Raw genomic sequence first — 132,097 nt, 5'->3', positions numbered from 1 at the left:
TTTTCCACTTCCATCCCCAGATTTGCTAGATGTGGGGTCAGATCTAGCAATGCGAAGAGCCCCTTTTCCCCGGTCAGAGTTAGCTGAGCCCTTTTATCCACCGCTCAGTGGCAAGGGACAGAGCGTTTCAGTTCCACTGACTGAAAATCTCAAGCAAGCCAACATCTCCTCTGCTCGTCTCCCATCTTCCCCATCAGCCCGACATACCGCTGAGCTCATTTCTCAGGCAATGCCTGACCCACTCATTAACAGCCCTGTCTTTTCAGTTTATTCTGCAGAGACCTGTGACGCTCACTTTGTTATAACAACCACCTCTACGCAGCAGCTGTTTCGGCCACTAACTTCAGCTTTTCTGTATAAATTTGTCTCCATGCAACAAAATGTACTGGGGAAGAGGCGTGATGCCCAACAAGCTGGTGCCCTGCCTGGCAGCGGGCAGAAACGTCTGTGCCCTGACGCCGCATCCCATGGATCAGGTTGGAAACCCCATGCTGGCGGGATTAATAAGCCCTACAAGGGGAAGAAAAAGGCTGTGGTGAGTCAAAAGGGTATGAGGGCTCTCTGCATGCAGCTTCTGGTAAACCCCAGCGTGGGATGGAAGTCACTGCCCCACAGGGATGCGGGTCCTTGGTGGGAACCGACCACACGTCCCGGCTGGCCAAGGAAGGGACAGAGGCTGGAGCAGCCTCTGATGTGCTCTGAATCAAAGGACCTGGGTTCCCCAGGCAGCACCGTGCTCCCCAGGTCCAGCCACCTCCCAGCAAGCCCCTGCTAGATCTAGGAACGATCTGGATCATCTGAAACGATGCCCCAGTGGGGCTGGTTTGCTGGAGGGCAGGAAGAAATCATGCTGGCAACCCACGTTGCCGTCGTATTTCTCAATCTGCAGCTCTTGCAATAAGTAAGGCAAGAAAACACCTGCTTCACACCCAGTTGTGAGCCACTTAGAGCGCTGGGGACCGCCCCGCAGGGATGCACACCTCGCTTACCTACGCCACAGTGCCTTCGTCTACTCTCCCATGAATAAGCTTCCAGTGAACACTTTTGCCAAGCAAGGAGCATTGCCCAAGCTTTGGCAGCTTATCTAGCTGTAGTAAATAATACAATAAAAGCTGACAAATCTAATTGTAAAAGTCTAGTCGTGGTGGTTTCAGTTCTCAGAGGCAGACACAATTTAAGGATGCATCCAGTACCCGGTGTGCTGCGGCAGCAACCTGAGTTTCCCCACGGCCAGCACAGGTACTTTGTTTCACAGCAGAAGCAAAGGGTTAACCCGAGCAGGCTCTGTACACCTAGACAGGATCATCAGAGAGCACCACTGACATCTCCCAAGCTTTTATCCTGCTGGAAATGAAATTCCAGCCCTAGGACATAGATTCGACTCTAGCTTTCTTACAACGATGTTGCTTTTAAATTAGGGAGCTTAGACAACAGATCGTGAAACAGGAGTAACAAAATTAGATGCACACGAGAAAATAGGACTCTCGCCTCTGTTTGAGGATTCTCTGCTGCATTTTCATTCACGCAGGGTTACAGCCTTGGCAAGGAATGGTTCGGCCTGCAGATGAGTGCACAGGAGGAAAGTGATTTACGGCAGCGCTGACAATGGGAGGAGAGTTCAGTTTCAAATACTTCTCATCGTGCTTTGTTAGGGCGATACGGTTGATGTTAAGTGCCTGGTAGGAAAGATCACACATCAACAGGGTTTGGTTCGTTTTACACGGCTCCTGGGGCTGCATTTCTTCCTCAGCCTCTGAAATGAGTTCCTGCTACAGCAGTCACGCTCCCCTGGCCAAGACATCGGCTGGAAGGAGACCTCGTTGCCGCTAACTAAGTGGGAACCAGCTACTTCACCAGCAAAGTTGAATCAAGCCTGCAGCCCTCCGTGTACACCACCAGTTCATTCTCTACCCTGCCACCTCCCCTCATCCAAAACAAACCGTCAGTTGCAACCTGTCCCCCAGGCATGTCTTCCATGGGCAGACCAAACTGACACCTCTGTAGCTATCAGGAACTGAGCAGGTCCCTCTTTGCTACCAGGGGATTCTCACCTTGTTTGCAGAACATCAGAACCCTCAAAAGCCACTTTTCTTCTACCGGGGAGGAGACTGGGTCAAACTCTTCCAACACGACCACAGGTCTTCTCTTTCCCTGCACCATCTTCCTTCCTTCTTTCTACCAAGTAGTGGGTTGATGCTTTCATGGGGTGAGGACCCAGCTAGCTCCGCTTTGCCAACTGGTTTCAAGCTGGCAGGGACTGAAGCATCTGTTTTCCCCCACAGTATCCCCAACCTATTTGTCTCCATGATTATTTGCCCGCTGGGCATTAAAAGGCGATGCATGCCTACCAACACTGAATCATAGAGTAACTCAAGCTGGAAGGGACCCAATAAGGATCATTGAGTCCAACTGGGACTTAACTGGGAAGATCTTCCTGGCCCATGGGGAGACGTGTTACTAGATGAAGACACACTGCACGTAAGATGATTTCCCGCCGTGCTGTGTGTGCACAGTAGAACAATCCCCGCTACATTTGAAGCTGAACGAGCAGATTCTTCCTAAAGGAAGGTGTTTCTTTCCCAGCAGCCTCCCCATCAGTGACTTAGGACTGAGGCTTGGACTTTTGCAGTCGGTATTTAATTTCCTACAGGCTTGTTTGAAGCACCATCCATGGTCTGGAGCCAGAGACCCCCGGTCCCAAGGGAACAATGGGCCAAGGAACTAATTTTCTTGTCTTGGAGCTGGTAAAATGCGCATTGTGAAGTCAGACATCCCGAGGAACCTGGTTACTGCTAGATCTGAAGTTATTTCCCTAGATCCAGAAGACTCAGCTGCCTTCCAAACTCTTTGGTTGTTGTCCATAGTAAGCCTATATGTATCCCCCAGCCTGGGAAATCCTCTGTCATTGGATAAAACTAGAAGCTGGAGAAGGGACTGGACCTCAGAACCCCCTGACTCAGCAGAATAAGGGAACGAGATGTGAGCCAAATGAATTTCTGGTCTTTTCAGACACAGCAGCGATGAAGATCCTACCACAGACATCAGCCGTGGGAGAAGATGTGAGGATGGACAGACACTTCGAGAGACACATAATGTTGGGAAGACCTGGGGAGGCTCTGTAAGAAGAGAAAGGAAGGAACAAAAACAGGATCAGAGTCCTACATACAGCTCATAAAATGAGCAGCCCTAGAGGTTATCGCCCAAGATGTGCTGGGGCTCCAGCTTTGTGGGTGGTGCTGTCGCAAGCAGGATTAGGAAGGGAGCAAAAGGTGATCCCTGTATTTACTCAAAAACCTTGCACAGGTTAAAAACAAACTTTCTGGTGCTGCATGACCCCCAGTTTACTTGCTGTGCACCAGTACCAGGAGGGAACAAGCCCCTGTGGGAGCAAAGATGAAGCCCATGGGGCTCCTGGAGGGTTTCAGACTTGCAAGTACAAAGAGTGCTCTGGGAATGCAGATCAAAACCAGGTCCCCCTGTGTTATCAGGGGTCTGCATCCCTGGGGTTGCAGATCAGAACATCAAACCCACCCTCTGGAAACTCCATTTATTCTCCAGGGCTGGTGGTGTGGCACAGTGGGGGATGAGGACCAAAGGGGATGGGGCAGGCAGCGTGCACCAGCGGTTCCTGCCAATGCCTGTGGTTGCAATGGAAATTACAGACCGTGAAAGGCTGGGTTTAATTTACCAGTAACATATATTTGATCTGGAGCAGAAATACTGGTCAGAGGGAGGTACACCGCCGTACCTGAAGAACAGGCTTGGCTGGCTCACAGCCCGACCTGCTCCTGGGGATGGAGAGTGAGGGGACGGTGGTTTGCCGGCCCCCAGGGAGGTGGTCCATCCCTCGGGGAGGGGGCACCGCGGCCCCCACGGTCGAGAGGCGTGTACGGAGGAGCTTTCAGGAGAAGCAACAGCCGAGCCCCAGAGCGGGACGTGACACCGCTCTTACCCTCTGGCCGAGGCCACCAGCAGCCCTGCGGGGAAGCCAGCCACACCTAGAGATTAGGAGTGAGGTCAAGGTGGGATGGGAGAGGAGGTAATTTATAGGGAAGATGATGGCAGAGGTGCGTGTCAGCATTAAACCATCCCTCCCAGGTTTGGCTGCCCACAGCCAGCTAACCTGAAGCAGAGGATGTTTGTCTGCACTGGTGACTAATAAATAGGTTAAGCAACTCTGTTGTGCTCTCTATCCCATATGCAAATAAAGCCAGTGAAACCCCTTGCAGGGCAACGGCAGAAGAAAGGTGCATTCTGGAGGACTAAAGGGGAAGGCGAGCTTTGCAGGGCTGCGGTTGAACTGTGAGGGTGATTGCAGAGCCTGGAAACTAGGAGGCTGTGATTTTGGCAGGCTAAGTCTTTAAGAAGAGCAGAGAGGAAAGCAGAAAGCTCTTCCATTTTTAAGAGTGCTATAAGTGAAAAGGGGAGTGGAGGAAGTGCTTTTAAATGAGCCCTGGTGGGCTTTTTGTCGCATCTCTTAAACAGCCACTTTCTTTGCCTCTGCCTGTTCTGTTTTAAGTAAGTCTTGCTTATAATTAGGCCACTCGAGTCCCACCATCAGCTGAATCCCTGCCGTAATATACCAAAGGCTCTTCAGTTAAACTGGAGATGACCTGATGCCTGGATGATTTTGGTGGGTCTTCTCTTTCTCTGTAATACCTTTTTCACCCCTCCCTCTCTCTGTAACAGCTTTTGGAGATGCCAGCCCCCCAGGTGTCATGTTTGGGGCCTTTTGCTCAGCACATTCCAGAGAAGAAACTGATGGCTGGTAAAAGGAGGAGGCAGGAGATTGGAATTATGATTATTTATTCCACACCTTCCCCGGCTAGTCATTTGCATGACATTTGCATGCTCAATAAATGCTGCCTCGCCATTAACAAGAGCAATTGCGGAGACGGAGGATGATGTGCAGCACTCAGTGCCCCGTGGGTGCTGTGAATACCAGGGGCCAGCACCCAGCAGGGCTGTGCCAGCAAGGACCCCGCAGCCCTCCCACCCTCCAGCCACCACTGCAAAGCCCTCCTGGCCCTCTCCCAGCACAGTATTTAAAATAACCAGATATTTGAAGCCCTGGCCTTCGCTGCAGGATGTGTTCTGCAAACCCAGAACAAAGAGACAGTCCTTGCCTCGAAGGATTTGCAATCTAAAGCATCGGTATCCTGTAGTAAAAGTAATTAAACGAGGCAGACAAGGATCTGACTGTGCCATTCAAAGCAGGACTGCATTTCCTTGAAATTGCTTCAAGTGATCGTGATGAGACAGTCTAATTTAACTCTGCCTGCTGCCAATAAACTTTACAGTCAGTAAACTTCAGGAACAGTGCCCCCAAGCAAGGTTTCTGCAGCCTGGAAAAGTAGAGAGTCATATTTTTGTAAAATTCATTAACTCTGATGTCTCCAGGGACCTACGTACCCTGGAGACACAGACTTTTCCAGGCTCTCCTGTGCCTTGATATCAGTTGCAGGGCAAATCTGGTGTTTCACACCAAAAATACTGCACCCAGCAGTACCAAACCCCACTTCTACTCATAGGTATGTAATTAATTCCCCGGTAGCAGGTCTACAGAGGTGCCACCCTAAGGGCTGAGGGGGAGATGTGTGACAGAATCAGACGTTGAGGAGCTCACGGAGGGTCCTTATCCTGAAGGGTATCCCACGCCCTGGCTGCTGGCACTTCCCAGCACAGGGAAGAAGGTGGTGACATCTCAGCATCATCTACCTCAACAGCTGCTCTCAGCTGGGTGCAATCCCAAAGCACCGTCCTCCCCAGCAGAAGAGCTGATGGAGAGCTCACGCTTCAGCCTCCTCCTCCCTGTTGCAAAGGTCTGGCAGGCAACGTGTCAGATGCATCACCACGAACGACGCACATCTTATTCATCCCTGGCGATGACTCTCCCCTCTCTGACAGACGAGGGATCAACACGACTGCAGAGTCCCCACCAAAGCCCCGAGAAAGGCAGAAGGACTGAGATGGTCTTCATGGTTTCAGAGATGGGGGGGACCCATGAGCCCACATCTGTCACGCCCCACTGGAAATCTTCATCTCCTCAAAAAGCTGACCCCTGTCAGATATGTTGACCTCCTGCATTGGAAATGATTTTATTTCGCCACCTCTAAAAGACCTCAGCGTGCTCTGGCAGCCACCATTTGAATGGAAATTAACAACAACAACAACAAAAAGTACACAAAAGCTTTAAGGAAAGGATGATTTACATGAAAGGAGCTAGGCCAAATCTTGTGCGGTGATCACAGCTCTGATTTGTTCCCTGCTGAAGTTGTGGTAAGGACAGTTAAACCACAGGGTTTGGATTCTTGTCCACTTCCCTCTGGAAAAAAGGTTAAATTCAATAAAAAGAGGATAAAAGAGACAGAATTCAGCACATGTCATTCCTAATATCTGGCCACAAGGCTGTACTCATACCACTGCAAGTCCTGAAGCTCTGAGCACTGTTAAATATGGAATGAGAGTTATGTGTTTGCAAGGAAAATGGTTCAGTCTCCACTAATATGCAGCAAAATATTTTTATTATACCGTATATTGACTTATTTAATGACAACGGCAACAGAAGTGCCAACAAAGTTGCACAATCATCTCTTTTTTTTTTTTCCCCCGACTACTTAGAAGTTTCATAAAAACTCCTTGTTTGCTTTTAAATCTTCCAAATTTCCCTGATACTGTGAGAGTGTGTGCATGTGGTTTGGCTGTCACTGTGCAAGGGTCAACCTACTAAATAAAACAGCCTGAATTTCAATAAGCAGCAAACCAAAAACAAACCAATAAAATCTGTTCTCCTCACACTGGACACGAGGCAGAGGCGGTTGTGAGTAAGACACTGAGATTTGGCAGCCACCAACCCCTGCTGACGTGTTTTGTAGGGGTCTACTGGAAATTGGTTTTGACAGACCCATTTTTACATGCCCAGAGCAGTTCAGATCTTTTCATTTCCCTTCTCCTCCTCTGCAGAGGCTTTCCCAGGACAGACCGCTGGCACATGCCCTTTACATCCCCATGCAAAATAGCTTTGCAGGGTGCCTCTTCCCATAGGGTTCACTCCAGCATTGAGATTCAGCAGCTAGAAGGCCAAAATTCAGGTGAAGGCTTGGCCGTCCCTTGCTGCTGGCAGCTCTGGCTCCAGCCCAGGAAGAGGACTCGGGTGTCACCCAGGGCAGGATGAAAAGCTGGGATGTCCGTTGTAGAAAAAGTGCTGGAAACTTTGTTTGGAGAAGCTGGAATCAAAACAGCAAGAAGGTTTTTGACCAGAAGAAGACCCTCTCCTAACTCTGATTGTGTGGTAGGGAAGGGCTGATTTTGAGCTGGTTGAAATGGCGTTAGCCATTTCAAGTCAAAATGTATTTGTTTTCCTTGGAACAGGCACGTCGAACTGGAACAATGGCTGGAACTGACATTTTGCAAGGGAAGATTTTGTTTCATCTTGAAAGGCTGAAACACCTTGAAATATTTTCCAATGGAAATGACATTTTGTTTCTGCTGATGCACATGGGAATCATCCCATCACAGTTTCCATCCCTCTCTAGCCACTCCCGCTTCAGCAGGAGGTGCCCAAGGAGCCGCCCAGCACACATGCGGCACGGACCGAGAGCGATGGAGAGCCATCCAGCCATCACGTCCAGGGTGACGGAGAGCAATCCACGTAGTCACCATGGCCACAGCTCATGAAAACACCCTTTTTAAGGGCGAAATGGTGGGGCAAGACATCCAATGAGATCCGTCTTGGTCTGCCTGAGTGAACTCTGAGAGGAGCCCGTAAGGCCTTGAGGGAACAAATAAATAATTCACCTATAATCTAAATGGGCTGTGAGGAAGAAAAAACTAGTCACTAAAATATTATAAGACCTCTCAATTCATAAAATAGGTAAACAGCAGATCTGGGAAGAGTTTTTAAAGCTCTTGATTTCTACCTGACAGGGGGACGCTGACTCTTTGCATCTCCTCCACAGACTGGGGGAGGAGATGAGCATGGGACCAAGTCCCTGTGAGAGCTGTGTCCAGGGGCACTGGTGCAAGGTCGCTAAAGGTGAAGAGATCCTGGTTTACTTTTTGTGCAGGTATCAGGGGAGCACTGGAAAGAAGAGAAATTAAAAATCCTGTCAGTTTTCCATAAAGAAGTAGGGGGGAAAGAATGAAAGAGTCAGTAATCTGAATCCTGCTTTGTTGTAGTCTCAGATTTCTCATACCTGGAGAACTTGAGAAACCTCAAACCACTCCCATCTCAAATCAAGACAAAAAGCCCAATTCTTGAAAAGCTTCATCAACAGAGGAAAGCTTCAATCTCAGGTTGGCTGCAACATTTCCCTTTCACAATTTCAAAACATTTCCTTTAGATCATGGCTTTTTTAGTACTATGGGATTAGTTCACATTCCTAAACAATCATTTCAGAGCAAAGTAATCTGCCACTGTTTCCTTTCAAAAATGGGCTGATGACTCTGAAACATTTTTTTTTTTCCACATTCTAAATGAATATGAAAAGTTTGGGATTTGAAACAAAATGTGGCTTTTTTTTTTTTTTTTTTTTAATAAAGAGGGGAAAAAAAAAAAGCTTTCACAGTCAAACAGGTTGGAAACAGGATCCTTTCTTTCCTGTTCTCCTTTATTTTGTGAGGACAAACGAAGGGGTTCCCAAGCTGGGAAGATGCTTGGGGTCTATTCGCGACAGGTTCAAAGCCAGCTGGTTCACAGAGCCAGCACTTTCCTCCCTTCAGTGACCACTTCTCTCGACCTGGACGCTTTAGGTGAACGTCGATGGCAGGATACCGTCCTCCGAGCGTGGTGTGACCCCACGGAGAGAGGATCAAAGGCTGGGGTTTGCAGGAGTGGTGGACCCAAGCCTTGGGGTGCTGCTGTCCCCAGAGCCCTCATGAAGAACCAGAGATTTAAGACACAGCAGGGTTCCTTTCCCCGCTTTTGTTGTCCTTTTCTAACCACATCACCAAGATTTTGGCCAATATCTGAAGTTCTCGGTACTCTGGAGAAGAAGCCGCCCCTGTGTCTTCCCCCCAAAACCACGCCAGTTGTGGTGAGCGCGGTCACGCTCTGACATCCCTCCAAGAACAGCCTGATGGAGAAGATGCTTTTGCTTCCAGACGTCCTCATGCACCACCATGTCCTCTGCGACAGGGCTGGCGGAGGGAGTGACTCACCCACTGCACCCTTGGACCAGGTCCAGCCAACGCAGTCTTCCACCTCATGGGTTTCAGCACTACCAGGCCACCTTAGCTTTAATGTCAGTGGAGAAATCTGACTATTTCTAGCCACTCCAAGAAAAGTAATGATCATTGGCTGGCGTACAAACAAGAGGGCAGAGCATGAAGAAATAAACACATCTGGTGAAGAGCAGTCAGCTCTGATGATACTCACAGCATGCCTTCACACTTCACTGGTGTTTGCTTCAGAGCCATCCTGTCAGATGACTGACTGTCTTCTCAGCCAGGTATGACTGCCACGGCTGCTTAACTTCACCTTAGCAAACAGGACAAATATTTATTTTTTAATGGGCAAATCAGTAAATTGTTCTGACAGCCACGATGGAGCACTGCTACACCTAAAAGAACTCGTTTGACCAAGACAGATACCATGTTCCTAATGGGGCTGGATTTTCTCACCTCAGAAATGAATTGTTTTGAATCAGGAACGTTGTATTCCTGGTCTGCATCTGACAGCTGTAGCTGAACATTAGGTAAAAAACCTGTCATTCAGTTTGAATCCCAGAGCAAAAGGCATAGCTGAGATCCCACTAATAGGAGCCATACTGGTTAGGCACACAGAGACCCCACTCCAGCTCTGTTTGACATCCCAGCACAGAGCTGGGAGCCTGAGGAACAGAAACAGGAGGTATGCTCCAGTGTAAAAAGGATGTGGTCAACGGTGGTCTACTGAAGATCACCCAAAGTCAATCATTTCAAGAGTGAGCTGACAGCTCAGGGAGCAAGCTACCCATTTTCCCTTGGAAGTGGCATTTTAAATAGTTTCCCTGTATCTTGAGCAAAAGGAGAGGTACAGGAGGTGCTGTTCTTTAGAGGAGAAACTCCCCTGAGCCTCTCACCTGAAGGGAGGACCACGCATCACCGCCGTATGGATGGGATAGGAGAGGCCAACGCCTGCACTCGGGGGGTTTGGTCAGCATTTAAATTGCACAGTCCTTCTGCAGTTCCCTTCTTTCTTCAGATCTCCTTGTGGAGCTGGTGTTAAGGAGTAGCAGCTTCATCTGGCAGGGTTGGTCAATGCCTGGTAAGAACAATGGAAGTCTGCATGGACACCAATGCGCCCTTTGGGGCCAGCTGTTGAGCCCTCCACAAGCAGCCTTTAGTGTCAGTGGGGTCTGTCATGCCATCCCTACCCAAGGGCTGCCCTTCTTTCGGTGAGGAACCACTGAAGTCCTCATACCATTCGGCCCAGATGCCCTCCTCCATGAGGCCCAAAAAACAGCAGAAACCCCGCACCCTCGTGCTCCCCTCAGCACCGCGAAAGGAAAAGCTCTGACTCACATGTTATCCTTGCGAGTTCATTAATTTCAGCAAGACATCGTTTCCTCAATGTCTGTTCCTGTTGTTTGACCCCTGGCTTTGCTTTTCTTTCTTTTGCAAGGACAGCCTTTGGTCCAGGTCACACCAATGAGAAATGGAAAGCTCTTTCTGGGAACCGCTTCCTGAAACGTGTCCATCTGTGTTACCCGCGTGTGCCAGCATGCTTCTGAAAGAGCCACTTGACTGGAAACGTTCAACTGGGAAGAGAAATGGGTTATCCCATCCCACTCCTGCCTCCTCCCTGCTCCTTTGGGGAACTGCTGTAGGAAACAAAAACCTGTCTCTCACCAACAGGATGACCAGTGGTGGGATGGGGCTGTTCTGGCACGAGGTCTTCCATCGTACGATGGCTCGTCTCACCACGGCACCAAACATCAGACAATAGCTTTCCTTACATGACATTTTATTCCTAATTTAAAACAGGACACAATGAGACTGCAAAGACAAAAATAGTCGTTTAAATTTAGGTAGAGTAGACTGAGAGGCACAGTCAACGCTTCCCCTTCCAGAGACAGCGCTCCATGGCCAGGAGGAAGCAAATAAAAGAGGAGAAGCCGCCAGGCCAGCTGTAGGATACAGTTGCTGAAAAGACAGCCAAGGAAAGAAGGTATTGTGTCTGTCTGTCCCGTGGAGACTCTCCAGACAATGACTGACTCATTGCTCTGGGCTTGAGCAGTCTCTACATTTCTAGACCCAGCAAGGCAGGGGCTGTAACATAGCTGGAATAGGTGGAGCTCAGTAACAGCTCCTCTCTCACATGACTCAGGCTGTAAGGCTACCTCCTCCCATCCCCAGAGGCCCTTGCATTTGAGGTCTTCCAGGGACCCAGGCTTCCCTTTTTGACAGCTCCAGATGCCAACAGAAGGCCAAAAGCACACGGAGACCTGTCTCCTTTTCCAGTCCCACCAGACTGGCTCTCAGATGAACAACACCGACTCCAACTTGGCCTGGGCACAAGCGAAGCAGCAGTGGTAGGAGGGGAAGATGCTATGAGGAATTAAGACTAAGCCTGTCCCCCTCTCCTTCCATTAACAGCAGCACACATCTCACTCACTCTGTCCGAGCAGCGTGAAGCGGGTTCCTAACTCACCCAAATTAAGAAAAATTAACTCCTGCAGAGGTTGCTGGCACTGGCCGCTGGTGGGGAGCATACGCTCAGATTAACGTCCCTGCAGAAAGAGAAGTCTGCTGTTACTGGTCTGCAGAGCATCAGCCGGCCACCACATGCACTGTCCCATCCCACCGGTGGGTGCTGAGCTCCAGCTGAGTCCCAGGCACTTGCTTCCCCCGTCCTGCCCGTGAGGGAGGAGAGCAGGGCCGTGCAGGCGAGCCCAAGGCCAGAACACACAGTGCCATTTAAAGAAGAGCAGCTCATCTCCAGCCTTCATCATCCCCACTGCCTGTCAAAGCCTCTCTGCAATTTTTCAGGAGGGCGACGGAGCCCAAGAGTCAGCACCAATCCTGACTCACCCCTGAGCTGCTGCAAAACCCCACGCCTCCTTTCAGGTGAATGCACGCCTGGCCCTCCGTGCCTGCCTCCATCCCTGCGATGCTCCGAGCGCCGGCGTGAGACCCTGATCCCACCCAGCAGAAGAGCAGTGGTCTTCTGGGCTGGTGGAGACCCTGAACAGAGGCAGGTACAGATACCACCCGGCAAAGAGCTACGGGATGTGAAAGCACTGTTGTCCAAAGCCTCGACCAGGCTGGGAGGTGCAGCCCTTGGTTTGGAATCCATACCCTGCCTTGAATGCTGCTGCCCCTCCAAGAGGTGGGGCAAGAGCCAAGGACAGGCACATCAACCAGTTTAGTTATTGACTTGTCCTAGAAGCCAGGAAAGCTCTCCAAGAAGACACCAAGAGTGCGGTACAAAGCTGGGGATAAACAGAAGCTAGAGAGGCTTTAACAATTCATTACACCTGGGGAAAAAAAAAAAAAAAAAAAAAAGAGAGGGGGAGGATTACGGCCTGGTGTGAACACAACCCACTGAATAAGCATCTGCGCCGCAGATGGTGCCATCCAGATGGACAAAAAGCTGGAGGTTGCAGCTGGGTTTTCCTGTGGTTGCAGGGCAGTGGCGTGCCCCGGTCCACCATGCAACAGTCCAAAGAGAGAGACACTTGGGAAAAATAAGTATTATATCCTTGATCTAAGAAACTGGGCGTGCTCCTCAGGTCATCAACACAGGAGGTGCTGAGCGGGTAGGGCTTCAAGCTGTCTTCCCCTTCTTGCAGAGGACTTTGCTGCATCGTATCAGCGCGGGCTTGGTTCAGCCAGGACGTTTCACAAGAGAGCCTGGCAGCACCGAAACGGGAGAAATCGTTCTGTAAACAGCCTCCTGTTTGCATCCCCAGCTGGAAGCTGGCCCAGGACTCCTCGTTCCACAGCACAGCCCTCCATCACCAGAGATAAGAGGCTAAGGCGCTCACAGAGCGCCGAGTGGCAGCCAACATCTCTCCCGGAGGGACCAGCCATGGGAACCTCGTCTTCAGCACCCAAATCCCTTGAGGAAGGCAGCAGGTTGTGCCCCTCATTGTGCTTCCCAAAGCTGCTGCAGACAGATTAAGGAGTGTGCAGGATGCTGTGCACTTGTTGCAAGCTTGATCTTGCGTGCACTTCTGGGTATCACACGTGGACAGCGCATACAGAAGACCTGGAGCCTTCCGTGCAGTTTGATTTAACGTACTCAGTATTGGTAAGCAATAAGGTCCTTTTACGAGCAATTTCTCATTCACTGCACAACCATGCCCCCTGGCAAATCCAGCCCCTCTCCTCCTCCTGCCATACGGGCCAGGAGCACAAGATATCTCTGATGGGTTCTCCACGCCAACAATTCCCTCTGTAGCATGGAGTCCCTAGACAACACTACCATTCACAGAAGTGGCATCTTCTTATGATACAAAGTAAATCCAACATATGCAGGCTGAGAAGAAGGAAAGAAGAGCTGTAGCTTACTACGGTAGAGCCTTTCCCACCACACAGTGCCAAGCCTCAGATGTTTCTTGCCCTCTTTCGCAACCCCCACCCCAGGAAGCCTCACCTGTGCTGCTGGCACCTTCTCGACTCAGCAAAATGCCAGGACAGAGTCTTACTTCAATCCTTCCCAGAGCAATTCCCCATTTTCTCAGGCCAGGTGATGCCAGGACATCTCCCATCTTCTCCTGCAGCCTGCAGAGTCCAAGAAGAAAGGTAAACAGGACACTCGTGGAGCTCACCCAGAGGGTGACATCAAAAACTGTTTTGGAAGGGATGACTGGAATGCTGGTAGAGTTTTCTCGGTCTGACTGGGGAATTTCCCCTTATCGCTGACAGGGTTTGGACCAGGACCAGACAAAGAGGTGACTGTATGCTGCCAGGTTGGTTAACACAGCTGGAGGTACACAGCTGGGTGTTGGGGTTTATTTTCTCACACCAATGCATGTGAGCAATAAACACTTGTGAGAAGGGTGCTCCTCGGGTAAGGAGTCAGCCATCAGGATGAAAATCAGTGATTGCAGCAGAGAGATACCCAAACCAAACGTGCACCCGGGTAAAAGCAGGTCCAAAGAGGCATCGTTTTGCCCCCCAAATTTAATTCCCCAGCTAAATGGGAATGTGCCGAACTCCAGCACAATGGAAAATAGCAGAAATCAGACACACACACACACACACACACACACACAAATCAGAACTTAAGGAGAACGACGCCAGCACACATAATTTGGAAACAAGCACCATAGATTCAAGGGAGGGGATGGAAATGGAAACCAGTCGCAGAGCAAGTGAGGACAGAGGATCTACCACCACATCCATGTTTGTGCCAGCTTGATGGTGCAGTCAGCGTAACACAGATACCAGAGGGGAAAACCCCTCTGTCCTCCAGCGGGACGTCTGATGGCTTTCCAGGACCAAGGTGGGTACCTTCCACGCTTACATGGGGCTCCAGCGCTTCCCAGTCCTGCCTCCCAGTGTCAGCTGGGGGTGGCCCCATCCAGAAAGATGATCCCGGCCCTGGTCTGAACTGGTCCTGCCTGTATCCTGCCCGGCTGGTCCAAGCCCAGGCAAGCAAAGCACGTGCAGGGGATGCACAAGGGCGCACGCTCCTGACGGAGAGAAGGAGCCATAGGCATGGCACCGTGGTTTTGGTTAAGCGTTGCGCACCAGGCAATTACGCCCCTGCCCTTTGAAATTCTCATTTCACGTACGTCTTTCGCTTTTGCCTGCCCGAGCAGAAAACCTGCTTAGTGCCAGGCTGTTACCTGTGCGGGCGCTCATCACAGACCGTGATGGGCAAATCACCTCCCCCATCCTTCCTCCATTTACCGACCAGGTCAAGGCCAGGAGGATGCACAGGGATGCGGTGAGAAACTCCTGCATCCCACGAGCCGGGGAGGAGAGGCAGACTCCAGGCTTACCTCTGCCACCAGCAGTCACCCCGATGGCCACGGGCCACCATGGGAACCTGACCCAGAAGAAGACATCCCCAAAAAACTGGGGCTGCAGAGGGACCAGATGCAATCCCAGCATCAATCCCTGCTTTGGGAGGGAAAATGAAGGCATATCCCAGAGACAGACTGTTTTAAACCCACTCCAGCCTCTCTTGCCAAGTCTAGAAAATCGCTGCATAGCCCAGGGAGTCTGGTGGTCCCTTTTTTTTTTCCCGTGGCAGATGGAGATGAGTGAGGTGTGAGTAGGACATTTTCCCTGCTTCATTGTTTTCAAGCCATTTCAGAAGCTAAGTGAGTTTCCAAATAGAGGGGTGGATTGGCATCACCTTAATGAAAACTAATTAAACATAATTATTTAGCCTGTTGAAAATATTTGTGCTCCACCAGGAACACCCTGCAGTTGGCTGTTAAAAGGCAGGAAGAAAGTACTTTTTCCAGAAGCAGGTTTTTGTGGGGGTTAATCTGGTGGCTAGAGCTTCTCATTGAGGCTTTTCCTGCACCGTCTGCTTACAAACTTCAGGGTGGCAATGAGTCTGCACAGCCAACCCGATCCTTGTATTTTTGGGGGTAGGGAACTCCTTTCCCTGCCCATTTTCACGGGCTTAGGAAATACACAGGGAGGTGGGTAGAGTGAGCTTTGTCGCCACCTTTTTTTTTCTCCTGAAAGCCGCTGGATTTGGGGGTGAAGGGGAGTATTTCAGAACAAGTCAATTCCTCCCAAGAGACATTCTCTGCTAGAACAGCTCCAAAACCATTCAGACATGCAAACAAGCTGCAGTGGAGTAATTTTGACTAAATCAGTAAGTTTTATTGGATGACCTCAGTTTACAAGGAAGGCCATTTCTGAGAAGTGAATGGCCAGGGAGCTGTCAGCCCCTGGTTTGGAGAAACAGATGAACACCCAGCTAAGCTATTAGTTATTAGGAAGATTAAGCAGACTGGTTTCCAGTGAATCTGTGTTTATATACATTACTTCCTCCTCTGCTATGCTGTAGCTCTGCCCCTGTGATGTCTGGCTTGGGACCAGGGACATGCAGCCCACGACCAGCAAGGCTCGGTGGTCCAGGCAGCAAATGATGGGGAGATCCTCCTCACCTCTCTCTCCTTGGGGTGCTTCTCCCTCTCTTCCCTCCGGTCAGCCACTCAGTTCTGGAGATCCGAATTATCGCTGAGCCCTTTGCAACTCATTCAAGGGGATCTCTCAACAGCCACGTCCCGTGTTCCGTGTGAGAAGGGCAAGCCTGGCAGCTCAGGCAGAGGAGAGGGGAGACTACCAGCACATGCTCCGGGTCTGCCCGAAACAGAGGAAGCCACGAGCGGAAAGGTTGAGCTGGGTTCTCAGCACCAGCTGTGCTCTTCCCAGAGCTGAAATAAGAAGAAAAAGGAATTGCATGGTGCAAAACTGCTGGAGTGCCCAGATAGAGCACACCAGAGCAACCTGGCCTTGGACAGGCTTTGCCCAGCAAGACCCCCGGGACTGAGGTGAGTGGCAGTGGAACCAAACCCCACAGATTCTTGGATCTCAGCCTTTTCACAATCTACCCTCCATAGAAAAAATACCATTTTTAGTCAAAAGAGGCCCAAAGTTTCCACCACTCCAACACCCATGGCTGGTTTGGGGCAGGACCTGCTGCAGCCCCACCTTCTCCAGAGGTCCCCAGCTGCACCAGTCCCCTTCCCTCCAAGGCCACCTACACCCCCACCCCTCTGTTCTTGCAGCTGTTGCCTCTTCCCATCCATCTGATCTCATCCCAGGCGCAACCCCCGCCTCTCCGAGCCACAGAAACCATGCAAATCGTGGCCAATTCCCCCTGGTTTCCTCCTTGCCTGTTCTCCGGAGGCTTTGCAACAGCCCTGCACATAGGAAGCCTCAAGCCTCGTCCTCCTCGGCTGTTGCATGGAGCAAAAAAGCAAAGTGTGCCCACAGGGGCAAAAAGCCAACACGCTTGGTGCATTGCCTCCTTCCCTTCTCTGGTTGCCCTCCCTTATCACTGCTCCAAGGGCTTTCAACTGCCTGCATCGTTGATATCTGCACTTGTAGACTGCCAGATGAGCTTCAGTAAGGTATTTGTGCTAGCTCGTGTCTGACAAAGTCCTGTTAAAACTGGGGGAGAGCGTCGAAAATAATCGTGTTTCTAACACAGCTACAAAAAACAACTTCCATCTGACAGTCAAAGGCTTTCAGTCCTTTCTCCAGACCGGCTGCCGTATCCTTGAAAGGCGAGGGAGGTCCTGAAGGAACAGCCAAGCCAAACCTCTCCTCAGGGTCTGCCCAACACCTCTGGCCACCACTGAGCTCTTTGCAGCCCTTAAGAGGGGTTTGGGGCCACCAAGGAGATGGCATAATGCCACCGTGACTCAGAGGGAAAGCCAAATCCTGGTAAGACCCCACTATTCAATGATGGACGTGATTAACCATCGTAACTAGGAAGGGGAGGGAAAACTTTCCCCCCATAGGATGGATCAAGCAGAGACTGGCAACCCTCCTGGGGAAGGTGTAGGCTCACCCCAAACCCTCAGCTGGGGGGTGTTTTGGAGAGGGAGCAGTCCAGGATCCCCTCAGCCTCTGCAAACCTGGCTGCACCAGCAGCAACTTACCTCCCCCTCATCGTTCAGGGAGGGTTTCAAAAGATGAGACAAAAGGAAAACCTGAAGCACAGATCCCGCTTCTTAAAGAAGAGCGGGGCTCACAGGGATTCAGGAGAAGCCCACACAAGTTGACAGGAGAAGAGGCAATCGCAGCAGTGTTAGGGCTGGGGAAGAGCGCCGCGGCTCCCGGTTGTTTGTGAAGAGGAGCACCTGGGAGCGGAGTGCAGGGCAAGGTGGGACGGGCAGGAGGACCTGGGCTGATCATCTGCAGTTCCCCTGTGGGTAACATGGAGGTTGCAGCCAGGAAAAGAGGAGCTAACTGTCATTGCCACGCCAAGACAAAGCACGCAAATCCCACCAGCTTGGCCTTGAAGTCCAGCAAAAAAGATGTTAAAAAACAAAACAAAACAAAAAAAAAAGCCAGGCCAACAGTTCACTCACTTGTGTGTTTTTGAAAGTCTGATCCCATTCTCACCTTTCACTCCTGTGCCGTGAGGCTGGCCACATCCTTTCAACATGATTCCTCAGTTTCCCTATCAGCTTCCCTGATGCTTCAGGCAAGCGCAAATTTTGTAAGTCATGGATCAAATCACAGCACTTACTAACACTGGTGTCATCGGAGCACTGAGGTCTGGTGTGTAGAAGCAAGCAACATCTTTTTTTAATATTTCTGAACAAAACATCACCTCTTCTCTTGTCTTGCTAAAGCTGTGCACATAAATTCCCGTAAGCCTTCCCAGTTTAATGTCTAGGGAAGCTTCTGGCACACTTATGGTAATTTCCTCTAATTTGTTAAATATGCAGAGATATTCCTCAAACTGCTTTCTGAATGGTCAGAACTGGTCAGGGGTCTCCAAAGCCCAGGCTGGGCAGCTGGAGTATGACCTACACGCAGCATTCATCCCCCTGGCTAAAGCCTCGGTAGGGCTGCGATGTCCATACCAGTTTGGAAACGGGTCCACTGGGAATGTCTGCTCTTCCTCCCACAGCGTCTCCAGGACTCACTCCACTGGGCTATATCCCACCTCGTGTACCCACAAGTGTGTGCCAGAAACCATCACCCCACTGCTTGTTTGTGGGCAGGGAACGAGAGGCATGAACCCAGCCTCGGCAAACTATTTAAAATAACCCAGACAGATACCAGCTAGAAAATATCGGGTTTGTCACTGACCCCTGGGGTGCCAGGCAAGGCGCAGGGCTTGGGCAAGAAGATAACGTGATGCGCAAGAGGATGCTGCAGGCTCGTGCTGTCTTTTTTAGGACTACAGACTTGCCTGCTGTTTTTCTTAATGTCTTCCTGTTTTAAGAAAAGTGATCGAAGGAGGTTTTTTGGCGATTAAATGCAGTTTTTATGTCTACAAAGAAAAACTTGAGTCATACAGCCCAAATGTACCCTCCGGACCAGAATTTCAAGCAAGAGAAACTCCCTGCATACTTCTGGATGCCTCATTTGTTGGGGGAGGGCTGAATCATAGTATTTGACTAATCACACGGAGGAATCCAGCTTTCTCCAGAAAAACTCACTGCGGCACAACCTCTGTTTATTTCCCCTCCTCCAGACCAAGAAATAGTCAATATATTTCCCTGGAGATCTGAAAACTCAAACACTTTGCTAAAACTCTTGCCTGGTGGATATCAACCAACTTTCAGTTTCCAAGGCCTCAAAAATATGCAGTCAGGAAGGAACACAGACCAATGCCAGTGGTGCAAACATAACGAAAAGGTAACCTAAGTCAAGACATTAAGTAATTTGCTCCAATGGCTACTTACATGTTTTTGCATTACCTAAGGGTGGGGGCAAAAGAAAAGCAAACAACTGGGTTGGAAAAGTCAAAGTAGCAGTTTTACAGAGTCCTTTGACCCTCCTGGCCATGGGTTTTTTGCTTTATGCATGGACCTGAAATGGCTTGCAGGGTTTCCACTTCCCAGGCATGACCCAGGTTGAGCTCCAGGACAGTGCCCACCAAATTGCTTTCTAAGCCAGGGAAGGGGAAATAAAAAAATAAAAAATAAAAAAAATAAATCCTTTCAAAGTTACTTATGGTAACTCCTGGCTTCCTCTTCTTTTGTCTCCTCACTCCACACTTTGCTTCTGCTTTTTTTTTTTTTTTTTTTTTTAATGAAAAATATTTAAGGACATTAAAGCTAGTCCTGCCGAGCAGCCAAGCCCAGGGAGTGGAGCAACTTCTGTCAGAGAGGTGGCTGCCACTGAGCAGCAGGGCGAGAGTCATTTCCCTTGCGGGAAGGGTTGACTGCATTGACCAAAGACCTCAAGTTGCTTGGGAGCACAAGTGCCACAGCAGAGCGGACAGGATTTCCAGCTCGGAGAACAATTGCCATCAGGATGTGTTGTTAAGGTCACAAGTGGAAGCAGAAGCGCCAGCGGCTCAGCCTGGAAGCCGTTGGTCTCCATGCCAAGATTCCCCAGAGAGCCTTTTCCAGGCTCCAAAGATAAGCAAGGCTTTGCGAGGCACACGCCTCGGGGGTGGACCGTTCCTGCAAGCAGCAACGAGGGATGCTCAGCCTTCCCCGGAGCAGGGAGGGCAACGCAAACCAGCCTTTACATCTGCTGATGCACGGAGGAGGGATCAGCCCACTGCAGGTGTAGGGTGTTGCTCCCACAACTTATTCTCTCAGAGAAGAGCAAACAGAGCTGAGCATATGTCGGCCGATGCCAAAAGTGACCTGGGCCCAGCTTCTAGGGAGCATCCTGGAACGATCCCTTGAGGGAGGACAGCGATGTCCAGAGCTGGCGCCATCTGGACAAGGCTGAACGGCTTCTTTAATGATATGTAATTAAGAAAGGGACAAAACCGCACCTCCACCTTAAGCCTTGAGACAAGAATGAGAGGCGAGCAGCAGTAGAGACAACATCCAGCTGCCCATGTCAGCGGTCCCAGCTGGCTGGACCAGGAGAGGGATCAGAAAGGCAGGTGAGATGCTTGCAAGGCACATACGGACCCTCGGCCTGGGCTGGGGAAGGGAACCGAGCAGCATTTCCCAGCAAGCTGGATGCATAAGGTGACGTTTTTCCCTCCCGTCATGGATGCTCCCTGACCAAGCAGACGTGGGTGTGAGTCAGCCAGCAGCTCCCGGGGCTGGACCGTGCTGCAAAGGAGCAGCGTCCCCCAGAGCTGTGCCCCCCTCTTCCATTCTTCTTCTCCTTCCCTCTGTGGTTTCAGCGCGATGTTTTTCTGCTAAGCCTGCAAGCACGTGTATGCGGAGACTTGCCCATTCCTCCCCCAAAAGCCCCCTGAGCCATGGGATTGACGTCAGCAGAACACCAGCTGTCAAACAATGGAGATTAAGGCTTGGCAGGCAGTGCCGAGCCATGCGAGCGCATGTGCCTCCCCGGGCAGGTGAGCAACATTCCCCGCCGAGCAGGAACAGGCACATTGCATCAACCCGGCTGCCTGCACCTGGACACAAGACCAAACCTGATCTCCAGCGAGGGCCAAGTCATGCCCAGGCAGCCAACAGGGCTTGGTGGTCCCCATGTGCCCAGCCGGCAGGACCCCGCTCTGGGGCACGGGTGTGGGGAGAGGCAGAGCCCCTGTGCTGGCTGCTCGTGGCTCTGGCCCACGCGGAAGGTTAGCCTGCCTGCCAGGAGATGTGCAGCGCTGGGAACGGGCCCAGGGCACCGTCCCTCCCTGATCTGCCCAGCGCAGGGACAGGGGCGATGGCACGCTGCCTCTTGCAAAGGTGAGGCTCAGCCCAAACCAAGTCCTTGCTCCACCCAGGACCTTGAAATATTCATCCCCGGGGGTCTGGACGGGGGGCTTCTCCTGGGGCCAAGGAACGTCTGCAGCCCCAACGCGCAGCGAGAGCCGGGGCACATCAGGGCAGGCAAGGGACACGGCCGGGCTGGCACCGGCTTTGGGGAGCAGCTGGAGCCTGGAAAACAGGATGGGAGCTGCTCCCAGTCGTCACCTTTATCCCGTGGTCCTGGCTTTGCACGCTAACCCTCCCGCTTGCGCCGCTGGCACAAGGTGCCCCGCTGCCGGCAGAGCCGCCCGGGACCCATCTTTTGCCAAAACAAAGGCGGGAGAAACGCAAACACAGAGGCCACCCGGTGCTGCCTGGGGTAACTCCGTTCCTCGCCACACAGCTCCCAGGCTGGGCTTGGCCTGGACCTGGCTGGGAGTACTCAGTGGCTGGGACAAAGGACGGGCAGAAACATCCTCGTAACCAAAGCTGAACCCAAGAGCAGAGCACCGGCCTTCCTCCCGACCTTAACTCCGAACCACGCAGGCAAACCCAGGAGGGCACCTGAGGTTAAAGAAATTCGATCTACAACGCCCAGAGATAGGAACGCCCAGGGATTTGACGGTTCCAGCATGGACTAGAAATCCCGCTGGGCTCGTGCCCTGCTGGCGGGGAAGATCTCCCAGCTCGGTGTGTCTGCAGCACGGGAGGTGAGGGGCTGCGCCCGCCGCTGCTCCGGCGGCAGGAGCCCGTCACCGTGCTCGAGCTGGGCAGGGCTCCCGTAACTCACGCCACCCACCCTTCGGTGAGGTCACGGCACTAATGACGGTGACATCAGAGTGTGACACAGGCTGGCCCACGCTTCCTGTAGGAGGAGGGGAGGGAACCCGTAGCAGCTCAGCCGGACCAAACCCTGCCCCGAAGACCCCAAGCTCTTCGGAAGGAGGACACGTCCTTCAAAAAGCAGCCCCGAACGCCGCAGTGCCCTCACGCCTCGGGGTTTAACGTGCCGCGCAGTCTGGGGGAGGCCATCGGCCGGTGGCTTGCTGCTCTCCACGAGTTGGCTCCGCTGACCCGTGGGTCTCAGGGGACTCACCCCTCTCGCCTTCCCCAGCTCCAGAGACCAGGTATGGAGAGGTCAAGCCCAATCCAAACCGGCCACGTTTGCCAGAGTCCCTGCCCTACGGCCTAGCCCTGCTGGGGTGGGCTTCAGGAGGTCCACGGAGAGCAGAAAGCAGAGGTGCCCAGGGCAGGAGCTGCTCCAGGGGCAGCAGGCTGCGAGGGACAGCAGTTTCCCACGGGCTCTGTTGACTTCTGCTCCCCAAGACCGGTCCCTGGTCTGGTGGGATTCAGGAGGTCCCTACCCTGCATGCTGCACCTTCTCACGCCCTTCAAACCAAACCTCCTGGCACGCTCTGCCTTTCACCCAACCTTATCACAGGGCCTGGCCCAGCACAGCCGGATGGGAGGGGAGCAGATGGCCTGTTCAAGTCCTTCCCATTTGTTCTCCCTCAAGACACTTTCAAAGGAAAACCCTTGAGGTCATTGTTCTATTTTCATCAAGCAAGGGCATCCAGCACGACTCACATTAGGAGGGGCTCTGCTGAACACAACCACGCAAGGAGAACGGGTCTGACCAGAGAGGCTCAGATGGAACAAGCAACCCGAAGTCCAAACAACCATAACCGCATCTCGCCCACCTGCCTGGACTATCTGCCCATGGCTGATGAGACACCTTAAATGTTTCACATCACCTCCAGCAAGGAAAAAAAAAAAAAAAAAAACAAACACAAAAACAAAACCAAACACAAACAATCCCAAACCCCTGTATTTGCCCTCTGCAACCCATCCTGGAAGGCATCTCATCAGGAACCAACCGTGCTTTGCAAATGTCAGTGTTCAGTAGAGACGGTGCTGGAGCGACCCCCACTTGCAAGGAGCTCTGCTGTGCCCCAGGAGCATCGGGCTGAGTGTGCACCAAGAGGTCAGGCTGCCTTTGTCACCCCGACATGCGGTGGCCCGTGGCACTGTGGTGGCCCCAGGCAGGCAGAGGGCCAAACCCCCACCAGCTCTTCTCCCCCGCCGCGGCCGTCACCACCCTCCCTGCAGAAAGGGCTCCGGCAAGATTGTTCTGCAGATCATTAAGATGGCAGTTTTGACACCGTGGGGTTTTTGTCCTCTGCTTCTCAGTCAAGATGTTTCCAACCTCTGCCAGGAACGTCCCAAGGGCTTTGCTGAGACGATCAACTCGAAGCAACCGTATTCAACCCCAGCTTCTTGAACTGCTGCTCCTCTCCCAGGGCCTCAGTCCCACTGACATTACCACCTCGGAGCTGATCTGTCCCGCGGGGTTCCCCCCAGGAGGTGGGATGGCAACACGGATGGACAATGCCGTGAAGCAACAGCCAGGCAGGGACGTCACCAGCGCTGCCTCCCACCACCAAAGCCTGGGGCAAGGGGGAGAACAACAACGGAGGGGCAGAGTTGGAACACAGCTATAGCTGCCAGCTCCTCTTCCAGCCACGGGAGTAGTGCAAAGGACCACTGCCCATCTTCTGGGGTAGGAGTGCCCCCCGGCAGCAGGTGACCACCGATGAGATGCAGGACAAGGACGCCATCACCAGCAGCACGGCAAGACACGCAGCTGCCAGAATCGGCCACAAGTGAGAAAACTCAACAGAGCCGTAAGCAGGGGCCCCAGTAACAGGTACGTAACAGCACAAAAAGGCTGTGGGACCACCAGGCCTGCAGACCGCGACACCTCTAGTGCAGGGAAGAGCAGGAGCTGCCACCAGAAGGGAGATTTTTCATAGAGAGATGCGGTGAACGTGCCGACCCATCCCCAAGGCAGAGCTGCAGGTAAGACCCACTGTGCCCACAGAGCCACCACGCAGAGCCCAGCTCTGCCCTCCTGGCTGGGCTTTGGGTCATCGCAAGGTCCTCAGCGCCCCAGAACACCATCTTCCACCATCACCACTGCAGCCGAGAGGGGTTTTTGTGCCCACACGGCTCCCTGGATGGAGATCCCTCCCTGTATAAAGCTGGTAGAGGGAGGGACCTGATGATCCATCCTGACGGAGCAGTTGGGTAAACACCCGGCCCCATCCCGGGGCGCGGTGCAGACCGGCAGCAGCCACCGAAACCCCGGCGCCGGGGCCCTCTGCTTGGACATTTGCTGCTCCCCAGCCCTCCCCCCGTGTCCCTCGGTGCTATCTGAATTTCTCCCAGGTCCGACTCCACAACTCCCTTGTGCGCTCCCCACTGGGTTTGCTATCTTTAACAAAAAAAAAAAAAATACATCCACAGGTGTTTGGTGCTCATCTGAGTATTCATCTTCAAGGCTGAAGTTTTCTTGCTGGCCCCAGGAGCTGGACCTAATTTCAGCCTTGGTCAGTGCATACCATCACAACCTCCTGCAAAGCACCTATGCAGAGCTTCACTGGGCACTCCTCCTCTTCCGAGGGCAGAGCTTTCCAGGAAAAAGCTTAACTGAAAGTCTATTTGACTTTGGCCCAGAAAAAAAAAAAAAAAAAAAAAAAAAAAAAATAAAATCAGCATTTCCACTAAAGGGTACAGACAGGGATGAAGGAAAGAGGAAGGAATACAGTTTGTCTTCATTCAGCCAGGAGTTGCGCAACAAACTGATGTCCCCTGCACAGTTGTAGGAACCCCCCGTGCACAGCAACGTCTCCGCGCCGGCGAACTCACGCCAGACTTACCTTCGTCAGCAAATAAACTAAACAGCTGCCAAACAACGCAACGGGGAGGATGTTCTGCAGCCCTCCCTTACCCCTGAGCACAGAGTGAAACCCCGGCGCTGACGCGAGCCCCGTGCTACCCGCCTCCCCCCCGCGGGGTCCCGCCGCCGGGGAGGCCCCCCCGCTGCAGTCGCCACCTGCAACCTGACTGTCCTGGGTGCTGCTGGGTTGGGAGCGCCCCTCTGCCAGATGACTGATGACTTCTCCGCGCCACGGGGAAGCACGGTGCGGGTTGGAGAGGTGCTGGGAAGGCACAACGTTTCCCGGGCCCCTTGCGGAGCGGGGAGCGCGGCGCTGGCTCCTCGCAGGCTGTCCCACCGTCCCCCGCCGAGGTTTCTCAGGTGGTGGTCACAGCGCAGGGGGAACGCACCCAGCCTGCCACAAGGAGATGTCCGAGATGGTCGGGGACTTGACATGCAGAAGGTGCTGCTGCATCCTCCCCGCTCTGGTCCTGGTGGGCCCGGAGCAGCCCTGGAGGCAGCAGCAGCAGGGACAGGTTACCCAGTGCTGTGCTGGAAGCCTGGGGGGACGTTAAGGAAGCAAAGGCAGGTCATCCCCACCTAAGCTGGGTGCGGAGGATAATATAAGGCAAGATTTGCTCTTGGCCGTGGCAGCCCTGGGAGCATAGAGATTAACCCCCCCCCCCTCCCCATCACCCTCCTGCTGGCTGTTATCAGGGATGCTGCTGCATAGGTGGTGCTTTGTTCGGCCAGGGCACACGGCACCGTCCCCGGGGTGCAGGAGGTGTGCCAGCCACTCCGACCTCTCTCCGGGACCTGCCGGCAAGCTGTTTTGTTCCCGGAGGCCCTTACCATAAAGGTTACAGCTCTCATCCCTTTATTTTCTCTCGGCTGACCTCTGAGCATTGTTAGTGCTTCTTCCACCGACCACATCGGCCACCTGCCTTTGTTTAAACAAGTGAGGCAACGAGGCTTTGCAGGGCTGGAGCCTGCCGGGCTGGCACATGCCACCCAAAGGGACAGCTGCTTGGCAGAAACTGCAAAGGGGGAAGCAAATGTTGAAGATGGCAAGTAAGTTCACATGCCTTTGGCGACACCAAACCCTCCGCAGCAGTACCAGGATGCAGCCCAGCAGGGCAAAAGTGTCCTGCATGGCCCCAGGGGAGCACAAGGTACATGAGGATTTGGGCGTCCCCTGCTCCTACGTGCCACCCTCCCAAAAGTGCAGCCAAAGGGCTTGGAAAATTCTGGATATCTTTGGCGTGTGCGTGAGAACCAAGGGCCCACACAAGCAAAAAGCGTTTACAACTCATCCGACAGCTTTGCACGGCTCAATTACAAAAAGAATTTACCTTAAAGATTCCACCCGGGGCGGGGGGGATGCCCACAGCTAAATCCTGCAGAGGATTCCCAGGGTCAGGGAGAAGGGACGTCGCTTTGCACCAGCTCCCATCAGCCCAGCAGGATGCACACATGGGGGCTGCACATGCCAGCTCCTCGCTGGGTAACGTGCTTTCACGGTGGGGTGGGAGGAAGGGGAACCCTTGTCCAGGCTTTCCCTTTAATTTCCCTTTAGGGCCCACTTGGAGCATCGCCTGCCCACGGCCCCAGGCACAGCTGGGGACAAGGCACAGTGATGGCGAGCGGCTGCAGGGCTTCCCTTTCCCACGGCACGTGCTCAGCTTGGTCCTCGCTGCTGGTAGTGGCACAGCAAGCCTGAAGCATCCTCGGGGTGGATTTCCCACAGGAGCAGCTCCTAAAGTACCGCCAAGCCTGTCCTGACAGCAGAAATCCTCCGAGGGGAGAGCTCCAGGACAACCCCCCAAGGATAAGCATCATCTGCAGCAGGCAAGGAGAGACACAGATGCTTCTCCTGAAGCTTTTGAGTCACACCTTGCAGCTCCTGGGAAGGCTGGGGGGTGTTGCAACAGCAGACACACCAGCTGAACAAAGCGGGTGACCTAAGCAAGCATCTTGCATAGGGCAAGACTGAGATTGGGAAATTAAAATGTTCAGGACAAAAAAAAAAAACCCAAACCAAAACAAAAAAAAACACCAAACATCCAAGCAATTAATCAACACTTAAACCTACTTCCTCCACCAAATGGTATCAAAAGATTACAGTATTTTTTGCAGTTGAAGGCTAAGCAGCAACAATTTCCTGATTTCCTGTGCTAGTGCTGTCCAAGCAAGCAGGGCGATGCTAAAGGATTTACGTGTTACCGGTATCTACTCCACGCGTGACTGAAAACACTTTTCCTCCAACATGGAAAAAAAAAAAAAAAAAACCACATTAAAGGCTTTTTATGCCAGGGTGAAATTAAGACATCTCTCTTTCTAGAGCCTATCTGTTTTCCAGTTTTGGTTTTGATTTTTTTTTTTGGTTGGTTTTGGGTTTTTTTGTTTGTTTGTTTTGTTATTTTTTTTCCACGGCTAGAAACTTGCTGTAATACCTTGCCGAGATGTTCACAGAAGGACACGGCACGAGACCTCGGGACTTGTAAGAAAGTAGATTTGAAGAAATGCTAAAAAGTATCATTTAGCAGTTTTAAGCTCTGTAACTTCCCTTCTGCTCTTTGCAGAGCTCACATCGATGCTGTGGCGGGCCGTCACAGGCAGTAACACCAATTCACCAAACCTCTGTCCCTGGAGCGCCCTGACCACACGGGAGAGCCAGGAAACCTTCAGGTTTCTGTGTCCCAAGGACTTGCCAGGCATCAATGTCGGATGAAAAAAGCCTAAATTAACTCTTTAAAGCAGTAGAAGGAGATGCTGCTCCTGGCTGAGGAAGGAGCAGTGGGTTTTTGGCCAGGCCAGCACAGCTGGGATAAACACGGAGGAGTTGGTGCGCACGGATCAGCTCTGGGCATGGTCCAGCCACGGGCTTTTGGCCGGCACAGCCGGGTAGCCTGGGGTCAACGCCAGGCCCAGGACAAGCCTTACAGCTGCTCCACACCACGCGGGGTCCAACCCCCAAGGCTCCTCTTGCACCCAGTCCAGCTGGAGACGCATCTTCACCAACGCCAGCAGAGCAAGCGAGGGGAGGAACAGTTTCGGCTCCAGGGAGCTGGAGAAAAATGCAAGCCTGACGCCAGTTAATGTCAGATGAACTTTGCCAGGGCACAGAAACAAGATTAAAAAAGAAGTGGCAGCCCTCAAGCTTCCTGCGACTACGCGGCATCTCATCAACGACTTGCAAAGAGGAAATATATTCGTGGGAGGGACGACGGCTTAATGCGCTCTCCCACCCACCTCTGCTTCCTATGGCTCCAGATTTCCCCACTGGGATTCAGCCTCTATTGAGCAGACATGCTGAGAAATAGGATATTAATCCACTAAAAACTAAACACCAGAGTTGCGAATTGCTCTGGTCCAAATCAAGCAGAGATTTAGGGAGGGGATAATGGTAAAAAAATATTTCTGCTTTTTCAGTGATCACTACATAATGGACAGAAACCAGGGGTTCTGTAGCCAGCCGTGTAGTCTGGTACCACACCTCAGAAGCACCGCACAAGAATACGTGTAAAAATGGTTTTAATTAACTTAATTTTTTTCCTTAAAGCTCACAGATTTCAAGATTAGAGAAACACACCCAGAATGGCTCTCGCTATCCGAAGGAACAAAGGAGCTTTGAAAGAGTTATGTGTTTCTATAGACTGGGAGACAATATCCGCAAGTCCCTTCTTGTAGCAAAACTTAGAGCTCTGCATGTACAACCAAGGTCATTAAGCTTTTTATTATTGTTAAAAGTGGGGTGTTTTTTTTTTTTTTTTTTAACTTGTTTGGGAGTCATACTTAAGCTTTCCAGTATAGATAATTGTTCATGATGAGATGCATTCCTCATTACATGAGCGTTACACAAGGAAAAAGGGCAATCCTAATGCAGCTTTGCAACCAGGTGTTAGAAACAGCGTTTTAATTTATCCCCGAAGACTTAGTGTACTTCCAGAGCTCCACGAAAACGTCAGCAAGCTCCTTAGCGGGAAACCGAGTGCGAGGTAGTGTGCAGAAAGGATCAGAGGGGGAAAAAAGATGTCAAATTTCATTACGTTGCGAGGTAAATCCCCAGTTTATCCACACCAGGAATTGTGTGCGCACTTACGGTCCCCTGGTCCTTGTAAAAGAGGTGATTTACAGGGGATATCCCGAACTCTTCACACTTGAGAGGGGGCTGTGTTCACAGCCGCCTCTGGTACAGCCACTCCAGGGCGTCAAAGGAGTTGAGAAGGCAGGTTCGGAGCAAAAAAAAAAAAAAAAAAAAAAAATTTCAATGAAAATAAAACCAACCAACGAACAAGAGATGGCTCTGCACTCAGTTGAGCTGCAGAGCCCCTCGCTGCAGGACGCTGGGGATGTTCAAACACCCACGGGGTTTCGAGGGAAGACTGGACAAGAGAAATTCATGTCTTAGTAGACAGAAGCGTCATTTGGCTTGGAAAATCATCCAAGCTGGAAAAGGCTGGAGGCTGCAAGGACTCAAAAGGATGTGTTGCACAAACCTGCCCTGCTCTTCCTCCTCTCCGTGCATCTGCTTTGATCAGGGCTGAGGAAAAGACCAGGACCCTTGATCTGTCCCGGTGTGGCTGTTCTGAAATCTTTAACTTGGCCAGTAAATTTTAACATACGAGGGAATGGGACTGTATTTGTTAAGTTAAGACAAGGAGCAGAAGAGCCACCTTAACTTCTATGTTCACCCAAGATAAACTGTAATAAGTCAGGGTGGAAAGGTGAATTTTTATCCGGTTCTCCCAAAAGAATTAGCTCGCTCTTTTGCCAAGACTCCCTGCAGATCCCAGGAGGGTTGACACAATTTGCTCGCTAAAGGAAAACAATAAAAAGGAAGATGTTCCAGGGAAAGCATCAAAGCACCTGAAAAGGTGAGCTAGCATAACCCCCACTGGGAGGCTGGAAAACACACAGCCCCACCAGTACCATCACCGAATTCAAATCCAAATTCACGCAGAAGCTACAGCACTCAGCACCTCTTCTGTGGGTCCAGGAATTACACCGCGGGCCCACTGTCACAGCTGGAAGAAGTCAGCTGCAGAGATGGTCGTAGCACACGTCTTAAGACGTGTGACACTGACGTGAGGGCAGTTTGTTCCGACCCAGGGAAGCCCTCCCGTTTCTAGGAAGAAGTATTCATGTCGCTCCCAAGTACGTACACCCTCCTGGCTGTGAGGCCTCAGAGATCACAACCGAAAAAGCCAAGACTCAAGTTGGGTGTGCATCCAGATGTTCTGCGAAGTTGGCACCACAGAGAGAGACTGGGAAACAGCCAACATCTTCCCAAGCTGCAGCAGTACACAGGAGTCAAGCACACATCAGTACAGCTTCCCCGAGGCACAAGAACTCCCTGCAGAAACCCCAAATTGGCTCTGACGTACGATAACATTGTCCTCCCCAGATGATGTGCAGAGCTGGAATTCACGGCTTTTCCCAGAACCCACATTCTTTGTTATATCCCAACATTGCCAAAACAAAGCCAGGCACAGTCCTCCACAGATAGGACCGAGATATCCCCATTTAAAATATCATCGGAGAAGGAGAGGTGACTGACCTGGAGTAGCTTGAAGTTTAACTTGTTCCCGGAGAACAACAGCTACAAGCAGCTGGGATTTCTGCTGGACATACTGACACCAAAAGCACCTTTTTTGCTTGGAGGTGGCCTTGATTCACACCGACACGGCTGCTACCATACAGGCTACAAATGGCATTTTCTAAGACCAGCTGGACCCGTAATTCACCCGCCAGGATCATCCTGCCTGGAGAGAGGATGAGCTCCGATGAAAAGTTTTACTAGCAAATTTTTCAATGGGTTTTCACATCATCCCGGTGAGTGGCTAATAAAAGTTCAAGGCCAATGGTCTCTGTCTCCTCAGTCCCTTCAATAACCTGCTCCTTTGTTTCAGAGGCAAAATTTAGAATTTAGTAGTTAATTTATGACAGCACCCTATGGAAGGGCCGTTGGGAGATGCAGTACAGGTTTCCCCCCCCGACTAGCCCCAAGGAAGCTGTCAGCAATTCCCTCTTCACATGTTTTATTTTCCCTTAACTGACAACTCCAACTAGAAGCTGTGAGCAACTACCAGTTCCCTTCTATTTTTCCTTTGCCCAACACCCCTGCAACACCGGCCAGCGCTTTCTGAAGGGGAAACCAAGGTCTCAAGAGTCCGATCGAGCTATTCAGCGCGGCAGCAGCAGTGTGGCACTGAGCAGCTAGACGAACCTAGATCTCAATCACAGGTTAGCTAATTTTTTCCCCTTTGCCTACAGCAGACAGAGAGATTTCTGCTGTTGCCCCTTCCTGAGCAGCAATTTTACTGCTGATGGACTTTGCTATGTCAGCTCTACCCTTAGACTACAGCTGTACGGCTCAGGCTGCCTTGCTACCCGACCATTCCTCCCTGCTCCTATAAACCCTTCATCAAGGCAAACCTCAGCCACACGTTTGGTTTTTTTTTTTTTTTTTTCCTCTTAATATGTAAAATAGATTTTAAACCGAATAATTTTTACACAGCCTTGCCCTTAGTGATTGCTGCTTCTTGGGAGCCTGAATATTGCGACAGAGGGAATGGCCTGTCCGTCAGCCGCCGGCACTTTGTTCCTTCTGAAAATCCTTCTCTTCAAAGAAAACTGGAGATTTAAAGCAAGTGAAACTAACACTATTTAATCTGCCCGAAACCCGCTCTGGCCTTACAAAGCAGACACCACCAGTCTGAGCATGATGAAGCACACAGACAAAACGAGCTTTATGAGAAGGGGGTGGGGGGAAAGGGGTGCTGCTCCCCAGAGCTGTGCCGTACTCCTGGCTGGGGGCAAAGCGCTCTGCTCCCTCCTTCCACGCTGCCGTGGCCTGAACATCACACCACGCCACCGCCGAAGCCCTCCCACGGGGCTCCAGCAGCAAGAGCCCCACAGCACCGCGACCCGCCCCTAAATTCAGGAACAGCGCCTATGTCTTTTTAGCCATTGACAGGTGAATTTCCACCGGCTGAGAGAGGGCATTTAAAGCTTGGATTTTAGCCCTCTGGCCAGCATTCAACCCAGGAATGAAGTCCTGCAACAAGCAGGACCTTCGAGCACGTTATCCTTTTGACAGCCTTTTTCTTTCAACAGCTTTCGTTATTTTTTTTTTTTTTTTTTTTTTTTTACACAGCTCCCCTTTTCAAAATTAAATGCCGGCTTAGTTTGGGTTTTTTCTTTTTTTTTGGTTGTGGGATTTTTTTTTGGTGGGTTTGGTTTTTCCCTTCTGCTTTTACCGCACCCATGAGGGGCTGCAGATCTAGAGGCAGTCTGGTCACCAGCACAGAGCAGCTCTCCAGCAATCTCACAGCTGGTCCTGGGCATCGTCCAGGACTGGGCTGAACTGGTTTCTTTCTGGGGGGATGTCCTGTCCAGCTGCTCCATGAAAACAGCTGCTCACGCATCAAAAAGAGACTCTAAATACAACATTTACCCAATAAAAAAGACTGAAGCCTCCTGTCAGGCCAATGTACCTGTTCTCCCCTGGTTATTTGACCAGCTCACTACTCGTGCTGCTTGTATCATCCTTCTCTCACGCCCATCGTATCAATATTCTCATTCAAAGCCAGCTTGCTGTCTCCTTGCCTCGAGGCTTATTCTGAAGACTTCTGACATTTCTGCAAAAGCAACTTTAGTCAGTCCACTTCCCTACTCCTCCAAGCCCTGTTTCAGTCAAACACTATTAACTCAGTCTGTTCTGCAGCATTTCCTAGGGCGGCGCTGCCAACCTCTGTCCCATTTGCATCACCAAGGACAGATAATTCATTGATTTTTTTTTTTTTCCTCCTAGAGCATGAATCATCCTCAGCACAGCGCTCTCCCTACCTGCGGGTTTCTCGTAGCTCAAAAACAAACCTTGGAGGACAGTTTTATTTAAAGTCTAACCAGCTCAGCTCCATTTTGGTTGGGGGGAAGGCATCGCTGAGGGACAGGGGAGCTTGAAGGGCTCACGGCAGCGTTAGACCGAGGCTGCCTGGACAGAGGTGTGGGACACACAGGGCCTGGGCAGGTGGCTGAGCAGCACCTCTAGGGCCAGGTAAGCTTGAAGACAGCTCTCACACGTTAGCTACGGCATTCGCTCGGCATTCTGCACCAGGTATCGCATCTCAGGCACACCCGGATGATTCCTACATGCTTTCACCCAAGCTTCACAGCACAAACACACTCAGCACCCGGGGCTGCAGCTTCCAGCCTTCTCCGAGTCTGCTCCAGAGGCTGAAGCATCGCAAACATATTGCAGCCATCTCCCCTAACCCTCATCTTTAGCGGGTGATCAGCTTTTGTTGGGCAAGCAAGCCTGGGACCTGCACACAACTTGGGTTTTTTAAGACAAAAAAAAAAAAAAAAAAACAAAACAAAATGCAAAACTGAAAATGCTTCTTTTGAAGGTGTTGGACAGCTCCAAGAGACAATCCCCAAGTGGCCAGACTCTGCTGCAGGTCTCTCCCATGCCAGCTGCACAACGCCACGCTTCTGCAGTTCTCAGCCTGCCCGAGCAGAGGCAGCCCCCAGCTTGCATGCCAAGAGGCTACAGAAATGCGAGGGGGCTTTCAGTGCGGCCTGAAGAGGGTATCTGAGGAGGAGGGGGAGCCGTTCTTGGGTCCGTGAGGAAGGATTCCATCGAAAGTGAGCTCTGACAGGATGGGATACAGGGCACGTGGCTGCAGACCAAGCGACTTCCATCAGGCAAGGAGATGGGGAGCCACCAACTAACACCCCACCGCAGGTGTGGTATGTCTCTGGACACAGGGGTCTACATACATCAGGACATATGTCTGAGCCATCCTCACTGTCGTCCGCAGGATGAAATGAACTGCACCACATAGGTCCTCCTCTTACAAACCACAATTTCAACAAGACGAAGCTTGTCTCGCTAACGAGCCCAGGTTCCTGGGCTGGGGCATTGCTTGCAGCCCAGGCCAGGGTTTCGGGCCGCTTGCGAAGCGGTTGGGCTCCGCGTGGATGCAAGGCACAGGAAGATTTATTGGATCCTGGAGAGTTACGCCCAGAGATAACCCAGCTCATCGGGTCAAAAGCTATCAGGATCGTAACACCCCAGGAGAACAACAGAAGAGGCTGACCTAAAAGTGAGCAAGCAAAAAAGAGCTAGAATAAACTAAAATGAAGTGCATCTTGTTTGAGCAGGAGAAAACAAGGTGGAAGCTGCAACTACAGATGAGAATGAGCTGAAGAAGAGGCTGGGGGGCAGGAGGGAGGGAGAGGAGGAGATGGGGTTATATGTGATGAATCCTGCCTCTCCCACCCTAGGAATGCACAGAATCCAACAGCTGAATCAGAAATACACTCGGGGTAGTTATTTTGTTTAACTTTGCATATTTCTTGGGTTTCTCAGTGGAAAAATGTTTTGATTTGAAGCTTTTGTAAACCTGACGAATCTGACTACTTCAGCTGCTGTGCGGGCCCGAAGAGGGGACCTGCTATTTGGAGCATCACACTTCGGGCGAGAGCTGGTCCTGGAGTTACTGAGCTACACTTGTTTGTGCGACTGAGAACAGATTCTGTGCCACGAGAGGAAGGAGCCAGAACGAACATTATTGCCTTTTCCAGCCAAGGGAAGCGCCGCAGCAGACGGCTCAAATGTGAGACAGTGCAAAGGTGCATTCAGTTCTGGTGGGACTGGGGGATACCAGTATAAACCAGCACGTGAGGACACGTGCCAAGCTTTCCTGAGTCCTAAGCCTAGCGTACTCAGCCTCAGTCGGGCCAATAACTGACCCCAAAACACACTGAATCTTACAATCAAACCTTGCCTTCTGCTACAGAGCCTCTTCTTTTTATCATAGGCAATACTGAGCAAGTACTTAGCAGTGAGGTGTTGCTGCTCCGAGGCAAGATACAGTTAGAGGTCAGGATAGGTAAAGTTCACCCCTTATAGGAACAAGATGAACCATCAAAAATAAAGCATTTTCCCTCCACCCCTAAAATACTCCCTCCCTGTAATGCCATTGCAATCTGGTATTTGCAAAGCGGCACCCCCAGAGAGAAGATAAGTTCGCCACATCCCTACCAGGGAGGAAGCAGCAATTACCAAGAGCTTCACCACGTGGAGCGTGCCGACGGCTGCAGGAATGTCCTTATCTGGTTGTAAGAACCTGGATGTGCAATGGCATAAAAGCCTCACTCCCCCAGCAAGAGCACTGCGGGTTTCAGCGGCCAGATTGGCTCCTTGTCAGGCACTCTGTGGCTCCGCTAAGCTGTTGGGATCACACCTCACTCACAACAGTTCTCAGCAGGCTGCTGGCCTCAGGAGGCAGCCTGCCCTTTTTCTTCTTTTAAACAGATTTCTTTTATTTCTTCCAATGGCTTCTCACTAAAATTCCTGTGCAGAGATCAGAGGCTATGGCTGGTCTCACCTCACATCCTATGATAACAATCTGCCAATGCCAAGAGGAGCTCACCAGACAGACAGAGATTTCTTAAGATGAGTTAACACAGCCTCCAACACGATCTTTGGGTCGCAGATCATTTGCACTACAAGTCACACGCCACGTTGGAAAAACACACCATGTGTTAGCTAGAGCACACAGCAAGGGCTGCTTCCCAGAATACTGCAGTGAAGTTTGCATGAACACCACGGTTGTTCACTTTCATTTCTGTCAAATGAGGTTTTTTTGTTTTGTTCTGGTTTGGTTTTTTTTTTGTTTTTTTTTTTTTTTTTTTTAATACTGGCATTCGTATTTGCGTGTGCTGTGTGTATCTGCCTACTTCCAAGGGCGTGCAATTCAGAGCTAGGACCATGGGACTTTGGGACTGACCTACACAAGACAGCCAAATTTGCACCTGGCCCTAAGTATGCAGATTTACCTGTAAGGAACAGACTTGTGCAATACGTGGCTGATGCACTCATGCAACTCTTTTCAGAGGAGTTTTCCATCTTTTTTTTGTTTGTTTTTTAATCCTCCTTTTCATCAAAATGGTTCATATCCATCAGATAACACAAAAATGCTCAGAACTCAATACCTTTACACAAAGTCCGTAATCTCAGCAATATTTCCACTTTCTTCTAAAAAGCACCAAATGACTCAAGGCCTTTCCACGCACATAGTTTAGAACACACCACACATGTGGTCCTTCCAGAGCACACAGTTGAAAACCTTCTCACAAATCCTAGGGCAAAGGCTGTCAGACAAACACTTCAGGGTGGGGTGAGGATTCCTAGTGCCAAACTCAAGAAAAAAGAGCAAATTAAACTTCAGTAAAACAAGGTCACCTCTAGTAGAAACAAACAGCACCATCTTTCCCAGGCAGCTCCTTTTGCCATGCCAGCCTCACCCTTCGCTGAAAACCTGGAGACAGTTGCAGTGGGAAACAGAGGACAACCAGAACGTGAATGCTAGCCAAGCCAGCCAAGAAGAGTGCTTTGATCTTCCAAGGCACCTCTTGAGTGAGTTACTTGGAAAACCTGCCCATGGAGCAGCCATCCTCTCCGCGCTGCTTTCCAGGTGTTCCTCACACCCCCTCATTTAGCATCTCCACAGCCCCCAACCCATCGCCGTTGCTGAACTGTCTGCTCTCTGCCTTCTCTCTTCCCACTGTTCTTTCTCCCTATGATCTGGTCCCCTCCTTCACGCTGGAGCTCTAATCCATCACAAGTCCTCCCAACCAACCCCGACCCCTGACTCCACAGGGAGTCCCACAACACCCCGGCACTTAACGCTCAGCATCTTTTCCCTTTTACCTCTTCCTGCCTACTTTTTTCTCCTGGCATCACCCAAAAACCCCAGAACTGGAAGCCACAGCCCTCCCTGTCTCCTCCCCTTCCCGTACCCACAGTGTTCTGTTCTTTTACCTCCTTGACTCACCTACCTGTCATGCTCCATCTAGCTCTCCCAAGGATCACTCTCATGCTGCTTCCTTTACTCCTCTAAGCCACTCCTTTGGCTTCTCCTTAATACAGAAGCACTATAATTTCCAAAACCCACCGTCATCCCACATGGTTTACTCATTTTTGACTCTAAGACCATCAAGAGAGCTCCTGACAGCTGCTTCCCCAGCCCTTTCCACGACACCTCCCATACAGTTCCAACATCAGCACTCCAGCAAAACGGCTCCAGTGACATTATTTTACAGCGAATCCACAGCAAGGAGCGGTGCTCCAGAGGGTTGGGTGCAGAGGGGACTGCTCCAACCCTACCCTGTTGTTTTTCCCAGAAATTTGATTTGGGCTCTCTCAGCTGTTTCCTTCTTCTTTAGCTCCTGGCTCTCCCACATATGAAACATCTTTGCTATACATCAAGCTCACAGGTTGTACCTCTCTGCCAGACCCTGTTACCTCCTGTTCAAAGTCAGACGTGGAAAAAAGACTGAAGAAAGACTATTTGGTATGTTTAGCATGACCAAAACAGCCACTCTTTTTTCCCATCATCTTCTTCTCAACACAAAATACATGTCCATCCTAGTCTGCCACTGGAGCTTTTAAGCCTGAGGACTATCATGAACATGTTCTTGATGCCTCTCCGGCATCAAACACACCCTGGACCTTGGTAAGAGGGTGTGTATTTGCATTCAGGTAACAAGTATTGATCAATCCAAACTTCAACACTGAGACTTTTCTGTGTAGTTTAAGAGTAGAAGCTAGCTACAATATTCTCCTTCCAGAAAGTCTGTACTTTCAATCTTCTACTTGAGTGACCTGCTCCTCAAGAGCTTTCCTAAAAGGCCATGGAGCAAAGATACATCACCTGCAGCAGCAGTGGACAAAAATGCCAGTATGAAAGCTATTTGTAATCTTTGGTACAGTGAACTCCTACAAGGCATGTAACTCAAGGTAGCTCTGCTATCAGCAAAATGCCTGCCTTAGCTTTAACCCCTGTAGGTGAAGCATGTTTAGATGAAAGTAGAATTTCCAAAGTTGGTAGTTGTATCTATACCTTAACGCCACGCTAAACCACTTCTCAGTTGCTGCTGATGTGTACACTCATCTGGCAGGAGATAAGAAATAGCCTACTGAACAGAAAGCTGACCAGTTTACCCTTCTCACAGCTTGTGCTGATTGAGCAGAGCAGCCTGAAGTGCAGTACCTCCCTCACCTGCCTTAAGACCTGTCCTGGTTGCTGCTGGGATAGAGTTAAATTTTCTTCCTAGTAGCTGGTATAGTGCTGCATTTGGATTTAGGATGAGAGTAAGGTTGATAACACACTGATGTTTTAGTTGTCGCTGAGCAGTGTTTATACTAAGTCAAGGACTCTTCAGCTTTTCATACTGCCTGGCCAGCAAGGAGGCTGCCCGGGGAGGGGACAGAGCCAGGACAGCTGACCCACACTGGCCAAAGTGCTAGTCCATACCATATCACATCATGCCCAGTATATAAACCAAGGGGAAAGCTGGCCAGGGGCTGCTGCTCAGGAACTGGCTGGGCATCAGTTGGCACAACTGCATTGTGTATCACTTGTTTTCGTAGATTCTAATTCTTTTATCATTATTATTGTTTCCCCTTCCTTTTCTATTCTATTAAACTGTCGTTATTTCAACTGATGAATTTTACCCCTTTTTTTTTTTTTGCCCCTGATTCTCTCCATCCCACTGGAGGGGGAGGGAGTGAACAGCTGTGTTGTGTTTAGCTGCCTGCCAGGTTAAACCACGACAAGACTGCAGCGGTCAGATGTCACTCCAGATACCTATCCACGTGTACAGATTTTGCAAGATACACATCTTGTATGCACATGTGGCTCCATCCTGTGAAGCACATACAATATGCATAGCATTTTCACCCTGGGCTGTTTTCCAATCTCAAGTAAATCTTACAGCTATGACCTCTGTAGATGCCGTCATAGCACAGATCTGAGCACGAATAACACTGCCAGTGACAGCTTTAACAACCAAGCCATCCTACACAAGCACGGACACTGGATAGTTTCCCTGGGTCAGAAGGAAAAGAGATCACATAAGTCCACACAACCACCCTTATTGCTATCCCCAACAAACCCAGTAACTCCAAAGCCAACCAAACTAAACTAGTTTCAATTCATTCAAGCAAACACGGCCCATCATAACATGCCCAAACTCGAGCCAGCAGGAAAATTTCCTTCTAGGATAAAGCAAGACTTGTTTCCCTAGCCGCAGATAACTAACACCAAAGTACAGATAGGAAAGCTCCTGCATTCTGAGGTACGTTCCATTTTAGCTCAGCAATGCAAAGGAGCAGCCTGCAAGACTGAGAACAGACCGCACAAAGTTTTGCTTCACGCGATACTAATTAATTTTAAGCAAAGCTCAAAGCTCTGGAAAGAACAAAAGCTGCACATCTGCACAACACAGCCAAATCCAGCTGCTCGTACTTGCAGACCGGAGTCTCCTAAAACGCTCCAATTCCTACAGAGCCCGTTAGGGCAATGCTCCCAACCATGCAGCTCCACAAACACTTGAGGCTACACGTGCTTTATGCTGAAGATGGCGCGAGACAAAAGGCAATTTTTCATGTTTCGCACTGCGTTGAAGTACAGCCTGCCTCATGGTGCCACCACGTAGAGGATGCAACCTACAGTTCACTTGGAGAACTGGAATTTGTTCTGCAAATAACTTTGTTCTATATGGAAGTTACTAAGGCTGAAGAATGGACCACCACACGTTTTCCTGAAATACCTTGTTCAGCCCGCTGAAGAAATGTTCAACTCAAAATAACTTGGGGTGGGATGGATATTTGGGTTAAAGAAGGCAGTAGGACAACACAGTAAGTCTCAGGGACTAGTTCTACAGGGAGGGAGGCAGGCAGGCAGGCAGTCCACCTTGTCTTCATGCCAACTCCAGCCCAGTGACAACCACCAACCTGTGTTCAATACACAGGGCAGTGTGAGGGACCAAGCTTTCACGTTAGATGTAATAGAAAAACATTCTTTACTCTGCAAGTGTCTTTACAAATATATATTTATATATTTAAGCCCGTTTCAGGCCATAAAAGCCCATAAAAAACAACCAGTACCTTTTTGAACAAGAGAAACTGCGATCCAGAAGTCTGAGGTGAAAGACTCCCACACAAGGGCTGCTTTGGCGCTTCTCTGAAGGCCTCTATTTAGCACATAAAACCATCTTAAAAATCACATCAGCCTTTTATCTGAAAGGAGGGGCACCATTTTTACCCCACCTTTACTACTCTCTGTATGAGGTAAACTGGAATCACTTTTACATAATCATTTACTGCTTTAAAAAGGAGATATTGTATCCTGAAGACCAGCTTTCCCAAAAAACATTTGTGAATGGGTTAAAAAAAGTAAGATGCCGCTTGTGGATCCAACCACAATGTGCTTTTGTCTCAAAATAGAAGAAGTTGATACTAAAAAGCTATTCCAGATACATACAAGTACAAACACTAGAGCTGGTCAGAAAGATTCAGTTTCAACATTTTTAAAAAGCGGGGAAAATTTTCCGCAGTGTGGCTTTTGGATTAATTTCCCCTTTCCTGGCTTTTTTACCAGTTCCATATACCCTTCAAAAAAAAAAAAAAAATCACGTGTCTGTTGTAAGAGTGCAAAGTCCATCCAAATCTCGTGTTTAAGTTCACTATCACTACACTTTAAAAATCCTGATGGCAAATAAAAAGGTCTCAGTTTAACTTAGCAAAAGTGATATCTAGAAAATATTCAACATCAAGAGGTCTTACAAAAAACTTCAGACTACTAAGGCATCCTAAGGCACAGTGTTTTGGAAGAAGTGCTTTCTCCCTTTGGTGTTGCTTTATACACATCACGTGTGTGAGTCCAAGTGATGCATGGAGCTGCAGATGTATGCCATGCCTTCTCCCAATCGGTGAACTGAATCTTCTTCTGCAGTTTCAGACGTAGGCTCCCAATGCTGCATGAAATTCAGTTAGACATTGCACCAGCTGCTGAAACTTGGGTCTTTCTTCAGGATCTAGGGCCCAACAGCAGGCCATCACAGCAAACCTGCAAGACAAAGACAAACGGGAAGACATGAGAATGTAAGCCAGACGACCCTAGGCCCGACCTGAAAGTGAAAAACAGCATTGGCCACTAGAAAACCTGCTGACCGGAGGGAGAAAAGGAACCCTGTGTCTTCTGATAACGTGATGATGAACAACGACTTCAGAGGACAGACACCTGGAATGATCAATAAATGTGCTATGACTGGAAGTGCTGTTTTGATTTAGGATACGAGTTGGAGGCAATCCAGGAGGAAGCAATACATATTTCATTGGAAATTGCTCAACTATTGTAGAAGTACAGTTCAAAGCATTTCTGTGGTAGGCTTACGGGGAGGGGATCTGGAAGAACACACGAGGCAGAAGGTAGTGCTTGTGCACTTGCATTCTCCAGTACCACTAGGATTATGAATAAACACCTCAAGCCCTGCCCTTTAGCTCCAATACACACAGGATTTCTCCACGGTCTTGCTGAGAGAAGGGAGATTCCCTCTCTCACCAAAACTAGTGGCTTTCTACACTGCAGTCCCACACCTCGGGCCTCTTTGTTTCCCTCCTCCCATCCTGCTGATCAACCCATTTCTCTCACGTGTCAGAATAAGGAAAAGAGTTGGGTCAGGATTAAGTGAAGCTCAACGACAACAAAAAGCATTTAATTTTAGCCCTAGTTCTTTGACGTAGGTCACTGAAGCCACACAAATACTTACAAGAGCATTTGTCTAAAAGGCAGAGGCAGCAGAAGGCAAACCCGGCACATGCACAGATAAAGCTGGCCTAACATGGCTGATCACAAAATAGACACTTTATTCTCTCTCCAGAAACATGCACTTACAGTTCATCAGGGCAGTTGATTGGCTGAGCTATTCGATAGCCATCCTTTAAATAAGCAGCCATCTCAAAGGGGTCGATATCGACATACGGAGTCTGTCCTAAAGTCATCAGCTCCCACAGCGTTACTCCGAAGGCCCACTAAAAAGAAACAGCGTAACTGCATTAACAGAACATGCCACATTTTGAGAGCTCCTTCAGACATTCCACAAAATCAGTCACAGGTAAGACTATACAGAGTAAGAAAGCTTTACATAAATTATCTATCTATCTATCTATCTCGAAGTTCAACATGACAATACTTCATCTTGAATAGGGACAATTAAGAATCACAGAACAGGTCTGAGGCTAAAATGAAAATCTTAGCTCACTAAGATTTAAGTGCTAAAAAAAAAAAAAAAAATCATGTATTTACTGCATTTTTCCAGTATGACATTTCAAATTAACAAATCTAACAAGTATTAAACACTAAACCAGTTTTGAAAAAATTAACAACTTACATCACATTTTACATCTTCAAAATACTACACAAATCCCTCAGAAAAGGTCTGTGAAATTCAAAGTTTCAGAAGAACAGACTGGATGAATCACCATTTTTTAAATCAAAGTCATCTGTACATTCTGAGTCTATGATCAGATGTAGGACTCACAAGAAAAATAAAAATTTCATCTAATTAAACCTGACAGCTGGATCAAAATTCAACATATTCAGCTGACAAGACTTGTCAAAAGGAGCTTATGGTGATGAAAAAAAAAATATCAATCAATTCATGTGCAAGCACAGTACAAGTAAAATTATTTATTAGCTGGTATCAAGAGACCCAAGAGACAAAACATGGATGGTGCTGATCCTGCACACTGATGATTCACTGCGGAAGTTACAAGTGCTGCAAACATCATGATTTAATAATAAGAGGCAGAATTCTGCAAGCCTCGAAAGATTCTTGGTCTTAATCAAAAGAAATTCCCCCCTCCCTGCCTCAACCAAAGCCTTAACTAAGGGATGCTGTCAGGGGACACTGATGGGAAGCTCAGAGGTGGAGAAGGGGGGGGCACTGATGCAGCCCTGCTCTGAACGGCGTGGGAAGGCAGGGGAGGACATCATTTTATTCACAGTCAAGAAAAATGCCACAGGACAAGTGGTGGTGCATCTAGAACATGAGGATAAAGGGCGAGTCAAGCAAAACTACTCTGAGAATATAACTATTTCTAATTCTGTAAGTAGCTGCGTAAAAAATGGCATAAAGAGATGCAGGGCTTCATGTCCAACAGAAGGAAAAACCCCGGAATTAAAATTCAACAGGAATCATGTTTTGTTTTTCTATGCTTTGGCTGACTGATAGAACTGTTGGCAGAGGAGGAACACAACAGGAATGTTTCAAGCCAGCAAAACCATTTTAAAGCAATGCATCCAAAAAAGCAAGCCTAGAACACATGCCAACCGCATCTTAGCAGACACCACCTAAATTATTTGTAACATATTTCATCACCCATTATAAATGATATGCCATTGATAACTAGATTTGTTCCTAGCAAGCAGACAAAAACATATTACACCATATTTGTGAAAAGCATCCAGGTAAATGCAAAGATGATATTTAGAGCAGATAGTATCTTCCACACCCAGAAAAACTGTCCATTTTTGCTCACTGCAAAACTCAGATAACTACAGATGCAAAGTTAAGAATTATATATCAGAAGCTGAGTTGCATTTACCCCTATATGATGCAAAAAGGAGTTCTGTGTTAGTGTGGACTATATGCTGAATTGCACTAGAGTTTTCTGAAATGGTTGTGAGACTAAGGTGCCTTCATCCTAATAAAATTCTACATTTCACTGCCAATGTTACATAAGCTTTTATTTCCAAGTCCAGTCTTCACAGTGAATGCTTTCGTATCCAGATTGAAAAAAAAAAAAAAAAAAATCGATATTTAATTGATCCCATTTAGTATTATTAAACCACTCTTTTGCAGGCAACTTTTATCTCCTGTTCTGTCTTCAAAGTTGGTATAACATAAAACCCCACACATTTTCCATTGAGTACAGAAGTATTTCTGAAGCAGAGATGACTCCTTCCCTTCCGTTTTATTTATTTATTTATTTATTTCCCCATTTATGTGACTTGAGCACCAGTACAGAGACTGTGGCAATGAGGAAAAAAGAACAACTTACCAGAACTTTTCAAAACCAGCACATTTGAAGATGCAGTTTACAGTTTCTGGATGTAACCATGTTAAGGAAAGCATCACTACCAAAGAAAATGCCCCCATAGCAGGAAGAGACAGACCACAAGGGCAAGTGGTTTACCATTAATTAGCACTCTAATTACCACAAGTTGATCTTCAAGGACAACCTCCTGTAAGCACAAGAACAGTCCCTTCTGATGCGCAGGAAGCTGAGCAGGTGTGCTAGAAGATCACCATGTACTGACTAAGCTCAGACACTAAAGCAGCAGAGGGTGGAAGCTATGTGAGGAATGCAGTGAGAATGCATCCGCATGCAGGGATGGAGTTTGGAAGACCAAAGCTCAACTAAACTATCAAGAAATACAGAGCACAACATTTAGGCTGCACCGGAGCCAAGTGTATACACACCAGACCACTGTACCAGACAGGATGCGTCCAAGAGCGCCGAGGGAGCAGGTTGAAATCATTGCAACGCTGCTCTCCTCATTTTGAAAGGCCACCACGACGGGGGGAGGTTGGTGACATCTGGAAAAAGGCCCCCTCTTGAAGAGGTGGGATCCGGGGGAACTACAGGCCAGGTAGTCTAACATCAGCTCCTGCTAACGTTGGGGAGCACATGATCCCGGCGGACACTTCCATACATATGGAACATAAAAGTGTCTGGGAACAGCCAGCGTGGATTTACTGAGGGCAAACTGCGCCTGACTGACTAGCTTTTTGTTGAGAAGACAGTGTTAGTGGGCACAGGGTGAGCAATGCATGTTCACATTGACTCCGGCAAGGCTTTTGACATTATCTCCCACAGCATCCTTTTACCAAACCAGTGAGATGTTGACAATAAAGCGGCTGGACTGCTGGACTCAAATTGCAATGATTAGCCAGTTACTAGTGGCATTGCTCAGGAATCGATACTGTTTTATCTTCCTTAACCAGGACTCTGGGGAAGTTCGGGGATGATAGCGATCTGGGTAGTGGCTGACAGGCTGGAGGGACAGGCTTCTGCAGAAGGCCTACAAGAACCTGGAGAAATGGGCTGAAAGGAACCTTGAAGTTCAAGGAAAGAAAATGTGAAGTCCTGTATCTAGGAGGGCATAGCTCCAGGCACTAGGACTGGCTGGGGCTGACTGCCAAGAAAGCAGCTGTGTGGAAAAGTACCTGGGGGTCCTGGTGAACAAGCTGAACACGTCAGTAGCATGCCCCTGAAGGAAAAAAAAGCCAGCTGCGTTCAGGGCTGTGTTAGCATGAGTGTAGCCAGCAGTTCAAGGGAAACAATTCTTCTCTTTTCTCTGTGACTGCAACTGAAATACTGCTGTGGACTCTGAATCGTATTCATTCAAACAGCAGACAAGTCCCAGTAGGGATTGCTTTTTCTGCTAACACTACCAAGGAGAGCAGGGTGCAATGGACAGTTTTGTCACGCAAGAAGAGCCCGCTCGACCTTTGAGCTACCTGCCACGAGCAGCAAATGCAGGAAGCAGGTGTATAGATGCTGTCCTGGACAAATCACTGTTACCTATTCATTGCCACAATTCTCCAAGGGCTGAAAAAAAGGGAAAAATGTCAACAAAATACATTTACAAACTGTAAGAGGGGAAAAAAAAAAAAAAAAAACCCAAACAAAACTTACCACATCACTAGCACTGGAAAATTCATTGTTAACAAGGCTTTCAAGAGCCATCCATCGAACTGGTCTGTTTTCATTATCTCCCAGGCAGTGATAGTCCATAGGAAATAGGTCTCGAGATAGCGCATTGTCTGTAATCTTAACCTGAAGTGCATCGTCAATGCTAATTGAAAAGAACAGAAGTATTTAGCAAATGTAGCATTACAGTTTTACAGAAAATATTTACGCTCAACCTTAAGTTTCAGACTGAGGATTTAATTGGGCAACACTAATTGCACTATCAGCATTTCAAAGGGCTAGCTGTGATTATCAAATATTATCAAAGAATGTATTTATTCTGCATTAACAGATAAGCACTAGAAAAATTAGCAGCCTTAGATTAAATAAAATCAAACATTTACAAGTGCAAAAAAATACAGTTAAAGCAAACAAGCAACTCCCTTAAATTATTCCTCCTCCCTTGAGATCTCCTATCAGATCAATAAAATAAATTTTAGTTATAGTACCTCTGTAGCCATAATGAGCCAAATATTTAGGCAAAGCAAGATCTAGTAATATCTTGTTAAAGCAACCAATATTATTTGTGGCCTAAAATCCTGCCTCCAAGCAATCTGGTAAGATCATATTTATTCCTCTCAACAAGACTGTTGTCAGAAATAGGACACTAGCTAAGGGAAACTTACTTTTAATCAACAAAAGATGACTCAAAAAAGCACACAGAGCCTACTGATTTCTTCCCCCCTCTGGGATGTTAATTCATATTCTTTGGAACTTAAAAAATTGTGTAATAAAGTTCAGTGTTCTCATAAACAGCTGACAGAATATGGGTAAGATGTTGGCTTTAACATCTTATGACAAAAATATAGAAATAACATTGGGTTAGGGGGATTGTAACAAAATGGCTGTGCTGGGGTTCTGTGGCGGGGTTTTTGGTAGCAGGGGAGGGGGCTACAGCAGTGGCCCCTGTGAAAAGCTTCTTGAAACTCCCCCAGCTCCAAGTCGGACCCATCTCTGGCCTGGGCTGAGCCAATCAGTGACGGTGGCTGCGCCCCTGCAGTAACGTATTTAAGAAGGGGAACCTGGGTTGGGACTTGTGAGGAGGAGTTGTGAGGAAGACACCTACGTGAACACCCAGGTCAGTGGAAGGAAGGAGGAGGAAGGGGGGAGAGGTGAGCAGAGCCCCCTGTACCCCGTGGGGAGACAGCAGGGCCACCCCCTGCCACCCATGGAGGTCACCAGTGGGTAGAGGCCGACCCGAGGCCTGTGGAGGAGCCCACACCAGGGACAGGCGGCTGCGCTTAAAGGAGGCCGGGACTCTGAGGGGAGAAGCAGCCCCCGCTGTTGTGGATCGGCTCTGGGAGGACTGGAACACGCAGGGGGGACCCACGCTGGAGCAGCTCGGGAACGGCTGCGGCCCGTGGGGAGGACTCACTGCAGAGAAGGTTCGTGGAGAACTGTCTGCAGTGAGAGGGGAGCCCCGTGGAGCAGGGGAGGGATGTGCAGCGTTCCCCCCATCTCGTGAGCAGGAAGGAGCAGCGAGCTGGCTGTGACCCCCATCCCCTGCCCCTGCGCTGCTGGGGGAGGAGGGGGAGAGATGGGGAGCAGAGCTGGGCCCAGGAAGAAAGGAGGGGTGGGGGGGAAAGGTGTTGTTTGGATGTGGTGGCGCTTCTCACTGTCCCACATTATCTGTTAAGTGTTGTTTTTGAATTAGTGTTGATTTCTTTTCTTCCCCTAACAAGTCTCTCTTTTGCCCATAGCCGTAATGGGTGAGCTACCCCTCCCTGTCCTTAGATGGATTCTTTGAGCCGTTTCTGCTTCATATTCTCCTTCCCATTCCTGACAGGAGGAAGGGGTGAGTGAACAGCTGCGTGGTGCTCCGTTGCCCTCTGGGCTCAAACGACAACAACGGCTTTTGCTATCTTTTTATCTTGTCAATCATTTCTTTATTTTGATGAGAAATAGTTAAATATAAATGCTCAATATGTGTGTTTCCCACTTCACTATCTCCAGCGCCTTCTTATTTATTCCATTTCTATGCACCTTCATCAGGTCAGTTCATTGCCCTCAAAATTTATAGACCAGGAAACTTCCACATCTAATCACTCTCAAAAGTTCAGAGAAATTCCTAGAAGACCTGTCTATAAACAAATACAATACAAAGGGTAATTTCCCAGTGATTAGAGAGCTCTGACTTATGTAATCCACATGTCCACTCTATTTGGGCCCAACTGTGCTATGGGCACAAGACCAAAAGTCCTTCTTCCCTTAACAAACCTGCCAAGACCACTGCAATTCTGGCTCCCTCCCCCAAACTAGAGCATGGGTATATAGGTCTGATACACTTCATACCAACTCCTCCCAGCCTTTCACCACACAGGAATAGACCTTGGGAACAAAGGTATGGCAGAGGAACCAAAGACCTTCAAGGGATCCTGGCTACCGGCACCCTCTTTCTCTTTAAAATACTAATGCTAGCTCAGGATTTCTTGTACTGCAGCACAGATCTGCAGATGCTCAGTTCCTGCCTGCATTTCCCATGGAAAAGGAGCACCCGGGGCACTATGTATTGATTTTCATCATCACTCCAGATCACACGCATGGCAACTGAAGCGAAGCTGGACTTTGCTCCAGGAGGGCAAGGAGTTGAGCAGTCTGGGCTGCCGACACTTTGCACGACAATGGCACTAGGCTGTTAATTCACTGCACAGACATGAGAGGTTGTCACAAGGTAAGTTCCCTGGACCACTGTTTATGATCCTTGCCTCCTGTGCTACCACTTCTTCCTCAACACGTTCACCAGAGAGGAAAAGCAATAGGAATTCGGAATACAGTCTCTAAGGAACTGTATCAAGCTTACATGGCACAAGAGCCAGGATTCTGCTGGACTGGCTTGGTGGCACCAGCCCAAAAGTCCAAGAGATGGCTTCAGGGTGGATCTCACTGCTCCCACTCTGTCCCAGCATCTGCTATACCAACAGTGCCTGGTGCCAGTACAACAGTGCAGTACTTAGAAGCCTATCCTAGGACAAGCGTGAGTGCTTAAGTGTCTCCCAGCTTTTACTCATAGTCCCCTGGATGCAGCATCAGAAGTTTTGCTGGCCTTGGCCAGCCTGAAGAACTGGGCCAAAGACTGCACCTGAGAGGACCGAGTGGTTTTGTGGACAGAAGCACAAAGGACAAAAGTTGTAGCAAGTGACCCCTGACAACCCTGAGGGGCTAGGCAGGGAAGTCAGTCCAAATTTTAGGAGCAGGACCTACCCCCGTGTGGGGAACGTGACATGTATTTTACTATTAATTGCTGAGCCAGATGTGCAGAGCTCTCTAACGGAAGAAACCAGTTGCCCGGCTGCAAGGCAAATGATATAGAAGTGCAGGCTGTCGATGAAAAGTGCGAAGACAGAAACCGGGCTTCCAGTTCAAGGACCACGTGGGAAGAATCAAAGAAAACCCCCAATCAAAAAGGGGTACAACAAGGTGGTTCAACAACTGTGCCTTGAAGATACTGGAGGGACTGAGGCCTTGAAGATCCTAGGATGTATTTTCAAGGGTATACTGGGAAACTTGTTGGCAAACGAGGAAAAACACACTCACCAAGGTGGCAAAAAGTTGAAAGAGGTGGAAGCCAAAGAACGGGAACTGAGACAGTAACCCAGTCACTCCTACCTGGGCAACTCAAAATCCGGAAGATTTGGGAGTGTGCTCCAGTCTTTACACCCCTGCACTGGCAGAAGGCAGGGTCTCAGAAAATCTTACAGGTATTGCTAAGGCAAAACACCTCTCAGCTTACATGGGGTGCATGCCCCAAGGTCATCAATGTGATGCGGGCAGCAATTCTAAGGACCTAACTAGTTTATCAATAATATTTTCATAAAATAGACACAAAGAAGAATCAAGCAGATGACCAGAGCATGAGGCACTTCATTTTCTTCCAAAAATAAATGAAGCATCCTAACTGAAGCAATGCAAGATGTGCATTCATTGCGAGTGATTCAATGATGATGTATTATTTCATAAATTAAATTGTTTTTTTGCAAAGCAGAGCTCATCAAATCTCAAAAGCACCTCTAGGAGCCAATTTCAGGTGAAAGACTTTATATCCATCAGTAGTTCAGTCACCTCATTAGAAGGTATTTCACTGAGCAACAATTTGTACTCAGCTCTGGGCTATAACCCAGAGGTTGCTTCTTTCTCCATTTCTTTCATTGCTAGTTCATTAATAGACAGGTGCGGGTCCTTGGAGGGTGGGGGGCGGTGGGGAGCAAAAGGAGAAATATCTCTCCAAAGCAGAAACTTGAATTCAAGGCTTCAGACATGGCCCTGAATTCTGAAAAGTAACTGTGTTACCTGAATTATGATGTTATTTGCAGGTATCATAAAAATAAGCTCACAGACTAAATGCCCCTTTTGGTATTTTCAGATGTTTAGTTAAGTTTAGGCAGAACCCTGTATTTTCTGTTTACCCTTACTAGGTATTAAAGCAGACGGAGAATGAGCACAGTTGGCAGTCTGAGGGATTTGGTTTACAGAAAGCCAAACACCTCAATCTCTAAATTTTGAGGACATATTCCAGTCAGAAGATGGTCTCAAACCCTACTTTGGCATTCCTACCATTACGAAACGCATTCATATCTATCCATCGTTTGACAGCTAAGAGATCTACCAATGAGCAAAGCCATTAAGCCATTTTTTAAGGAAAAAATTAAGAAAAAATACATCATACAAAAATCTATCCATTGATAAACTGCCAAAGATATTCCAAGTTTTTATTAAAGCTTAAGGGGACCTTTAATATTTTTAAGCCTTTGAAAAAGTGATAGATAAAACCTAGGAAAAGTACTTAAGATGAGGATGTTCTCCTTCCTTGAAAACCATGCTTTCTGGTTCACTTTATGTTTAGAGGAAAACAACTTCACTAATAAAACCATTCACCCAGAATTTGTAAGAAAACCCAAACAGCAGTGTATTTTGAAGTAGAGATCAGGTCAGTTGGAGAAAGCCCATCCCAGCTCTAGCTACTGACATAACATTGTCTGCACGATGACTCTAGCCCGCTGAGTACTTACACACAGTTTCTAGCAGCCAGGTCTTTGTGAATGACCTCCCGTCTGGCCAAATAACTCATTCCACAGGCGATCTGAATAGCCATATGTACAAGATCCTGCTGGGAAATTGCCTGCAAGAGCACAGAACAACAATCATTGCAAAACTGCAAGCCCAGTGCCTGCGAGGTTAGAGGTTCTGTCGTATTCTAGTGCCCCTTCCCTTTACTTCACCTTTACTGGCTGATGATTTCTAGTAACTACACATGCTACCACCTATTGAAAACTTACGAAGACTCCTTATTATAAAATACTATTTTTGTGACATGCCAGGGGTAAATGTTTCCAATTTGCAACTGCCTCACTGCTACACAGCTTTTCCTTTGATTAGTGGTGAACATAGGCAAAAATGGTCAATTTTGCCCTCCCCACCACACTTTTTTTACTTTCTGTTTCTCTGGAAACCAACTCATTTTCAGGCAGGAGGGCACAAACAGCCGTCAAAATTCTCGTTGCTATCTGCTGCTGAAAATTAGCATCAAAGGCTGTTGCTCCATCTACTTTTACAACTTCACAGTCCTATATAAATGAAACTCTTGCAAATATTTCTACCTTGGGTTCCCTCTTCCATTTCTATAGCGTTTCAGAAACTGCAGCATGCAGGTGGACACACTGAAGTCGCAACCAAATACTAAATTAAAACAATAACAAATTGGCTTTTTCATTAACAGGTCGTTATTAAGAACAATAGCCATGTATGATTTCAGAAAACTCAATAGTTTGCTTTGGGTATTTGTAAGCAAGTTCCATCTTAAAATAAGTAAGCAGGACACCCAATGTCCTGGGTTTTGATAATTAAGTACAGTCATACCTCGTTACTAAGAGGCAACTCCTGTTTGCCATAATACAGACTATAAATACCATTTCTGCTTAAATTCTTGGAAAGGTATATTAGTGCACTGCACAGGGATTTCTAACTCAGATTAAGCAGCAAAACAAGTAAAATCAAAGTTGCAAGATCCTAGCAGCTTACCACAATTTATAAATTAACAGAGGTAGGTGGCCCTTGCTAGCGTGAAATCTGGTAGATATCAGGGACAAATGCTGACCTCAGGAAACAAGATTTCATTTTGTGCTTGGTTTAGTCTAAAGACAGAAGCCAAACCAGGGTAAAGTTGAAAAGACAAGAGAAGGTAATCCTAACAAGAGGGATAGCTTTACTACGTGTACACATCCATCACTAAACACTCAGATTTTTTTAAATATGCAAAACGTTCTCATCTAGGAATATTTTCCTTTCTAACTTACGAAATATATGCAACAGGTTCCACTGAAACACAGTAAAGTTATGAATGCTAAAGAGCACCCACAGCAGTTAATAAAAAATAAAAATCAGCAGATTGCTTCCTTTAGTATCTAAAGTTAAATAAATCCAATTATTTTACTTAACAGCAGATCTACAGCAGCACAAGTTTAACAGAAGTGCTTTATGCTTACAGTAATTAAGAACTAGAACAATTAAAGGGATAATCTATTAATTATACCCAAAATAAAATCAGTAAATCTGAAATTTCTCCACAGAAAACTTTCCCCTGTGTATTCTAACTTAAATCCACAATAATATACCATTTTCTCTATTTTTTTAGAGATGTATTGATATACCAGCTACTAGCCTGATCAGAGTTTAACTCATCTTCATGCCCTCTGAACATCTGTGATGAACACAGCCAAGAATGTTTTTGTTGTATGAATCAAGACAAACACTTGCTAGGGAACCTGCTTGCCAATTCTCTCATTGTCCCAACAGAACAGGTAAATACCGCAACTATTTCTTTTAAGGCACATGCACAGATGACAAATCAAGTCTAAGTTTAATGGGCAATAAGTCAAAGATTTCTGAGTGTACCTGAGGATTGTTAGCCTCTACCAGCTTGCACTGTCTCAAGAACAGTTTAAGGTTCCCCCAGTTCATGTATGGCAGCAGCACCATCGGTTTCTCTCCCTCTTCTATACAGACGTGAGTGATAGGTAGCAGATTCCTGGAAGACAAGGAGAGCAATTCCTCATTTTATGAAACTGAAATTTGACAAAAATCTTCTTAATCCTAAACACAGTAAAAATAATTCAACACTGAAGGAAAGAATTTATTCTTGCACTTTGAATTACAGAGGACAAGGTCTCCAAATAACTGAAGCACAACTGAAGCCCTAGACATCTTTTTTTAAAAAAATGAGATACTTGAGTAGTTTCCCATTAAGAAGAACCCTCCAATTTTTTTTCATTTGGTCCAAAAGGGCTGAAATAAATCTCTGTGAATAGAGGTTATCATTTATATTAAGAAGCGATATATCCTCAACTTGGAAGTGTATCATTCTGAACGCAGCTATAAATATAAAATATCTAGCTCCATTAGAGTGGTTTAAAAAAAGTCAAAACATCATGTTTGATCCGCTTCAAAGTGACAGAACAGAAAATTTTAGTTTTGATTCAATTAAACATTAAAGTTGTACTCTAAAGCAGAAGTATTGCAGGAGTTTTATCACAGGTGGTTTAGAATCACAGAATCATTTAGGCTGGAAAAGACCTTTAAGATCATCAAGTCTGACTGTAAACCTAACACTGCCAAGTCCACCAGTAAACCACTCCAATGGTCCCTTCCAACCTTCCTTATGGTTCAGATAACCCCCATGCAGCATTGTTTCTAAACATCTCCCTATAGTATCAACATATAAATTTGTAGAAACTTGAAACAAACTGTATATAGTTTCAATTTTCCATCAAACATTCTTGAAAAAACTGCATCTCCTACTGAAAACATTAGTAAGTCTCCAATCGGTTATAATGATTTTGAAAAAGGGAACTTTGATATTTCCTGTTCTGATTTGAAGATGTCTGATAGTCAGGTGTCACATCCATGAGCTCTACGTACCCACTCTACCTTCAACCAAGATAAAGGTCCCAGGTTTATAGGCAAGAAGAAAAGCTTTTTGGACTTTTTGAAGAGTTTGACTTGTAGTAAGGAGGACAGCAGCTGATTTTGAACGATGAGAGGAGGGTTGTTTCAATTTTAAGTATGTTTCCCTAAGAACCTGCTACTCCTCTTCATACAATCCTGTATTTTAGGCAAGGCCTTAACTATAATAACTCTTAGAAAAGCAGCTCTTAAATGCATGGTAGAAGTAATAATTCTGCTTGAAGTATTTTCATTTCCTTCACAGTACCAAGAAAAAAAGATCAATCACTAGTCTAAGGACTTGACGATGAGCGTAGGTTTCTTCTGACCTGCATCCCTGCCAGTAAGGAAGATCTTTAAGGCCAATTTCAGCCTTTAATCCAAGCTGCAGAAACTGCCACTAACTCAAGCTGGTGGGAGCATCAATTTAAAAAACCTAAGCCATCACCCCCCCCAAACCACACCATTAATTCTTAAGGAATAAATCCCATCAGTGATGCTACGATGCCATACCAGGACAACACGTGTGCAAGAGTCCTAAAAAGCATTTCCTTGTGTCCACGTGGGATGGTACCTAATCACAAAACTTCATATGCCATGGAGAAAATTATGAACAATACAAAACAGATTAGTAAATTAGCTAAACAATCAACCTGCATATATACTTACTCTCATCATCTCTAAGATTCCACCACATTTAACAACTAGCCTGTGCAAGAACCAGCAGCACCTCTTTCTGTAATAACTAAGAATATATAAAAGGAGTATCTACCTATATTTCACTGTGAAGACTAGAACACCAAACTAAAGACTTTCCCCGTTTTCCCACTCACTGCTACCATTTGATTTTATGGACTGTGCAGCTAGGAAAAAAGCTTATAAGCACTCTTTACAATAAGAAGCATAGCCACAATTCTGTTTTTGCAAGTGACACAAAAATAGTTTCAGCTCTTTACAGCTTTAAAAAACTTCAAATATACAAAATGTTGCTGAATTCTGAAAAAACTGTTTCTTCTCTCCCTAGGGAGCTTTAAGTACAAGTATTTTCAGCCCACCCAGATACATCTTTGCTTATAAACACTGCTTAGCTTACCTGTGATGAAGTCCTCTGAGTTTACAGCTTTCAGTGAGCATCATTGTCACCTGTACCTCTGAGGCTTGATCTAATTAAAAAAAAAAAAAAAAAAAAGGAACTGCAGATATAACTTTGGAAACAAATCAACATATTAATTAAAATTTCGTCCAGATCTGCAAGTCAGTGGAGGTCATTTGAGCACAAACAGAACATGTTTGCCTACTTTTTTTAAAAAGGAATTTAAAAAACTCTGAACAAGTAAGCCAAGTTCTAGGGCACATTTCTGCTTAAACAAATGGGGTGAAGCCAAAAAAGGAAGTAAAACACACTCTAGGTGCTGACAGACTGTACTTTTGTCACTTCCTGACAGCTTCTGGGCAATCATGAACTGCCTGCACTAGGCAGCGCGGGTCACATCCTGCGCAGGGTGCTGCTGCAAGTAAGGGAGTTTGCCATGCATTTCCCAAAAGCACAGGAGTGCTCAGAAGACACCAGTTTGCTGATGAATTACCTGTACAGGCTTCTGCAGATTACTTCCACACCAATGGAGACCTTTTATTTCTAGATTTACTTATTTACTGCTCTCTACTTGAAGCAGTTGACTTTTGGTAACCTTAGAAAAGTTTGCTGTTCTCTTCCCCGCCTTTCAAAAAAAAAAAAATATTACTGCTGCCAGCTAAAATTCAAGCATCTGTGGTAACTCAGAGCACCTACTGGGCAGAAGTGTTGCTTGTAACCCCTTCCACATAAATATTTTTGTGTGTTTTGGTTTTTTTCCCCCTCTCTGGTGGCAAGAAGCAACAGGGAAGCTCAATGCGATGTAAATCACAGCTCTCACAATCCCGCCCTCCTCATACCTGGGTGCATTTTCTGTCCCTCCTTCGTGCTAGAACTAGTACCAGTGTGCCTAGGCAGCAAGCTAGCACAGGAGAGAGCCCAGCAAAGGCCAAATAGTTTTCCTTGCTGTATTAGGATGAATTTACATATTACAGATGAGTCAAAACAACATTTTACTGCCCTGGGAGAAAACGGAGAGAACTGATCTGCTCTTCTCCCTTTTTCATGGTCTTATCCTCCTCCCTGTACCACCTCTGACACCCTTTCCTAATTGAACTTTAACCCTGCAAAAGAAAACATGACTTTTGACTAACTTAAGAGTGGTGAATGTGGTCAGTGCGGATGAACACAAGGTAGGGAAAAGCAAGCACAAAGCCCAGAGGGAGAGCACAACCTCCCTCTCATGTCAAGGGCAAGCTAAATAGACAGGCTCTAACCATAATACACAAATTGGCATTTAGCTCTCCAAATTTGCTGGAAGTGGAGACAGCTTCAGGCACAACACAGCTCCTGCATAAGAAAGGGTTCATCAAAAGAGAAATCATGCAACTCCAGAACCTGTGAGCCACAAAACATTGGCTGCATTGAGAAAGTTCCCCTCAATCAGGGAAAGGAATGATATCCCAAGGCAAACTACTTCAAAGGCTGCTTTACCACCTTGGCTCCGAAGAGACCAGAAAGGAGGCATGCCTTCCCAAAAGCATACAGGCACTAAAAAAAAGAGGAGATCAGGAAATGGAGGTTACAAATGCAGATACAGGTCCCAGCCAGAGGCACTGAACCCTGACCATGCTTGGAAACCCCTAAGGAGCATCACTGCCCTAGACACTGTGCAGGCTGAAAGGACCAAGACCACCAAGCACAACACTATAGAGAAGTCCAGAGGTGCCACTAGATTAGTGACAATTATGGCTGCAGTCTATTATGGGATGCACCAAGCCAGTGCATTTCCTTGTATTTGATAACAAGTATGTATGGGGGAGGATATGAACATGCTCTTGCAGTGCAGGAGACATTTAAGGAACGGTCAGCTGAAGCCTCTAGTTTGCACTCCACACAGAGGCATGAGAAAGAGAAGGTCCTACCTACTGTGCAGCAAGAGCACTCCCGTGTTTTGTATGTGATGGATTTGATACGTAGGAGACAGACTTCAAAAGGCTTGTAAACAAGTAAGAAAAACCAAGATACTACATTAAAATGAAGTTACACAGGCATGAATGGCTGAATCATCCAACTGTTATAAAGGGCAAGAAGCATTAAAAATAGAGGTGTAAAAGCATATTGTAAGAAGTTTGAGGAACTGCCAGCAGGCTACTAGTATGCAGATTCAGGTTTAAATGCATTAATTACTAGAACTCAAAGACCACAATTTCTTCAACCCAGCATATGACAAAGGGAGGAAAGAGATTACTTAGGTGTGAGTTTAAGCTGATTATACACTCTTTGGCCCTGTGCTTGTTTAACTGGTTTGCTTTTAATTGTAAGAGCTAGCATGCAATAATTCGAAGCTCTACATCAGAGATTATTTAAAACTGGCTTTAAAAATCTACAGAACGAGTTAATCTGGTTCAGACAATGCACCTATTCATCTCTTCACACTAACAATGTAGGAGATGTCACTCTTCTGCTGATGCCTTTCTCTTTCCATCACACAAGGTGTTTTTCAGCAGGTCACTGGTGCTTCATTGTTTTCTTTCACAGCTCGGAGACACTACGCTATAGTTGTTGAGCACCCAAAAGGACGATTGACTCCCATTCAAGTCTATACGGAAATCTAAATCTTATCTCGTGAAACAGTCCCAGCATCCATATTGTGTTTTCTTATCAATATTATTTCCTTGTTTTCTGTATGGAAAAAACTTACAACACACCAACAAATTCAACACACTAAGAACAAACAATAGCAGTACAAGGCTAATCCTCCTCTAGCTTAGACTGCTGCCAATTTATAACCACCACGTAATTTAATTACTGTGAGTTTGTACTAGATATAGTTCAAAACACAACATAAATCACCACCTCTTTGAGTGATTCTAGTCAAAAGGGAGTAAAAAATTACCAAAATAATGCTACTGCACCAGTCTCTACTGCAATTAGACTTCCTTTTAAGGCCATTTTCGTTAGTTATACAATAAAAACTACATTTCAACAAACCGTCACATTTAGTATATTATAACCACTTTCAAGCATCCAACAGGTCTTCATAGATTAGGAAGAAGATGATTTTGGTAATAATACATTTTGTTGTAGAGGATCTGGTGAATCTGACCATTCTGCACTGAAGACCCTTAAAAGCAGTATAGAAAATCCACAGCTTTTGTGGCTTTGATACAAGAACTACACAGTCCCAGAGCAAAGCCAGTGACAGCCATGGCCCAGCAATTCCAGCTTGGTCAGACATTTTTGTGGGGACATACTAAGGTGAATCCTACAGATTTCATTTTCCCACCTGGGCCAAAGTGTAATCCTGTACTGAAACCATGTATCAAATCTCTCAGCACACACACATGGGCATTTTATTCACAGAACTATGTGTGTAGCCACACAAAATGAGACCTGGGGAATGATCTTGTCAAACACACTAAAATGCCCACAGGCTTCTGCAGCTCATTTTTTCTGTACCAGATCCATTAAGTCATTTGATATGAACACAGCCACACACACAGCTAAAGAGAGGGGAATTGGGGGAAAGCCTCCCACGGAGCTAGAAACCTTTTAAATCAGAATAGCAACTTAAAGCCATGACAGGAGGTTATAGTCTCCCATATATTAAATCTGTGCATCAGGAAACAGCCCCAAGTTTAAGTCAAAGACTCCAGGGCAAGGCAACAAGGGCTTGTTGCACAACTTCTTCAAAGCCCTAGAAAAAAAAAAAGCTAAACTTCCCCCTGAGCTATGAACACTATTTGTGATTAATACGTCAGTGCTCAACAATTCAGGTAGTTGCCGCCTGATGATCATGAGGTATAGCCAGGTCAGTGCTTCTTAGCCCCAAAAGAGCATCGTCTATTTTCACAAGGCTATCACACACCAACAGCTGAGTAACTGAACAGCAAAGACTTCAGCTCACATGAGGGAAGAGAAAGATTTAATACCTGGATGTTCAACTAGGACCAAAAAAGTCCAACTTTAAGAACGTGCTTAAAAGCAAGTGTGTTTGAGATAGATGTAAATGTATTCCAGAGCTAGGAAGATGCTTTTAAAGCACTGGTTTTACCCATTCTGTGCCAAGAGTCTGGCTGTGAAAGTCTACCCTAAGGCACAGAGCAAGAATAAGCTAAGATTTCAAGAAGCTCTGATACGGCTGCAAGTTTATCTCATGATATTACGTTATTTGTATATAGCCAGGCACAATGGGGCTCTTGGCACTGCTATTTTTATAAAAGAGCCTAATCTCTCCACACAATTCTGGCAAGTGTTTTATGTGCTGAGGCCCTTCCTGGTTCATGGGGAGCAGGAGAACCTATTTCATTTCTACCAGCTTCTCAAAGTCCATCTGCAAAAGTGCATTTTAAAATCTTTGTTCATCATCGCTCACATGAATCATTTCAACACTCACGTGAAAAAAATCTCTTGGAAGTTTTGCAATGACACTAACGTTGCAGCAATTTGCTTGCTTTGAGACTGGGCACTTTTTGACAACTGCAGAGCTTCATGCTCTACAGTCACTAGGTGGTAGCGTATCAGAAAAGAGTCACTCCACACCTCAAATTACCCACCAGAGATGAAAAGCAGCAGTTACCTGGATATTGCAGTGGGTTACCCAATTAGCTGGATGGCTTTCAAGCATAACATTTTAAGTCAGACCTCCTAGAATCTCAAAATAGCAAAGCACAGCATTACAACTTAAAGACTTCAGATTGTAGCACAGTCACTGAAATCTACTACTTCAGACAGAAGACAAAGCAGAGTCTTAAAAGAAATATAACCAACGGCTTCAAAATTTAAATAAGTCATTCCAGAGCCCTTTCATAGCCTACTATGGGCAGCAACACACAACAATTTCTCTCAGCACTCTGATCGGAAGCAGCTTTGCAAACACTACAGCTAGGAAGTCTAAGGTTTCCGATAAACACATCTCCTGACAGCAATATTTAAAAATATGTTTTATAGGAAGCTTTTCTCACCTCTGGACCATTTGTAGCATCTTGTTCCTGTGCGAACTTCCTTCTGTCTCATATTGCAAGCTAACATTCCCCAGTATCAGAACATTTATACAACCCATTTTGTATATGGCTACATGTTTTCACAAAGCTCCTATTACCCTTATTATCTTTCAGACTTGTGGGCTTTGCCAAATATACTGTGACAAAGTTCACAAGCTCAAGTTATTGAAGGGTGAAAAACATACAGGCAGGCACAATGGTCACAGACTGTGTCCACAGGAATTGAGTGTAGTATTAGAACTGCCCTAAATGTTCAGCTTCATTTAAGAAATGCTACTAGTATCAATATATCCTTTTTAATTACTGCTGCTTCTGCACAGCCATTAATTATATAAAATTTCTCCCAAGGCAGAATTCAATCCCAGTTCAAAGAGAACACATGCCTGAATTAACCCTTTTACACAGGTATTTGGGTTTTTAGAAGAAATTCAACACTTGAAGACTATCCTGAGTTCACATCTGTTGTACATAACATTTTTAATGCTGCTACCAGACATTTTCAGAACTTTCCTTCAATAGAAGGATGAACTGCTTAAGGAATGCAAGTCATCATGATCCAATACGCTTCTTCATAGGTAGAAGGGAAAGTACATACACAAAAATATTGACGCTTTAAAACTTCAGGAAGCCCTAACAGTCAGACAGTATCAAGTTACTGCGGAAGCCAGCAGCACATCTGATGGCTTTCTGCCTATGACAGAAATGAAGGAAAAACACCTTGCTCCTGTTCAGCTGCCCTATTGTACATGCAAGTCAAGACAGCCAGAGGGGCACATTCAGGTAATGGCTATACTTTCATGCATTGGCATCCATCTGCTTTACAAGTGTGCTGGGGTTCTGTGGCGGGGTTTTTGGTAGCAGGGGAGGGGGCTACAGCAGTGGCCCCTGTGAAAAGCTTCTCGAAACTCCCCCAACTCCAAGTCGGACCCATCTCTGGCCTGGGCTGAGCCAATCAGTGACGGTGGCTGCGCCCCTGCAGTAACGTATTTAAGAAGGGGAACCTGGGTTGGGACTTGTGAGGAGGAGTTGTGAGGAAGACACCTACGTGAACACCCAGGTCAGTGGAAGGAAGCAGGAGGAAGGGGGGAGAGGTGAGCAGAGCCCCCTGTACCCCATGGGGAGATGGCAGGGCCAACCCTGCCACCCAGGGAGGTCACCGGTGGAGCAGAGGCCGACCCGAGGCCTGTGGAGGAGCCCACACCAGGGACAGGCGGCTGCGCTTAAAGGAGGCCGGGACTCTGAGGGGAGAAGCAGCCCCCGCTGTTGTGGATCGGCACTGGGAGGACTGGAACACGCAGGGGGGACCCACGCTGGAGCAGCCTGGGAACGGCTGCGGCCCGTGGGGAGGACTCACTGCAGAGAAGGTTCGTGGAGAACTGTCTGCAGTGAGAGGGGAGCCCCGTGGAGCAGGGGAGAAAAGTCTTATGTACTACACATACTCCGAAGGCAGCTGCAGTCCTGAGACGTCCCAGATGAATTCATGGTAAAGTCCTTCTCCAAGGCTTCCATTACAGTATCGGCTGTGTGGGTGCACTTTAAGCACCCCATCTTAGATTAGCTATAAATAAAAGTTTTAAAAAGTATAATGTTGGAGGTAGCCGAGAGTGCTTGAAGAGTCCTTCAGTCACCTATGATGATGTGAACAACACCCAAAGCTTTGATAAAGTTAATAAAAGTATGAAGTTTGAAGAGTTAATCTTCCCTTACACTATGACTGTTCTCAGCGCTTTTCATGGGTGGTTTGTTTTCAAACACTCCTTCCTTGAACATAGGAAAAATTTTAAGTGGTTAGAAAATTAAATGGAACTAGTCAGGTTATCTCGAACAGCATGATCGGTTGTTTTCAACAAAAAATGTACCTTGGCCAGAACGTACTAAATGAGTCAAGGCTCTGCACAACTCAAACTCACTGCGTATGTTCCTGGAATAATACAATTCTATTTGTTTTGCAAAGAATTTTCTCCTTCACAGGAAAAGCACCATTAAACAATGCGTTCTTTAAACCAAAGGTGAAAGTCATGTGTTTTCTTCCTCTTCTGATGCAAGATGAACTACAAGATTCACGCCATATAAAGGCAGAAGAGATCTGTCAGTCACTGGCAAGAGATGCAATGCCGGCTTTGAGAAACATGCCAACTGACACTTCCCAAAGTTGAGAGTGATTGGAAACCTCCTGTTGGAAAGTGAAGCATTACAACCTCATAAAACAATTCTACTGTAGAGCAAGAAACACAATGAAGAAAGCAAATGCTTTCTAAGTCTCTCATCTTTCTAACAAAGAACTTATTCAGGTTGTGTTGATCCACAGATTCCAGTATCCCAAATATAGTACAGATAACCTTCTTCTTCCTGGTAATGAGACACACATCCTTCGTCTTCACGAATGCCCATTTAAATAAAGAACAAAGGTGAATGATCCATAGAAAAGTCTAAATGTGAAAGCAGCTAAAACTTTTATGACAATGACTAGCAAATTAATACACCGCGCAATTGTAAACTGCAAACTGCAAAGAACAACCGGTTGTCCAACGCTAAGGATCTAGAGAAAGTATGAACAAGTAAGTGACACCTTTTGCCCAGGGCATGTGATCTTTGTGAGCTGTTGGAGCTTCCAGAAAGCTGTCTAATTTTGCCAACTAATACACATTTTTTCTTTTAAGCATTCATCTTTGGCACAGCGTGCTGTATGTAATGGAAGACTCGGGCATCCAGACATACTCTAAAGCGTTAGATGATACAGCATTAAAAAAAAAAAAAACACATTATAAATTAATGTATTTCATGAACATGCAGGTAGAAGCTTTGTCACTACCCAGGGCATGTTACAACTTTTCTCTGGAGTGAACTACAGTAAGGTGAAATAAAATCTTTTTCTAGGGGATCTGGAGTGAACTTCTGGCACTCAGGGATGAATTCTGCCTTCAGACTGTATCTTTATGAAAGATGCGGCATTGAGATTTCAAGAGAAATGTCTCCAACTTTTCTGTCAGATCCATTTACAAACTATGGAGCAAATTATCACTGAATCAGTTGAAAAGTACTTCAGTGACTCAATAAACAGTTCAGATGAAAGACCCCAAACAAATTCTGTGGTGTAGGAAAAACTAGTCAAATAACGCTAAACAAGCAAACTCCAGTCTATTTGCCTCCTGCACTGATGTTGCTTTATTAGGATCAAACTTGCCCTTTGAGGGTCTGACCTAACAGGTCAAGCCCAGCTTGAGAAAATGGGGAATACAATACATTCCTGGAAACTAGTCTCACACACTCCCTGAATGGCCTCTTTCATGTACAGAGTTTCTCAGGACAAAGGTAGGCAGGCCCAGGCTTTCTCAGTTTTTTATGTATTACCAGTTCCTTTAACAGCAGATCGCTTCAGAAGGGAAAACAAGTACCAAGTTCAGAAAAACCTTCTTGATTTCAGCTAGCACTCTTCTGGTTCACATTAATGCTGAACACCTTACCAGAGGGCTAGAATAACATCAGGGAAGGAAACTGGGAAGGGCTACTGCAGTTACTGCCATAACCAGTCAACTGCTGTTGCTTTTTGATCCTTTGGGGATAAAGGATCAACTCCAGGGAGAGATAAGAAGATGGGAAAGAGGCAAACTGACAAGGCTTCAAACACGCTCTTCTCAGAGAGGGAAATACAGACCCAACTATTGTCTGATGAGCACGTCAGCCACCACATTCATCTTCTCTGGGATATGAAATGAGAAAACTGACAGCACATTCTCTACTGTCTACATTATTAGAAATAACCCATCTTGAAAGGTTATGGATTTTGTAATACACTAACAACTGAAGGAGGAACACAAGAAAGAAGAGATCCATTATGATAGGCACTTGCTGTTATATCCATGGCATGACCTTTCTTCACAGGTTTTCCTAAGGAGCAGTATTCAGAAACCATTGCTCAAATGACACAATAACCCTTCTTTGACACTCTCCCTAGTGTAAAAGGTCTTCTAAAAGCCAGCATACCCGAGCTGCTCATGGCACAAGGAAGCCTTCCAGTCCCATGTATAATATTTGTTGGGCATGTCCAGTGGATAGACACTTACTCCGCTAGCTTTACCACGCTGCACAATGAAAACTTGCTGTGATCCATAGGGTTTGCAATAGCAACACCCAACAAAAAGCCACACGTATGCCAGCACGCTGATGTTATTCTGCAGGGATGAAGGCTCATATCCAGTGACGCAGCAGATAACTGCACCAACTAGTTCCCAGGTTGAGGAAAGGGATTCTCTACCTCTACTCTGCTCTCATGAGACCCCACCTGGAGTATTGCGTCCAGCTCTGGGTTCCCCAGCACAAGAAAAACACAGACCTGTTAAAGCAGGTCCAGAGAAGGGCCATGAAAATGATCCAAGAGCTGGAACACCTCTGATATGGAGAAAGGCCGAGAGAGTTGAGGTTGTTCAGCCTGTAGAAGAAAATGCTCCAGGAAGACCTTACTGCGGCCTTTCAGTACTTAAAGGGGGCTTTTAAGAAAGACTTTTTATCATGGCCTGTAGTAGCAGGACAAGGGGCAACAGTTTTAAACTGAAAGAGGGTAGATTTTGATTAGATATAAGGAATTTTTCTTTTTTTTTTTCCCCCTCAAGTGAGTGTGGTAAGGCATGGGAACAGGGTGCCCAGAGAAGTTCCCGATGCTCCCTCCCTGGGAGCGTTCAAGGCCAAGTTGGACGGGGCTTTGAGCAACCTGGTCTAATGGAAGATGCCCTTGCCCATGGCAGGGGGGTGGACTAGATGGTGTTTAAAGGTCCCTTCCAACATGGCTATATTACTCTAATATGAAATTCTAGGTTGGGCATGAGTATACTGATCATATTTGCCACATCCAGATGTTCTCCTTCCAAATGGTTTCTTCTATTGACAATTCCAGATTTAAAGCCATAGCAACTACCCTAATATCAAAACAGCCGATACAGTGTCTTAGGTTTCTCAAGCTCTGATCCTGGAGAGAAGAAAGGTGTTTTTTCCTCTCAAGGTCATTCTTCCTCACAGCACCTGCTGAAAGAATTTCTGTTCATATTTTTCAGATGATCTGAAACACCCCACGCCCCTCTCCATTATTTTCTGTTATTCAGGGTGCCATTCAACTTGACTTTATCAATATCAGAGTACACCACTGGGTAAAACAAGACAGTCCTGGAGCAGCTCTTACTTTTTTTTTTTGGGGGGGGGGGGGACGGACAACTTAGCTACACAGACAAAGTCTTTTTTCCTTCTTTCTTTTCCATGGCCTTCAGGCTCCTTTCTTGCCTTCAGCAACATAGATACTTAAGTCAGTTTAATAGCTCTCCTACCCATCTTGCTTTTGTGGTCCTGCCCTACTCCTGTGTTTGTGCCAAAACAGCAGTGTGTGTGTGGTCACAGAACAAACGAGATCAAGGAAAAAATCTGGTTAAGAGAGAATTTTTGCAGGTTTTTTTTCCAAGCAGATCAAATTCCCAACTTATTACATGACCCAGCTGCGCACACAGCTATCACAGCCAGGGTATGAAGATGAAGCTGCTTAATATTAGCACTGCAAATGAACTGCTCTAAGGAGATGTGGGGATGTTTACAGTTTTTTTCCCTAGCAATGTTCTGCTGCCCAAGCCAGTATTGTTTTACAGACAAGTATTAGCAAAATCTATTATAAGCTTTGTCCATATAGATCCCTTTTAAAGCTGAGAAATTCTCTGCAGAGAACAATTACGTGAATACCATTATTCCCTTAAGACCATGCTCCAGTTTACTGCAGCCAGCAAGTCTTTCACTGCAAAGCAAAATCAGGATGCGTGCTGTGTCAAAGATACAAGCCACTGCAAGGGAGAAATGAGGCTTTAAGAGTGGACTGGAAGCCTCATTTTGGTAAAGCAATTAGATAAGTGGTGATGGGAGTAAGCTAAATTAAGATCTGTTTTCACAAATGTTGTCATTTTATCCAATGCTATAAAAAGTAAGCATGCTTGAGTAGTGCTGCACAGCTGTCAAACTATCCTAGCTCACAACAACTCTGGGGCTTACAAGAGCCATAGCATTTGTTGACCCTGAATCAGGGCAGAGAACCACCAAACAATACAGTGAAGGGGATCACAGATTAAGGTAACACTGATGAATGATGCCCCCAAGTTAGACTGCCTCATCACACACAGAGGAGCACCAGGCTTGTGTGATATGGGATACGTCTTTTGGAAGCTACATCAGATAAAAGCAAAATTACTCTGTTTGGTGGGGAGGGGCAACAGAAGAGGACAGAATTCAGGAAAAGTTCCTAAAATACTGGAAAGAAGCATACCATTAAAAAAAAAAAAAAAAAAAAAGAGGACACTCCTTTGCTTCTTGCTAGGACTTGCTACAATAAAATACTTGAATACTTGCCTTTATGCAAGAGGTCCATCCATTACTTTTGCTAAGGCTGTGACTGGCAGACACAGTTCTAGCTGCCACCATCATGCTAAATGGTAGTTACCAACATCTTCCAAAGGGGCAGCATATCTACTTTTCAGAAGCCCTACCTGGTCTCAACAGGGAGAAAAAGCCCTGCAGAATCAAAGGGTACCTCAGAGGCACTCCTGAAGAAATCATGGAAATATCTGGTGACTGCAAGAGTCATTGTCACTCAATCTAGGAACGTCCACGAGGATATACAAGAGAAAGAGCACGAAAAGCAACAGCAGCAAATGCTCACTGTTCAGCCCTCCATGAATCCCATTAGCAGAAACACCAACAGTTGTTCCAGAACACAGATCAAGCTCTGCAGGGCTGACTCGATGCCAAGACAGATTTACTCACAGGTTACCCTCCTGCTGCCCACAAAGCACTATTTCACTGTTGGTACCCACCCCACCTTACAGTTCAGCCATGCCAGGCTGGTTAGGAGGTAAGCATTTCTCAGGCAGGAAAAGGGGGCTAATTTCACACAGCCTATGTTATTACTCACAGCTGGGACCTGGCTCACACTACTGACATGTATGACCTCTAAGTTCAACATATTTTGTTAGAGCAGCAGGTATGGTATCAGGCACTGAACTGTCTTCACTGACAAAGCACATCATCCTGCTAGCCCTACATCAAAAACAACGTGCAGCTAAAGAATGCAACAACATCCATCCTAAACTGCCACTTCAGACTATTTCAAGAAGTAGAGACCTCTTTTCTAGCTACCTTTATTCCAAATCAGGTTGACTTTAAGAAATTCCTCCCCTTGAAATGAGAGTGAATCTTCTTCTAAGTGGCTTTCAACATATACTTTTTTTATCACCACAAGCATCTGTGTGAGAAACATACCAAGAATAATAGACAGTTGCTTTCTTTAAGCAATATATTTTTCTTTAAAGTGGTAAAGAATAAATGGGTAGCAGGATTCAACAACAGCAAAATTTAGCTCCACCAGTCCCTATCTTCTGCTTTAGAAATTATTAGCCAGGCAAAATAATTTAAGACAAGTCGAAATTCTTATAGAAGCCTTACTATTTTTTTTTAACAAAAGAATTAAAGAAGTTGTAAAATGAAAAACGAAAGGCAATAATACCCCCAATTGAAATTACAAAAATAACTGGTGAAACAACTACTGTACAGGAAATTCATCAAAACTGTTGTGAGCTTCTACAGAACTATTATTATGATGAGTAGAGAGGAAGGGATATATGTGGGATATATGTAATACAGTTTTCATCGAGACTTAACTTGTTTCTTAAGTCTACCTATAACTTTTTAAATCACTCAGCATATTTCTTGAACAAAGATGCTGTATTTGTACAAATTAAGTTCTAAATGATAATTCTCATGATTCAGTAACAAAGTTTAAGAACGGCAGAAACTATGCCCTATCTTTTGTACAGCCACACATGTTTATAAAAGATTTTTCAGAGGCATTGCAGGTGCCTTTTTCAGCAATTTGCAGGGGAAAAGGCTGTGGATGGAAAGAACAATGACATGCTAAGGGAAAAAAATATAATTCTTACTTAGAAGAATAATAAGTGAAAGTATTCAAGACACAATAACTGAAGGCACTGGTGGAAAACACACGCATTTTTCTTCCATATAAGATTCCTGTGTTCTCTGGCTGAAGGCAGCGTCCAAATTGCTTTTGCTTTTTAAGCAGTATCCATTTGCATATTTTGGGGAGGAGGGGGTTGTTTTTAAAGACAGATTTGATACACTCAGCGTGTGCCACATACACCACTATCCAAGCAACTGGACGCAAAACCACTCCTTTATGTAAACACATACCTTTAACAGTCTTGACAAAAACTTGTTTCTCTTTACTGGGGTCTTTTTCTTCTATTAGGATCCCATGGAAAATGCGCCCAAAAGTGCCTATGAAGAGAACATACAATGAGTAAGTATTATGCGGTTAAAATACACTGGTAAATTTAACATAATTTAATACCTATTAAGAAAACACTACCTTAAAATGCATCAGCCACAGCAGAAAGTTAGGAACATCAGCAGTTAAAACATAAATCCCACATGCCCTATTAAGTCAGCAATACATAACCCAACCACCTCTCCAGACAAGGTGGATTCAGAACTATATGCACTAAATGCTGAAAGTTTAAGACAACTAAAACTTAGGGAGAGAAGCATGACATTGAACTAATGATAGCAAAGGAATCCACTTAATTTAAGTATCGATACTGATGACAGGCTTATTTGTGGCCGTTCAGTCTTTGTCAACTTTCTGCACTAAAAACTCTAGCTCCATCTTTTTCTTATCCAGTCAGTCTGGAATTGTCCAGTCAAAACATTTCTCAAAGATTAAATTATTTTGGAAATGTTCACAGGGAAATACTGGTTTCAGCCAACCAGTACACATGAAAAGTTTGGAAAAAAAAAATAGAAAAAACAACCCAAACCGTATCACATTACTCAAATGTTTCACCTCAGCTGGAAGGTGTTGGGTTTGTTTGGGATTTTTTTCAGTCTCTCCAACATTTTTCCATTCACAAAATTTTTAACAATGCTATTGCAGGAAGAGAAGCTACATTGACAGCTGGAATAAGAACAATTGCAGCCTGGTAACACACACAGAATTAACTTTTTATACAACTCAGGTTGGCAACACTTTCCTGTAACACTGTTACTGTGGCACCAATGTGTACATCATCTTCATGCAGCCTATTCGTATGTTACACCCCTTTCCCACTAATTTGTCCTGTCTGATTAGGTTGGAAGATCTTTGATAGGACTGCCTTAGCCTGGTTGTAAATCTCCTGGCATGAAGGAGATTATTTGGTTTCTAAATACTTAACAGGGGCAGTGCAACGTTTCTGTCACCTACCCTGGGACTGCAAGTAAACCCTGCAAGACAGGGGTCATCTCACTAACAAGCAGTTTAACTAAGGAGACTGCAAGACAACCATAAATATACAGCATGAATTATTTAACAGTAAACTAAACCCCTCTTATCTTGGTTCTTGAAGACATCAAGAAAGTGCCTTAGATACCTATTTCCAATATACAGATATATGTAAAAGTCAAAGGGAAGACAGTGTCTTGTACTGAAACGTGCTATGGTATCAAGCTATCTACCTGTAAATGCTGAAATTAAAGAGAATGGGGAAGCATCTAAAAAAAGTTATGACTAGAAAGTCATTTTCATGCAATCCAACATCTAGGCACAATAGGACCATACCACAGCACGCCTGTATGGTCTGCAATTCGGGGTTTTGTTGTTTTAGTTGTGGTTTCCTTTCTAATGGTGCCCTGAAAGACTCATATCTTAGCAGGAATTGTATGTCACTGGTGTGCTATAACATTTAGAGACCGCAGTGTGAACATGCTACTTCTGCCTTGCTCTCCTCTGGCCTTTTACAGATTATGCTGCTTGTATTCCAGACTGGATATCCAAGACATTTCTCTACTTCACCAGAAAATGGTAACTTACTGTTAACATCTGCTCCATTTGCTAAAGCATAGCTATTCCATTAGAAACTTTTTTTTTTTTTTAGGACACCTGCATTTTTGTCTTGTATCTAGTATAGGAGCTTGAAGCAGGTTCAGAGTCAGGTGCTGCGCAAGCCCAGCAACATAAAAGGTCCTCGCAGATCCCTCTGCGCATTCTCAGACCTGGTGCTTTACATTCTCCAACTGGTTACACCACAGCAGAACCACAATCTCCTAAATTATTAAAATGTTAAAGTAGGTTAAGTAATGGAAGCTACTTGAAATTGGTAAGGAATCTCCAGCCAAGATCTGTAAAATACACTGAAGTTCCATTGGCAGCACTTGGGAGTTCTTGAAAATTTTACGCTGACATTTCTGCTATTTGCTTCTTCCCTTCTGAAGTTCTTTTGCTCTTGAATGACAGAGGTTCACCTCTGCTATGATCCTGAACTAAAATTGACGATTGTTCATGAGGATCTGTCTTCTAGTCCCCCGACTAACTTCTGAAGGTTTTGACATCTCGGACAACAGTTGGAGGCCAAGAAACAAGATCCCAGTATTAACTGGGTCCCCACTGCATTCAACAGCCATTTAAGCCGCACCTCGTGGGACGGGGCGGCTCTGTCACTCCCTGCTAAGCATCCGAAGCGTAGCTGGAGCACTGAGTCACTTCTAGTCATCAGATGACTCCTCACCTCACAGCTATGGGCAACAGACAGTACAAAGGAACACAAAGCATGTCCCACATGCAACGGAAGCTTTCTCCAGAACTGACACTGGAGTGGAGCACAAAACTACCTCCTCCGAGATGGAGAGGCACACATTAAATGGGGAGTGTTAGCATCCTCCCATTGTTTTTCAGACTGTAATGCAAAGCATTTAACAATTCTACCTCCAGAGGATGAGTATCTCGGCTCTTTCAGATTTGCAAAGTTTGATTTCTCACGAGGCTTGAAGTTGCAGCAGTTAAAATTAGTGACAAAAAACCCCTAAATATTTAAGCCTATTTCCCAAATTCAGTATCACCAATGTTGTGCATGAACACTTCCAAAGTAAGCATTAAACAAGACAAAAGAGTCAGGTAATCTCTAAACTTTTCGTATCAGAGCTGTAAATGCTGCATCTGCTGATTAGATTTCCAAATTGGAAGCTATCAAATTGAGACAATGAGGTTTCTGTGGGCTTTGGGGTTTTTACTTTGATTTTTCTTTTTTTTTTTTTTAGGAGAATCTCTCTGCAATAACTTACAAAAGTGAGTTACTTTGCCACCTGCAGCCCTGATTATCTCATTCCTGAGCCATCTAACCCTTTCCTTTATTTAAAGGATCAGATTAAGACAGACAAGCTAAATGATCTCCTGGATTCTAGAAACTGCTTTCCCCACCCCCCCACACCCCAAATGCAAACAGGGCTCATTCTTCTCCACCAAAGTTACGAAGATCAGAAACGTCACCCATGATTAATTTCAAAAAAATCCACCTATAAAAAAAAAAACAAAAAAACCATATATATATACACCATGTTGTAGCCAACAAGTGTCCAAGCCCTGTAAATACCTTCTTGGAGCACATCTTTTAGAGTTATCCTCTCCCTGGAGATGGCTATGTCCTTCACTTTAGCTTTTGCTTCCATTAGAGTGACACTTTTAAGATCATTCTTCTCTATCCGTAATGTAGGATAACCTGAGGAGCCAGCAGAGCCAAACAAACAAATATAAATACCCTTATAATGAGAACACAAGCACATTGCTTCACCTCAGCACCACCTACAGGTATAAAGACATGCAAGTAGCATGTACTTAAAAACATTCATTTTAATCTTAAAAGGATTATAGTATTAAACAACAAAAAACACAATAGAACCATGTGAATATAATAAGGGGGAGGGGGGAATCATACAGTAATTCTATACAATAATGTCATGCAATCAAGTTTTATTATTAATTAACACCTAGTAAACAAAACTTCTTACGTACTGAAGCTGATTAACACCACACTGCACTTCCCTGACAACAAGGAAATAACGACCACAATCAGCGACTGTCAGAAGCCTTGTTGGAGTGAGGAAGATGCCTTTCCCCAGCAGGACGTAACCAAAACTACCAGTGCCCTCTTCTGGCTCTTCTAGACATCTAGTCACTAGTAATCTAGACACTAGTAATAGTCAGAAAGGCCTGAATATTTTTGTACAAATTACATACAAATTTATTATTTGTATATGAATTATTAGAAAAATATTTCCAATTACTTTGATTTTTTTTTTTTTTTAATTTAAACGTTACTGAAAACAAAGTTAATACGACTGTGGAAGGTCTAAGAATGTTCTTCCTTTTTATTTTGTGCATCCAGCCTTTTTTCTTCTTATATATATTTTCACCATTTCCTGTGCTACCAGGGGTGTCCCAAAACAGGTAAGAAACAGTCTGAAACAACAAAGACTGAACAAAGCAAACGGGTGCCATTTAGGCAATGTGGCTACCATGATCCTCAAGGTGAGGAGGGTTCAATCATCACTATGAGCTTGGTCCTCTCCCCCTTTTGCCAGAGGCTCAGTAATGAGTTTCCAGGGGTCGTATTCCAACTAACCAAAGAGTGTCACTTAGAGGGCCAACCTAAAAACCTGAGGTTGATAGGACCATCAACAGCACAACATGGTCACGGATAAGAGACGGACAATAAAAAGACTTGGGGGGGGACTTAGGGTGTCAAGAGGAAAAAGCCCAAGAATCAGTTGCATGCCAAGGTCTCTTCCAAACTCTATGGAAAGGAACTTTTTAAACATTATTTATTTTTGGTTTTGTTTTTAAATTAATGCTTTTAATTTTTTAATTTTAAAGGGAGCTCTTTGCAAGGGATAGATGAACTCAGATGACAAAAAAATTTTTTTTTAATTTTTTTTTTAGGGAGATATAGTACAATCTAGAAGAACTTTTGGGTCTTACCGGTTGCTTAAAAAAAAAGATCAAGTCATTATTATTAATGCCACCCTTCCTTTTAATTCACTGCTCTTTTTAACTATTTCATGTTTTTTCGAGCAAAGCTGTTAACAAAAAGAGACACAGTGAACATACCACCCTCGTAAAGCTTTCTCCCCATTCATTTCCATTGCAGGATGCAGCAACAAGGTGAAAAGAACAACATAACCATGAGGAATACATGCTGGAGACACTGCTAGCCTTGGCCTCTACTCAGTAACTGATCCAAGGGCTAGGTGGATACTTCCACGTGCTGTTATCTCATCGAGCTCTATACCACCCTCCGCTTGAACTGCTTAAGGCAGCTTCTCTCCAGTGTTAAGACAACAGATGCTTCAGTGATACCAGTGAAGCCTTTCTGGCTGGCTGATCTGCATGCAGGGACAATATCCCATCGGAGAGAATATAGTTACCATGCTCATATGATGACTCCTGGGCCCCAGTATTTAGGGAGGCCTATGGCATGGCTGGATAAAACCACACACCACATGAACTCAAGAGGCAAACTGACAGAGCCAGGACATTCTTCTTCTACTTGATCTACTAAATCAGTGTGAGCCCTATCACCAAACACTCCAGCTGTGTCCAAGAGGGTCTGTTGCAAGGGTCTGTAATTAGATTAACACTTACTGGTTACTGGCGTTGCATTGTTCGGCGTGTCAGCTCGCAAGTACTGTGTCGTCTGCGTAGAAGGTTGGGATAAACCTTGTGAGCTGCTGCTGTCACTAATGCTGTTTTAAAACAAAAATGGACATGAAGGTGACTGCTTGCCACCATAATAAGTTCAAAATTAACTTAGAAGTTCAAACCAGAAGATTTTCCAAGCTAGACTTTGAAATAATGGCATTTTTAAGGTCTCTCTCCCATTAAAATCTATTTCAGGTAACCCAAAAAATCTCAGCACTTCTGTCCCTTAAGCGTGAACAACTTCCTCCTATTTGTTTTGCAGAATTTGCTCTGTTTTCCATTACTTTTTCCCCACTTTCAAAAAATCAAGGTGACAAAACATTTGTTGCAAGAACCACCCTGTCATATCAGAAACAACAAAAGTGTTATATTCCAGAAAAGACCTGTATGCATTTGTTTCATGGTACCAACGTCCCACTGGGAATCAACAAAGACTATGAAAGTTTGAAAGCAGCAGCCTAAGCCAAATAGAGAGGCACCCGTAACACCATGCAAAGCTGAACTAGTTTTTTCAGCCAGAGTGATCTCCTCTTGCTTGCTCTGGGCATGCCAGCTGCTAGCTCTATCTGCTGCCCTTTGGTTCCTGTGCTGGAGCAAATATCAAAAAGATATTCCCTAGTTCACTGTTGCAAACAGTTGTTTGCCCTATACCACTGTACCTGCCTCAGCTCTCCTTTACAGACCAAACTGCCCTAGCCTACTTTGTCATCCCTCTCTCCAAGGATACTTGTTGCTCCTTCCAGAGCCACCCACAATGTGCTTTTGGGACATTTTCTTCGGGTAGAAGGACCATAGCTGAACGCAGTATTCAAGAGACAGGCAAACCATAGCTTAAAGCGTAGCAGGCTATTTTCTGTTCTATTCTCGTAGGCAAAATCCTACAAAAAGTTGTTGTAGTTATAACGGCCTAAGGACAGGTGAGCAAGTTTGCAGGCAAAGGCAGTACCTGTTACTAGCTCAGATGGCAGGGCCAGAAGAAGCTTTTTTGATCTCCCTTCCAAACAAACATCCCCCTCTGCTTTTTTTGAAACTCAAAAGCTTCTCCACTTCTGCCGACTGTTTTAGGAGAACACAGGAGATTGGTTTTGTGTATAACCCTGCGTCTTGCTAAATAATCAACATTCCGTTTACTTCTGGAGCTGATATTGAGCACTCACCAAGCAGTGCTAGTCATCCATGTAGGATTTTTAGACACGCTTGATGATGCTCTCAAGGACCACTGCTAGCTTTGAAGCAACACTTCCTTTAAAAAAAACAGAAAGCCAAGTCAACTATTCATCATTATACCACTATCACATATGCACCTGCTGAATTTTTTATTTAGGACAAAATCTATTAATTCTCACAATATAAATATCAGGCTTAGTGATTTATAGCTGTCCTCGGTCTCTCTCTGGAAACCGTTTTTAAAAGTTACTCCCACATTCACTGTCTTCCAGGTATAGGGTTCCAGCACAGTTTTTAGCAGTTGGTGGTCTAGCTACTCCACTTTAACTTCCCTTAGAGTTTCTGAATGAATATTCTCTGGTCCCGGCAACTCATTTACTGCTTAACTGTTTGCACTACTGCATCTATAAGCCGCTTCAATATGTCCCACTCTCCAGCAAGCTCCCTGGGAAGAAGTGTCCTGCCATGGTCACTGCATTAAACACTGACACAGATCTTGCATTTTGTTTTCCCGCCATGGCTGGAAACTCCTTTTGTAACTTGATCACCTACTAGCTCTATAGATTTATTTGGCTGGCTTCCTGCTGCAGGCAAATTTGATGAAGGGATTATTCTTTTTATGCCTGTTGCAAGTTTGAAAACCTACCGTTTTGGTTGGCTTCATCCTGTTTTTTAGGTTTAGCTTGCTCATGTTTATGAGCTTTTTTAGTTTTCTCGCTTGCATACTATGTCAGCTTTTTGAATGATGCCTTCTTGCTTTTAATAACCTCCACTATCATGCTGTTAAGCCATGCCAACTTTCTCTGGCATTTTTTCAAGTGCCTTTGATAGGAGGTAAGCAAGCATTTACTCTGAACTTGCAATACAATGTTCTTAAACAGTCCATCTGCAGCCTGTAAACTCAGCTGCCTGGTTTTAGCTTCTATTTAACAACCTCCTTAATTTTTATTTAGATTTGGTTTTTGAAATTAAAAGCAGCAGCAGTGGGTTTTTCAGCCTCTGTTGCTCCTGGGAGGTTATTAACCCTAATGAGATTATCTTCAATTCAGAACCCCTTCAGAATAATGTTTTGAGCTTGTTATTCAAAACCAAATCAAAAGTTGTTTCCTCTCTCACCAGTTTCTTGACTAGTTGCTACATTAAGCAGCCACTGATCATATGTAAGGCTAGTGCCTAACAACATTGCAGCTAAATTATAACACTGAACCAGTTTCTCAACCAAGCACTGAAACATCACCTCGCAGTCTCTGCTGGTTCCTGTGCACAGTCCCCATTCTGAAAACAAAACTCCACAGATCCTGATTTTCAGGCACATTTTGCCTCTGTTACATCTTTGCTATACCACTAGTTGACCACAGCACTTACTCAGGAGCCCATGCAAGGTTTTGTCAAGCCAGGCACCTTTGGGCTCAAAAAACAAGTCACCACATGGCTCTCTGAAGAAGCAAATCCCACTATCTGCACAAACTTCAAAAAAATTATCAGACAGCCATATACTAATTTAGAGCAAATTATTCAGTATCTGCAAACCACATAGTATTAACATTAGATGAATTTTTAGCTTGTATCACCACAGAAATCATGTACAATGGAGCAGTGGATGAAAGGACATTTGATCACACTGCTAGGCTGAGTCAGTCTCTCAAAACCTTGTAGATGACACCATTTCACAGTCTACAAATATGATGCTTTTCCTTTCCGAATTAAAGCAAGCTGCACATCTTTTAACACCTTCTATTGGTTAAAAACCCTCAGCAGACAACTAGGCACAAATGATTTGAGGAAACCTGGCAAGTAATTTTGTTAGATAACCGGGCCTTGAGAAACCATTACTACTTACTACACCAACACCCCCCAAAAAACAAGTGGTCTGGGGACACCAGAGGTGTAAATGGCAGAAAGAAATAGAGACAGAAACAGATGAATGGATAGAGAGGAAGACGAAGAGACAGAGCTACTCAGTGGCTGCCAGCAAGAACAGAAACAGTCCAGCAGGGGTGACCACGCTCAGGCATGTTTTTTTCTAAAGTATTCCATTTCAAAACTGCCTGCTTCCAAACAGTTGCATCTGATGTAGCTTGTTCACAACACACACTCAGTAGAGCCTCAGTCCACCTGCTCTTTCAGCCTCCCTTCCGCCTCAGTGTTTAATCCTCACTCAGCTGACCACACAGCCCTTGGGTTCATGTTACAAGACCTTTTCGCACGCATGCGCCAATTTGTTTTTTCTAGATTGAAAATACATTTAGGAGAGCACTACATGTGCAGCTTTATAACCAACCAGTTGTAACCCCCAAATCTTTACCCTCAGGCCAAAGTGAATACTGGAAAATCAATCAAAATAGAGAAAACTGAAATTCCATCTCCTGTAGAAGTCAGTAAAAAACAAGTATTTTCAGTGTGCCCAGGTACCTATCAAATTTTCCTTCAATCCTAACAATCCCCGTAGATCTGATTCTGTCCAAATTTCCCCACTGTGTGCCCTCTGCACAACTATTTTGGCAAAAACCCAGCAGCCACAACTCTCCCACCTATGAACAGCAGAGCACCCGTGACTGCTGCCTTTCTGCACTTACCCCAGCTCTACACAGGTAGTAATTGCTACACCTTGACATCAAGAGCAGAAGTTGCAAGTTACTACAGAGTACTTATTTTGAGACCAGAACTCCCACAAATCTGAGTAAATGTGTCCCAGAAATGCACTTGAAAAGCCTGAATACATACCTGTCATCCAACTCTATCCTTTTCATGCTGTGGAGATGCAAGACAGCTAATATTATTGCCACCAGGAATATAACAGCACAGCACACGCCTACACTGATATAAAACACGCGGGTAGAAGTGGTGGGGGCTGCGTTTACAGGATCAACTGAAATAGAAAGGTGAAGAGTTACTGATCCTCCCTCAAAAAAAAAAAAAAAATAGACCAAACCAAAACAAACCAACCCCACAACAAACATCATTTTGTTTGCTCCCAGCAGGCTGACGTGTCAGGAAGGCAGTCTGCTGTCCCTGGACTCATCCCTGCTGCTTTGCCACCCAGGTCCAGCAGAAGCAGGGAGCAGGAGCCAGCCTGCAAAGGCAGACCATGGTAACCCCCAGAAGAGTGGGCACCACAGTTGCTGCTGCAGCAAAGCACGGCAGGGCCCAGAAAGCTATTCAATGCCTCTACTTATTTACTGGGATGAAAGGAGAGTTCCTACTGCAGGATAAGAGCTAACCAGGAACCTCCAAAAACGGGCCTGTTGGTCCTTCTGTTTCTACCCTGCACAACCCCTCCACGGCTCCCATGCTGCACACAAAGAGCATGGACAAACCCAGCCTCCAGCTCAGCTGAGCCCCAACGCAGCAAGTGGCAGAGACTTGCTAGTTGGGGCTGGAAGAGCAGGAGTCACCTGCACACCAGGACACGCACCAATACGGTAAATAAAATGAGACTAATACCTAGGTGCAGTATGATAGTGGTGCTTACTCGCTGACCAAATGTGCCAGAACACACAACTTCAGCTTCTCCTCCTAATTTCAGGGGTACGATTGATTACAGCCCCCCTGACCTGAATCTCAATGCAGCAGTGTTAACAGGGCAGTTAATCCGCTTTCTCAAAAGAATCTCAACTGCAGTGAGCTTTACAGCAAAATTCTGCAGCACAGGGCTGTCTGCTGCGCTGGCCTTCAGCTGGTGCTAAGCAGCAACACAGGCAGAGGGATTGGAGGCAGGAAGAGGCAGTAGCCCTAGCCATCCCCAATTTTACATCACACATCGTGGAGAACAATTGCCCTGGAAGAGACAGCAGGGGGTAATGAGAAAACTGAGCAATGCGCTCCACTGCTTTCCAAAAGCATTCTGGCAAACACGTTTACATTTTGGGTACTACAAAGGCTGAGCAGTCAGTCAATGGTATTTCCAGCCAGAAGAGGAGTAAGAGAAACTACCTTATTCTGTTCATTCAATACTGAGAAGTTAAAATATCAAACCAGCCAGGTCCTAAAGTCAAGAAAATAGACCAGAATCAAGTATGGAAACCAGAGATCCTAAGACATGATTTTAAAAAAAAGTTGTTAGGAGACTTGGAATAGGTACTTTGCCTCTTCACCAGTGTATATTCCCAATTAAAGTTATTAATTACAAAAAAAAAAAAAAAAAACCACACTAAAATACTGGGTATAGTAGACTACGGAGGGAGTGTTTTCATGGAGAAAGCTGTGGCAACAAGAAGAACATCACAAGTTTTTCGTTTTTTTAAACCCAAAGCAAGCCGTACACTCAGAATTACTTACAGATAGCCTTGCTGCTATTTTTATCAGATGTTGGAGATTTTACTTCTGGTTCAAGCTCTAAACAGATGAGAGAAAACCATTAGGCTTGGTATACATTTATTATTGTAGCCCTTCACAGGAAGTCAATTACCTCATTTATGGAAAAACAAATCTGCTTTTCTGAATAGGTGAGCTGACTTAAGGACTACAGTTATCTTTAGATTTCCATTTTAAATACTTAACCACTGCATAATAAAAATCACACTTAAAACACGTGGGTCAGATATATTTCACCACTGACACACGTCTATTGAAGCTGTGCTTGAACCCACTGAATCTACCTACCTCAAAAAGCCCTCCAGTTTCTCCACCAAAGTCCAAAGCAGCAGACAGTAGAAGGAGGAGGTGCAGGGTGTGTCAGTGTATTCTAAGACACTAAACAAAGACCTCACAGAATCAGTTACTAGAGGACAGAAAATATTTTCTTGAACATTCAACCAATACTACCCTGACCTTCTGGAAGAAATTCTGGCTCCAGTCTAATGCTACTCATCCTAGGAAGAAGTTAGAGATGTAGCCATGGGCACTGTTCCTTCTTAGCTGATGCTACAGTCATGAGTGTTTTAAAAATGATGGAAAAGATAATGCCTATTTAAATGCTCATAAAAATGGAACAAAAGGCACAAGAACAATACTCAGTTCCGTGTATGAAAGTAGTCCTTCAGAAAGGGAATAAATCTTCATTAAGCTTATTATGAGTCTAGGCACTAAGAGGAACAGTGTCAACCAAGGGAATGCAGGCTGTGGAGATAACTTCAGATGAACCTCACTGGGGACTTAGGTGCAGCTGAAGCAATAAAATGGATTTTTGTGTCTGCAAAGGCACAGTCCCACTTGCACATCCCCCTTCCTGCTCCCAGCTGTGAAGAGCTGCTTCCTCCCCAGCACAGCTCTTCCTGACTTCTTGGTAAGCCAGTTCAGCCAGATAAACTTGTGAAAAAGCAATCTGGGGGAGGGAAAAATCTGAGAGGTTTGTTTCTTTTTTCACTTTCTTTTTTTAGGAGAAACTATTACGAATGCCTTGAGCAAAACCACTAGCAAGTTCCTACATATTTTTAACTTATGCACTAAATTAAATCAGAAATCCCTGGATGCTCTATACCGATCAACATATAAAAAAAAAAAGGCATTGACATTTTTATGAACCCACAGAAACATGACCTTTTCAAGAATTACTTCTGCATAATTTAGGAAGTGTCTCTATCTCACCCACCCAGATAACTCTGTAGTGCCTACGGAAACCTCCTCTGCGCATTCAGCAGCTCAATGATCTATAAATGCATAAGCAGTGCTGACTTCCCCCATTTACAACGTTAGAAAAACATGAAATAAAGGTAAAAATGTCAACATTATCAGCCAGACCTCCATTTTCACTAGAAAGACATACACTTCGAATTAAGAATTATCTTCCCGTGACATCAATGCAAGGAACACGAGTATCACATTATGTACTAAAAAGCCACGCTGGCTCTTTCACCCATTCCTTTCAGAAGTTCTGAACAGAGCCAGGAGGAGCCTGTAAATAGAGAGGTGGCCATCCTCAAACGCTGCCCAAGAACAGGACACCACAGACATTTTTAAGGAGGGTACAGGTTCTTGGGATTCTCCAAAATAATTTTCTTCTGATGCCTGTGAAAATACTTCCAGGAAGCAGCAACGGGAGATAGTAACAATCTAAGAATAAATTGTGCTTGCAGATTCCCAAGGCAAAACACAGAAGATCTGGGATTTCTGAAGTCCACATTATCTACAAGAGCATTTTGCACTCCAAGTCTGAAAGACTAACACCTGCTTACATTCACTAAATAGCCAGTCTTAAGTAGATTTTGTTGGTAATTCTTGGAACAATTTGAATATTCAGAGTGCTGCAATTTTGAGGAAAACTAGTTTCCTCCCTCCAAGCACAGAGAAAATGCTTTTTGTTATTTACATAAAACTGTCAGTTAACGCAGCAGAACATTAGAGGAATTTGTTCACCCATCAGCTTACCAAAAGTCCTCATTCATCTCTGAAAGGCAAAAATTTTACCTGGTTTCTTCCTACCCTCTCTAACATTTGCTCTCAGGAACTATTACTCCCGTCCTGGATCATATACCCTCCCGTTCCTTTTTCCCTATCATACTTCAAAAGTTTTTTAGTATTTGAAACTTAATGTCTTACTTTTGTAGCACATTTTCCTTCGTTTGAAATTTAAAACTGTTATGTTTTTTGATGAATTTATTGTCAAGTTGAGCTGCATTAGTATTGTGACCTCAGAGTCGAGTCTGCCAGTGCAGGAGAGTTCAACACGAAACACTGTAATCAGACAACAAATACAGTTACATTACAATTAAGTTCAAGCACTTTTCAGATGTTGTGGCAAAACAACATTTAAATTACACACACAATCTTAAAAGACCCTTATCAAGTACATTTTTAAAGAACTTGCTATTAAGAAATGTTATTTTAGGCTTCATGCTCTGTGATTTAAAGCATTAAAGAGCACAGATTTTAAATTATGCGAGTTATATTAAAAATTTACAGATTACTGAAACTGTGTTTGCGGATAAATGACCACTAGCCATCCATTAGCTTTGGAGTTAAAAGTGCTGTCACAAGAGAAACCTCCATTATTTTAGAATTTAGTTTTCCTCATTGCTTTTTCAAACGCGACAAAGGTTAGCTTTTTTCACAACTGTTAAGTTTAACTATTTTTGTCTCTGCAAATCTGACTGAAATCGAAGCTTAAACTAGTATGACATTATTTACTTTCTAGCTTATATACCAGTACTATTTATGCCAACAGAGCAGACACAGCAATTCTAATTCCCCACTGCCTGCTTTCACAAAAAGGTGATATACAACCAAAACATCAATATACATTTTATCACCCCCTGAGTATCTAACAGAGCACAAGACAGTCAGGAACCATACTTGAACAAGCATGAATGATGATCATTTGTCCATTTAATGAAACAAATGCAACTGTTTCTAGTATGAGTTCTATGAAGGAGCTAGTATATATTCAAAATAGTTTTCTGCGTTTTAATCTTAACACTTTAATGTATTAACCACTCCCACACATCTTGAAATGTCATCTCTATAGGCTAAAGAAATGAAAAGGCATGGATTTTAAAATCCATGCAGTCGTTATTTATTATTGTTGAAAGAGAATGGGAACCTTGTGTGTGTACATATACATAAAAAAAAAAGTGTCATCTTTCCTTTCCAGGAAAATCTCTATCGTCCACTAAACAAGAGGAAAAAATATTACTCTCAGACTAATAGCCTCAACCTATAATACCCTTTTAGCAACGTCATAACTGTTGCAGAAGGCCTGTAAACAGATTAATAGAAAAAAATTACACTTTTGCACAATACTGCACACATTTTGGAAAAAAAACAAATTAGCACCAGAAAGCATTATTCGTATCAGGACCAGCTGTGCACTTTCAAGGGGTGGGGAGTTTACCTGAAAGTGTGCGAGGAACTTCTCCTTGTAGAGAAATGTTGGCGTGGGGCATAGCCATAGCCATGGGATTATCTACCTGAAATCCCAGTTTATACTCAACCTGTAACAACAGTTGGGAGACAGAAAACATGTACGAAATCTCTACAGCAGAAAAAAGAAATGCTACATAACTTTTCATAATTCTTCTTGAAATTAAAAAAACTAACTTATTTTCAAAGAATGCTGGTGATTTTAAAGTGCCCAAATTCAAAGTTTCTTATATGAAGTCTAAATATCAGACTTTTGTGGCAGTTCAAATTAAGAAAGCCTAAATAGAAGCCACTCTTGAAATTCTTGACAATTTGGGGCAGAATTAAAGTGCTATATCAAAAAAAAAAAAAAAAACACAACAACAACAACAAAAAAAAAAAAAACACCACAAACCTCACTTGCTGATACTTTTAAAAACTTACTTGTTCAAAAGCCAGTTTGCTAAAGCCATAGGAATTCAAAAAATTCCCCCTCCTCTAGTCAGTTTTATAAACTGCACAGCCAAAATTGCTTCCAGTTTATTCAACTATAGTCAAGATTTTGTTTCCACTTAAGAAGCTGATTCTGCAAATACTCATTCAAAAAAAGTACAGAGCCTATTGTAACTAAGTCACAAACTCTGTCGGAAATTCATCCTATCCCTCTACACTCAGCTGAATTAATTTAGTTTGACTTTGCCCTGTTAGGTTTTCTTCCCCTTTCAAAATATAATAGGATGTATTTATGTAATCAATTTATTTTTCAGTCAGGATGCCAAGGGCAGAAACATAACCCAGTTTTCGAGCTCCTACAAACTGCACTACACCCAGCCAGAAGAATTGGAACAGAAGATGCCGAGTGGTGCAATCACACTAATGGAAGCAGAGCTACATGAGCTCAAAAATTCCTATTCAAAATTCACGGGCAGGCTCAAGGAAACTCAGGGCAGGGACAGCGATGCAAGTAGCTCATGGCTGAAGTTGTAATAAGGAAACTCCTTCAAAGGCCCTACTCAAATGGCAAGTGACTGAACTGCCTGCGAAGGTGGAATGCAACATCAAGTAGAAGGGCTGGCTGACACTCTACCCATTGCTGTTGCAGGCCAAAATTCACATCTCTTAAGCTACACCTCAAAGGTAAGAACCCAGGCACAAGGAATCTTCAGATATTGCATCAGTGGAGTTGTTAAGTATTACTATTACTATTTCAGTCTTTCCTACTTAAGGACGGAAGAATAACCATCAGTCAAGTAAGAAAAAAAGCACAAACATCTAGCAGAGACTAAACAGATCATTTCGTATACAAAAATAAATTGTTAAATAACTGGAAATCCTTCAAAATATAAGAGTATACGCAATCTTTATGACAGCTGTTGCTGCATGCTCTGGTCATGGTGATTAAGTGAAATAAAACCCCCTTTCCATTTAATCAGGGCTTGGTAACAACATACTAGATGCCACTTTTATAGGTTCCTCTCATCGCCAAACATAGTTCCTGGAAATCTCTAAAACACCATTGCTCTACACTTGATTTTCAGAGGCTTCAGTTCATGGCTGCTCCTTCTGTGTGCTCAAGGCATCACCAGAAGAGATCTGACAGCCAGTAGCTTCTACATACATACACACATGTAGCCCGCAAGAAGTATACAATATTTCAAGAGAAGTGCTTAACCTTTTTAAACCAAGAAAGGAAGAGTTTGGATATGTATCATCTTAACTTATTGCCTGCAATCATACAAATAATTCTTTTGCACCCAACATGTGCTAATTTTAGCAAAGAAAAAAGCCATTTAAGTGTAATAATGGGTATCTATTAAGCAATACAGATCATGTATCAAGTACTCACAGAAGTTACACCTGCTTACCTTAGATTTAGCATGCCAGCTGAAGTGAAGATTGTTGGTCTCGCTGGGTATTAAGAGATTGAAGGACAATGCGTAGTGATTAACCACATCATTCCTCACGTAAGACAACTCTGCATCAAGACCTGTAAGGAGAAAGAGTAAGATGGGAAGAATGAGACTAGCAGTAACACACTGGAACAAACAACTCTCCAGCTCCACTCGTATTTGAATGTTTAAACAAATACTTCCTCAAATCCCTGAATTGGACTGCAAGTTTGAAGGTCAATGCTCAGGAACATCAGCCTTAACAAGAATGCTACAAATTCTTACAAAGTATCAATTTCAGAGAGATGCCACAGCCTAATCAACAGGCAAAAGTAGGAATGTAATGGGAAGAAACGCAATTTTTTATATAATCCTCTAAAAGAGTCATTACAGACTCTTCTGAAGGTAACCCCTGACTGCTTCTGGGAACCACAGGTCCATTTTTACTTTTATTTACAATTGTGCACACTCAACACAAACCGCTTTGGATTATCAGCTTGTTAATTGCAGGTAATTCTTCCTGAAATAGCTCCTTTCCTGAGACTGAGACTCTCAAGCACTATGGAATTAACTTCAAGGTAATTAGATCATAACACAAAGCACACAGGGAGAGGGAGGAATGACATCTCTACACTAAGTAATACTAATGTTTTACGTCTACCCTTTGCTTTCTGAACACTTAATAAACCTACAGAATTGAAATAACCACAAAACTATTTATTACAGAGCACTAAGGTGCATCTTCCTAACTAAGACACATACTCTGGTATTAAAAATACTGAAACTGCCATTATCTTTTGCAGCACACGTTCCAAGGTCACAGTGAATACAGGGTAGGACCCTATGGCTTGCCCTGGGTGTCATTGGCAGTCAGCAATAAAGCAAGCACTACAAGTTAACCCCCTTTCCTGCAGCTGTAAAATTAATCCCAGCTCCATATCCTCAGGACAAAACCATCCTGTATTTGTAATCAGTACCATTTTGTCTTGTCTCATACAGCTTTCTTCCATTGCTCCCAGTTAAACACTATCAAGGCTCAGCAATACATTGACACACTAAGAGAACAACTGGGCAAATCAGACACAGGTGCACGCTCCAAGCATGATCTACTCAGCAGGAACTGAGTTCAATTAAAATATTCATAGTACAATTGGCAACGTAAATAATGGAGTTATTTTTATTATGGCTAGAAAGTCAAGAAAACTGGAGAGGTTGTGACTCTAAGACAGCAGCAGTTAAGGCATCCTGAAGTTATTCCAAGAATCTAGGAAATCTGTGAAAGTTGCGGGTTTGGTTTTTTAAGGAAAAAAAAAAGATAACAAACTATGTAAGTAAGCTGCATTGGAAGAAAAGGAGAATAAGCTGGAGAGAAATAATTCTTCCTATGTAGTGCAAAAAACTGGGCACATATCAGTGCAAAATGCTGAATGTTTTCTTATTCCAGAACCTGATTTAATCCACCTTGTTTTCACAAGATACAGAAATGCAGCCAAGACATTCCTCTTCATTCTTGTTGCTGTTAATCACTTTTACTCCCTGCTGGCTCATTAGTGTCCTGAAACTTAATCAAATCCCATGGGTATACAATCACAGATACGGGATGGGGGTGGGAAAGGGGGAGAACGGTAGAGACTGGATGCATGAAAGGAATCAGCAGAATCCCAGTGAGAAATGCTCTCAAACACAGTCTTGAATGGAAAAAGATGCAGGTGATGCCTTAACAGCTGAATGTATATATATTGTCTCAGGCTGATTAAATAAAAAAGTCAAACCTTTCTTCTCCAATTTGTCCATATTTCCACTCAATAATAAATGGCAAATGCAAAAGCATATCCACTGGTAAAACAGAGACGAGGGGGAAGCACACATACACACCATGGAACAAAATAAAACTTTGAAAACACATAAAAAACCCAGCAAATTTCTAAAATCGCTTGCCAGATAATTTTCACGTGTGTACATGCTCATACATGAAATCTACCTCAGATTTGGGAAACACTGAAGAGGTGTGAAGAAGAGCTCACAACTATCAGACACTTGTCATTAGATCCAATCAAGAAGATGGGAAGCTTTATGGGCATAAACTTACTAAAGAAAGTATTCAAATCAAACACAGTAACTACAAGTTATTAAAAAAAAAAAAAAAAAGAAGGATGACAAGAGGATTAGAAGGTGAAACAAACTGGAGCAATGAAACTCCTTCTGGAATAAAGAAAACCTTCTCTTGCTGATAAATGGTCACACCTGCGATTAGTGGTTCACAAAAACATTTCAGAACTTGCAACATCTTGAGATTTTCAAGGTGATAATCCTTGATTTAATATAAACTTTGTAGAGAAACCGGTCACAGAAATCAAATGGGTACACAGCAATAAAATTGGCTGTTGCAAAAGTAATTTAAAAGGCAATTCTAATTGAATCTGTCAAGCATAAATATCTTGACATGCAGTAATATCTAAAGGTGTACAAAACCAAATAACCAAACTACCCTCCAGAAGATCAATCAAACCCTTAGGCTCTAACAGTGGTGCAACACTGAGTAATTTGATTATACAGACCACTAACGTTTTCATGCCTGTACTGCCATACAAAGCTACACACCAACAGGCAATGCCAATTATATTAATTCCAACAGCATCAAGTAAGAGCAGCATGAGAATCAATGTCAAGTTTTATTGCTTAAAAAAATTATGCTCTAACTAAAAGACTTGCTTATAAAAAATATTTAAGAGGTTTTGTAGTATAGTTCAACTCATAAAAAAGGCAGAAGATTGCCTGGCTTAGTATCCTGTTTCCATCAGGGGTCTACAAAAAATGACGAGAGAAGAATGTAAAACCAAAGTAAATACACAGTGACACTTTACCAGGAGATCCTCTGTGCTTCTAGTGCTTGTGGATCACAAACTTCCTAAACTAATAGCAGTATCTTCCAACAGCTTCTCACTAGATTTCTTTCTTCTTTGAATTTGAACAAACACTTTCTCAAACCTTGGAAACTGATAGATACATACTCGGGAAATGTTAACATTTCAATACTATAGGGTATTTTTTTTTCCTTTTAAGTTTATCAACAATTAAAAAATTTCCTCTATAGGACACCTTTTCCCATCAGTGAACTACAAACAAAATTCAATTTGCCACACACAGCTAAGAGCTTGTGTCCACACCAGACAAGCAAGCTCCCACCTCCCTACCTTCAATCCACCACAGTACAGTTTTGCTTCTGACCATCCTTCTACCCCTGATTTTTCATCCCCACACCACCTCCCCCCACCTCAATCCTAAATTCCTGAAGCACTTTGTTGATATAATTCATCTCAATCAGGCCAGAAAAACACACAAAAAAACCTGCAGTTGAACATGCCAGTCAAAAAAACCACCTTGCCTGTGTCCCAGGCAGGAAGGTGTGTATAGTGCCTGACACAAAGGAGCCCGGTGCCGACCACCAGCAGCGCCGGGAGCTGCACCCCGTAAGGGAAGGCACGCACAGGTAAGCAATTGCACAGGGCGCTGCGGCGGGCAGCGATGGAAGCCCGAGCTCACTGATGGGTTGCACGACCAGAGCCTTCTTGATGCGGGCTGCCATGGCTGTGCTCGCTGCATTCCTGGGCTTCCTCCGTTTTGTGAGCCTTCCACCCGGAGGAAGAGAAAATTTTCCTCTACCTGCAGAAACTGCCCAGGCAGCGCTGCAGCACTGTGCATGCTCAAGAGCTCCACAGCGGGTAGACTCCAGGCTCCTGCAGTTAATAAGTTTTAGCTAAGGTAAGGTATGCTTTTCTCAACACCACGTGGGTTGACACGGGTTAATTCTCACCAAGAAAATCCACAGCTCAGCCTGACAGGCTCCAACAGCCCTGCCTTGCTGGAGAGAGAGGATGAGGATACCACCACGAGCACACTGGGCAGATCATGGCCAGTGCCTCTTTTCCCACAAGTTCGGATCAAAAGGACAATGATCAGCCTTGGTGAAATGTCAAACAGGTTCAGCTCTGTTCACTGAGTACTGACTGTGAGCTACCTCTATTCAATCAGATTGCTCCTTGTTATCTACATACCTTTCTACACACAATGAAATTGTGCCTCCTCACTGCTTAGATTTCCAGACTGATTAAGTGCTATTATTAACTCTTTCTGGAGTAGACATTAAAAAAGCTTTAGGATTTTGCAGAAAACACTTTAGGCTCCATTACCATGACAATTTAATTCAGAATTGCTTTAATTCTGCATTTCATCTTTTTTCTTCAGACATGCATACATACACCTGCCTTGCAACGTGCCTTATTTAAACCTTCAGCAAGTCAAGTTCAAGAGTCAAGCTGGCACCTTGCAGGGAGAAAGAAAAAAAAAAAAAAAAGTGGAGGAACACTCCTCAGTCAGTTTAACTCCCTGAATTAATGAGGATGCTCAGAATCACACCATACGGAGGGCAAGACTGCAGCAGCATTGACTTAGATGGAGCTTATACCAACATAGTACTGTTACCTTATCCAAATAGTCCAGGCTGGTTTTCAGAGCATTCTTTGGGCATAGATAGCCTCAAAAGATGCTTTCAAATTAGGCAAGTCACTGTCAATACACAGCTGAAACCAGCGACTTCAATTTTTTAAAATGTGTAAATCTCTTTCAAACACAGCAGCAGCGTACGATATAATCAGCCTCCGTAGCAGGTTGCTGAGGAAAAGAATATAAAAACAAGGTTCATTTTCCCAACTGTTTCAGATTTCAAGAATGCTTAGTAAACTACTACACTCAAACCCCCTGACTGGTAGCAGGGGATGGAAGATGTAATTCTGCAAGATGTCAGTTCCTCCTAAGGTGCTGAATACTTTCACACCTTGCGCTTTAAGTAGGGCAAATACGGCAGCACCCTGGCACAAATCCAAATTGGTATGCAATGTTTTATGTCATATATGGAATGATAAAAAGAGAAAACAGGTGGCTCTAGAAGAAAAACACAGACACTTTACTAACAGCTAGAGAAAACAGGCAGTTCTTCAATTATCATTTTCTAGGCAAAGCAGTAAAACATAACAAAAGGGGTAGAGAACCTCACAAAGAAATACCAAAAAATTGTTGGGTTACACGAACTGCAGAGGAGGAAAAACAGCTTTTCAGAAACACCTCTATTGGTTTAAGCAGTATACTGGCAATCAGCGATGAACAGTTTTAAAACATCGGCTGCAGTTTTGCTTTGGCAAGCCTCCTTAAACAAGTCCATATGCAGACAACGCACAACACTAAAGGATCTAGTTTCTCATTACTTGGACTTGACTAACCTACACCAACCCACGTGAAAACAGCAAGATCAATGCTTTGCTTTGATTTCAAGGCAAAAACGCCACCCTTTTACCCAGGCAACCCCTAAATCTCATCATTAATTTCTACATCTTTGTACCTCCCACCTTTGGGCGCAAACTTGAAAGAATAAATTAAAGTTGAACACAAACAAAAAGGTAAATTTAAGCAGCACCACAGAGAAAAATCTGTCATTCTTTGCACTGTTTAACATAACAAAACATCTGAAGAAGCTCAGAAAGGAAGGAGAGAGGCCAATTTTCATTCCCAGATGCAAAAGATGTTGGGCAGCCCTTGTGTTCATGACAAAATTGGATCATGTCAGTCTAGCAGCCTAACAAAACACTTCTTTTCAAATGTCCTTGTGCGAATGCAGTCTAGCTTCAAATCTTTTTAAGCAGAATATACAAAAGAAACTTGCCTCTATCAGCATGGGAATAATTAGATTTTATTCTTATGAAGCAAATCTATCCTACAACATGCACCACTAATAACACATTTTTCTTAAATATGACAACAGTGTTTAAGCTGGGGTTATGCTTCATTACTTAATTACTTCAAATCATCATAACAATTCTGGCAGATTTTGTCTAAAATCACGAAACAGAAAATGAATGTGCAATGTAAGAGTTAGATGACATTGTTATGAGACAAGGGCTAATATTCATACTGCAAAAAGTAGTATTTCATTAAGAGCAATCTGGTAATGATAGCTGACATAATTGGCTCTCCCAGCTGCCTACCCAACCCTCTGACAGATTCCTGTCCGTGAACAGAAGTGACTAAAATTAGTGACTGTTTTCTTACTACACTGGTCTGTAATTTGCAAGTTTCTTCATAAGCAGCTGCGAAATCTCTGCAGTGGGACATCAAACCACCACAGCCTTCACAGAGCAAGCCACTCCTGCTCCTGACTCACAACCACTGAAGTAAGTTAATTGAGAAGAGTTACACAGTTAAACAAGTTATTATCGTTATATAAATATTCTACTCATTCAGAGGTTTACATGATCCAGAGAATGCCGCCTCCACTCCAGAGCAGCTCATCTGGGTTAGCCCTCTGGCCAGACCAGAGCCTTCCACTCCAGGGTGAACATCCACATGAAAGAGTATGAACCTCAAGCTTCAATATCCCTTTCACCACCATCCACCCTTCCAAGTCTGTGCAACCCATCCCATAAACGCACAGGATTCTCCCAGCACTGGACAATTTACCTCGCTGAAGAAAGGTATTATTTTTTTTTCCTTTCCATTTTCCTTTCATTAGAAGTGCACCATAAGTCTGAAACACTAACTTTAAAACCTAAGCTTTCCTTTTTTGGCAACAGGCTCTCCAAATGTGCACGGGAAAAATTCTATTATTTTCACACCCTCAGCCTAAGCACAAGGAAATATGGCTGAAAAATTACAAGTCAGCTCTTGTAATAGTGCTGTGATTTTCCCAGTCAAAAATCAATCACCTAACAAAAATATGTCAGATGTCATTTGGACTTGTGAATAACGTGCATTTGCAGTATATGACCTTTTTTTACTTGTTTTTTAATTATGCATCCACATATTGATTCAGTTTTTCCTGCAGACAAGACTATAAGATACAACAGCGTAAGTCATCTTTAGAACCACGTCCCTGCCAGTGGCCATGACTATTTCAGTAATGGGTACCCAACTGAGTACAAATAAAAAAAATAAAATAAAATAAAAACAAAGCCACAAAAAACAACACCCAAACTTAAATCACACACACCCCTCCCTCAACACATCAGAGCTCTTCGCCTCAAAACTCATGTTTCTAGTTCTGTGACTGATGGGACTGCTGAAGGGATAACACACCCTTCACATCTGTTGAGATGCTTTGGAAGGCTTCCATCACAATGACAGTAATTGTTTAATGCAAAGCCAAGCTCCATGCAAACTGAAACAGGTCTATTCGCTTCTGTGGCAATCTCTACACTCAAGAAAGCCACGGAGCTTAGTATTTTTTCTTTTATTATGAATTACTCTACAACACCAAATAGTTTTGAGAGGATAAGCATCTTTGTCAACCTGCTCAGCTTCACTGGTACCGCTGGCATTATGTATTCTGAGCAGTTGCAGCTTTTCAAGCCTACTAAGCAGCAGCTCCAACGCTTATGTTACTTCTCTTATCTTTCCCAAGCAGCCTGGTGAAATCAATATACTGGTTAATTTAATTACAGCTATTCAACACCCAGTAAGCGGCAGGGAAATTCTAAAGCATCACATTAGTTTCATGCTGTTACTTCTGCTCCCAGATCTCCAAAGCAGTCAGTGCAAATATGTGAGTTATCCGCTTGAAAGAAGGACAAAGGCAGAGATGGAAGAGAAATAATGCGTTTGAAGCCTCTACCATCGTGCCCTTTGTAGCGCCACAAGGCATTTTCAGAGAGTGTTAGCATTCATTCTTACATGGGATCTGCTGGTGCTGCTGCCATTCAGGGCAGAGGGGGGAAAAAAGGGGGGGGGGGGGGGAAATCAATTCATCAGGCACAACTCATCAAATGCATTTCACCCTTTACACACTCCTGCTTTCGCAGTTGAGCCCTCAAGTACAATTTTAATACTGCACATTAACTTACTAGAGGAATAGCCTCTAACTAAAGACCCTTCCACTGCAAGAAAAGCAGGAGCCTCGGTGATATTTCAGTCTGGACAGCTTCAGGTAGGAATTAGTCATCAAGCAATTCCATTTTGTTAGAGCTCAAAACAACTGTGAACCAAAATACATTTGGAATTTGTCTCATTCATTCAGCTTTTCCAGTATCCAAACACAACTCTGAGTAGCCAAAGAAAAAAACGTAAGACTTCCCAAATTCTTCATCTTTTAAAGTACCCACACACCAGAGTGTACAGCAGAGCTGCCTCCGCAGCTCCCACTCTAAGGAAAATGCCACCTTGGGATTTTCTTCATGCCTGTGAGCATGATCCTCATCTCTTATATTTCCCTCTCTCCAGGTGGTGTTTAGGAGCAGTTTCAGTCCCTGCCTTCCTCCCAGTCCTGTGAGCCCCTCTTGCTGGCTTTTCTCATGCATGCAGGGAGCTCTTTGCCTCCATTTCCTCTCTCTTGTTCCCATTCTGTCCACAAACTGGAGAAAGAGAGCATGTATTCACAGAGGTCAAACAATCAGCAGTGATAACTAAGATACTGCCAAACAGAACACAGGTGTAAAATCACAGCAGTGAAGAATGCAGCTTTGGGATTTCCTCCCCCTCCAGTCAGGCTAGCCTAGAGGTCAGATTTCTTCCAAGCCCCTGACACACAAATGCTACAAGAGCCACAAACATTTATCACTAGACAGACCTTGGCCTCTAGGGAGCTGAAATGGCTGCTTCCTCCCAGGGCCGAGTGCAGCCGGAGCACCGCACAAGGAAGCCAAGGCGCCTGCTGCCCATGCAGTCCCCCCTGAACCGCCAATTTGCAGAAGCAAATTGCTTTCTCCGGGTAGGATTGAGACACAGCCCCCAGCATTTTTAAACCCCAACACACACACTGCTGTGATAAAGCAGGCCACAGAAATCAACCACCCATCTCAGCAATGCTGAGTAGATCGATACACACAAGGACTTAACTATTTCCTAGACTTGCCTCTTAGTAGCAGTCACACGGAATAGATTATTTCAAAGCAATCCTAACCCAGGCAAGAAGCTGCCCTTGCTGGCATCATTCCTGATGGCATTCCACAGGTTATTTCAAACTTCTAGAAGAGTACTCTTCTGCCAGTTTGCAAGCATTATAAATATCCCAGTGGATTTATATGACTACACACATCTCCAGAGAAACAGCTATCCACACGCTTTTTGAACTTTGCAGATTAAAAGCGAGGTAATAGAATGGAGAAGGGCAGAGGAACCCCAAACGCAGCTTGTTCTCATAAGCCTCAAAACAATATTGACATGAACCCTGGTACTCGGTAAATCAGACGGACAAGCATCAAAGCCCACTGAAAGGCTTCAAAACGAAAACAGATTGCTCAGCTCCGCGATGCAAGTAACTTGTCACAACCTGCTGCAGCTTGCAAGCAGCCAGATGTTGCTGCATGCACCTTCCAAACGCTCTGCCAGCCTAAATCCCTCCATACCTCCAAAGCAGGCTTGAGTGACAATTCGCCTGCAACACTAAAAAGCCCATCTAATACGCACCAATCACAGACTATCATTAGGCTAAAGGGCTTTACAGGGCCAGGCAATAAAGTACTTATCCTAAAAACAGCACTTCTAATTAAGTGGCATATATTGGAATATTTTCAGGCCATCACCAGCAATTCCATTTTGTCACCATGCATGGCATCTGTCAAGATTAGGAGCTTGCTTTCCATCCAACAGTGTGCACCTACAGTAATCATTAAAATTACGTCCCTTTCGAATGGTAAAATGGAGCATTAACATGCAGGGTTTTGCATTTCTGCGAAGACAGGCATGTGGGCCATAGCAACACAATACTTACTTTTGCATACAACATGCAAAAAGCTACCATTCTTCAAAGTCAAGCACTTAAAAGCTACATAATGAAGATTTAAGAACATGTACACAACAGAAACAGATTCTGAACTGCAGGTCACGTATCACAGACGCTTGCTTCAAGACCTTAGGGTACTCAAACATCTGCTTTTCAGTGGACATCTCAGTCATCCTCCCGCAACTATACAGAGGCTCTTCACCGCATTTTTTCTGTGCTATTGAGGCACCACGTACAAGCACCTGTAAGTTAAGGAAATTCAACTTGGGTGCTACTAACAAAACTCATTCAGAGCACAGCACCAGCTCACTGGTGGTGCTCTGGGTTGTAATGCTGTCAAAGACAGGTGGGAGTAAGCTTTTAAAAAGGCCCTGAAGCATTTCAAGAATCGCAAGAAAGAAATACTTCATCCTTTCAAGAATTTGAACATCCAACTGATCCCAGCACACTGATTTTCAGCTCCCTTTCAAAACAAGGGCAACTAACCAGGCGACAGACAAAGGAACAAGATGATCTCCAGTCACTACAAACGCAGCGCAAGCACCATACAGCACTTTTGACGTGAACTCGTGTTGCTAACTCCCCAAAACTGCGATGTTAAGAAAGCTCTTCCACACTATAAAATTAAGACACTGCTTGGACAAGAGCTGCATTAAGTAGATGTTTAGTCTCCGTCTGAAATTCACAAAGCTGCATTTGGGCTATAATTTACCAGGGCTCTGCTCAGCCCTGGTGAGGCCACCCCTGGAGTACTGGGTCCAGTGCTGGGCTCCCCGATACAAGAGACACAGAGCTACTGGAGAGAGTCCAGCAAAGGACCACAAAGATGATTAAAGGGACTGGAACATCTCTCCTGTAAGAGGCTGAGAAAGCTGGGGCTGTTCGGCCTGGGGAAGAGAAGGATCAGTGGGATCTCATCAGTGTACATAAAAACCTGAAGGTGTGCGCAGAGAGAACTGAGCCAGGCTCTTCCCAGCAACAGGACCAGAAGCAATGAGCACACACGGAAACACAGGAAGGTCTGTCTGAACATCAGGAAAAACTTTTCTACTGTGAGGATGACTGTGCACTGGCAGAGTTTGGCCACAAAAGTGGTGGAGTCTCCATCCCTGGAGATGTTTAAAAGCTTCTGGGGACCTGCTGCTGGACAAGCAGCTCTTGGTGGCCCTGCCTGAGCAGGGGGCTGGACCAGGCGACCTCCAGAGGTCCCTGCCAACCACAACCACCCTGGGAGTCAGCGGTACAGTTTAAAAAACAACCAATCAACCCACCCCCTGCTATAACAGATTTTGCATCGGTTTTGCATCTTACAACCAGACAACTCACTTTAGTAAGCTGCACACTGGTTTCAAGTGAAATTCCAAAGCATGTAAAAAAAAAGTCACACAAGCGTTACAATTAATTTAACTCTATAATTAAGCAACTGCAAATGTAAAATCAACAGAAGACAGCATTCGATATGATTGTTCAGAAAAAACTAGGCCAAAGGATAATAAATTTGCAAACTCAGTGCAAACATTGAGGACTAAGATTCTCCTGCAATTCTAATTTAGTACCCCCCCGTGTATGTATTATGATAGCCCTTAGTTACATGATAACATGGTATTTTTTCCCCCACGGGACTAAAGTCTCATTTAGTGTTCAGGCTAGACTTGCCTCTAAAAAGAACCAGAGCCATGTGATGAGGAAGCCTATCCACAAGACCAATTTCACAGCTGAAAGGTATGTAGCCTACAAAAAAAAAAAAAAACCTGCAAGAACAAAAAGGATTGCCCTCCCTGCTTAAGCATCTTGCTGCTGCCGTAAACAATTAGGTGGCATCTCATGAATACTGCAAAAGAAATGTCTGCAGTGCAAGAAAAAACGCTTAAGCATTAAGTGCTAAATAATGTTATGTATTTTAAACACAACAGCTCAAATCCTTAATTATTAAAGCTATCTACCTAATATTAAGGAATATTTTTTTACCTTCTTCTCTAAGCCTTAGTTCATTACCTGCAAAGCAGAGATATATGTGCCTTTATATCACAGGCTCCTGTGAAAAGCAGATCGATGGAGCATTTCAATATTAGGCAAACACTACATTCTGATTTCACAGGAAAATCTGAATGAAAGCCACTAAATCAAGCACAGACCTTCTGCTGAATAACTCGTCACTAATTTAATACCATCTGCCCTGTGTGTTTAGCATCACAGGGCTGTTGCTGGAAAAAAGTGGTACTATCAGATGGTGGCGTTACGCCTATACCGTTAGCCACTCCGTAAGACCAACACTACTTTCTTCAGGTTTATGTGCAAGCCCAAAAAAGATTCTCTGTATCAACCAGCTCCAAAAAGCTACGGATCACGGTGCTGAGCGAGTTCAGAGACACCACTGAAAAGAGCTGTGGTGCTCTGGACGCATCTCCCCAGCAAGCAGCGTTTCAATTCCTCCTCCCTGACTCCCCATCACCCTGCACCTCACCCCTGCTCTCACTCACACACCTCTGGCTCCCGCTGCCATCGCTGAAGTCATCACAACCAAGTCCCCTTGACTAACTAGCTCCTCTCTCGCTTTTTACCTTTATCCCATCTATCACTGAATCCTGCCAGGTGTGAGTGGAACCTGACACATTCAAATATGTCAAAACCAAAATTTCCCCCCCTCCCCCCCAAAGGTTTCTCATTTGGATGGCTGTGAACATTTTCCATGGGAATAGCATGAGATACGTCTGACAGAGACACCATCTGCGTGCCATATAGCAATTCCTGCTTTCAGACCATGAGAACTCCGCAGCTTTTCAAAATAAAAACCCATCTCGTACAACAAGACAAGCCAGTTTTCCTCTCTGTAAAGTTGTGAAGATTTTAAAACAATTCCTCCCAAGGCAGACACATGGTCAGAACCACACACCCTAACGGTGAAAATCTGGCATAATCCTATAGGAAAATAGCAGTTTTCACTATAAACCATAGTATCTATCCTTCCTCCACACCACAGAAAGAACAGCAGCCACAAATAATCTTATGCAAGTCACTGTTTCATTTACAAGAGCCACAACCTAATTAAAGACACAGGCCAGGGTTCCATAAGACACCAAACTCTGGTTTTGAGGAGAGCAGAAGCACTGCAATGTGCCACTGAACCGGTTCAGCCTCACTGGTGGAGAAAAACCCATGCATGGGCACAGCCCCGCAGACCTTACCTTACCCTTTGGATGCTCCAGTTTTGCACGGAGGACACACCGTATCACTTTCTGTGGCTGATTCAACAGACAATCATGTGCTTACATTTGTTCCAAATCAAATTTGTGATCTAAAGATGTATGGGGACAATATTAGGAAATATGGAAACACGCCACAGGCTGTAGTAACTCCGTGTAACATTTGGGTTTGCGAGCACTTCAGAGAGTCTAAGAGTTTTCTGTTCAACCACAGCAAGACAGTAGCAGAGACAGAGTTTGTTTAGAAACAAAAGGTAAAAGAAACTAGCTTCTACATTTCTATTTGCAGCTTCGCAGAACCTAACAGTTCGCTTCACAAACAACGTCATTTTCCTATCTGCTGCGAATGACTCTTCAATCTGCCAAACCATGGCTTTCCTCAAAGAATTTACAGAAGCTGAAACAGGTCCCTACTCTCTCTGCAAGTTCACGCACATCGATACGAGCACTCAAACCATAAACTTCATTGCATGTAAACACAATTCAGATACTACAAAACTGAGTATTCTGTTCTGTTTTCAGAAGTGTGGAAAACTGGAACAAACCTGTCCGTCCCTTTGGAATTTTTTCTGCCAGAGGAATATGTTATATTACTGGAGATTTGACTGCCTGTGTCTAGATGCCTTGTTAAACTACACCTTAGCTACAATAGCTAGTACGTGTAAAGGATACCACTAAAATCAAATCTGCTCCTGCCAACAACACAAGGTAAATCCTGAAAGCTTAGTTTACAATAGACTTCTAGTGATCCCAATCCCAACAACTGAAAAAAGTGCCAGTTTATCTCCACATTAGACTCCAGTTTACCCAAGGCCTTTGGGGGTTGCAGAAACAGAACAGATCATTAAGTGTCGGATACTTAAAAGTGATAGAAAAGAGCTACGGACAGCTTGAGTAATAAGTGACTTCAGCCATGTTACCAATAAAACACCCATAAGGGAGGTTACAGGATGCAATTTAACTTAAAAAAAATATCGTAACAGCAGATCTTCTCAGTTGCTACTTAATGATGAACAATTACACTAGTGGACCAGGTAAGTCTGAGCAAATCCAATTAATACAGACTTCAGGCACTAGACTCGGGATAGCTCAAACCTTACCATTCAGTGTTTCCAAGATTAACTACTTGTTTAGAAACTCAGCTAAACAGCAAGGCTGACGTTTTTATCTTCTATCTGTAACAGAGCATCTGGCAGCAAGCACATGCAATGTAAATATGATGGCAACAGAACGCTAATCACCAAAGCAAGCCATAAGGGAGGAAATATTTCGTGTTATTCACTCCCCGGGTCCCCTGACTTGGGTTAGCTACATGCTTACAGAGTTCAAATTAACTGGAGATATTTTTACTGTGTCCATTTGATGCAAATAGTCTCTCACTGTTCGCTTTTCAGCTTACAGAAATACAGGACACTTGCTGAAAAACAAATCACTGGGGATACCAACATATTTGTTTTGAGACTTCAGCCACCAACTCTAAACAAGAGCCTAAGCAAGCCAAAGCCTACAGAAAACAAATCTTTGTTTAAATCAGAGATTCTCCAAGCACAGAACTACCGCGAATGCCTTCTGCAGCAGGCCAGATGGGACGCTTCACGAACTGTCTCCAAGCACTCGCACAGCAATTGTCAGCCTGCCTAGAAATTAAGATTCCTTTCACACACGCGCCCAATTATTGCCAGGTCTCCTCTCTGCCCTCTGAATGTCACTCGCCTTGCTAATTAAGTCACGGGCCCTCTTCCAGGGCTTACCTTGCTCCCACGGGCCGCCCTCCCCAGTCACTTGAACCAAGGGAACCCATCACCATCAGGGTAAACCCTTTTCTTCCCCCAACCACACACACACTCACACACACACACACACTCACACACACACACACACTCACACACACACACACACTCACACACACACACACACACGAGGCAGCACAGCCACTCCTTCCCGAGTCGCCAGCCCCCTCCACTCTCCCCACGACTCCCTGCTCCCCTACAGTCCCACAGGGATCCCCAGATTCACCCAACCCCACCCCTGTCCCACACCCCCTCACCCTCTCCAGAGCCCCAGGCCCTTCATCCCCGCTCACAGCCCTCCCCAGCGCCCCCAGATCTGCCACCCTCGCAACAGCCCCACAGACATCCCCACTGCCATCACCCCAACCCTCCAGTCCCACTGACCCCCACTATCCCCAGACCCACCACCTCCACCCCAGACTCCCCCCATCCTCTCCCAGACGCCCCAAACTGCCACCCCAAACCCACAAAACTTCCCTCATCCCTTTCCGAGCGCCCGGACACCCCCCACCCTCAGTCCCACAGACCTCCCCCACCCTCTCCTGGCCCCGCACCCCCCTCCTCAGCCCCACAGGCCCCCCCCGTCTCCCCTCAGACCGCCGCGCCGCCGGGCCCCGGCCCGCACTCACCGATCAGCTGCCGCACCTCCTCCTCGCTCAGGTAGAGGCTGAGGCTGGGCCCGGGACCGGCGGGTGGCCAGTCCGGGGGCCCCGCGGCGTGTGGGCCGGAGCTGGGGCCGGCCTGGCCCTCGGCGCCGGCGGGCAGGAGCAGGAGGAGCGGCAGGAGGCGGAGGAGATGGCGGCGGGGGCCCCGCACCCGGCATGAAAACGACGACGACGACGACGACGACGGCCACGGCGGCCGCCGCCGCCGCTGCCTCCCCGCGCCCGCCTGCCCCGGCGCCGAAAGGGGCCGGCCCCGCCGCCCCCCGCCGGGCTCGCGGCCCCCGCCCCGGCGCCCCGGCACCATCGCTCCGCGGGGAGGGAGGCAGGCAGGGCCGGGGGGGGCAAGGCCGGGAGGGAACCCCCCCGCCCCGCCGAACCCCTCACACACCGCGCCCGCCGCCGCGCCCCGCCCCGCGCACGCGCGGCCGCGCGGCCCCGCCCCCCCCAGCGGCGCGAGGAGCAGCCGTCGCCGAACCCCGGTCAGCCCCCTCAGCCCCCTCAGCCCCCTCAGCCCCCTCAGCCCCCTCAGCCCCCGCAGCCCCCTCAGCCCCCCCTCAGCCCCCTCAGCCCCCCTCAGCCCCCCTCAGCCCCCCCAGCCCCCCTCAGCCCCCCTCAGTCCCCTCAGCCCCCCCCTCAGCCCCCCTCAGCCCCCTCATCCCCCTCAGCCCCCTCAGCCCCCCTCAGCCCCCCCTCAGCCCCCTCAGCCTCCCTCAGTCCCCTCAGCCCCCTCAGCCCCCCTCAGCCCCCCCAGCCCCCCCTTCAGCCCCCCTCAGCCCCCCTCAGCCCCCCTCAGTCCCCTCAGCCCCCCCCTCAGTCCCCTCAGCCCCCTCAGCCCCCTCAGCCCCCCTCAGCCCCCCCAGCCCCCCCTTCAGCCCCCCTCAGCCCCCCTCAGCCCCCCCTCAGCCCCCTCAGCCTCCCTCAGTCCCCTCAGTCCCCTCAGCCCCCTCAGCCCCCTCAGCCCCCCTCAGCCCCCCTCAGCCCCCCCTCAGCCCCCCCTCAGCCCCCCTCAGCCCCCCCTCAGCCCCCTCAGCCTCCCTCAGTCCCCTCAGCCCCCTCAGCCCCCCTCATCCCCCTCAGCCCCCCTCAGCCCCCCCTCAGCCCCCCCTCAGCCCCCTCAGCCCCCCTCAGTCCCCTCAGTCCCCTCAGCCCCCTCAGCCCCCCTCATCCCCCTCAGCCCCCCTCAGCCCCCCCTCAGCCCCCCCTCAGCCCCCCCTCAGCCCCCTCAGCCTCCCTCAGTCCCCTCAGCCCCCTCAGCCCCCCTCATCCCCCTCAGCCCCCCTCAGCCCCCCCTCAGCCCCCCCTCAGCCCCCTCAGCCTCCCTCAGTCCCCTCAGTCCCCTCAGCCCCCTCAGCCCCCCTCAGCCCCCCTCAGCCCCCCCAGCCCCCCCTTCAGCCCCCCTCAGCCCCCCTCAGCCCCCCTCAGTCCCCTCAGCCCCCCTCAGCCCCCCCCTCAGCCCCCTCATCCCCCTCAGCCCCCCCTCAGCCCCCTCAGCCCCCCTCAGCCCCCCTCAGCCCCCTCAGGCTCTGCCCGGCCGCTGGTACCTGCCGGCGCCTCGCAGCCTTCAGCGCCCGCCCTGAGGGAAGGCTGGGAGGGGGTGTCAGCCCCCCGGGTTACCTCACGCTCGCCTTTACCCGGCCTTTCCCTGCCGTCACCCCCCTCCGCCCCGGACCCTGCCGGCCCCACGCTCTGGCCTGACCGTCTGCCACGACCTGGCCTGGCCATTTGGCGCCCACCCGGCGGGAGGCAGGCCCACCGCCCCGGCGCCTCTGCTCTGCTCCACGGGGCTGGAAATTGTGCCAAAACGGGCCAGAAAAAGATGTCCCGAAGTAACCGCCACTGATCAGAAAGTTACCCAGCTGGAAATACTTAGGGAATACCAACACTTTAGTTTAAGGAAACTTCCTTCTTCGTTTTTTTTTTACAACTTTGTGTACTGATGTTATAGATAGCGTCGTAATCTGCTTTTCGCTTTTACCTTGCGCTTACGCTCCTCTCAGAGCTAAGAAATAATAGCAGCGTTTCATTTCACTGTAACAAAGGAGGGCCTCTGGTCTACAAAAGATGGTTATTTCAATCCCAGCCAAGTCATTGCTGCCTATAATGATCCTTAAAGTAAAATCTAAACTGTAAACACGTCTGCTGTTTGTTATAGTATGAAATGCCAGCAGCAGTGCTGCATGACAGCAGATATATTTTGAAAGAATGCAATAATAAAGTCAAACGATGAAAACAACATTAAATTCCAGCATGAGACTTTAAGTCTCCTGTACAAACATTCCCAACCTTTTCCCGAAATCCTCTTCTGTGCGGAATTTGAAAAGTAAGTATTTCTGTTGCAGTTTGGCCCAAAACCCTGTTTCAAGATGTCCACCTTTCCCCCGAAATGCAAAATCTCTGTTGTGATCGGCTCGGCAAGTGGATCTTGTTATTCTGAACTGACATCTTACCTAAAGGTGCCCGGTCCCTCACCCCTCGGGGCTGCTGATGGAAGAGCCACCTCCGTCATCGCTTGCCCACCAGTGTTCAGAGCTGACTGCTTTCCGGCTCCTCTGGATTTCAGAAAGAGCAGTAAGAGCTTTGGTCTTGGCAAATTCATCACCGGTAGCTGCCTGCTGGATCGAGATTTTCAGCATATGTGTCACAATGTCCATTTATGACTATTAAATCAGTTTATAGCTTTGGATTATACACTCCCTTCTGACCTGCCAGGAGGAATTTCGGACCTACACGGGACACCGTGAATGATACCGCAGGCTAAATGGCCATGGAGGGGTTTTAATCAGTGAATCTTTCAGCTCGTAACCATAAGAGTGGAAAGTGTAAAGGAAGTTCTGCTCTTCTAATCGCTGTGGTGAGAGAGAAATTGCTCACACGCTTCCCCACAATAAACATCACTTACTTAGCAGCATGAGGCTTTAAAAAAGGAAATGGCAAACTGAAAGGGGAGTTGCAAATCGCATGCAAGTCTTTAGTTAAATTGACATGGACCATCCTGAACAGGGCTGGTTACTGAGAGAGAGCCCACCATACCACGGGTTCTCCACAGACCATTCCCTCAGTCTCTAAACCCAGAGTCTGGACATGTGTGTTTATTTCCCATTCAGACACAGTCTAAATTTCAGACTCTGCGTATTTTCTCATGCACCTCACTTAGGGACTCCTGGACAGACAGGCAACTTGTCGTGTTTGATGTGATCAAAACCAAAACTGAGGCTCATCTTTGGCTTAGGATTTCTTAACCGCCTGACAAAAGTCATTGCAAAAGCATTCGCAAAACTAATGCACTAAATGAGCGTGAATTTGCACCAAGCTCTGCTTGAGAAACTCAGAGAATACAAAATCAGCCTGTTACAATCCTCGTTTAGTCTCTTAAAGACTCTGTTCACAGTAGCAATAACTAACCAGGCTTCAACTTGCAAGAAGAGAAGGCTGTTAACATCCTAGCAGCGTATCACTCAAAGATGACTAGTGCCGTGTTACCTTCTGCACTTACGGTATTTTCTTTGGCAGAGCCACTCTCACCTGGGTTTCAACAATGCACCCCCTGAAAGGCTTGCCCAGAGACCAAAGCAAAATTTTGACAGCCTTCTCTGGTGAAGTCAGCAGGCAGCCTACATGCTGAGATGCTGCCAAAGCCACCCGAGCGTCGGCATGGATTTATCACGTTGAGAGATCCCTGCTTCGCTCACAGTCTTCTTGGTGCAATGAGGGAACAGCAAGAAATTGCTGCTGATTTCCGGAGGTAGGATGAGCCCAGCAAGACTGAAGAATGTGGTGTAGGCACCAGGCAGGAGACAAACGGCTTTTTTTTTTTTTTTTTTTTTTTTTTTTTTTGTGGTCTTGTTGAAGACTTGGCAGAAGAGACAGGAAAATGCAGGCACTCCTCAGCTATAAACCAGCCTGTGATGGTGATGGGGCCCATAGGAAGTCCCACACGGTCACTCTGCCCCAGTTTCCCCACAACCCATTTCTGGGCTGCCATTCTTCATTAGGAACAAGAGGGCAGTATCCATACAGCCATCCTGTCCACCAATAACACTATTTTCATCTTAACCTCGGTCATCCCTGCCTTGGACACTGGGATATGGTACTCAGCAGAAATGTAATATTCAGCAGAAGGGCCCGTGCTAGATTATTTTACTGCATTTCTTTTTAGTGAGTACGTAACTTGCCTCCTGGAAGTCACTGGCTGATTTTAACAAAAGGTCACCAAAACCGCATAAACCAAAGGCAAATAAACACATTCTTAGGATACATCTGCCAGCCTGTGCAGATGCTTTTAGGGCTAAAGTCATTGCTGGTGTGTCTGTTCCATTATGCCCAGGAAGCTGATTGCTTGCTGAGCCCTGAAGTTATAATTAAAATGCAGTCTGCTACACTTAGAAGAATAATTGGGGGTATTAGAAGTCAAACGAAGGCTTCATGGATGTCAAGAAACATATCATTTGAAAAAGGTGAAAAATGCAACTCACAGGCCAGCTCAAATGCTAAAGATCTTCTGTTGATTTTTTTTGGCTGCATGGACTATTTTTGGCAGGATCAAGTTCACAGGCTTTCAAAACCATTCTGGGTAAGATTATATTGCAAGAGGATACACAAAGTCTCTCCGTGGAAAGCTGCTAGCAATAGCTGTGAATGCACAGCACTCGTCTGGAAAAGTTTTGCTTGGCTAGGCCACGGGATGCATCATTGCTTGTGCTCTGAGCATGATTGTATCAGCATTTACCACCGCTGTGTCCCGGGAGGCATGGAAGAACTGGTATTAATTTCTGGATGTAAAACAGATCTGCAAAAGCAAATAGCTGACAATTGATGGCACTGATGAGAATTTGAGACATTAGGACCTCGCGGAAGACATGCGATACAGGGATACTGATGTGGGTGCTGGAAGATGGGAGACAGGGCTTTGGTAACCACTGCCCCATGTCCAGACTCGCTTACACACGCTGCTGTGATAAAGGGTGGCTTCTCCCGCCTCCTCATTACGATTGTAAATGACTGTGTAATATTCCCTGTAGAGGAGGACTGGCCCCTTCACGTAGACAGAGGAATGAAGTCCTTCTGCCTCTTTCAATCAGTCTCCCAACATTTTTGCCTTCAAACAGTTTCTCTTCTTTATGAGTACCAGGTGACCTCAGTGCTTGGATGGCTTCCAACAAAACTGCACGTTGGTTACACGGCCCAGGAGCCTTCACCTCCTTGCTGCTTGCACAAAGACCTCTACCAGCTAGGCTTCTCCACAGAAATGCTGTGGAGCTTTTTCTTTGCTCTTGGACAGTCCTTAGAAATGGGAAAAAGGGATTTCAGATTTAGGAGACCTAGGAAAAGACATCACAGATAAGCCTGTGTAAGCCCTAGGCTTTCTAAGCTATTTAGTGTTTGTCTTCTCAGGCAACATCTAAAGGGCTCTGTAATGGCAGCAAGAACCCCCCCTCCCGTGAGCAAGGACATGCGTTTACTTCTGAGTAGGGATAAAACCCATTAATTTGCTCTGCTTCACTCCCTGCCGTTTCCTGAGGGGTGTCCCGCTCCTGCCTTTCACGGAGCAAGGTGTCCCAGGGTCTCCAGTTCTCCTCTCTCATCTGGGTGGAAGAGACTGGGGGCTTACTGCTTTTTTTTTCTCCCACATCTCTAACTCTGCCATCCTTTTTCCCACAGCCCCAGGAGGAGAACTGAGAATGAGGGAATGGCCTACGTATTCCATTGTATAAATAGATGGGTGGCTTCCCTCAGATCAGCAGTCACCCGTGGAGCCTTCCAGGGTAGGGAAGAGCTGAAATTTCAAAGTTCAAAACTGACAGAAACGCTTCCTCCTCCCCAGCTCTTTTTACCCCATCTCATCAGCCATAAACAGGAAGCACTAATTGGGAAGGTTGGTGTCCCCTGTTTCCCAAACAGCAGAGAACCAGCACTCCGGCAAAGATAAAAAGCCTCGGACTTCCAGCCTGCTCCCCTCTGCAAGAGACTTCTACTTTTTCTTTTTTTTTTCTTTTTTTTTCTTTTTTTTTTTAATTTCTAATTGTGCACGCGGGTTCATAAAGCTGCCCTTGAGAAGGAAGGGCAGGCTGGTCAGTCACTGCAGAGTCGGACCGCTCGGTCTGGAATATATAAAGAGAGGAAAAGTCACTCACACAGCAGCAGAGGGAAATGCCGTACACAAGTTCCTGGAAATGTAGCATTTAATGGAAAAAACATCCTGGGAACATTAAGCTAACTGAGAGCTACTGTGGCATTAAGCAAGCAGAGGCTGAAGGAAAGAAGAGCATCAGAATACGATATCAGCTTGTGGTTGTTAAGGCACATGTCGTTCCTTTGTTTGCCTTATAAGGGGAGTGTTGCACGCCATGATATTGCTAAATATGAAATAAATTGTGTTTGGGGGCTTGTCATCTCACCTCTTCCCTCCCCAGGACACTTGTGGGATGCTGGCTGGGGTGAGTGTCATCTGAAGTGTTTTCTTCACCAATAAATACATGCCAGGATTTAGGACCATTTATAGGCACGGATTGCACAACCAGGCTTGTATTCCTGTAACACTTTGTTCTGCACTCAGACAATCTAAGCTTAATGCTCAGGTGAGAGTTGGTATCACGACAGGCCAGAAAATGGCGAATAATGCCATTTTGGTGACAAAATTGAGAGAAAATTGGAAAGATGTCTGCTGGAGGGAGTAGAAAAGGCAAATGGGCACCTGTAGTTGGGGGGCTCCCTCCTGGCAGAGGGATGCTGGATCTCGGGAGCTGGCGATGGATACTGCCAGCCCCAGCTTGGTGGGAACACTTCCCATCTTACAGAATACCCCCTCCCGCCTTGCGTTTGTCTTCAGTACGGCTTTGTCTGGATCTGTGGCTAGCGCAACCTGTCAGAGTCAGCGTGCTCTGGTACAAGGCTGAAAATCTTTGGGTTTTTTTCTAGCTCAACAAGGGGCTGTTGGTGTTAAAACCAACCCCTGACCACCCCCAACCCCTGGTGTTAAAAACCACCTTGGCACAAAGGTCCCGAGAATCACTCCGCGGCAGAGACCCCGAGACGAGCTCAACGGTGCTGAACCCCAGAGAGCTGCCTCCGGGTCAGCCTGCTGCTCCTGGGTTTCTGTCTCCTGATTAGTCTTTTGTTGGCTTTTTGGTGCAAATGAACCTTCAAAACTTGTCTTCAGGAGCTTTCTTACATCTGCTAAAAAGACAGACCTTCCACTGTAATTCAGCACATGACTCCAAACGCAGCACCCTTCCTCGGAGAGCTCAATCCTCTCTGTGCCTTTCCCTTTTCTCTTGGGAAGTCAACTGAACGGCAGTTATAAACTTATGCGGTCACGTTTTACAGATCACTTATGTGATTTTTTTCCCTGTGCTCTGGCAGTTTGAGCTGTTTTATGGTTTACCAGGGTTTTTCAGAGCCCACACACAATATAGGAATGGAGATAATTAGTTGTAGGAGTCACTGTACCCCATCCTTCTTTTACAAAAGCACAACTGGAGCATTTGCCCAGGAAGTGGAAAATATTTATTTGTCTTCCTTTCTGAGAAAGTACTAAAATCCCCGTTTTCACTAGGATAAAAGTTACTGCACACAAGAACCAGAAAGAAGTACTGTCCGACTCACCCAGTTCACTGAATCCCACTCACTCTACAGAAGAGGTTGTGGAAGCCCTGGATCCACCAAAGGAAGCAGCACGAGAGAGCATGACTCTGGCACTCCTCTCAGGGTTTAGACTGTTTTGGGGAGCAGCAAGTCTGAATTTCTTTAAGCTGCAGAGATCTAACTAACTCTTGCCTCCCATTTTCTGGCCAAGTGGCATTACAATTCATGCAAAGTCACTGGCACCAGCCAGCAACGTGGCTGGGAAAGAGCAAACCCTGCCCACTCCTTGCATGCAGGGAACGGGGAGACCCTTTTGCTAGCTAGTGCTTTGGACTCTGGATCCTGCACGGATGAAATATCTTGCCTTCAGTCCCAGTTCAGGTGCCCACACTCTCCTGCATGCTCCAAATGAGCATTCCCTAGGTGACTCCTACTCAGCAGGAGGAATACTTGGGAGATTTCTGCCTCTGCACACACCCCATGGAGATACCTGGGCTCCAGCTCCAGTCTGCCAGCTGGGCGCCTATGGTTGGATCCTGCAGATGTGGCAGTGGTTAAGTTATTGGTGTAACCAAATACACTAGACTGTGGTGGATGCTAGGTGATACTAATGAACCCATCGTGGGCAACAGGAATCTTCCTGCAGCTTCTGATGGCCTTTGGACCAGAGCACAGGGCGTTCAAACCCACCAGAACTTGCCCATGGGGATGAAGGAGAGTACCGGTATCGATTTCCTCTGCCTCTGCATCTGCTTCTCTTCCCAGCACTGGGCAATACTGTTAGGCCCTAAGCCCAACTGGGCACCTTTTATTGAAAACAGATTCCTGTAGCTGATATATTCTCCTATAGATAAAACCAGATCCATTTCAATCATGCTTACATTGCAGATCCCATAAGGCAACTATTTTAATAGATTCTTTCTGAGTCCTTTTCTTTGGGCTTGGAACGTACTCAACACCAATAAACCAAAAGACTTAGCAGGATGTTTTGCCTCATTAAAATGCTTTGTGTTTTTGACTGTATTCTGTTCTTTCAGAGCTGCTGTGTTTTCATGGATCCTCATCTTGAAAATGAGGTAGGGGTCAGGAAAAAGGCTGTGGAAAGACAACCTGCCCTCCTCCCAGCCAGCTGTTCCTGGGTGTTTTCAGAGTCCCCGCTGGACCATTCATTCTCCAGCAGCTCACACCACATGAAGTTGTATATACCCAAAATTCAATGAAAACTCCTTCCTTCAACAACAACAAAAAAAAAAAAACCCACATTTTTAAAAGTGCTTTTCATAGATTTTCCAGTATTCTGACATAGATTTTGGTGCTGAAAGACTTTTTAAGGCCCCAGGGTCAGTGGGGAGGGATCCCGTAGGCAGGCACCCGCTTGGGCCAGGTCTTGCCCTGTCATGGATGACAGCTTCCAAGAGGGGATGAGAAGTGATCTGTAGGATCCTTGCACATTTTCACCAGGCCATTCCTCTGCTGGTTAAAACTGTTGTGACAAAAATCCTGAGCTAGGCATTTTCTAGACCAGGTGATTCAGCAGCAAGTCGCTGACCTAATGGAGTGCAAGAAATGGGGAGAGTTGCTCTGTGGGATGCCTCCGTTCTTCCCTCCAGGCTGAATTTTCAGTCCGGTTGTGAGCTGTCCCCAGCTGCATGGATCAGAAGTTATTTCTACTCCTGGTCCAGCATTTGCTCTTGATTGATAGATCTATTGAGAAAGGGAGAAAGAGGCAGGGGACCCGAAGGGGCTGTGTCCTGCAGGGACCAGAGATGGGCAGCTCTGGGCTCCCCCATGCCCAGACAAAGCAGAGCAGCCTCTCACCCTGATGCGTTTTGCCTCAGCTTCCCCTGCTATCAGTTTTCACTGTCTTTAAAAATCACCAGCTACTGGGAATTTTCTTGCTTTGTGATCACCCGTTTCTCTCACACAAGCAAAATAAGCTCCATTTCTTTGTCCTTTCCCTGTAAAGCAGAAGCCTGACCTCGAATAGCTTCCACAGGTCTTATTTCAGCATCTTCCATTTATTTGGCTTCTTTATTGAGCTGTGGGTGACAGCATCCAGTGATGGATCACAGAAACTAATTCTATCTCCTGTTTCCTACTGGAGGCATGTCCACATGGGGCAGGGTGAGGGTTAGGGCAGGTGGAAACGAGCTTTCTGCTGTGGCTGTGGTGCTTAGCATCTCTGGGACGTCACTAAAAGCAAAAGGCTGCTCTTGGAATACCATCTACAGGCATTTTTATGGGGTGAAAGCCATACAGAAAGTTTACAGTCTTGCCGTTCAGTTTCCAGACTACTTTTATTTTGGTAGTATCGGCATCTCACAGCTCGTGTTAATAATCCCTCCTGGAGAGGGCAACAGATTTCCTATCCCTAATTTATAAGCTTTGTCTCGCATGTGGAGGCGAGAGCAGGGAGGCCTGCATTAAAGACCCGCTATTGTGCACAGAACGAAACCAGACAGGGAGAAATGCTCCTTAATGAATCATGCGAAAAAGCCCTCAGCTGGAAACCATCATTGCCACTCGGAGACGTGGGAAACCGTTGACTACACGCAATTTTTAAGGAGCCCTCCTTGACATCTGACCAATATTTGCGGCAAGGAGGGTGGCACGAGCGGAAGATCCGTGTGTGGAAGATCCGTGTGTGCTTTTTGAGGAGGCGGGGGCAGAGGTCTTCTGCACCCAGCTAATTTCGGCGCGGGACCCAGGCGGGGAGAGAAGCCACCGTGGCTGTGGCAAAGGGGGTGACGGCTCCTTGCGCTGGAGGGCGAACCCTCAGCAAGAACCGGCTGCTCAGCCCCTGCTGAACCCCCCGCCCGCCCTCCCCAGCCCAGCCCCGAGGCCGAGCTGTGGGGGCCGAGGGCCTCCCCGCGCTGAGGGCAGACATGGCGGCCTGGGCCAGGGCCGGCGGCGGCGCTGCGCTGCGCGGGACGCTAGGTGGCGCTGTCCGCCCGGGGCCGGCCGCGGCGCTGCGCTGCGCGGGACGCTAGGTGGCGCTGCCGGCCCCGGAGCGGCGGCGGAGCGGCCGCCCCCCCCCCTCCCCTCACACACCCCTCACTCTGCCGGGAGACCCGGGTAGAGCCGGGGGCGCGGTAACATCGCAGGGGTTTTAAAACCAGCCGGGGGTTTGGCGTGACCTGTCGCTCCCGTGTGAACCCAAATGGGTACCCCGGGGCGGGGGGGGGGGGGACGAGCCGGGCTCGCAGCATCTTGGCCGGGGTGGGAACCCCGGGGACGCTTTGCCGGAGCGCCACGGACGCGAAAGCGCGGGGAGCGATCCGCGCGCCGAAACCTGCTCGTAGAAAAAAAAAAAAAAAAAACCGCCCACGGGGCGATTTTAAATACCCAGAGAGGCCATAGGAACAAGTCCCTCCGGCAGCAGAGGAGCTAGGGATAACCTGCCGGCCCGCGGGTTTGCATCGCGCCTTCCCTCCACGGGCGACGGGAACGTGTGGGAGCGAGTCCCGCCGGGGCTCCGGCCGCGCTCTCACACTGCGGGCCTGTCCTTGCTGAAGCCCCCTCCGAGGATTTTATCTGGCTCGTAGTTTCTATCCCACACTGCTTGCCAGCTCTGCCCCGCGTCCTGCCTGCAGCTCGGCCGGCGTGGATGGGTTTCTTCCAGCACCCCTCAAGTGGTCCTGGAGCCCAAGGACGAGCTTTTAATAACGTTTCCGAGCAGCACGCAGTGCTGTTGAGCCCCAGCTGGTGCCAGGAATCATGGTTTAAGCAACACACAATAAATATTAGAATAGCCTGAGCTACAGAGAACTCCTCAGACACCAGTTTCTAAGGATGATCTAATACATTTCTTGGACTCGCTAGTTCTTCGCATTACTCTGCTGCATTTTTTTTCCCCCTGCTATTTTTCTTCCCTCCCAATAAAATGTTTTGGTTTTCTTCTTCTTCTTTTTTTTTTTTTTTTTTTTTTTTTTTTTTTTGCTGCTTAGGTCTCTGAAATGTGCAGCCATGGCAACAGGCTGGAGGAGCGAATTCCCCCGGTCCGCCCGCGTGTCCTTGGGGTCTGGTGGGGAGCGAGGAGGGGAGAATTCCAGCCATTCCCTCTTGCTGGGAGCAGCGGTTAGTAAACACACATGAGCACACGAGCACACACATGCTAACCCCTGCCCGGCTCTGCCATACACCCGCCAGCATAGTAAAGGCTTTTCTGCAGGATTAGCACGTTTCCTCGTGTCCCCCCAGACCAAGCAGCACCCCTCTCCCCAGCACCGCTCTGGGTTGGCATTTTTTGGGAGCAGCGTCGGGGAGGAATGCAAGCCCTTGGCGTCAGGACAGGAGCTGACATTCCCGGCCCCGGGCTGAAGAATGTGGACATAGTGTCCGCTCCAAACTCCAGTGCTGGAGTTCATTCACCCCGCGCCCCGGGGAGAGGGGGACACGGTGATCCAAGCGGGGCTCAGCCCTTGGTGGCAAGGCTGCTGTAACCCGGGGGCTGATGCGCTCCCCCCTCACCTCCAGGCACTCAAAAGATCTCCCCAGCCTGGCCACGTCTTGCTAGGGCATCTGGGCAATGGCTCGTCCTTGTTTTGGTGGCCCTGCGGCCTCTGCCCCTCAATCTGCAGATGCGTCAGCCTTTTCTTGGAAAAGTTGGGAGAGCGTGAGGTGCGCCGGACGCTGCTGGGTGAGCTGGTTTCAAAAGCAGCAGCAGCTCTGAAGCCTTGGCGGGCTGGCGGCGGGGCTGCTGCAGCCAGGCAGCAAAGCGGGGACCACCGTTTAGGAACTGAGCACCCCGGTTTGATGGGTTTGATGCCGAAAAAGGCAGCGCAGGCTGAAGGTCTCGTGCGGTGTCTGTTAAGCAAAGCTGACCTGCTTTAGTGTCTGCATTGTGGCAGAAACCAGAATTGAGTGTAAATTCAAGCCCTGAACCCACTGCTGGCTTTCAGTTCGCCTTTCCAAGGCAAGCACGGGTGTTACAATTCCCCCTGCCCCTCCGACACACCCAGGCGAAGGCCAGCAAGGGCTATTTATACACTTTATAATGTTAGACTGTGCTTGGATTACTGCATGGCATTCAGTTTGTTTGGAGCAGGGTCTCGCGAGCCAGAATAGTTTTGCATTAATACAGTTCTCACCAGTTCATAGGTTTGAAATCGGATACGATGTAGTTACTCACCATTTACTTAGTCTGGATTGTACGGGGCTTTGTGGCTCGAAGTAGCAAAACTTCAGCAATAACAATGATACAACACGGTTCAGGCAGAAAGATCCCCACTGATTCACCAGCCTGTTATGTCAGTGTTACGACACCAGGGAAATGCTGCTCATTCCACCGGTTTTCAAGGATGGTGAAGCCCTGAGATTGCAGGGAAGCCGAGAAAGTTGGGGGGTTTTGAAAGAATTTGCGGAATTCTCATTTTTGAACAATCGCAGAATGCGAGAGGAGGGTTATCCCCAGCCCCTGGGAAACTGTGGTTCGAGAACAGGATAAAATGAAATGAGGTGTCACAAAATCCCCCTGGGGTCTGCTCCTGGGGAGGGGGCGAGCGCGGTGACACCCTCCCGACCTGCTGTGCCAGAGGTGGAGGTCGGCAGCGAACACCCCGTGGGTGCGGGACCGTGGGGCCCGGCCCAGCCTTCCCGGGAGGCTGCGCGGCGCGGGCTCCCGGACCTCCCCTACCTGCCCTCGCTCCTGGAAAGCCTCCAGGTTGTTGCACAAAAGCAAAGCACCGGCGGTTTGTTGCAGAACCTGAAGGCAGCGCTTGCCTCGGCACGTTGGAGCCAGCCAACACTTTCTAGTCATGCTCTTAAAGTCAAGCTCGGGGATCATCCAGGGTTACCCGGCAAGTTCTTGTCTGCAGGAGGGAGGACTGGCTGATCCTGAGACCTCAAAGTGTCCCCGGGTAGCACGATCAAGCCCACGTTTTTACATTGTCAGAGCCCGCTGCTGAAACACAGAAGAGGTTGGCCCATGTCCCTGGCCACCTAGCACCGGTGGAGAGCAGGGCTGAGCTGCAGAGACCCCATCGCCCCCAAAACAACACCTTCAAGGGAAGGAACAGCCCAGAAAGCAGACCCGGCCCCATTTTTCCAGCAAAGGAAGGGACTGAGCTCGTTTTGGACCCGAGTGGGAACAGTCAGCCCCAAATGAAGATGCTTGAGAATGCTGTGCCCGTGCTGGCTTTCAAGGGTTAAGCCTCGTGTTTGTTTTACAGGGGGTAGAGCTCACCCTGGCATGCTGCTGCTCTGTCATCCCAGGATTTTGTTCCCCGGCGCGTGAGCGGGATGTGACAGTCGGGGAGATGCACAGCTGTGCTTCGGTTGTGCAACGCAAGGCTGCGTGTGGGGGCAGCAAGGGGGGATCCACAACACTGGAGGAGCCCGTGCGCTCGTGATTCCGCTCTTGAGGATTTGTGCCGTGGTCATGCCGAGGATCTCTAGCTCTAGCACCATCGATCCCCCACGCTGGAGCCAGGACAGGCTGTGGATGCTCCAGATTCAGAGCTGGTTTCTGTGCTCCCCCACCTGCCAGGGCACCAGCCTCCAAGGAGCGGTGGGAGTGGAGATGGGCCGTGGGATGGAGATGGTGCTTGGACCACGGGAGTGGAGCTGGTGTTTGGTGGAGCATGAAGAGCAGGTGGTTTGGAAGGGTTTGGGGCTGGCTCTCCTGCCTGGAAGCAAGCGCAAGCCAAGGTCTTACTTGCTTTACCCCAGAGAGATGCTTCCTGCAACCTCAGCTTCCCACGCAAGCCCTCCTGACGCATGTCCCCAGGGCCACATTCGTTCCCTCCCTCACTCCCGTTTCTCCGTGGCACAAATGCCCACAAAGCCCCTGGCTGCCTCCCTGAGCTCAGCTGCAACCATGACACACATGTCCCTCTCTTGCACGAGTCGTCTTCTCTCTTACAATCCTCTCGGACCTTGCAAAGCCGAGGTGGGCTTTCCCGTGCTAGCTGCCTGCCTTCCCTCACACCCTCCTGGCTGCAGCTCCGTGGCAGGGCAGGGACTCGCTGCCAGCCTGGAGCTCGCCCGGCAGCACTGCCAGCAAATGCCTGGCATAGAAGAGGAGGACAGCAGGGATTACGCCCTGCAAGCAGTGATAAACAAGAAAGGAGAGGGCAAAAAAAAAAAAAAAGGATGCCTGGGACTTGCGATCTGGTCTTCCCGGTGTGCTGGTGAGCCCTGCGTGGGGAGGCTGGGGTGCTGAGCCTTCCTCCCCACCGACCTGTGGTCCTCCCCGTGCTGGGTCAGCTCCGTGCACGGCTCAGCCTCGGAGCCAGCAGGATGTGGGGAGGAAAAAGCAGCGCTGCTGGCTAAACAGATGTGCTGTAAAGCCAAGCAGGACGGGGAGAAGGATGGATGGAAGAAGTGCGAGGACCAAGGTAAAAATACGGGAGCTCTCGGGCAGAAGTGGGCTGTGTTTGGGCCTCAGAGAAGTGCTGGAGACACACAATTATCTCTGCAGAGACACAACCCGAAATAGCCTCCATGGGGTAACGTCTCTGTGGTGGCTCTATTCCGGGACAGAGCCACTCCTGCTCTGGCGCACAGGGCAGCAGCTCAGGAATAGCCCTGGCTGGCGAGCGCGGCCCTGGTGTGCTTCCCTGCGTGGAGAGGACCCCACTCGCCCCACGAGCATCTTCCCTGCCCGTCTCCGGCCAAAGCTCATCAGGGAGCCCCGTGGAGAGAGACCCGCCTGCCAGTTTTCAGGCTGATTTCATTTTCTTAGAATTTCCTCCATTGGTTCTGTACTTTTTTTTTTTTTTTTTTTTTGGCCAGCTGGAAAAAATAATATGTTTTGGTTGCTGTGGAAACACGCTCCTAAACTTTTGGTGGGTCCAAGACATACCAGGAGTTCCAGGACGGCCAGTCATGGTGGCGGTGGCTTGCCCTCACTTCCCGAAAGCGGCAAGCGCTGCTCTCCGACGGGTCCGGGCACACGTGGCCCTGACCCACCCTCCGTACCGACCCCTGTTTGCTCGGCAAATACGGTGTTGCTTACAAATTGCTGGGGCATGCCACGGGATCCTAAGGCTGGGCTCTGCTGGCGTAGCGTTCCTTCATGCTGGACCCTATGCAAGAGCAACAACAACAACAAGAAAAGGATTGCGCTTTTAAGGCTGTAAAAATGCGGGTGGGAATATTTTCCAGCCTGTGTCATTTTCCATCAAGGCCAAAATCCGTGTTCTGCCTCTCGCTGTTTGTGTTTTTCTCCCTGAAACTTGTTTTTGGTTTTGTTTTTTTTTGTGTGTGTTTTTTTTTTTTTGTTTTTGTTTTTGTTTTTTTTTTTCATTTAAGGTTCTGTAACGCCTTTTTCACCCTCCCTCCCCACAGCTTCCAGCCTGCACCAGTGGGAGGGAGGGTGCAGCGTGGTCAGGCTCCCCGGGGAGGGGACATACAGGGAAGGGGGGGTCACCCCAGCACCCGCCGTGGGGACCGGGCATCTTTCCCATCCCAGCTCTGACAGTGGCTGCAGCATCCCGTCTTCGCTTCAGCGTATTATGGGCGTGCAAAAACCCGGGGAGAAAAGCACCACGGGGGATCTAAGCGTGACGTTTGGCTTCGGCGTGTCAGCTTGAGGTGAAACACGCTTCAGCTTTCTCGACTGAAGAATTAGGAAATTCAAGGGGAAGTAAATCTCCCTGCCCCCCTACCCCAGTGAAATATTTCAAGGAAACCTCATAGATGTGAAATTTCAAGCATCGGGCGTTAAAGCTTTCCTTTGGCCTGAAGCCAATTGTTTTCCCCAAATTTAAGTATTTCTGTGATTTTCTGAAGCGTGAGAACAGGGAGAAATAGGCATTTTCTCTTCAATTAACCAATACAAATTCTTACATGCTTGTTTTTTTAGGAGAGCTAAACTCCAGCGGAGAGGGAAGCAAAATTATGATGAAGTGTTTCCCCCACAGTGGGCAGGAAGGCCGAACATCCAATTTTTCCTGGAAGGGAGAAGCCAGAGGTTTTTATCAACCAAAAAAAAAAAAAAAAAAAAAAAAAGAGGATGGAAAAAAGAAAAGAACTTCTGTATGAGAAAATGTTTGACTTGAAATGTCCTGAGCGGTGTTACTCTGCAGTGACTCGGTGCTGGTGTTAAGACCTGGGAAATGAAGTTCCGTGGTTTTTAAAGGCTTCCCCTGCCCTGAGCGATGGCCCCGGCCGCCTCCATCCCCTGCGGCTGGGCATCGTCTGCGTCTCGCTGAGGAAGTGCCACGAGCCTCATCCCCCTCCCGAGCCCCTTTGCTTTCAAATGAGCTTCTAATGACCATGATTAATTAATTAATCCCTGTCTCCCTTCGGATATTTGGCCCGAGCACTTTGCAGCAGCCTGCGGCAGGACTTGGCCCCTCGCTCCGTGTCGGGTCCGGCACTGTGTGCTCGTGCCCATCTCACCAGGACTCTGTGCTGGGACCTGCCACGAACCTCTAAAACTTTCCTGCTGCAGCAAAACCCCCCCAAAAACCTCACACTGCCTCTAGCAGGATGCTTATCTCCTTTTCTTTCCTATTTCTGCTTGAATATTTTCAGTGGCACATTTGAAAATGAAAAGCGTCGGAAAACAACCCCTGCCTGGTAGGAATTTGGGCTTCCAAAACATCACGGTGAGACACTTAAGTGTTGGGTTTTTTGGTCAAAATAAATGAAGAAATAAAAAGGCATCTTGGGCCATGGACAACTCAAACACTGACGGGGGCGACGTGAATAATGTTTAGCTAAAAAATTTGTATTTCACTCCAAAATGTTTCTTGCACCTCCCCGCTCCGCTCGCACTGGACTGCTGATCCCAGGTGATGTGGGTGATGTCAGGGGTGCTTACTGCTACCCCATAAAACAAACCTTGCCTAAAGCTGCCAGGAGACAGAGAGATACATAAATAATTTACACACACGAGTAGTATAATGGGTGTTGGGCGCAGCAAGAGATGGCATCGCGTGAGCTCTGTGGGGCGCAGGCACGTGGGAGATGTCCCCAGTCCCCAGCTGATTTTGGAGCCCCCCCCACACACACACACACTATTAGGCAGGAGCTTAAAATTATCGTGTGCTCGGCTGTCGTCGCCGTTCACGCCTCCAGGCAGCTTGTCCCCCCGCTTTCACGCAGCGATGCCATTGTGGCCAGCATCCCTCAAGCCCTCCACGTGCCCCCTGCTCTGGGGAGCCCAGTGGGCTCTGCCTGGCTGCTGGGGGGCCCCCCCATCCCCACGGGCAACGGCAGCTCCACCCGACAAGGTCCTGAGTCTCCTGTTGTGACTTTGCTCCGGGCAGGGAGGTGACGCGGGGTCTCTGGGGGTCCCTGCCATCCTCAGCGATGCCGGGATTTCCTGTGACCCGGCTTTGCCGAGCGGAGAGCCCTTTGCTCCTTGCTCCCTTGCCCGGTTACTGATGCTCCCAGGCTCCCGGGGAGCATTCAGCCCCGGAGGTGAGGCCTCGCGCTCGGATCACTCCAGATATTGAATCACCCCGATCCCGCTCACCAGCACCTTCTTATTACGCCAAGGGGGGCGTCGGTCCCCAGGCCTTTCATCCGACACATCCACGTGGGTGCTGCTCCATCACAGAGCTGGTGGCTGGAGCCCACCCGTACCAGGAACCCACCGTCCCCCAGTTCCCACCCTGATGCCTTCCCAGCATGTCCTGTCCCTCCCCGCAATCGCAAACCCTCATAACGGCGTTCCAGGGGCGAGAGGCACGGCGCTGGGTCCCACCCGTCCTCCGCAGCCCGGCTGGCACTCACCTCCTTTTCCTCGCCTCCCCGCTGCCACCCATCCATGGCTCCTCGGCCGCCGGAGCATCCGAAGCATCCCGAAAATGTTACCGAGATGAAACAACCTGGAGCCCTCCCCGGCAGGCATCTCCTCCTCCGGCCCACGGGGATGCAGCTGAGCGTGTGCAGGCAGAGGTGTGTGACCCACGTACTAATTTTTTCCTGTGAAATAACTTACCTGGGGGAGGGAAAGAGGCCCCCCCCAAAAGGACAAACCCACACACACCAGCAAAGCCTTGAAGTCGAGGAGCCCGAGGAGCTGGTGGGGACACGGGAGCCCTGCCCCATCCCGTGCCTCTTGCCGCTGACTCTGACCTCCCACGGAGCCACGGGCGCTGAATCCCAGGCTGGAGAGGGGGTTTCGGCCACGGCCGTCCTCTGCCCACCGTGTGCCCACCCAAGGGCCCCGGTACCGGGGCCAGGGGTGGGTTTTGGGGGATCACACCCAAGAGCAAAGGCCTACGGGGCTGTCCTGAGGGAGGATGAGGAGGCAGAAAAGGGGAGGAAGGAGTCCCAGCCCTGCCAGCGGACCTGCAGGGTGAGCGGGGGAATACCTTCCGCCCGCACGGGCCGGATGGTCAAGCTGCTCTCGTGCTCCCCTCGGCTCCCAGCTCCCTGCAACGTCCCTGGACACACATCTCCCAACCCCTGGGGACACAAAACGAGGAGCAGGGACCCTTGCTCCAGCTGCCTGAGCGAGCTGCACCCCCCGGAGCATCCCCAGCCGCCTTGCCCAGGGGAGATGAAGGGGCAAAGCACCCAACGGGCCAGATCCTGCCCACCACTGCCAGTCGGGGGCTGCTCCGTCACCAGGCTTGGCCCCAAATTCACCCGCTGGCGGCTGCGGGGAGCAGCGAGAGCGGAGCACGGCCAGGGAGCGGGTGCAAGCGGGGAGAGCCGGCAAGCTCGTCCGCCTGGTTTTTCAAGGTCACAGAGGTGGTGGGAAGGAAAGAAAAGAGAGCGAGAAAAAAAAATAGTTGACTCAGAAACCGCAGGGAATTTTTTGCCTTTTTAGAATACTGGGAAGACAAAAAATAGCCACAGTTATTCAAAGCATCCGGGATAATAACAGCCTGTTTACTGTTTGCATGCAAAGATGGCAGGCAGGCAGCACAGCACAGGGAAGAGGAATGAGGAATTTGCCGCTCTCGCGCCGCGGCCCAACCGCTTCTGCTTAGCCCAGCAAAGCGCCGGGCGGCTCTGCCGGCCGGCTGCCACGACGCCCGGCCCGGGAGGAAGGGCTGCGGGAGGGACGTGGGGCTGGGAGGGAGGGAGGGAGGGCTGGAGCAGGAGATCCCGGTGCCGGAGGATGCTGGCGGCTGCTCTGCGGCTGGGCGGACGGAGCGACGCGGAGGGAGTCGCGGCCGGCCCCGGCGCACGCGGGGCCGTGCGTCTCCCCGAAATGACAACACCCACCCCGCCCCGCGGGTCCCAAATCTGCTCCGGCTCCTGCTACTCCCCGTGCTCTGCAGGGAGGGGACGTCTTGGGAGGGGGAAGCGTTGGCCCCTCCAGCAGAAGAAAGCCAGGGGACAGCCCCCCGACAAGGCATAGGGAGAAGCCAGTGGGGTTGGGGGGGACCCCCGGGGAAGGCGGTGGGGTGAGGGAAGGAGGAAGGGGGAAGGGTTCGGCAGGCCCGGCGGGGAGAGCTTCATTCCTGCCGGCCCGATGAGCAAGCCGGGACTTGAGGTGAGAGAAAGCACCGTGGTTTGCCCAACTGGTTTGCTGGGAAGCTGGCTGGCGGGCTGGCCCACGGCGTTGCCAAACTTCCCCCACCAGATTCGGGGAATATTTGGAAGGGGAGTGAAATTCCCTTTCTCCCAAATCCTGGTGGGGATTCTTTGGCTTTTCGAAGAGCCGTTTTCCATCGTTGGTTGTGATGAGCTTGTCTTTCCCTGTCCAACTCTAGCATTTGGCAAGTGGAAAAGGAGAGATGCGTGAGAGGATGAGGAGGGACCGGAGCCAACGAGGGACCTGCCAAGCTCCGAGGATGCTCCAAGGACCAATCGCCAACCTCCAGGCTGCAAAGAGAAATGAGAAAAAACAGGGACCAAAGCTGCAGAGGTGCTGCTGTGATGCGGCACCAGGGGAACGAGGTTCTCCCAGCTGGGAATAGGACTTCGTGGACGGCTACGGGACCCCGAGATCCTCAGCTTTGTCCTGACCTGCTGTGAGCACGGGAGGGACTGTACCTCCCCAAATAGCCCCTGGGCCAGACGAGCCACCTCCCTTTCACCCACGAGAGAGCTGCTCCCCTGGGAAAGGGTGTCTCTCCCAAAGCCACCAGCGTGACAGTGGTGGCATTTGGAGCAGAGCCCGCCTGGCCCTTTTCCATCTCTCCAGGGCTGCGGATGTGCAGCCCACAGAAGGTGTCACATCCAGGCTCAGCCTCTCAGGGACATGGGAACGCAGGGATGCAAGGATTCAGGACACAGGGGTGCAGGGTAACAGGGACGCAAGGGCCAAGGACACGGGGATACGAGGATTCAGGCAAGACTGCAGGCATCGAGGACACGGGGATGCGGGGATCAAGGATGCAAAGATCACAGACAGAGGGATGGGAGTGGGAGTGGGAGGTTGGACTCCCGCATGGTATTTCAGCCATGCCACAGTGACAGGGACAGGTCCCGGCCTGAGCACATGGGATAAAGGACTGTGGGTCCGAGCGAGGCCGATGGTGAAACACGGTGAGATGCTGCGGAAAGGGCAGAGAGAAGCGCCTGTAATGACAGAGCAATAAAGCAGGTGATAATCTGCCCCCCGCGCCCCCCCCCCCCACACACCTCCAGCCTTCCTTGCACCAAGGCGTGGGGCTCCATCAGGCTATTGCTCTGGCTGAAAAGCAACCCTACCAAAACAAACGAATCCGGGCGCTGCTGCCGCATACTCGGGGGCGTAGCAGGAGGAGCCGTGACCTCCTGCCCCAACCTGCCGGGCTCGAGCATCCTCTCTCCCCACATCCCAGCTCCTGCGTTCACAGCTGGGCTTTGGGTTTTTTCCTTTCCCTCCCCGTTTTTCACACTTCTCTGTCGCCTCACTCATACAGGGCTGTGCTCCCCCATTTTCTGGCTCCCGGAGACTGTGGAAGCGCTGGGGATGGGGGGGGGGGGTGTCCAAGGTGAGACGGGCAGGATGGAGGATGGCCAAGCAGTGAGCAAAGCTCTCAACAGGAGCCCATTCCCTGAATCCCCGGACCCGGAAAGCTGCCAGCAAACGGTCAGACCTGCTGCAGGGCCGCTCTGCATCCGGATTCGGGTAAATAAAGCATGGGGCGTGAGAGCTGCGGTATGCCAGGAATGCTGTGAGCCTTCGCGGGCGGCTGCCTGCTGCTCCCCGGGCAGCAGGAGCTGGGGGGAGGCAGGGCAGGTACGGCCCCTGGCCAGGGGCCACTCGGGACCCCCCCCCAACAGCAGCAGCAGCTCCCCGTGAGCTTCTCGCCCGGTCCTCCCCATCGCCGGCCCCGTTTCAGGGAGGGCAGAAGGGTTCCCTCTCCGACATGCCCTGTGCAGGGAGGGGGGAGCTTGTTTCCCTGCTTGCAAAACCCAGAAGTTACGGGTAGAAGGAGGAGCCCGGCTCCGACCTTCCCATTCCCCAAGTCTCTCCTAACCTGCTCTTTGCAGGGACGGAGACCTGACCCACGGCCGCAGGAAGCCCCCCAAATTTTCAGCCACGCTCTTTCCCGGTTCCTGGGTGGGAAAGGTAGAGCATCGCAGTCCCACCAGGACCGGTGATCCTCCACAGGTCTTAAACCATCTTCCAGGGAAAAGTTGGTAGCAAAGCTGGTTTCTTACGCTGTCGTCCGGCATAATCCAAGCTAAATCCCGTTGCAAAGACTGGCAGAAGGTCTCCTGGTCCTGAGGGACGGCAGGGTCAGAAAACACGAGCTGCCGCTAAATGCCAAGTGATGCACAAAAGGGAAAGCCCCAGCCTGGCTGGCGATGGCTCCGGCCGGGCTGCCAGCACCCAAGCAGACAGAGCAGAGTCCCCGGGGATGCTCCCTGGGAAGCATTAATGCAACAGCTGTTAAAAATAAAAGTCAAATGTTAGCATCAAACAAAAAGCTCAGGGGAGAAAGGCTGGGGAGTAGCACGGCCTGGCTGTGGAAGACTTAAGGTAGCCCCAGCTTGAGCACCAGGAGAACTTCTGGTTTTCCAGAAGACGAAGGAGCCGGGCAGGGTGGGGAGGGCTTGGAGGTGTCTGACAAAACCAGGGGAGAGCGTGGGGACCAGGTCTGGCTGTGCTTAAAGATGTGGCCATCAAGGATTCCCCACAGCAGGAGCTTAGGAAGGCAGGAGCAGGTCTTGTGAGGAAGAGGAGGGTCCCCTCAGGACAGAGTTACCAGAGCACTACACGCAGGGAAGAAACGACATCAACATTTATTTCTAGGCAACTCCATCATCCTTTTCCCCCACTGAGGGGGGGAAATGGGATCCTAACAGGACTTTGGGGGGGGGGGGGTGTGTGTGACGGGACGCAGAGATGCTCTTGAGAATTGCCCTCTCCCCCACAGCTGCACCCCAAATTCCTGCCCCAGGGAGCTGGGCACAGGTTTCAGCCAGGGGAGCACCACCCCGAATCCCCTTCCTCCCATCGGCGCCTCCATCTTGCGGGGAAAAAAAAAAGTAACCGTGGGTCAATATTTTTTTTTTTTTTTTTTATTAAAATATTGTTATACCAAGTGGAATGCTACAGCAATCTCGGTATAGGGCGGCATAACAAAACAGCCAGGTTTACGTTTAAATACTTAAGATAACTTAAAACGCACAAACAAGAACTCATCATCTTTGGCAGGAAAAAAAAAAAAAAGTTCACAGCACGAAAAAAAAAAATACTTAAAAAGAAATACCAATATTAATATAAAATATATTAAGTTGTGGGGTGTATTTTTTTTTCCTCTTTCATAATTTTTTGTTTGTTTGTTTTCCACTTTGTAAACAATGCACGAGAACCGAACGCATTTTTTACGTGTCTGGGAGAGAAAAAAAAAAAAATAAAAAAAATGCAGTTGTCCAGCAAATGCACACATGTTTAAAGAAGAAAGAAAGAAAAAAATATATACACGAAGGGCAAGGATGGGAAGGATCTGAGCTCGGAGGTGTCGGCACTGGCTACAGGCAGAAGCCAGCTGCCGGTAGCTGGGGGGATGTGGCGGTGGGATGAAGCCACGAGAGGGGCAGCACATCCCACCGCCTCCATCAGCCGTGGTCGGTTCACTCCGAGCCTTTCGCCTCCGGTTTTCGAGGGGATTTCTCCTCCACCTTCCCTTCCCTCGATTATAATCTTCTCTTTTGCTTCACCACCACCCCCGTGCCGAACCCCTCGCCTGCCCATGGTGAAAACCCAGAGGCGGGATGCTGGCGCTGGATGTCGACGGTGGAGGTTTGGGGCTCCCGGCACTCGGCTTGGCCACGTCGGTGGGACCCACGGGGGGTCCCTCGCGCAGAGACATCGGCTGGCGGGTACAGTTTGGGCAAACCGAGAGGGATTTTTCCAGTCGGAGACCGAGCACCTGGGTGGGTGCAGACGGCCAAGACCCAGAGATGGGATGGGGATGGAGCCAAAGAGGGAAGGGCACGGAAAGAAGCCCCCCCCGCCCCGGGAAGGAGAAGGGGTTGAAACGATAAATACGTTTGCTCCCATCGTACAAAACCCCGGTGTATTTACAAGGGGGGGGGGCGAGGCCCCGCCGCCGCCGCAGGGTCCCCGGGGCTCCAGCGCGCCCCGCGCAGCCGGGGACCCACGTGGGTGCCGAGTGGGGACGGTGGCTCTCCCACGCACGGGGGCCACCCGCTGAGACCGGCCGCAGGGACAGTTCCAGGCTCGGTCCTCCTGCCCGCCGGCTCCTCCTCCATCCCCGGGCGGGCGCAGCACAGCCCCTGGCCGGCTTTAAATCAGGATCTCCACCATGTCGGACAGGTCCGGGGCTCTGGCAGCGGGCGAGCTCTCTGCGGAGAAAGAAGTTGAGAGCTGGAGGAGAGGTGAAGAGCACCGGCACGGCACCCACCCCACGGAAGGGCCGGCAGCAAGCGTGCTGCTGGTCCAGCCTTCCCCTGGAGGTGTTCCCGAAAAAAAAAAAAAAAAAGCAATGCACCTTAAAACCAAAAAAAAGCGACGCGTGATCGCAGGGATTCAAACCCACCAGGCTTTAAAGGCCTTAAAAAATAAAAAAAATCCCCGATGCTTGTGCAAAGCCCGTCTCCTGGGTGCTAGGCTCCGTGCTGGAGCAGCCCTGGCTCCCCCCGCCCCCCCGGGGGGACTCACCCAGCAAAGCGGCCGGGCGCTCGGTGCCCTCGCCCTGGCCACTGGACTCAGCCGCCCCGTCTGTCTGCGTGCTGCCGTCCTTGCTGCCGTGCTTGGAGTGGGAGGAGGGCAGGGGGAGGGCAGCGGGCGCTGCTGCCCCTTCAGCGGTGGCTTTTCCTGCCGGAGGAGATGCCGTTAAGGATTGCCAGCTCCTCCGGCTCACCGAAGAAATCCCCCACCACCCCCCCCGGCTTCCCAAGCTCTCTCCTTCCAAAACCGCAGCGGGGATCTTGCAGGCAGCTCCCTGCCCGCCGAGTGAAGGCAGGGAAGGGGCAAGGTGCCTCGATTTACCTGCGCTGCCCCGGGAGATGCCCTCGGTCAGCCGGTCGCTCGGGGCGGCCCCCGGCCAGCTCGGGGCGGCGGAGGCGGCGAAGACGGAGGGCACGGATTTCGCCGGCCGCAGGGAGCCCTGGAGGGCTTTGCTGGGGTCCCGCCGTGAGCGCTGCTGCAGGACCTTGATGACGGCGTCCTTCTCCAGGATTTGGGCGTGAAGGGCTTTTAACCTGGGGGCGGGAAGAGGCAGAAGCTGGGAGAGGAGATGTCGGAGGGGGGGGGGGAAGAGGAGGACGAGGGCATTGCCCAGCCAGAGCGCAGCGCGAGCCTGTCGCCGAGGTGGGCTTACCTGTTCTCCATCTCCTGGTGCTTGTGGCTGGCCAGGAGGAGGTCCTCGTTGAAGCTGCTGTTGGGGGAGTGCCGTGGAGAGTGGCTGATGAGAGTGGTGTCCCGCTGGGCGGCCGCGGTGGCCGCGGCGTCCATGGCGAACTGCCGCATGGTGCACTCCTCCAGGTACTTCTGCTCCCACTTGGTCATGTCAGCCTCCAGGGCCAGGATCTTCTCTTCCTTCTCCCGCAGCTGCTCGGAGAGCGTGTGGGCACTCAGCTCCGGCGTCCCCCCGCCCACGGCGCCCGCCTGCCTCTGCAGCAGCAGCAAAAAAAAAAAACCAAAACAAAACAGAAAACAAACCAAAAAGCAAAATGCACCACCAAAAGAGGAGGAGGAGGAGGATGCGGGACCCGCCGCGGCTCGCCGGCGCCCACCTGCTGAGCCCGCAGCATCTTCAGCTCCTGCTCCAGGCGGGTGCGGAGCCGCAGCTCGAGCTGCTCCCGCTTCTCGCAGGCGGCCTGGAGCTGGCCCAGGGCTGCCTGCAGCCGCTCCACCTTCTCCACGTAAGCCCGTTTCTTCCGCAGCTCGGCCTCCGCCTTGGCCGCCCGCGCCTGGGCGCTGCCCAGCGCCTGCTCCAGCAGCTCTGCCCGCTGCCGCTGGTCCTCGTTGGCGCTGCGCAGCAGGGACACCTCCCGCTCCAGCTTTTCCTTCTCCTGCTGATGCTCGTAGCCTGCAAGAGAGGGCCCCCCCCCCCAAGTTTCAGGCGAGGAGGCTTCACCACCCTAAGGCTGATCCACTAAAGCCTCGGGGAGGGGAGGGGGGGGGGGGGGGCGGCTCTTTGCTCCCCAAAACCCAGCCGTGCCCTCCCCACCCCCCAAGGTCCACAGGGGGCTGGGGGCATCTCAGCCACTCGGGCTGATGGCTGAAAGCCTCCATTTGCCGCCTTTCAGCCCAAATTTTGGCTCTTGGAGGGTAAAAGCTGCCCAGCGTGAACCCAGGCACCTTAGGGAAGGGGATGCGCTTCCTCCCCCCGTAACATCAACACCGTGTCTCTCTGCTAAAATAATGGATTTAGGTGTATTTTCCCTGCAACACCCCCCCCCCCAGAAAAACAACCTAAGGAAGCGCAGGCCTGCACAGCTGTGAGGCTGAGGAGGGGGGAGGGAGAGAAGGGCCATGGCTGGCGCGGGAGTGCGGGCTCGGCGCTGGAAGAGCCGGCGCGGCGGCAGGAATGTGGAGAATGCGGGTCACGCCACCGGCCTGCCGGGATTAATGGCTGGAGTCCAGCGCCGAGAGCGGCTCCATCCTCCCCGGGGAAGGGCGAGAGCGGCCGCCCGCCTCCCCCTCCAGCCAAAAAAAGAGAGCGCCGAGCCCACCCGGGGCATCCCGCTCACGGGACGGGGGGGGGGGGCACGGGGAGCCGGGTGTTCCCCCGACTCCCTGGGACTTACTCTGCGCCAGGAGTTTGGCCACGCTGCCCTGGTTGCTTTCCTGGCTTTCCTGGGTCTTGCTGGCCAGCTGCTTGTTCGCCGATTCCAGCCGCTCTGGTCCAAAGGCAATTAAAGCCCGTTAAGATTGAAATCCAAGATTTTGGCCCGAGGAAGTGGGAGAAGCCTGCCTTCCCGTGGAACCAGCCAGGGGACAGGGAGCGCCCGCAGGGACGGGCACGCCGAGGGTCCCTCACCTTTCAGGTCCCGGTTGAAGTCCTGGAGCCGCCGCATCTCGCCGTCTCTCTTGCTCCTCATGGCTTTCTCCAAGGCTTCCCGCTTGGAAGACGCTTTGACGAGGTTTTCGTAATCCTCCGAGATGCGCTGGATCTCGCTCTCCAGCTGGGGCGGAGGAAGGGACAGGCCGGGGTTAGATATTCGTGGAATGAGGAAAGGAAAGGGAGATGCTGGCCAAACCTCGCCCAGGTCGCTCAGCCCAATCCGAGGAGCTCAGCGCACCCATGGAACACACACACCCCCCCCCACCCGGGGTTGACCCCCCAGGGCGCTTTTGGGGGGGGAAAACTGATTTTTTTTTTTTTTTTTTTTCTGCTTTTCTCCTTGCAGAAGAGTCCCTCCGCAGGTTTTGGCTCTGCCGTAGCCCGGCTGGCGGGGAACAGCCGCTCCTTGTACACGGCCGCACAAAGGGCTTTCTGTGGCGGCCGGGGATGGGGGGACAGGGTTTGGGGGGGGGGGCCCACCAGAGAATGGGCTCCTTCTCCCCCATCCCGGCTGCCGCGCCTCCGAAACGCAGCTGCTCGGAGGGGAACAACCCGCCGGAGCACGGGATTAAAACGCTAAAGGTGAGGGGGGTGAATTTTCACAGCAGCTGGTTGAGCATCCCCCCCCCCACCACCACCAACAACCACCACCCACCACCCACCAACACCTCGGGGGTTGGGGAGGGGGGGGTGTCAGGGTACCACGACGCCGCGGGGCTGCCGCTGCCCGCTCACCTTCTGGATGCGGCTCGCCTTCTCGGCGCAGCTCTCCAGCTCCCGCCGCAGCTTCTCGCTCTCCCGCTGGAGCCTCTCGTTTTCCCGCAGGACCGCGTCTGCCCGGGCCAGGCGGCCGCTGGCCGAGACGGCCTGGGCGCTCACCAGTGCCTCCACGCCGGCGGGACCCAGCGTGCCCGGGCACAGGGAGCCCGGCGGCGGCAGGAAAGCGGCGGGGACGTGGGTGGGCAGCACCCTGCAGGGAGGGAGGGAGGGATGCTTGAGGATGCCTCCTCTCCAGCATCCCGCCGACCGCCCCAAAACCCGCGGGCCAAACGGGGTGCCGGTGCCTTTGGGTGGCCCCAAAGGAGGATGGATGCTCCGGGAAGGGGCCTATCCTGCTTTCCAGAGCCGGGAAGCGTTCGCTTTCTAAAAAGCGCTCACCCTCCAATCTGAAATAAACCCCGTCTCGCAGCAACGCCTCGACCTGACAACTCCAAGAGCTGGCTGACGGGCTCCCAGCCCCCGCGGCCCACCCTATCGCTGGGGCTGGGACAACAGCCTGGCAAACGATGCGCCTTGGAAGCCAGCGGCGCCTGCCCCTTTTCCTCGTTTTCTGGGCAACGCCAGGCCTCCCGACGCCAAACGGCTCCCCCTCACCAAACTATTAATTGACACGTCCTCGCCGTATTCGGAGGAGCGGGGCCAGCCCCGAGTTCCTCGACATCCCGCGGCCGCCTCGAATACCCCGAGCGGGGCGGCCGCGCGTGGCCCGGCCCCGCTCTGCCGCGGGCTGCCCGCCAAGGGCCCGCATTCCTGCGGGATGATATAGGAGCGAGGAAGAATAAATACATCTTCCTCGCGGCTCCCCTTCCCCTCTTTGTTCCCTGGAAGGAGAAGGTTTTCCTGCCTGCTATTGCTCTCCGCCTGGATAAGTCAGAAGGGCTGGGAGCGGCGTCCTCCCTCCCATCGAGCCTCCAATTCCCTTCTTCCCATCGTTTTCAACACTGGAAGAAGTTGCTTCCAGCCCTCCTCAAACGCCACGGGATGCCACCAGGACCTCCAGATCTCTCCGTGGCCGCCTTGGAGGCAAGCTAGGGCTTTGCCGGAGGTGTCAAGCTGCCCGGCGATGCTCGTCCCCCCCCCCCCCCCTCCCCAAAAACCACCCAGCACCAGCCCAGGCTCAGCTCGGCAGCAAACCAGCAGCAAACCAGTGCTACGCGGACACCCCCGGCTCAGGACCGCGGCGGGGGTTTCCACGCGGAGGGCAGCACGTTTGCCTTCCCCCCCCTGCCCCATGCCTGTTCCACAGTTAGCCGTTTTTCTGACCTGGTTCCAGCCCCTAAATGAACCCCAAATTCCTCCCAGTGCGTGGAGGCGGGGGGGCGGAAGGGTCTTGCAGAGGCAGTGGGATTTTCATCGCTGGTCGATAAAACCCAACTGTGCTGGGGGAAAACTGGGGAGAGGGGAGGACCGGAGGGGTCCCCGCAGAATCCCACAGGCTGAGCCGGATCCGGCCCCACGAGGATGAGAGGACCAGCGAGAGCTGCCCCGGGCCCCCCCCCCCCCCCCCCCCCCCCGGCTCTCCGCATCTTCTGAGCACCCATCCCGGCCGCTCCCGGGGCGCCCCGGCCGGGAGGCACCTGATGGGCACCCCAACAGCGAGGGCCAGGGGCCGTGGGTTACCTGATTTCAGGGTGCTGAAATCCAGGACCTTCCCGGCTGCAGGGTCGGGGTTCGGCCAGGTACGCGTCCTGGGAAGGGATGACGTAGGGATACTCCGGGGGGGGTCCCCGCGGCTCCGGCCCCTCCTCGGGGTGCTGCCCTCGCAGGGCAGCGAGCTGGTGGTGGCGGGAGAGCTGGGGGTAGCTGTGGGAGGCGCTGATGGGGCTCTGCGCTTTGGCCCCGTTCCTCTCCAGCGACATCCGCATCAGCCGCTCGCTCAGCGACCGCACGTGGCCGTGCTTGAGGTCCTTCAGCCCTTCGTCGGGGCGCCGGGCGCCGCTCTCGGCCCCGCGTGGGCCATTTTCACCCCGAAGCCCCAGGCTGGCCCCGCGGGGCTGCTGCCCACCCCGCTGCGAGGCGTAAAACTGGGAATGCGCCTTGGCCTCCTCGTAGGTGGGGAGCTCCTCGCCCTTGGGCTGGGGCTGGCAGATCCGATAGACGCTGTTCTCCAAGTAGAGGTGGTCGGAGTGATGCTCTTGGCCCTGCGGCTCCTGCCGCGTGGATTGCTGCACCATTTGGCTCTCCTCCGGGCTGAGGCTCTCCAGGGAGGAGCGGGGGCTGCCGGCACCGCCGCCGCGCAGGGCCTGCTGCTGGATGGCCAGCAGCGTGCGGTTCTCCGTGAGGTTCCCGTAGCGCAGCTGCTCCTGGATCAGGCGGTGCAGGACCGTCCCGTTCGAGTCCTCCGCCGTCCTCATCTCCGTCCCCGCCGTCGGCAAAGCCACGTTTCCACCCGAGAAGGGCGTCGTCGTCGTCGTCGTCGTCGTCGTCCCCCCCCCCGCGGGGGGGACCTTTAGCAACAACCGGCCGGGCCGAGGCACCTGCGTGGGGAAAAGGGGGATAACTGGGCAGCGGCTCGGGCAGGAGGGCGCAGCGCAGCCCCCGATCAACGAGGGGGGGGGTGTTTTGCAGGACACCCACCCCCCCCCCCCCGCTCGGCTCGCTGGCCGCAACGGGAGCGCGGGGGCAGGCACCCCGCCGAGCCCCGGCGCTCTCATCGCACCCACGGGAGGCGGCGGGCTCGGGGGCGGCTTCCCCGGGCGCCGCTGCTGCCCGGAGGCCCGGGGGATGGGCGTCCCCGGGGAGCCGGGGGGGGGGGGGAACGGGCAAAGAGTCCCCGGGAGGCGGGCGGGGAGGGCTCGGGGGGTCCCGCCGCGGGTGGGAGCCCCGCCGTGGGGTGGGGTGGGGGGGGGAGCGGCACTTACCGGGGCATGGCGGAGCGGGGCGGCGGCGGTGCGGGCCGGGGGAGAGCGGCGGCGGGTCTGGGCGTCCCGCCGGCAGCGGGGGCCGGCCCGGGCGCTGCTATGCCCGGAATGCAGGGGCCGGGCCCGCCCCGCTCCGCCCCGGGGCCCCCCCGGGCCCGCCGGGGCAGCTGCCGGCAGGGGGAGCACGGACACGGACACCACCACGGACACGGGTGGGGGGGGGGGGGAAATCGTGGGGCAGCCGCCGCTGGGCCGGCCTGGCGGTTTCAGACCCACGGAAAAGGGAGAGGGGGACGCGCGTAACCCCGCTTCTTCCAAGCCACCGGAGCGTGGCCCCGGCCCCACGCGTGATCCACGGGCGTGCGAGGCGGGCTTGGGGGATGGAGCAGCGGGCCGGGAGCCGGCGTGTGCCCGGGGGGCTCCCAGCTGCCGGGATGCGTGTTGGGGGGGGGGGGGGGGGAAACACACACACGCAGGACGGGACTGGCGAGCTCTGCCCGCCAGCTGTCCGGGACCATAAATCTTCCTCTTTCATGGCAGCTCGGAGAGACGCGCCATTGTCTGCGGGCCCAAGCCAGCCCCACAAAAACCTGCCGGCCCCATCTGCTCTGCCCCGCGCCCCCCTTCCTCGCATCCCCCCCTCCCGCCCGGCTTGGGGGGATCGGGGCTGGCTGCAAGCGCAGCCATCCCTGCCGCCTCTTGGCTGCTGGGCGCTGGCGGCAGCTTTGGGCACCCCCCCACACCCCCCCCCACCTCTCTCCCAGCCTCAGTTTCCCTTTTTGTGCCCTTTGCAGCAGTCCCCCCCCCCCCCCCCCGCTGCTCTGGGGAACGCGAGGGGATGGAGGAAGCCAGCAGGGACCAAATTCTTTTTCCCCTTTCGGCACCGAAGAGGCCCAGCTCATCTTCAGGGGGGACACGGCGAACCCCCAACCCCCAAAGCAGGGAAACACAAGCTCCGGCTTGGCCCCGAGCACCCAACGCTGCCTGTGGGGCCCTGAGACGGCAGATGGTCGGAGGGGAGGCGGTGGCAGCGGAGAGGCAGGTGCAGGGGAAAATTGCTAATTAGCTCCGCGACATTAAGCTCCTATTCTTGTGAGAGAGAACTCAGCATCTCCCGAGCGAGCGAGCGGCTCAGACCCCGGAGGCAAGTCTGGAGTGGGAAGACACGGTGGTGAAATCCACCCCATCCCACCCCAGTATCACCCCTGGGCCACCCCAAACACCCCAAAAGCCACGGGATGCGATAGCAGACAGGAGGCTGCAGGCTCAGCTCTCTCCCTCTGGGTTTTCTTTCCAAAAATGGGGGGGGGGGGGGGGGGCGTGGAAATAATCCCCAACGTGGAGCAGGTAACAGACTCAAAGGCAGGGGAGCGTGCGGAGGGAGAAGGAGTCGGTGCTTGCAGGAAGAGGAGCGCAGTGTTACAGACCCAGAGATGAGGGATGCGGCTCTGGCGTGGTCAATCTGGATTTGGGTTTAACAAAGCCTCACAGCATCCCCACCCAGGCAGGTCCTGAGCCTGCGCTTAGCGCCCGGAAGCTCATCCAACAGTAACAGGGCTCCAAAAACCAGTTTTTCAGCCCAGTTTTATCAGTGAGGAGTCAAAAATCCACCCAGCTGGAGTTTCAGAGGTGGGAATCAGCACCGGCCCCGTGGGTGTGGGGAAGAGCCCGAAAGCCTGGTGAGGGTCTACCCTTTCAGGGGGAGGAAGACACTGGCTCTTTGTCCCTGTGTCCCTAAGCACGTGCTGAGCCTGGAAACACCAGCCCAGGCCCAGCACTGGGTGGGTGGGTGGATGGATGGATGGATGGATGGATGGACGGACGGACGGACAGACGCAGTGCTCTGAGATACCAAGCCCCTCAGCATCACCACCAAAGGGACCCTGCTGTGGCTCTGTCCTGCTCTGTTCCCAGGGAATGGGGCAACCCACCTTCCCAGTCCCGAGGGAACCAGCCCAGTTCCCCCAGTAGCCGAGCTGCCTCTCCCAGCTCCTCTACCCACCTTATCTATCCCTGCGTCATCCCGCTTCCCTTCCTATCTTAACACCGCTCTATTTTTGGCAGCAGGAAACCCCTCCTGGGCTGATAACACCCCTTTGGAAAGCGATCTGAAGAGTTTCCTCTTTTTAATGCTGGAGGT

The 132,097-nt window shown here is 48.6% G+C and overlaps 2 protein-coding genes across 2 annotated transcripts; both read right to left on the bottom strand.

The window, feature by feature from the left end:
* Nucleotides 1-39,870: 39,870 nt before the first annotated feature.
* RYK (receptor like tyrosine kinase) lies at nucleotides 39,871-99,714 on the bottom strand. The gene is made up of 15 exons (XM_032992625.2): nucleotides 99,375-99,714; nucleotides 83,963-84,084; nucleotides 82,090-82,189; nucleotides 80,799-80,933; nucleotides 78,600-78,656; nucleotides 77,046-77,190; nucleotides 73,098-73,198; nucleotides 71,050-71,184; nucleotides 67,838-67,924; nucleotides 54,624-54,693; nucleotides 52,484-52,616; nucleotides 50,602-50,711; nucleotides 45,542-45,701; nucleotides 41,733-41,869; nucleotides 39,871-40,904 (listed from the first exon to the last, which is right to left on the bottom strand). The coding sequence occupies exons 1-15, from the start codon at nucleotides 99,712-99,714 to the stop codon at nucleotides 40,793-40,795; spliced, it is 1,944 nt and encodes a 647-aa protein (XP_032848516.2). The 3' UTR covers nucleotides 39,871-40,792.
* A 22,630-nt stretch (nucleotides 99,715-122,344) lies between these two features.
* Nucleotides 122,345-129,984, bottom strand: AMOTL2 (angiomotin like 2). The gene is made up of 10 exons (XM_042800335.1): nucleotides 129,958-129,984; nucleotides 128,717-129,573; nucleotides 127,052-127,286; nucleotides 126,293-126,437; nucleotides 126,060-126,152; nucleotides 125,043-125,338; nucleotides 124,628-124,920; nucleotides 124,297-124,508; nucleotides 123,967-124,122; nucleotides 122,345-123,650 (listed from the first exon to the last, which is right to left on the bottom strand). The coding sequence occupies exons 2-10, from the start codon at nucleotides 129,448-129,450 to the stop codon at nucleotides 123,592-123,594; spliced, it is 2,223 nt and encodes a 740-aa protein (XP_042656269.1). The 5' UTR covers nucleotides 129,451-129,573; nucleotides 129,958-129,984; the 3' UTR covers nucleotides 122,345-123,591.
* Between the last annotated feature and the right edge of the window lie 2,113 nt (nucleotides 129,985-132,097).

The sequence above is a fragment of the Tyto alba genome, unplaced genomic scaffold (genome assembly GCF_018691265.1).
Source record: "Tyto alba isolate M040663 unplaced genomic scaffold, T.alba_DEE_v4.0 Super-Scaffold_10, whole genome shotgun sequence".
NCBI lineage: Eukaryota > Metazoa > Chordata > Aves > Strigiformes > Tytonidae > Tyto > Tyto alba.
The sequence above is the reverse complement of the archived record's forward strand: the minus strand, read 5'-3'. Positions and strand labels throughout refer to the sequence as shown.

What these genes read in the sequence shown, in the direction of transcription:
- RYK (XM_032992625.2), bottom strand. Translation starts at nt 99,714, where the DNA reads ATGGTGCCGGGGCGCCGGGGCGGGGGCCGCGAGCCCGGCGGGGGGCGG. An exon ending in GCTGGCATGCTAAATCTAAG is followed by an intron (nt 82,190 to 83,962) that starts GTAAGCAGGTGT and finishes CTGTTGTTACAG; the next exon opens with GTTGAGTATAAACTGGGATT. An exon ending in AGTTCCTCGCACACTTTCAG is followed by an intron (nt 80,934 to 82,089) that starts GTAAACTCCCCA and finishes GTCTGATTACAG; the next exon opens with TGTTTCGTGTTGAACTCTCC.
- AMOTL2 (XM_042800335.1), bottom strand. Translation starts at nt 129,450, where the DNA reads ATGAGGACGGCGGAGGACTCGAACGGGACGGTCCTGCACCGCCTGATC. An exon ending in TTTCAGCACCCTGAAATCAG is followed by an intron (nt 127,287 to 128,716) that starts GTAACCCACGGC and finishes CCCTCCCTGCAG; the next exon opens with GGTGCTGCCCACCCACGTCC. An exon ending in CATCTCCCGGGGCAGCGCAG is followed by an intron (nt 124,123 to 124,296) that starts GTAAATCGAGGC and finishes CTCCTCCGGCAG; the next exon opens with GAAAAGCCACCGCTGAAGGG.